The following is a 117,082-nucleotide window of genomic DNA, read 5'->3' as shown; positions in this document are numbered from 1 at the left end:
CTGAAACTGCCCTTTGACTGGCTGAACACCTGACCATAATTCCCCGACAACATGCACTGCTGGCAGATTCCAGGGCCTCCTTACAAGGGCCTCAAAAAATACTTGATTGTCCTCAAGCTGATTGACTTGATTGAATGTCTTGCTGCAAGACTCTCTGGCAGCCAGTGCTTGGGACAAACCAGCAGTGAGATTGCAGGGAATGAGTTGGGGGCTGGGAGAACATGACCCTAATCCCAGCCTTATCCCGTGAACAGGGAATCAGAAATTAACCAGGGGCCTGGGGCAATTGGCCCTTGATGCTCAGGGCCTGGCATCTATCCAGTCAGTGAGCAGAACTCTCCTCCTCTTCCTCCAGACTCCCTCCCAAGCCCTCCCCTGGGGCAGCCCAATACCAGCTGACAGTTGGACAGGCCAACCAGCCCCTGCTAGCCCTTCCTAAGGGTCAGGTGACCTCCCCTCCCCAGACCTCTGTAGCCCAGCCCTCTGGGTAGACCTGAGTCTGGACAGACTTCCCCACAAGTGCTATAGTGGATGGTGACTTCTCCACGCTGGGACCTTGGGAAAGGTCTTTACCCAACACCACAGACAACAAGCATTGAAAGAGAAGATTAGTTTCCACTGGACCCTCTTTTCCACACATTCCCACGATCCCACCAGGAGTGAGGCTTTGGTGAGTCTGCCTTAGGGGATAGGGACGGGCAGGGAGGATCCTGATGAGACCTGAACCAGGGGAGTCTCATGGCGACAGGGTCTGTTCATACCACGGGGGACCAAGTGAATGGGCTTCATCTCCATCCAGGACCCCCTGACTAGGGGTCTGCTCTGTGGAGGTGCTAGTGTGTCTGTGTGTTTGGGGGTGGGGGGTGTTGGCACAGTTCAGCAACATAGAAATTGTCATTCGCTCCTCTCCCATCTCTCTCCCCCTTCCCCTAGAGTCAGCCCTCCCCTTCCTAGGGTGTTCAGGAGTCTCTGACTCTGGCTCCTGCATGAAGGCAGGAGGGCTGGGGTGAGCCCGGACTGCAGAGGAAGCTGTAGGGGCAGGTGCAGGCGGTTGGAGCCAACGGTTCGCACTCCACACTGGGTTTAACCCTTCACAGAGGCAGCTGTCCCAGGAGAAGTAGGCAGCACCCCCTGGGCCCTAGGAACAGCATGTCCTATCCCAGCAGCCCCACTTCCCCCGGGTGTGGCCACGGGGCTGGATGACATCAGTACCCACAGGCAGCTGCTGGGGCCTGGGTGCAGGCGCTCCCATGGAGGGGGGTGGTGGTGGACTATGGCTATCGGAGGCATGTCACCACCAGGGGCCCCCACTGCCCTGGGCAGTAGTCTCTGGGGGCCCCCCAGTGAACCTGAGACCTGAACTTGAGACTGCCATGGTGCTCGGGCTCTCTGGGGGCCTTAAAACCATCCATGGCTGGCCCCTCCCCAGAGATTCCGATCCCATGGGGCAAGACCTGGGCTGTCAGTTTTTAAAAGCAATGTGGTTTAATTTTTTAATCTTTTTGACTATGAAAAACTTTAAGCCTATGGGAAAAAACAGAGGGAATGACACAATGAACATTTGCATATCCCGTGTCTGGATTTACACAGTTGTTTTGAGTTTTGCCATATTTGCTTCATTGAATTCTCTAAGACTAAAGTATTTTGAAGTGATTTATGGACCTCACAGCATTCCCTTCAAAGTACTTCAGTACAGGTCCTTACATAACCCCATGCCTTATCCCACTGACAAAATTAACTCCCCAAGAACGTCTGCATCCAGTCCATATTCAAATTTCCCCCATTCCCCCTAAGTGGTTTTTATTGTTTTGTTTAAACCAGGATCCAATCAAGGGGGATCAGATCAGTATGTTTTCTGAGTCTCTTTCAATCCAGAAGCGTCTCTGCCAACCCCTCCCCTCCCCTCCCAATTTTCCCCCCAACCACAATGAATTGCTGAATTTAAAGGCCAAAGAACTGCATACAATATCTTGTAATAACCATTAATGAGAAAGAATATGAAAACGAATATATGTATGTATATGCATGACTGGGACATTATGCTGTACACCAGAAATTGACACATTGCAACTGACTATACTTCAATTAAAAAAAAAAAAAAGGCCAGCTGTGTCCCAGGAGAGTAAGAACATGGCTGGGGCAGCAGCTCTCAGTACTGAGAGGGAAACTGAGGCCTGGAGAGGAAGGGACAGGGAGTTTAGGCAGAACCAGATCTCCCAGCCCCCTGTGCTGATTCCCTGTACCCTCACCCCATCATGCTCCCACAACTCCAGCTCCTTATCAGGGATCTGAGAAACTCCTTTTCTGCAAAGGGCCTGTGGCCCCTAGAGCCCTCCCAGTGGTCTCTCCCAGGGCATCCTGGGGGCAGCAGACCACACCGAGCTCACTTGTGGCCATCACATGCCCCTGGTTTCTCCTGCTCTGAGCAGGACACCTGAATAAATCCTTCCCATATGGCTGCTATCTTGTTTATCAGCAGCCACCAGGGAACAGCAATCAACTTTATGAGCATCAAGCCTTGGCTTGTTCAGGGAGCTGGCTTGGGCAAGCTAGCTCAGCTGGCAGCTGAAGGGGGCGTGGGGTCTGCCCACCCCACCCCGGGGGGAGGGCCAGTGGACTGTAGACACTGAAGACCACTTCCGCTCTGCTCAGAGGTACTTGTAAGGGCCCTGGCCCCACCTCCTGGGCAAGCCCCTGTCCCAGGTTTTGGGATCCCTCCCCTGTGACTCAAGCCAGGCACCCCACTCCTCAGAATGTGCCTCACCAGTGGCAGGAAGCTCCCCTCCCCGCTACAGACAACCTTTAGAAAAAGGTAGGTGGCAAGAGGAGAAGGGAATGTGAGGGAGACAACCACCTTGATGACAACTTCTGAGCTCTTTAAAAACAGCTCTCTGGGAAAGGCAGGGGCCCTTCAGCCGCCGTCTGGGTTCTCTGAGGACAGGCCTGGCAAACCCAGGGTGGTTTGGGAATACATTCCCTGGTCGCTGGGCCAAGGTGCTGGCTGGCCTGAGTGCCTCCACTCTGGGCTGTTCTGGCCCATCTGCTGCTGCCCTCTGCTGGGGAAAGACTGGCCCTTCAGACTTGGCCAATTCAGCTCCGTGGCCTGAAGGATGGTGACTACACTCACATATTCACTTGCTCCAGCCCACTATTGTGTTTTGACCTGAAAAAGCTGTTTCTTTTCAGAGTCATAAAGATACCATACTAACCATTGGCAAGACCATCTATCTCTGGCTCATAAGGCAGGAGGCTGGTCATATTACTTAGAGAAACGTGGGAAGTGGGCAGGTCTGGATAGCTAGCAACACTCAAGATCCTGGGCACAGCTTCAAGGGGAAGAGGTCTCAAGGAGCAAAGCGTGCCTGGGAGGGGCTGTTGGAGTGGTTACCAGCCATGCCCAGGGGGAGGGGGGGAGGCGGAGGTCCTGAGGTGCCATCATGGATCAGGATGTGTTAGGGGTTGAGAGGGAGAAGCCCTCCCAGCCTCTGCCTCCCCCAGAGCATCCCTTCCAGCGGCGCTCGGCTCCTTGAGTCATCTTTGCCCCATGCGTCTCCCTTACTGATAGCAAGCTCGGAACATTGCTGGTGCTGCTAAGGACATTTGTCAGGGGCTGAAGGGCTTCTAAACTAATAATCACCGTATTAAAATCGCATTTGGTCCTCAAGCTGGAGGAACGTTGGGAGATTTTAAATGTTAAGAGAAAAGGAGAGGGGGGAAAAATCTTCCCTCAAAGGATAAAATCAGCTCAGAAATAAGTCAGGAATATGAAATATTGCTCTGCGATTCTGGAAATCAAGCCTTCCCTGGGAGATGGATGCTCTCCAAAGCCACATATTTCAGCCACAGCTGGGAAGGTGATGTGTGATGTCCCCCAGCATTTGGTATTGATCCCACCGGGCTGGGGGACTGTGTAGATGGAAGGCTCACCATCCCCTTGAGTCATTTATAGAATGGATTTTAAAACTTGATTTTTTTTTCCCCCAGAAAATAATCTTGTGCCTTCCGAGCCCGGATGGCCCCAGATAATGCACAACCCCCTGCCACGTGACAGACTCCATTCTCCTGCCCATTACAACCTAAGCGGTTTTAAATGGTTTTCGGGTTCTCTCATCCCTAATAGATTGAAAAAATGCTCCCTTGGGCATCACAGAGACATTGAATGGTACTTGTACCAAACCTCCGGCTCGGAGCGGCCTGGGAAATGTACATTAGAGCTTCAGAGGCGAGAGGGCAGGCCATAAACCATGCTGCTTCTGAATCTGCAGCCCGACACATTTTATATTGCAGTCTTCTTTTGCTACAAGCTGTTTCTTAATTATCTCCTCCCCAGAACACATCCCTCCCTGTCAGATTTATTGGGAAGTGGTCCTGAAGGCTTCCACATCTCAGTGATTTCAGGCAACCTAGACTGAGCAGGGGGTGGCTAGACAGGCATCTCTAGACCGTGTGGCCAGGCTGGGTCTCCACCCACTCCACGCCCAGGCCCACAGCAACGTCAGCCTCCATCCTCCCCACATAGCCCTCCCTCTAGTCCCATTTCCCTACCTGTCTGCCTTTCCCTATTGCTCTCTGCACACAGGCCCCAAAACAGACCTTCCTCCAGCTCCCCTAGGCTGACCCTCCATCTCTCCCCATCTCAGACCCCTCCCTGGACTCTTCACCACCACCTGCATCTCAGCTGACAGCAGTATCTCTCCTAACCTTTTCAACTAGGACTCATTTTTCAACATAATTTGTTCCCTACAAGTCCCCCTGCGATATTCATTATGCTTTTAGTATCTGTTGATCGAGAAAAAAGATGATGATAAAAACTGCTCGGAACTCAATAATGCCTTTAAATGAATTTGTATTTTGGCAATCACCAAAGCGTTTACATACATTTGAGAAATTATCAAGCTCAAGGGTATTTCTTTCCTAGTCTGCAAATAATGCTTGTGGTGATGTGGCTTTGGGTCAGGTCTGGAAGGGCCCATGGGTGGGAGCCCTCCACCCACAGCACAGTGAATCCACACTGCCCAGCACCCCGCAGAAACCCAGGGGTAGCGCTCTCGCTGCCCAGCCAAGTGGAAGCTCCCAGAAGTCTCCCGCTTCTGATGTAGGCTAGTGCTCACTAGCACTGGATCCTGGGCAGGCTCTGCAACTTTTCTCCATCCAAAAATTATTCTCTTGAAAAACAGAAATGGGGATTATAAAGCCAGTGGTCCACAGAAGATGTTCAATAGGACTGGCTATTATCATAGAGGAAATATTTATGCAATGAAGTATTTGGGTGCCTGAGGTTGCTTTCAACTTCAGGGCTCCATACTGAGTATTTGGCTGTGAGATGGTGAATCAATCAGAATGGACTAGGTTGTGCTCTGTAAAAAACAACCCCCAAATCTCGGTGGCCTAATAAAGCCAAGATTTCTTTCTCGATCATGCTACATATCCTACATGTAGTTATTCAGTGACTGTGCTTCCAAAATCACCCTCGCCAGGGAAGGAGAATGTAGGGAACAGCTTACTCTAAAAGCTCACACCGGAAGTGACATACATCACTCCAATCCACGTAGCAATGACGGGCCACGATTACCTTCAAAGCGCACGGGAAGTGCAATCATTCCATGTTCCCACAGGGAAAACGAGAATGTTTGTGAACAGTCCTGACAATGACCACAGTCAGCCAGCGAGTTTCCAGCTATAAGGAACTGACAGCCTCTGATAAGTCTCATTTATTCCAAGTTGAACTCTTACCAGTTTGATGTGTGGTTTCACCTGCCATCTTCCCTAAAATGGGAGAGGTGAGTTCTAAAAGAGGTATATCTTCTGTAATTTTTAATGAACTCAGATTTAGCATGTGGGTAGAGGTTATACCCACAGAGGCTCTCAGGAAGAGGAAATAAAATGTGCCTCAGCTTGATGGGTGGCATCTGTCATTCTGCCTGGCATCACTGGTATTGTCATCTGTCCCCACTCTGGAAGCCAGATACAACTGTGGGCCCTGCTGTCCATGACCCTCCTTTCAGACCAGGGAGTGTCTTGCAACCCAGTGGCAGGCTGGCTATCACTCAGGCCCCGCAGGGCTGCACTGACACAGACAATCCAGGGCCTCATTTAACAACCAGCTCGATGGCTGGCCCCATCAGAGAAATTAGCCCTTGAGTCTCCTGGAGTGAAGCCTAGAGTCATTTCATTCAGGACATGACCCAATGACAAGGCAGGAGGACACAGGGATCTGGGGCCATTTGTCCACCGTTCCTGGGAGGGCAGGGCTCTAAGCTGAGTTCTTCTGGTCAGGAGCATCTCCGCCTCCTCCTTCCCTCCCTCCCTCCCTCCTTCATCTTTATTCCCTCTTCTCCCTCCCCAAGGAGCACTAGGGAAGGATGCTGGGCAAGAGGTCTGGCCTGTGGGTCTGTGGGAAGAGGCGTGGGCTGGAGATGATGTGGAGAGAGGGACATTTGTCTCCCTCCAAAGCATTAAAGAGAGCCCTTCAGTGTGTCAAGGAGGGTGGGGCGTGAGGTCCTGTCTCAGGTGAACAACTCACCTGCCTTCCCAGCACCCAAGCTGAGTCACAGGAGTCAGTCCTGAGAATAACCCATGCAGTGACAAATCTCGAGCAGTAAAGACACTTAGGAGAGGGCTCCACAAAGGAGGGCTGTGCATTTTGTCATCTGAGCATCCTGACAAGGCTGTGGCAGTGGGCGGTAAGCCAAGACTCAGTCACTCAGAACCTAGTCATCCCCAGGGCCTCAGCAAGCTGGTGGGAATGCCAGGAACAGACCTGGGTGCCTGAGCCCTGGCCCAGTGCTCTTGGGAATCAGAACGGGGCCCAGAGGCATTGATCAAACGCCAAGGCCCAGGCCGGTCACAGAGTGGAGGGCCTCTCTAGCTCAGTCCCACAGCACCAGACAGAAAACCCGCACTTCCTTGGGAGACCGAGGTCAGCACCAGTGCCAAGGGGAAGCCACAGAGGCCTCCCCGTGCAGCAGCAAAGCCCACTTGCTTGGGCAGGCGCCCCCGATGCTGAGGCCACTGCTCATGCATCCTCCCTCCGCCCCTTCCCACCCACCCTTGTCAGAACCTCAGACCACATGGCTTGAGAGCCGGAGGACCCTCAGACATCCCCTAATCTACACCCTAAGATGACTTTTGACTGAAAGGGCCTCAGTTTATCCAGCTTCAAGTCCAGATTTTTTAAAAGTACAGACTGGTTACCCAGCAGACACCCCACCACTGCTAACCCACGCCAAGTCTGGGGGTGGGAGAGTTTGCATTGCTTTGCACGGGCCATCTCAGAGGCCCAGGTCTTCGTGCCTCGTCCATGCTCCCCAAGAAGGTTTGGCCTGGGCTCCTGAGAACATCTGACCCTGAGGGTGGCAGGGATGGGAGAAAGAAGCACTATGGATGACAGAGCCTCTCAGGCCTGGCTGACACTTCAGCCAGAAAGCGCCAAGAAGGTCCAGGGGCAGGGGGGAACCTCGCCTGACCCCGCATGATGGTTTCTGCAGAGATCTGGACCCCAGCTACCACTAGGACACAATTTACTGTCATCAGTGAGGAGAGGGCAGACCAGGGGGCACAGGGTAGGAGATATCAGCCCTGGGGGACGAGAAAACCTGGGTCCCTGTCCCAGCACAGCCATAGCCAGTAACTTGCTGGTGACTTTGGCCAAATCGCAGCCTCCTTGGGGCTCAATTTCCTGACTCTTGAATTAGACAAACAGCAGCCCTCAGCCTCTCCGCAGCATGGTGGGTAAGCGTGCTCTGGGCTAGTGTGCCTGGATCCAAATCTCTGCTTTCCCCATAGTAGCTGGGTGCACACAGGCAAGTTACTTAACCTCTCTGTGCCTCATTTTCTTCAACTGTAAAATGGAGTTGATAATACTAATTACATCACAGGGCAGTTGTGAGGCTTAAACAGGTTAATCCCTAAGTAGAGTACATTGCCTGGCACACAGCAACACGGTGTGTTTGTCACCATTTATTGCTATTTCCTCCCCATGCCACCACTGCGAGGTGACATCCATGTCCTTAGAGCTCCTTGGGGAGAAGGTGGGGTGGGGAAAGAAGAGTGGTGGACTGCCCAGCAAGGCAGCATGAGGGCCTGCCTGGGACCCCGCCTGGACTTGTCAGCAGAGCTGGGCTAGCAAAGGTGAGGCCAGGCCTGGTTGGCGCCAGGCCCTGGGGAGCTGGTGTGAGGGCCAGGGCCTAGGCTCCTTCCGGGAGTGGCTATAAATGAACTTTACAACCTGGCTGTCCCTCTGCTTACCAGAAGCGCCTCTGCCTCCCTCTCCTTGGGGACAGGTCAGCTGGCAGAGGCCGACACACAGTGAGTTTGGTGAGAGGGGAGGTAGTGGGCGACGTCAGCGTTCTCTGCTTTCATCTTTCTTGCCTTGGCTGAGTCTGTGAGTCGGATTGGGTTGGCCAAGCAACTGTGCTACCTTATCTGATAACCAGACTGAAGATATCAACTCATCCCTGGGCCAATTCTCGATTTCCCTTGGCATCTAAATGCCTCCTCCTTCTTTTTTCAGCTCCTTGGGGCGGATCCCAAGTAGGGGTCACCTCTGTGCAGTCTCAGAGGAGGGCTGGGAGAGACCTAGGCTGTTGTCTCAGGCACAGCCCCTGGCCATCAGGCCTCAGTCCTCCCACCCCAAGGCCTCACCCAGCAACCCCAACCTCCCCAGGCACACTCCAGCCAGGCATATGGCAAAGCAAATGTGCACACCGGACAGAAGACACCCCCTTCCTCTTCCTAAAGGGGTGCTCTGTGGCCTGCCAAACAGTAGCCAGTTCAGGAGAGTACTGCGGAGGGGAATGAATGGGCCAGACTGTGGCTTTCAATGCCACCTGGTACTGGAGGTCCAGGTTGGTGGTGGGAGCTTCTCTGAGTCAGGGTCCTGAACAAATTGATAGGTACCACTGTGCGTGGAGCCAGCCAGCCATGCCCATGGTCTGGACTGAAGGGCAATAGAGGGTTAATCATGCCCAGCGCTGCCCAGCCTGGTTGCATCCTCGGCCGGGAGTCCAGCAGAGGAGAGAGTATTAATAACTCTGTGGAGACGGGCACCGCTGTGGGAATGTCCTCTCAAACAGGACGAATAAGGCCCCCATTGCAGTGTCTCCTTGGCACTCTCCTGAGACAAAGTCAGAATGTCTTTAGGGGCTGTGTTTCCAGCCCAGAGTTCCAGCGTTTGCCTGAGGTCTGACAAGCTGGCCCTTAGAGAGGGTGACAGACACTCAGGTGTTGGGGGACCAGGCCGAGAGGCAAGGAACCCTGTGGTGGGCCCCAGCAAGCCATCAAACCATCACAGGCCCTGTTTCTGTCATTTGCAAGCAGTGGTAACAAAGCCAGTCTTCCCACAACTGGTAGGGAAATATGACCACCGCTGCGATAATGCTAGAAATAATCATGGTAAATCACATTTATTGAGTGCTTAGCTCTGGGCACTGAGCTAACCCTCTCATGGACTTTTATCTCAGTTCTGTCCCTAACTCTGTGAGGTGGGTATCATTATTATCCTGTTTATAGATGGGGAAACTGGGCCCCAGAGAGGTTTAGTAACTTCCCCAAGTCACACAGCAATTGTGGAGCCATGATGGTGCGCAGGATGTATATATGCTAGAAAATAATCAAGCATTCCTGTACCCCTCCACCCCTTGCAAAGAGGGGAGAACCCCAACAGCAGGGGTTCTTCTCTCTTCTTGTTGGGCCTGGGATCAGTTCCCAAAGGAAGGCAGGCAGTGTGACACAAGACCTTCAGACATACTCACTACACTCTGAAAGCTTATAGTTTTGTGTATTGTTTTAATGTTTTAAAATTTAAATTCAAAACATACAAAATAGTATTTAGTGAAAAGTCTCCCTCTCAGCCCTGTTCCCCAGAGGCAATAACTGTTACCAGTTGCTTGTAACAGATTATTCCAGAAGTAATCGATGCCTATTTACAGTCTTGTTTAACTACCTGTGGGTCCAGGCTGGGGACTGTGGGTCCTTCCAAAATCTCCCACCGCCCGCTAGTCCCCAGCTCCCTCACATCCTTTCCCCTTCCGCTTCTGCTTTCCAGGGGCCCCTGCCAAGAGTCCTTGGCCAGGAAGACACTTGTGCTATGACAGAGATAAAGGCCAAGAAGGAGAAAGTTGAGGACTGCTGACAGGCTAGCCGTCTGTCCAGGAGCTGCTACCGCGCCCTCAGGCCCTCCTCTTGTGGATTTCCAAGGCACCCCTCCCCGTGTTGAGGCATGGTTGTGCAGGACAGCATGGACGCTGGGGATGCCAGGGTGGGCGTGCCGCTGGAGCCCTTCCTGCACCAGGTTGGGGGGCACCTGAGCCTGATGAAGTATGACGAGCACACGGTGTGCAAGCCCCTCATCTCCCGGGAGCAGAGGTTCTACGAGTCCCTGCCGCTTGCCATGAAGCGCTTCACGCCACAGTACAAAGGTAAGTGAGTGTCCGGGCAGCCAGCCGTGCTCCGTGCCCCAACCCTGGGCCCAGCTGGCCCACATGCGCCCACCACTTCCTCCAGCAACACAGTGTGTTTCAGGGTTGCCATGGAGACCTGCCCCTCTCCTGCAGCCCAGCCGGCCTTCACTGCCCCACTTTCTCTGCATTCTTCAAGCCTCCAGACCTGGAGTGTAATGCCATTTGGTGTCCCTACCAATTAGCTCAAGCCATCAGGCTTCAAGGAATTGAGAATGGGATAAAGTAATCCCCCAGCCCCATCCCACCCTGATGGGACCTCTGGTCTGCACTTCGGGAGTGTCATGGCTGGGTCCCACGACTCTGGTTGGTAAACACAGAACATAAGGAAGCTTCCTTCACCTCACTCTGGAGACCCAGATGGGTGGCAGGAGCCTCAAGTCTGGGATGGGGCACAGAGGAGCTGGAACAGTCTGTGTTTGGGAAACCAGAACCCTCATCCAGGGGCAAAGCTGGGGCATGATCTGCCATCCTGGCGTAGCTGGGGAAATGGTACTTAGAGCAGTGTGTGTTCTGGATCTGAGCCCAGAGTGGGTTCTGGGAGAGAAGTCTGGATGGGGAGAGGTGCCGTTTGTGGGTCTCTGGGCAGGGGCACTCAGGGCGGCCAGCCAGCATCCATGGGGCAGGTCATTTTGTCCACATCCAGCCTTTGGTCAGTGAGGTTCACTGAGCTCAGGGCATGACTCTGCCAGCTGCCAGCCCCGCAAAGGGATGACTGCTCAGAGAAAAGACCTCTTTTAAAGGGTTTTAGAACTTACTACTGCAAGCTTCTGCCTTCATAGTCCAAATGATGTCTGTAGTGAAGGTGATGATAATATCCCAAAAAGTCAGTTAAAAACTTACCTGCATTTCAGTGGGAAGGATGAGGCAGATCTACATCAGTGTTTCTCAAAGTATGATCTGGGATTGGGGGAGGTTATAACTCTGTGGTAGAGCATAGGCTTAGCACACACGGGGTCCTGGGTCCAACCCTCAGTGCCTTCATTACATAAATAAATAAATAACCCTAATTACCTACCCCCCTCAAAAAAAAAAAGTATGATCTGAGATCAACCCACTTTACCATAATCATTGATGTGTGTGTGTGTCTGTGTGTCTGTGAGTGTGAATGCAGATTCCCAGGCCCCATCCCAGACCTGTGAATCAGAATCTCTGGGGTCAGGGCCCAGGAATCTGTATTCAGTATGCTCCAGTTTGAGACCCACTGAGGGAAGGCCAAGGCCTTGAGCCCTGGGCATTGCTTAGGTCCTGAGAGTCTGAGATAAGACCAGTGAGAGACGGGGGGGGATGGCTGGTGTACAGCCTGTGCAGGCCTCCTCTGGGGCCTCAGGCTGGTGTTGTCCATCAGCTGTGGGTCACTGCCCGTCTTGTCAGAGCACCCACTGGAATTAACATCTGTCCTTTCACAACTGAACTCAAGCCAGCAAAAGGGTGGTGGGATCTCAGGTGGGGTAGCTTGTGCCTGCAGCATTTCATGATGGTTTGACACAGCTCTGGAGCTGAGACAGACTGCCAGGGCAGCCAAAGGCAGAGCAGGGAAGTGAAAGAGGCTGGTCGGTCTCCAGGACCCCAATCTGGTGCCCTCCCTGCTCCCTGCCTGAATGTGCCATTCCTCTGCAGCATCAGGACGGCACCCCTCTGGATGGATTCGGGCACTGGTCTTTTGCCCAGACCCCTCCTCTGCCCTGCTTCCCCCTTCAGGTTGGGCCGATCCAGGTACCGCCTGCCCTGGGGCCCCGCTAACTTGATAGATTAATTTGTCATCACTTCACGTATCAGTCTCTGCCTTGGGGCTTCACTCAGGAGAGTTTGTGTCTGCAAACAAGTTGGGAGGAGCTGAGTCAGGGAACCACATGACATCCCTCAGGTGAGACCACGCAGCCCAGCTGAGGATGACAGTGAGGCAGCACCCATGGGCTGCTGCGACACCCAAACATGACGTTTCAAAGATGCAGAAATGCTGATTCCCTCACTGGCCAGAACACAACGCACATGGTGTCAGTGTCCAGGCGCCACCCGAGGAAACACACATCTAAGGAGACACTAGGAAAAGGCTGAGAACTGGGCCCTTCAGGGTCTTAGACACCTGGGGCAGGTGGCTGAGGTCAGGTTTGGGATGGGAAATGGCCTCAGGCTGTGCAGGCTTCTTGTTTCACCTGAGAAGAAAAGTAGTATCAACCAGCCCTTACCTGGTGTTCACTCAGTGCCAAACACACTGCAAGTAATTTCCGTGGACTAACTAACTCACATTTAGTCCTAACAACACCTCTCTGAGGAAGGTACATTTCACAGATGAGGAAACTGAGGCACAGAGAGTTTACCTGACTCGCCTCAGGCCACACAGCCAGTGAGAGGCAGAGCCAGGATTCAAAGCTCCAAGGTCTGGCTCCTGAATGTGGGCTCTGGGCTCCCCAGGCCCACTCCACCAGTGACTGTCACTAAAGAGGCAGGCTCCTCAGATGCCAGTGCTCAGGGGTCATCCAGCCCAATGAGGGAGGGGAGGTTTCTTGTCCAGAGTCACTCAGCTAGTGACCTCAGATCAGAGGGACTCAAACGCCCATAAGGCTACCACAGGGGTTTCCCCTTTTCTTTCTGTTAGGGACAGCCCAGAAGGCCTCACGCCACGGAGCACGCCTACTCCCTTCTCACCCTGCACAGGGATGGCATCGGAGTGCTGGGCAGGAGGATCATCCCCAAGGATGGCCTTCCTGTGCCAGCAGCTTGCCCTGGACCTTTCGCTGGGCTCCCTGGGCATGACAGCCCCTTGGGGCTGTGTTCCTCTGCCCCCCAGGCTGCCTGTCAGCTTTGGGTGAGTAAGGACATACTCCTAGGTCTAGTTGGTTAATGGATAAGCCAGATTCGTATTACAGACGGCGTTGAATAAATGTTCTCATGAGTTTAAAAATAAATACATGACAGAATATTCACGGAAGCTGCTCGGCCAAATTGAAATTGCTGGGATGTTCTGGGCACGGCAGTGAGCACTCTTGTCTGCCCAGCAGATGTGGTCACAAGTCAAGGTGCCTGGGGAGGGCTGGTGAGCAGGCAGATGGGTGCTCTGGCTGGGTCCCCCACTCTCCTGGCCAAGCAGGGGCAACAGAGTGTTAGGAGGCCTAGTCCTCACAGACACACAGGGAAGCTGGCAGCCAGGCCAGGGCCAGTGTGGCTCTTGACTTAAAGAACAATCCAGGTCCCAAGGAGCCCAGATTCCACTGACAATGCTGCTCCTGTCATGGGCAGGCACCTGGAGATTATTTGCAAGACTGCTATGTGCTGTGGTCCCAGCTTTCAGAGGGAAGGGCTTGGCTGAGCTGGGAGGGCTGTGAGAGAGGGAGGGAAGACAGATAGATGGAGATAGAGCTGGGCAGAGGCACACGGGAGACAGAGCTAGAGGGCAGGGACATGGAGTCTGGCTGGGTAGCTCTGAGAAAATGAGAAATAGGAATGACTTTTGGATTTTATTGGTTTTGGGTTATTTGCACCTCTGCTAGCCTCCACCTATTTAGACACTCAGAATGGATGCGATCAGACAAGAGCTGGAGCCCAGAGAAGCAGGTGAAGGTCGCATTTCCTGTCCCTCCAGGGAGGCCTCCTGGGCCCAGGGATCCCCAGGACTGTGGTTTCTGGTAGGCCTGTCACCATAGCGTCACAGATAGGAAAGTCCAAGGGGCCGCCGGATGGTAACTTGAACTTCACAAGATCCGAAAGGGCTTTGCCCTTGGCCGGCACACCTTCCTGGCTCCCAGGCAGCCAAGAGGCTCCGAACACCCCAAGGACAAGCACAGAGCCCGGCAAGCTCCCCTCACTTTTTGAACATGGGGTGGGAGGGCGGCTCTGGGGCCTGGGAGTGGTTCCCAGGTCAGTCCTCCTCCCCGGAACCAGCAGATCCACCCTCCCGCCAAGGAATCAAGGCTGGAAATATAATAGCATGTCCTTGGGCTCCTTGGCGCTCCCAGTCCTCTGCACTGATGGCCCTCTCACGAGGTGGTGGCACCATGGCTTCTCTGTTTGCTCCCACGTAACAGAATGACCAGAACAAATGTGACCGGAGACACAGCAGGAGTGTTCCTCTTCCACACACGGGTAAACATAATATGACGACACCAGTGTCTCCCAATAAAGTTCCATGTGACAACTTGAGCTGTCTCCCTATCTAGGTCAGGCGTGGCCTTCTCAGAGCTCCGCTCTTTACCAACTGTGTGACCTTGGGCGAGTTATTCAATCTCTCTGGGCCTCAGTGACCACAGTCAAGCAGCCTGCAGGCTTGCTATAACTTAGCAATAAACAAAACACACATAATGCTGGTGTACAGTAGGTGTAAAAGACCAGGCAGTGGTTATTACTATGTACTTATTTCACCGACCTGCAGTCAGCCCTCTGCTCTTGTGAGCAGAACAGCTCTGTGGGCTCGGTCTAGGGATGCCTGCAGGTGTCCAGGTAAACTACAGAATGCCAGATTCAAGTACGCAGTTATCATTAGCATCATCATTACTTCACAGGACATTGGGACCTGGGATGAGCTGAGAAAGAGCAGAGTTTTTTAAGGAGCTTGAGGGAAAGGAAGGTCACTCTGAGGCTGCAGAACTAAGACATTGGGAACCTGAGATGACAGGGCTGGCCCAGGGAGACCGCTGAGCTAGGCACAGATGGGTCTGGAGAGTGACTTGCTGAATTATAGAGCAACCCTGAGAGTGAGTGTCTGCTCTGAGCAGCCCAGGAGAGCCGGGCAGGGACACATGAAGGCGAATCAGCTGCCTTGACTGCTGGTTCAGCAGAAATGACCACTTACGCTGAAGTAACCAAGTGGCCGGGGGAGGAAATAAACACCTGGGAGGACGTGGTCACATGCAACCCTCCCACTCTGTCAGGGTCCCAGTGGGAAATGAGTGGTACGTGCAAAAGGGATTAAATAAAGAGAATTTTTAAAGGGGCTATTTGCAGAAGTGCACGAGAATTAAAGGAACAACAGGAGGTGGTGAGGCAGCCAAGAGAGCCATGCTGCAGCAGGGAGGAAACCAGAGGAATAACAGCCCCAACCTTTCTCCGCCCCCTTCCCCCCACCCCCCACCCCCGGCACCTGCCAATGTCCCTCATTGGCCAAACCAGCCAGCAAGAAGCCATTGGTGCAGTCATAGAGTCAGCCCCTCAGGCACAAAGCAGCGTGGAGACGAGTGGAGAGTGGGTTGGTAGAAGGAGCAAAGAGAGGATCCTCCCCACCATCCACTGCAGGAAGGGCAGGGAACCAAGGACTCTAGAGACCTGGGTCTCGCAAAACCATCTGTGTGGCCATCTCCTGTGCATGACCGAGTGTATCGTCCATCTTCCCCAGGACTCTGGCGAGGCTGGGCACCCACTGGATGCCAAGCCCCACAGAGGGAGGCCTGGACTCTGCCACCAGAGCAAGAAGTACAAAGCGGGTGACCACAGAGCCATGAATGTACAGGCCAGAGCTACAGACCCTACCTGGCCAATGTCCCAAAGGAGAGGCCTGGTTAGCGCATCCATTCAGTGGGTGTGCTCACACCCTTCATTGTCAGCCCACACCTGAAGTTAGAGGTCAGGCCCTGATCACAAACACCGGGGGTGAGGAGGTACTGTCAGTTGGAGAAATCTCACGAGTCTCCTGTTTTCTATCACAGAACCACATTCTGTCAATAATCTTCTTGTGCCAAGCGTCCAACCAAAGGAAACAGGGCACGTCAGTGTGAAAGTCAGAGATGGGGGAGGATGAATGAAGGGGCAACTGGAGCCCCACGAGGCTGTTTGAGGAAGGCTTCCTGGAAGAAGCTGGTCAGATACAGAGAAATGGAGGGGAGGGAAAGGGTGATGAAGGAGGCAGAGGGCACGGGGGAGGAGGGACGGGCCCCTGACTTTTTCACTGCCACCCAGAGGTGGAGGCCCTCTTTGCAGAGGACCAGCTCGGATGCCCCAAGGTAGGGCCCAGGCGGCGTGCTGTGATATGACTGGAAGGTGTGACTGTGCACAGAGGAACCGGAATGCGAGAATAAAATGTACATGCTGCTTTGTTTAAAGCGTGAAGGGGCAGAAAAAAATGCAACAAAGCAGAGGCTGTGCCAAGATCAGCCCAAGGCCATTTTCTGCAGGTTCCATGGCTCTGGGCTCATTCTGGAACAGCATTGGGTTCAGGCCAGTCCCCAGAGCTCTTGAGAGAGGAGTCAGAGAAGAGGGGAGGTTGACCAGTGTCATGAGAGTACAATTCAAAAGGCCATCGGCCATTGCACTCACTCAGGTAAGTGCCATCTGGTCTCTCAACCCTTCCCCCTGCCCACGTGCTCTGCAGGCACCATCACTGTCCACCTCCGGAAAGACAGCCGAGGCCATCTCAGCCTGGTCGCCAACCCACTGAAGGAGAATCGGGGGCCCTTCAAGGTCTCCACGGAGTCAGCGGCCGTGGCAATATTGCAGACTCTCCAGCAGACCGGAGGAGGTGGCGGCACCCTCACCCTCGCCCAGTGGCAGCACACGCAGCTGGCACACTCGCTCAACGAGAGGTAAGGGGGCCACCTGGCAGGATGGCAGAAACCAGGCAGATTGTCCCTAGCAGGGCCCTGCTCCCACCTGTGCCCAGGCCGACAGCTCCCCATGAGGGCTGGAGCCGAAAAACTGAGAAACTCAGATGAAGGCTCTGTCTAGAATAACCAGTGTGACCAAAGAAAGGAAGGCGTTTTCTTTTGTGCCATTTTTAGAGGGAGGATTTTGATGCTTTTCATCTCAGAAGTGGATGCACACACAGCATCCTATACAGAGTAGGCATTCGGTATAGGTTTGTTTAATTAAATACCTGTTTCACTGAGACCATGAAGGGTCTCTTGGAGGGAGAATGTGCAGAGCAGAAGCCCCAGAATAGTTGACATAAAGGAAAAGTGTGGCTAATGTCTCTCGGAAATCATCTTTCCTTAGAGGTAGGGACAGGACAAGGAGAGAGGTCAACGCAGTGCTCGGGGGGGCCCTGGAGACACAGGCAGCTCAGGGCACCCGAGGTCCTTGGAGAGGTCTCCGAAAACTCTGTTAGTGTTAGCTGACCTTTCTCAGGTGAAAACCATCCCTGGGGATTTTTTAAACATTTATGGGAAACAAAAGGGAGCTAATACAATGAAAGCGCCTCCCTTCCCCAAGGAGTACTGCAGATCTAATTAAGCCTCCTGGCTTGGTGTCAGGAAGTGGAGAACATTATCTCCATGTCACAGACGGGGAAGCCAAGATGCAGAGGGCAGGGGAGAGGTTGGACCAAGGATCCATGATTCTCACCCCGATGGCATTTGAGGTCTCCAGGAGATAACGACACAGGAACAACCTAAAACCTCCAGTCTTCTGGTTCCAGGCAGGGTCTCTGCCTCCATACAGTGTTTTTTTCTGTAGGGAGTTAATAACCCAGATCACTTACAAGTGAATTTAAACCGCCTCAGTCCCCTGAGGAGGTGACATGCTCTGTGAGTTTAGAGAGACCCCTCGAGGCCGGCAGCATGGACTGACCTGGTGCCCAGGGACTGAGCGGGGCAGGAAGGGCACTGGGAGGCCCTGCAGGACAGTAGCCAGGAACAGTCCACATCAGGGTCCAGCCCCGGAGAGCCCAGTCAGTCACAAGTGCCCTGACTGTCGTGTGCTCCCCTGGCCCGCAGCCCGGCCACGAAGCTCCTGAGGTCTGAACTCCACCTCGAGGCCCAAGTGCCCTCCCTGATAGAAGATGCTAACGGGAACCAGGCCGAGAAGAGAAGCTTTAACCCGTGGGGCCTGCGCTGCCACCAGGCTCACCTGAGCCGCCTGTGCACTGAGTACCCAGAGAACAAGCGGCACCGTATCCTCGCCCACTCTGCCGCCCACCGTACACGGTGCTGTCAGGGGCACGACAGAGACAAATGGGGGTGGGGCGGGAAGGGGAGACACACATGCAGGGCCAAGGGAGGGGTGAGGGGAGACACTGATGGGCGGGAGAATGGGAGGCACAAGCCCTCAAACCTGGGTCCTAAAAGAAACCAGGTCTCTCCAGAAAGAAAAATTAGCCGCTGGGAGAGTCAGACTGAGAATTAAGCTGAACACAGTACCCCTACTTGGGCCACTGATCATGTCTCTGCCGCCTGGGCAGTACGGATGGGTTGGGCTGGGGGTCTCTGTGGGCAGATGGGAATGATGACTGCCACACTGGGTGGGGGCAGTGGGGTTGCTCAAAGGGTGGGTCCTTGCACCCCAACCTCCCTTCCACCCCTCCCAATTCTCCCCACAGCTGTCTTCTCATGGAGTTGGTGGGTGAGAAGGGTATGTGTTTTCTCTCTTAGGGAGATGCCTGTGGGGTGGACCCTTAGGAGAGGCACTCCCCCATCCCCCTAAGGCTGCACATACTCAGTGAGCAAATTCAGGCTTGAAATGCCCCCTTTATCACCACTGGACTCCTTCCCGCAAAACCGGTGGCCTGTTTCGCAGTATTTACTAACATACATCTACAGCCTGAATCCCTAAGAAGCTTTTGCAGGATAATTACTCCTCTGAAATTAATATTCCTGCAACTCATCTCTGAAGCTAATATCAACCCACGTCTCCCGAAAGGTACTGGCCCATTCAGTGAGTCGAGGTTTTAGCCTTATGATTTTCTACCATAAAATGTAAATTGAGCATGGCCTGCCAGGGATTTCACGCCTGCATTTAAATTCCAACCTTAGAGCAAAAAGGAAAAGGAAAAGAAGCTCACTTACTTGTAAACTCCCCCTAAGTAAATGGACTTATTAAAGCAGCCTGCAAAGTTAATACCTTGAATTCTTAATAGTGAGGACAGGCTGGTCTGTAATGAAAGACATGGGAATGGAGGGATGGGGCTCAGAGGAGGGAATCTCCAGCCAGCTTCTGAGGCCTGCGAACTGCCGCTGGTGAGCAGGGGCCTTTATGTCCTCGGAGCCTTCCTTAACATAGTGTGACCAGGGTTCTTGTTGCTGGAAAATGTAGTGTCACAGTACAAGCATCCCTGCGTCCTGGACCTGAAGATGGGGACCCGGCAGCACGGGGACGACGTGTCGGAGGAGAAGAAGGCCCGTCACATGAGGAAGTGTGCTCAGAGCACCTCGGCCTGCCTGGGCATGCGCATCTGCGGCATGCAGGTAGGTGGCAGAGGGCCTGCTGAGGGGCTGAGCATCCCAGCATGTCCCCTGGTGACAAGGATGTCTCCCATCCAGACACCGCCGCCCCGCCCCCGCAGGGCTCTTCACTTTGCAAGAGCTACAGAGGAGGCAGCCAGGCGCCTCTTTCACCAAGGAAATGCGAATCCTGGTCTAGGACACACTGGGTTTTTTAAAGAGCACCTTGTAGGATAGTAGTGTCAAAACCCACCATTTAGGGAGGAGGATGTAGCTCAGTGGTAGAGGGCATGCTTAGCATGGACAAGGTCATGGGTTCAATCCCCAGTAACTCTGTTAAAAAAATTAAATAAATAGATAAGCCTAATTAGCGCCCCCAAGAAAAAAATTTTTTTAATATTTAGTGGGGAAGGTATAGCTCAGTGGTAGTGTGTGTGCTTAGCATGCACAACGTCCTGGGTTCAATCCCCAGTGCCTCCATTAAAAAAAAACACACACACATACCTTTTTGGTGGGGGAGGAGGTAATTAGGTTTTTATTTGCTTGTTTATTTATATGGAGGTACTGGGGATTGAACACAGGACCTTGTGCATGCTGAGCACACACATTACCACTGAGCTATACCCTCCCCCTCAAAACCCCACCATTTTTTAACTCTGGTAGCTGGAACTTTCCATAGTGGCCATGTAGGTCCTACCAATATTGAGAGCAGAGCTTTGATGACAGTGTGTGAGCAGGGCTAGGGAGAGAACCGAGGGAAAGCTTCTCTGTGTGCTCCGTGGATTCCTCCTTCTCTTAAACAATGAAGCCGAGCCTTCTTCTCAGATGCCGTGAGGCAGTCTGCTCTTTGAATCCTTATTAGACATTCCCTCTTCTTACTACACCTTTTCTGCTTCTTCTTGCTACTTGCTCTGGTTCACAAAGTGGGAAGGTCATAACCCGCTAAGCCCAGCAAAGGAATGGTTAATTTTTTATTGCTCAGACTCCAAGCCTCATTTTTTGCTGCTCTGATGTAGCTTAAGGCTGGGGCAGCAGGGGAACAGGAGGAAATAAACTTTCTCCACTCGTTCACTCTGAGAGTCTATCTATTCAAAGCAAAAACCAGACACCGATTTGACGGTAAATGTTATAGCTTTCTTTAATTGAAACTGCCACCCCTTGAAGCTGGAAGTTGAGTCTATAAATTTGTTGCACAGATGTCCCTTGGAAGGCTTGGAATGCAGTCCTCAAGAGAATGGAGTGTGATGATTTGTGGTGCAAATGGAATCTTTCTCTGGACCTCAAACCTCCCGAAATTGATCTGATTTATTTAGGAAGTGATGCCTGTCATGTGTTTATGATGGCTAATTTAGCAGCCAATCTCCAGTCCTCCAAAGGCAATACCAGGTCTATTGTATCTTTCGAATTTTTTCATCTCTGGTTTTCTGTTAACATGTCATGTAATTCAAAGGCAGGGGAGACCTGAGAAACTGTCTTGACCAGATACGGGCAGCCCTTTCCAGGTGTGCCAGGCAGAGGTATGCCAACTCACATTCTGGGCATGCCAGCCGCTGGCCTCCATTCAGCCTCTGCTGATGCCCATGCCATCTGAATAAAATGGGAGCGGCTGCCACTGTCCCCCCATCAGCATCTCTCCTCCATCTGCTCCCTTCTGGTGGCCAAGACATGACAGGGGAGGGGAGGGGAGCTGGTGCCAAGGAGAGGAGCCACCCAGCCCCACAGAACTGCTTTGAGCCCTCCCTGCTCCATCCAGGCTCCACTGAGCTGCACGGGCTGCCTGAAAACTCCATCCACACCTGATCCAGCCTGTCTTTTCATCTTCAAACAACTCACCCCCGCTCTACCCCCAGAGCCGATATGGTTTCCTTAGTATCTGCAGAGAAGGGACTTTATAAACTTTGTTGGGGAAAATTGAATCTAGTTGGCTTTCCAAGGCCATTGGCTGTGATTTCAGACTCCTACTAAAGCTTTCTCGCTTGGGTTTGCTAATATTTGAATTGAAGAGGGCTGGAAGCCAGGCTTTAAATCACGATTTGGAGGTTGACATTGGAAATTCACAAGAAAGGAGATCCAAACCTTTTCCTCGTGGGTGGAGGGTCACCTCTGCACGGTGAAGGATCTTTAGACCTTGGATTCCTATTAAAGGCTTGCACAGAAAGCAATTTTAAAAAGTTACACCAGTGCTTGATGAACGATCATCTTTCCATTCATTGCAACCATTCTTGCCCTGCTTCTCAAAAAATCTGTATATATATTAGCTTGTGATGCTGCCACTGTAGCAGATGCGATTTTTTTTTTTAAGTTTGCAGTTCTTCACATTTCTGTCTTCTTTTTAATGTAAGGTTTATCAAACTGATAAGAAGCACTTTCTCTGCAAAGACAAGTACTATGGAAGAAAACTGTCAGTGGAGGGTTTCAGACAAACCCTCCATCAGTTCCTGCACAACGGAACCCGCCTCCGGACGGAGCTGCTGGAGCCCATCCAGCGCCAGCTCCAGGCCCTCCTCTCGGTCATTAGGAGCCAGAGTTCCTACCGGTTCTACTCCAGCTCTCTCCTCATCAGCTATGATGGGCAGGAGCCACCAGAGACTCCGCAGACGACCCACGGCAGCAATGCTGGAGGAGTCGTCAAAGTTGACATCCGGATGATCGACTTTGCCCACACGACCTACAAAGGCTCCTGGAATGAACACACCACCTACGAGGGACCAGATCCGGGCTATATTTTTGGCCTGGAAAACCTCATCCAGATCCTGCAGGATATTTAAGAGGGAGAATGAGACTTGTTGGGCCCATCTAGATTTTTCTGGAGTATAGCTCTCAAAGGGGACCTATTGGTAGCTAGGGAGGTCTCGATACCCTTGAGATGTCTTTGGAATAATTATAGCTATGTTCAAAAGCCATCTCTACATATGGCAGGCTATATTAACAGCTGCTAAGAAACCAGAGGTAATTCTATGTACCCTGGCATCTTGCACTAATGCGAGTCATCGTTGGTTGGACAGTCAGTATGAAACGGCGCCCTGCTAAGTACATGGGAGGGGTGCAGCAGGAGTTAGAGGCCAGCATTACAGTGAGATTCTGGAGTATTTGCATTTAAAGATGCTTTTTGTTGTCATGCTGCAGTCCTCATGAGCTGTGAGGCCAAAAAAAAACCTTACTTGAAAAAGCCTGGAGAGTGTGTTTATGGTTTTCCTGCTCGCTGGAGCTGCCTACTCCCAGGGCAGACAGAGCTGACAATGTCTCTTACCTTCGTCAGAGACATTGGAGGTGGGGCAGGATGAAGTGGGAGAGACCTGCCCATCACCCCAGCTCTGGACCTGGATTCTGAATGGGCAAGGTCAACCCCAGACACAGCACTGGCCAACCAAGACCTCAGCATCTCCATGTTTTCCCCTTGGAGAGGCAGGTCCTATGGGAAGTGATGATTCTGCCAGATTCTGACCACGAAATGGCTCTGACCCGGAAATGCAGCTTCTGGTGGGGGTGGACCGCATATACAAAAGAGCCACTTATGGGAAATTATACTCTCCGCTACTATTTATTTAATTTGGGGGGGGGGGTCAGAAGAGAGGAGCCTGGAGGACCGAGGAGACCAGGCGCAATGTTTACAAGATGAGTGGACAGGCATAAATACGGAACAGAGAGAAAATGGTTCCAATTAATTCCTTCTTCTGCACTGTGGAAACCTATTACAAAGCCCTTGAGTCAAGCACTGAGATACGTTACCCAATTAGGGAAATAAATTTGTTAACAAAGTTGCTGAGGTCACCAGTGATTATTTGGTGTGCCTTATTACTCTTTCTGTTTGTTTATTCTGATCATCACACTGTATGGTAGTTCTAGTTCATGGGTGGCCAGAGTATATACAGCAAGAAAAGTTCACCAATTTCCTGCAATCCTTTGAGGAACCCGGGTGGGAAATGGTGGCTAATAAAATGTCTGCATGTATCACAAGGCAGGCCCAGATCTAAGAAACAAGTGGTCCTTTCATGTGAAGCTTACACGATGCAAAGAGAAGTAATTTCTGTATTCTCATGACTAATTAAAATCAACTTTGCAAAATCCACACCAATAGGAGGAAAGAGTGGCCTGGATAAATTTTTTTTAATTTTTTTTCAAAATTTATTTTTCTGGGAGGGGAGATAATTAGGTTTATTTACTTCCTTATTTATTTTAATGGAGGTACTGGGAACTGAACTCAGGACCTCATGCATGCGAAGCATGCACGCTACCACTTGAGCTATACCTCCCCCCTAGATAACTTTTTTTTAAGTTTGTTTAATTTTAGGATATGTAATATGTATTTCAAAGCAAGTTAACTTGCCTAATTAAGTTTGGCCAAGGTAAAGATGTGATTGGTATGTATGCTCTGAGTCCGTGGTGGGAGAATTGAGTCAAAGCGTAACGGCAAAAGGAAGTCAGCCAAAAATGAAATGTTTGCTAATGACAAAATGGAGCCATAAATACTGCTTTTTCTGGGCCACTTCCTTGCTTGAGAACCTGGTACCACATCAACCAAATCCAAAGCTCTCCAGCTTAGCTGCGGGTTCCTGTCCCCATTCTCAGCCTTGGGTGCTGCAGGACCTGCTAAGGACAAGGTGGGAATGTCAGCTGGAATCTAAGTCTCTCAGAACCGGCCACCCGCGTCACTGACTATGCCACAACTGCTCTCCGAGGCTGGCTCCTTCTTCCTGCCCACCTGGTGCCCCACCTCTTGGCTACTCCTTTATCCCCTAGTGCCCTTCGCAGGAGGGCTTCTTCCTCCTCTGCAAAGCACCCAAGGCCCAGCCAGAATGATTCCCACCTTGTCTTGAAGGTGTCATCAATGGAAGTGCAGTCTGTTGCAAGGGACAAAGTTGGCTCGTGTTTTAGGCTGTTCTTACTCTACTTCTGGACTCAGAGAGGTAACTGTGGTTTGGACTGTTCATGCAAGGCTTTGCCGATTTAGCACTCAGTTATTGCCAATTTGGGCAAAAGGATAAGAACAGAAAGGTATGGAGAGAAGAGAAGGTGACGGGTGTGTATGTTTTTGCTCTCCAAACTGAGTTGAATTAAAGATGGCCAAAGGGGTGAGGGAGCCCTAGATATCCAGCAATCGGCAAGTGTATCCCTGTCCTGCGCAGCTGATCTCTCTGCTAAGTGCTACGGAAGATCTAGCTCTTGGGAGCTTAGATTCTAGTTGAGGAAGTAAGAATAACACAAATGAACTGACAGCAAACCATGCAGGACAGTACCTAGTGATACAGTGGATTAATCTATGTGACAATCTGCAGACAATCGATCCTATAACAAAGTTGGATGTGTTAGCTGAGAGCAGAGTCATACTGGAAACAGTTGGAGGAGGTGAGACTTCATCTGGGCCCCAAAGGGTGACAGTAGTGGAAAGGGGCTAGGGCATTGGTGGCGGGTGGGGAGTGGAGGGAGGGAAATGTCAAGCAGGCTCATGAGTCTGTGGACAGACCAACCCATTCAGAGTTGGGTTTTTGTGGCTGGGAGCAGAAATGAAGAGAAGAGAAATGGAGTGAGCCCAGAGGGTGGAGACCCTTGGAAATCTGGCCAAGTGGCTCATTCATTTGTTTGTGATTTCATCCTTCCTTCCTTCCTTCCTTCCTTCCTTCCTTCCTTCCTTCCTTCCTTCCTTCTTTCCTTCTTTCCTTCCTTCCTTCCTTCCTTCCTTCCTTCCTTCCTTCCTTCCTTCCTTCCTTCCTTCTTTCCTTCTTTCCTTCCTTCCTCCCTCCCTTCCTCCCTTCCTCCCTTCCTCCCTTCCTCCCTTCCTCCCTTCCATTCATCCATCCAACAGATATTTTCCAAGTGCCCAGTGCATACAGCACAGCGCCAGGGCTTGTGTAGGAAGCCAGGAAGTGTGAGGATGGTGACGTTATCCTTAGGAACATTTTGACTTGATGTGAGAGTGAAGACCCTCATGTGAAAATATCACAGGTGCTTCAGCAGGGACTGGGGGCCATTTGCTGAGCTGTGCAGGGCACTACTCAGGAAAGCAGAGGCAGTGAGGACTCAGAGCAGTGGCACACGGGGTGATCATGGAGGTGATGTCTGAGCTGTGCCTAGAAAAGGAGGCAAGTCTGAAAGGTGATAAAGAAGGGGCAGGTGTTCCAGGGAAAGGACAGACAAGCAGGCATTCTGCTCAGAGAACAGCAAGCAGTCTGTATTGGCCACAGGATGATGTACAGGGGCACAGAGGAAGATTAAGATGGAAATGGAGAAACCCCAGAACATGAGAACTAGAAAGGACCTCTGAACCTTCCACCTCTGCTGCTCACCCTTGCCTGAGACATTGTAAGAGCCTCTGTCTGGCCTCCCTTACCCAGACTGGGGAGCTCTCTTCTTTTTTGAACTGAGAAACATCCAGGTACTAGTCAGGGTAGGCTAACTGTTTGCAAACCATCCCCAAACATCTATAGCTTAATATTTCAATCCCTTTTGGTTGACAGAGTGTCTCTGCCCCACACCGTCATCCAGGGAACCAGGCTTCTTCCATCTGTGACATCACCATCTTCCACCGCAGGCCTAAAGGTTGGACAGGATGGAGAAGGGACTGGGAAAGAGCCAGTCCTGGGGCCCTACACAGATGCTGGGGGTGGGGGGCATGAGATGTAGTTTAATTGTGTTTGTAGGAAGAGGAAATGGGTTTAATGAGAACCTAACCAGTCTCCACTGCAACCTTTTTCTCTGTAATCCTCCCATCAAATTGATACCTGACTTAAGGAGGAGAAACAGAGACATAAAGAGAATCTGCCGGGCATGAGGGGTCGGCAGGGGACTAGCAGTGTCAGAGCTGAGGGTTCTGATCCAGATGGCGCCCCAAGCCATGTCCTCATGAGCGTCCCCAGAATGCTGGCAGATTTGTTTAGCATCTCCCTTTCCTCAGTTTCCTTATCTGTCCCACAGGAACCCTAACTTGGTCCTCAAGACAGGTGATGTGGAAGAGTAACCTGTTCCTGCCCTCCCCACTAGGGACGAGGGACAAGGGCAGCCTAGGAGACAATCAGCCAGCCCCACCTCTGTCCCTCTGGTGTCCCCTGTGTGATTGAAGAGGAAGCTAAAAAGCAGAATGTTATTACAGCTTTTCCATAATGCAATGTCATCAGGAAGCCCTGGGCCTCTGGGCAGCACCCTGGCAGCCCCATCACTCTTGCCAGCTGCATGGAGCCTTTTGGACCACGCTGGAAAGGGCAGGAAGCAGTCTAATAAAACAAACGGCAAGGCAGGCCCACTCATCAGCAGCTCTTCAAAATGATCTAAACTTCTGACTTTTGATTTAAATCTTCATCCTCTGGGGCCAAAAACATAAAACAGAAGAAAAGGCAAAGAACAAAAATGAAAGCGTGGGTGCCAAGAATTAGAAGGGAGGGAGGGAGGAGCGAGGAAGAAAAGCAGCTCGGGGATGATACCAAGTTGGGCACCAGCCAGGTAGACTGACTTGCACCCAGGTTGGGTCCTTTCCACTATGCATTGCTCAGAACGCCTCCTCTCTGTCACCAAGCTGCCCCGAAATGGGACAGGAAGTTTGAGAGCTAATCAAAGAAGGAAATCCAGGCATCTACCTGCCCCTGATTTGCCCTTCAGCTTTCTTCCTCAGACTCTAAAGAGAGGGTGGGGACTGGTGGGTGGGGAGACCTGGGTTTGTTCTAACATCTTCTCTTCTCGTCAGATTCATTTGGTGAGAGACTACCATTCGCCAGGGCTGGCTGTCAAACAGTGACCAGTGCTCTGAGGCAAAAGGGGATCACAAGTGATGGGGACCAGGGAAGGCCTCTCTGAGGTGACATTGACTAGAGAGCAGAGTGAAGGTGACAAGCTATCTCAACAGAGCTGGGGGCTCTGGATATATGAGGCTGCAATTTAGGACTCCCGCCTATCCCAGCATACCTCAAACACGCACGTGTCTTGAAAACAAGCTCACCTCCAGGAAAAGGCAGCAAACTGCCACCACGTGACCCTTCCAGTTCACCTTCATATGGGGGCATTCGATGACTAAGTCCTCCCATGCAAGGCCAGACCCATTCTTTACAGTAGCATATCTGGGCCTTGCAGCCAATCATTTCCCCTGGTTGAATAAGTTTAAAGAAGAAAAATCAGGCAATTGTGCCCCACAATACAGTTAAGTATTTAATTCGTTTTTAATGTTTACATTATTAACACCAGCATTGCAAAAAGATATTTTTACTTTCAAGCGATTTCAATGTGCAATTCGGTGTCTCAATTACTGGGATCATTATAACTTGAGAAACTGAAGCAGTGCTTGCTCCCTCCTCTCTCCTCCCCCTGAGGTGCCTTGTTTCTATAAAGAGCTCGCAGTGTTCCACAAAGCCCAAATACCCATTCTAAATGGATTGGGAGGTGCAGCCTTGCTGGGGCTTTCCAAGGAGCCAGGGGAGGCTGCATTTGGTGTGGAATGAGTGACAGCCAGCAGGTGGGTGTTCAAATGGTCATCAACTCCCCAAGGGGTGGCACTGCCAAGCCACATTCCAGGCGGTTCCTATTAATGCCAGAATGATGCTGGGTGACTGACAAGCCAAGTGAGCCCAGACTCTGGCTCCAAACACCCACAGGCCGGGATGGGGGGGTGGTGAGTAGGTAAAACAAGGCCACAGAGGACCCTAGAGCATCCCATCCTCCACCTCGACCCCTGGTACAGAAACACCCCACACACACAGTTAGCAATGATGACACTTGCAAGGAGGCCTGAAGCGGCAGTCTGATGGAGGGCTAAGAGGAGCCAGTCAGCTGGGGTTTAAGTCCAGGTTCTGCCACTTACTCGCTGGTGAACTTGATAAGTCCTTGTCCTTTCTGTGCCTTGGTGTCCACCTCTGTAAAATGGGGACAATAGTGGTACTTTTCTCTGAGAGCCATGGTGAGGACTAAATGAGTCAATATGAAGGCATTTTCAACAGTGGTGGCACACAGCTAATATTCAGTACATGTAAATTGATCATTATAATTATCATTTTAAGATGAAGAACTGAAGCTCAGAGTGATTAAATAGCCCCTCCAAGGTTGGCTTCTTCCAAGGCCTTTGCCTTTATTGCCCTTCTTTCTGGACGTCATTCTTGGTCCTCACTGGGACTCAGGTTTCTCTCAAACACAAGTCCCTCCAGGCCACCCAGACCCCATCCCCTGCCCCCCCAGACCCCATCCCCTGCCCCAGTCACAGTGGACCCAGAATCCTGACTTGATTTCTCCCAAGACATCGGACATCATCTTGTTCAATCATTATATGACTGAATACATACAAAGCACTATTATGATTATCATATTGTGTGTTTACTTGGTTGTTGCCTGTCTCTTCCCACTTAAATGTAAAACCCACAGGATCAGGGCCCTTATCTGTCTATCCATCAAGTGGAAGTCGCTCAGGGTTGGCTTCATGGGTGTGTGATCTGAAGGGCCCCACACTTGGTTTAATGCTCTGCTGTGACAGTCTTGAAATTCTTAGTAACTTTTTAAAAAGGAGCTTCACTTTTTCATTTTTCATTGGGCCCCCACAAATTCTATACACTGTCTTAGATGAATGAATGAATGAATGAATGAATGAATGAATGAGAGAGCCCACATTCCAACCCAGGTCTGTCAGACCCCAAAGCCTCACTTCTGAACCACAATACATTCCATACAAGCCTCCAGTGGGGAGAAGACAGGTGGGTCAGGCAGCGTGAACCAGGGCAGCCACCCTGATCCAGAAGATGCCATGCTAGGGGAGGGAGAGCCTTAGAAGGAGGCCCTGGTTTGCGTTTCCCTGCATCCCATTGTTCTCAACCTCTCATTGTATTTGTGTCTCAAGTGGGGTGAAAACCATCCCCTGCCAACTATTACTCCTTCTCTTGAAGAAGACAGAGGGACCTCAGCCCCTGCCTCCCAGGACAGCTGTTGGCCAGCCAGGTGTGCTCCAAAGCCACAGCTGTGAAGGGGCCTCAGGCAGAATGACAAGGCCTCAGGGTACCCAGCACAGCCTTAGGTGCCTGCAGTTTGATACTGATAGTAAATAGATAAAAATCTGTCCTTTGGGCCTCAGGGCAGCCATCAAAACTATGTGGTTATAAATACAGCTGAAGGTCAGGGTGGAGCAGGGAGGTACTATTTGACTGGGAACATTGTGGGGTGTCCTGAGTGCCTCATTTTCCCCCTAAAACTTGCCTAGAAAGGGTATCACACAGCCTGGGCCCCCGAAGTTTCTCTTTCAATAGCTCTTTACCCTTAAAGACTGTAGAACAGTTCAGAGCTGTTCCTTGTTAAAACCACCCACTGATCTGATCTTTCCTCAAATGACTCCTCCCTTCTCTCTCGAGTTTCTGCCCCAGGCTGGAACCTGGATGCTCCTGCTCTGTGTCCCTCCTTTCCCACTTATCCAAATCCTAAACATCCTTAAGGCCCAGCCCAAATGCCATCTCCTTCACAAGCAATCCCTGATCTTTCTCCCTCTTCTCCCTTGAATAGCTAGAAGTACTATTTCTCTCTCCAAACTCCTAGTATTCTCTAACACTTCAATTAAAGCCCGCGTCACTTTCAACTTTGTGTTTTTGTTGTGTACTCACTCCCTGACTCGGGGCAGGAGTCTCCTGGACTCACAAAGTTAGCAGGGTGAGGAGGGAGAGGTTTGGGGGAAGCCAAGTGTCGTGTGCATGGGATGGTCCTGGCTAAATGTAGGACAGTGAAGACACAAAGGGAGACTGATGCTTTCTTAGGGAGTCTGGAAGGTGGGGGTATCTTTGGAAAAGAAAAATCAGAACATTCCATGATGCAGCTATATAAGGTGTATAAGAGAAGGCTTGGTAAAACAAGTTTTTCCAGGCTGAATCAACCCAGCCCATGTTGCTCAAGCTAGGAAATCTTTGCCTCCCAGGGAAAAGTGGCCGGCTTGGGGAAGCCGTGCTCAGAAGGGATACTAACAGGGGCCGGAGAAAGAGGGACAAGAGCTGAGAAGCACTAAAGAAGGAACTGTGGCAGCGGACCAAGTGGTACTGACAGGTACAGGGACTGCGAGAAAGGCGCGGTGGGGAGTGGGGATGCGAACCACATGTGCATGTTATGTGAATAAGTTCAAATACATCATCGAATAACAGACTGTATTGACATTGCAAATGTATTCGTTTATGCAAATTAGCAGAGATCTCAGAGGAAGGTTTTTTCGTCTGGAGCTTGTGCAGTCATTGAAAAAGAGAAGCAAAGCTGTCCCTGGGTATTCCACGCCTGACTCGCCCCTGGGGAGCTGGGCTGGTTCCAGGAGGACTGAATTAGATCCGCTCACAGAGGCTGGTGAACAGCGCCCCTACCCGGAAAGCGGCGGGACGCCGGTGAAGTGGCGCATGCTCACTCTTCTCTCCCGCCCGTCCTTGGGAAAACCGCGATCTTTAGTGCGCAAGCGCCGTCTGTCAGCGTCGACTCCTCCCTCAGGGGCGGGGACAAACGGGGTACAAAATGGCGGCCAGCCGCTACCGACGTTTTCTTAAGCTCTGTGAGGAATGGCCAGTGGACGAGACCAAACGGGGCCGGGACCTGGGCGCGTACCTGCGGCAGCGGGTAGCGCAGGCCTTTCGGGAGGGAGAGAACACCCAGGTGACAGAATGTGGGGTCAGCCTTCTGCGGGGAGGCGGCTGGGGCGAGGGGAGGAAAGGACGAGGCAGGGCGGGGCCGACGAGCAGGATAGCGGCAGGGCCCGCTCATGCGCGCGCCTCTCCTGTCTGGCCGGCACTTGCGCGCCGCCCGTCTTAACGCCCCGGGAAACTGCCGCTAGCGAGACCTTACCTTCTACTCAGTGCTTTCACCTGGCTGCACCTTGGAGTTACCAGAGAAGCTTTTTTTTAAAATCTAGATGCCTGGGACCATTCGACCTTATTGAATCAGAGTCTCTGGGTTGGGGCTTTGGCCTCAGTGTTGTTAAAAGTTCTAGATGATTCGAGGGGCAGCCAGGGTTGAATCCCACAACAGCAGTCTTAGGTAGTGACAGTTACAGGTTTATAGCTCCCCTGACACGATGCCTTTACCTTGCAGTGTTGTGCACTGACTGAACTGATACCTAAGGACCTATGCAGCATTCCCCTGTCCTCCACCCCCACTAAGCTTTGGTGTGCTTCCTGAGCCCCTATAAGCCTGTGCATCAGGTTTGAGTCCTCAGCCCTCTGTCCATGGATGTGAGTAGTAGATCTGTGTTCTTGCTCTCTTCCAGGTTGGTGCTGTAGCTCTGGGGTTCATTTATTCATCTAGCACATACTTCGGGAGCATCGACCATGTGCCGGGAACTGTGCTAGGCGCAATTAATTAGAGGAGGGCCTGTCCACCTGAAGATTACATGCTAGTTCAGGACACAGTAGGCATAAGACAGTCCAGAGAAGTTCTATGATGGATAGTAAGTAAAGTAGCATGATAAAAGGGTAATACTAGTTATGATAGATAAAGCTTTACTGAGGAGGTGACACAGATGAGGCCTAAGAAGATGATTAGCTAACGGTATACACTTGGTGGGAAGGGCATTTCAGGCAGTGCAGAGGTTTAGAGGTAGAGGTAGGAAGCAAATTGGCATGTTAGGGGACAGAAACCCAGAGTGGCTGAAGGGTAGTGAATGAAATGGTGTTTGCTAGGAGTTGAATCAGAGGAGGACAGGAGCCAGGGACAGGAGGGCCTTATAGGCAGGCTCCAATTAGGAGCTGGATTTTATCATAAGACCAGTGGCAAGCCATTGGGGAGGTTTAGTCAAGGGGTTGATATAACCTAATTTACTTTTTTTTTTTTTAGAGATCACACTGGTTGTATTGATAAATGGATTATGGGGGCAAGAATAGAAACAGTCGGCTGGAGAAAAGGCTCCTCAGGTAGCCCAGGCAAGAAATGATGGCGGCTTGGATGAAAGTGGCAGCACAGGAGATGGAAGTGACTGCATTGAGGTTGGGTCAACAGGACTTACTGATAGATTGGATGTAGGGTGGAGGGCGAGAGAGGAACCAAGGATAACACTTAGATTTTTTTTTGGCCTGAGCAACTGGATGGAAGGTAATGCCATTTACTGAGATGAGAAAGACTAGATGAGGAACAGGTGGGGTGTGGGAAGAACATTGAATTTGGTGTTAGACTTGTTAAACTTGAGATGCAAAGTGGATTTACTTCCAAGTGGAAATGTCAAGTAGGCACTGGGATATTTGAGCCTGGGATTCAGGCAAGAGGTCAGACATATGAGACGAGACACTTACACACACAGCCTGGAGAAATGACTTTTGCAAAACTTGGCCACAACCTATCAAAGCAGAAACATGGGTATTTGCAACTTAGCCCAACACAGAGCCAAGCCAGTCCACCTAATGGAGCAAGAACATGATGTCACTGACACCAAGTGCTGACTGGGTGGTGGGCATGGATGGAGTGTCAGGCTCAGGGCTTTGTCTCTGGGAAGGAGGGGGTGGAGGACAGTCACACAGCACTGACAGCCCTCACACTTCTTACAGTGTGTGTCTTCACTGGCCCAAAGTACAAAGATCTTGAAGGCAAGAATCATTTCTAGTTCCAGCTCTGCAAATCCCATAGACTTTATAGCACTATGCTCCCTACATATTTTTTGTGTGAGCTTCTTGAAAACAGAGATAGTGCCATTTTTATCTTTCTCCCCACAGTGTCTAGCATAGTTCCTGGCGCATAAAAGACACTTGGTAAATGCCTGAATGAGTAGATGAATAAAGGATTGGTTATCGCTCATGAAACAAAAATCATTTGAATATAGTTGCAGATGTAGCAGAACTAGATGGAGAGAAGTAGAGAAGAGCGAGAAGGGAATATTTTTGTGTCCTGAGTGGTGAAAATTAATTTGAGAGCTCACTGTGTTGGGGGTGGTCTGCAGGAACTACAGAAGATAACCGGGTCCTTATCACCGAGGAACTTAACCATTGGGCAGACACGTGACTTACTCTAGTGAAATTTGGATGGTGAAACCAGCCAGCGGAGAAGGTGACAGGCTAGATCCTTGGAGAGGTGAGAGTGTGACATTCACCTACTTAACTGTCAGTGTAAGAGAAGCCAGAAGAAGAGGGCAGAACTTTCTCTTTTGGAGTTGACATCCTTTGTCATCACCTAGGGGATAGTTCTGAAGCGTAGAAGGCCCACACAGATATGAGTTATGGCTGCAGATGCAAGTCGTAGCTCGGTTGGTGGTTCCAGAGCCGCTGATGAATGCAGCCCTGGTAAAGTGAACAAGTGCATGATGGTGGCAGCAGGCACGTTAGTCAGGACCTCTGTCGTGGTACCTCATTCTGATGTCACCTGAGCACACACCTGGGCTTAGTACATCTTTGTGGTAATTTTTAGAAGGAACAGTCCCTTGCTGGAAGTGAGACAGCACTGTGAGTCACTCCCACTGACACCCTTGGATCATTTATAAAGACCTTGAGAAAGAAAGGTAGTTCTGGTAGACTCTTCACTAAGCTGGCAGCCAGCGGCAGGCATTCAACCCAGTCAGCTGATCAAATGTGGAGCTTCCCCCTTGGTTATGCTAGTTGCCAGAAAGGCAGGACTGGAGGGGGAGGCAGCTCTTCTGCAGCTTTTTTGTTCCTGTAGAAGAGAGAAGCAGGCAGTCCTCTCGGCCTGCTGACTTCCTGCATCTGAACAATAGCACTGAACACACGCGTGGCACGGTTGCATGCATGATCTCATGTAGTTTAACTCTTATTGCAGCTGAGTGAGGTAGCCATCATGATTGCCATTTTACAGACAAAGAAACAAAATCAGAAAAGTAAAACAACTTCTTTACGGTTCCTTGGGAGTTAAGTGGCAAGACAAGTGAGAAACAGACCCAGCTGTCCTGGCCCTGATCTAGCATTGCCTCCTTTGTGCCTGATTGGTCCTCAGCTGCCATTCCTCCCAAGTTATTTCTTCTTGTTAGGCCTCTCGTTGCATGAACTTCAAGCCACTCCCTCCCCCTCATTTTCTGTGCAAACCTTTTTGGACCATGGACGGCTCTGGCAAAAAGTTAAACTGTGTCTGCCCACCGGCTTTTCTTTGTCCCAGCCACTACCCCTGAAGTGCAGATGAAAAGAAAGATACTCCTCAGGTGGGGACATCAGCACAGAAAAGCCAGATCCACTAGAAAGCCAATTAATTGCTCAGTCTTAAAACCAGAGTACAAAAATAACTGCCTCCATTAGTTCCACCACAGAGTGCCCTCTGGAGAGTCTCACAGTCCACGCTAAACCCACCGAGAGGGAGGTGATGGTGGGAAGCAAGAACACACTGATTAACACCTCTCTTAACACCCTGTATCCTATTGTGCGGTTTTTTTAAAGTTAATGTTTATGGATTTTGCCCCCTTTCAGTTCAGTTTCCTTAAGAGAACATGCGCTCCCTGCCGCACCAAGAGCTTAATAAAAGAATCACAACATGGGGAAAGACGGCAAACAACTGTAATTGTTGACTTAAGTACGGGGGACAGAGCAAGCCCTTCTAATGTGTTCATTAGGTGCACAAGCAGCTCCCTAAAAGATCTGTGGCTGCACAGCAGCATCCACTTGTCTAGCACAGGGCACAGCTCTGAGGAACACCCTGGAGATGCAGTCACCCAGGAAGGGGGTCACCCACCAGAGTTCTTGTATTAAATATCCAGGTTGAAATAATGTCGGCCTTGTTTGAGAACAGTCACACTTTGCCTTGGGTTTGCAGTAATGCAAGTGATACTTTCAACTTCTCAGAGGAAAATTCAGAGGTTTTCTGTAACTCCATTTTCTCAGTCATCCAGTCGAGGCCTGGTCTGCCGCCTGCCTCAGTGTGGCAGGAAGCTAGCTCCACAGCTGCCCGGCATGTGCTAGCAGTGGTGACACCGTCTCTGTTTCCCATCCCCAGATGTAGGCCCACTGAAGTCAAGTTTTTGAAGAATGTCCTGAGGACAGATTATGCTATTTTTAGTTATAATATTGAGCCCACTGCCAAACCATGGCTGTGAGGAGAATCATCTATTGAGAGGGAACACAGACATCTCCATCTCTTTTTCTCTCCCAGTTCTGGATAGAGCTAGAGGGAGGTAAGGTAATGTCTAGACCAAGGAATGGCAGTTTTCCGTGCACTTTTAAAGATGTCAGCGCTCCTCCTCAGGGATATATAATCAGCCACTTTCAGTGGGTCACCACTTAGAGATCTTTGGGTCTGCCTGTTGCCTCCTAGACAAGCCCAGCTTTGTGAGGCCTTCACTATTTTCCAGTCCAGCCTGTGTTCCTCCTCTCACCACACCTAGCATGTGCCGCAGTCTCAGTGCCTCTCAAATTGGCCATAATATAAGTGGTTCTTTTTCTTCTTTTTAATTGAGGTATACTTGATTTACAGTGTTGTGTTAGTTTCAGGTGTACAGCAGAGTGATTCAGTTTTACATATATATATTCTTTTTCAGATTATTTTCTGTAATAGGTTATTAAAAGATACTGAGTATAGTTCCCTGGCTATACAGTGGGTCCTTGTTTATCTATCTTACATATAGTCATATGTATCTGTTAATCTCAAACTCCTAATTTATCTCTCCCCCACCTTCCCCTTTGGTAACCGTAAGATTATTTTCTATGTCTGTGAGTCTGTTTCTGTTTTGTAAGTTCATTTGTATCATTTTTTTAGATTCTACAAGTAAGTGATATATGATATTTGTCTTTGTCTGTTTTCATTCAGTATGATAATCTCTAGTTCCATCCATGTTACTGCAAATGGCATTGTTTCATTCTTTTTTATGGCTGCGTAATATCTTCTTTATTCATTCATCTGTTGATGGACACTTAGGTTGCTTTCCTGTCTTGGCTATTATAAATAGTGCTGCTGTGAACACTGGGGTGTGTGTATCTTTTCAAATTAGACTTTTCATCTTTTCCAGATATATGCCCAGGAGTGGGATTGCTGGATCATATGGTAGCTCTATTTTTAGTTTTTTAAAGAACCACCATACTATTCTTCATAGTGGCTGCACCAATTTACATTCCCACCAACAGTGTAGGAAGGTTCCCTTTTCTCCACACCCTCTCCAGCATTTATTATTTATAGACTTTTAGATGATGACCATTCTGACCAGTGTGTGATACCTCAATGTAGTTTTGATTTGCATTTCTCCAATAACTAGTGATGTTGAGTATCTTTTCATGTGCCTCTTGGCCATCTGTATGTCGTCTTTGGAGAAATGTCTGTTTAGGCCTTCTGCCCATGTTTTGATTGGGTGGGTTGTTTTTGGTATTGAGTTGCATGAGCAGTTTGTATATTTTGGATATTAAGCCCTTGTTGGTCGCATAATTTGTGAATATTTTCTCCCAGTCCATAGGTTGTCTTTTCATTTTATTTATGGTTTCTTTTGCTGTGCAAAAAGCTTGATTAGGTCCCATTTGTTTATTTTTGCTTTTATATCTTTTGCCTTGGGAGACTGACCTCAGAAAACATTGCTGTGATTTATGTCGGAGAATGTTTTGCCTATGTTCTCTTCTAGCAGTTTTATGGTATCATGTCTTATATTTAAGTCTTTAAGCCATTTTGAGTTTATTTTTGTGTAAGGTGTGAGGGAGTATTCTAACTTCATTGATTTACATGTGGCTGTACAGCTTTCCCAACACCACTTGCTGAAGACTGTCTTTTCTCCATTGTGTATTCTTGCTTCCTTTGTCAAAGATTAATTGACCCTAGGTGTGTGTTTTTATTTCTGGGCTCTCTGTGCTGTTCCATTGATCCATATGTCCGTTTTTGTGCCATTACCATACACATAGTGTTGTCTGAAGTCTGGGAGGATTATGCCTCCAGCTTTGTTCTTTTTCCTCAGGATTGCTTTAACAATTCAAGGTCTTTTGTGGTTCTATGTAAATTTTAGGATTATGTGTTCTAGTTCTATGAAAAATGTCATGGGTAATTTGATAGGGATTGCATTAAGTCTGTAGATTGCTTTGGGTAGTATGGCCATTTTAACAGTATTAATTCTTCCAGTCCAGTAGCATAGGCTGTCTTTCCATTTCTATGAATCATCTTCAGTTTCCTTTAACAGTGTTTTATAGTTCTCAGCATATAAGTCTTTCACCTCCTTCATCAGGTTTATTCCTAGTTGTTTTTTTTTTTTTAGATGTGATTTTAAAGAGGATTTTTTTTTTTTTTACTTCTTTCTGATATTTCATTGCTAGTGTAAAGAAATGCAACAGATTTCTATATGTTAATCTTATATCCTGCTACCTTGCTAGGTATTTTGTTTATCAGTTCTAATAGTTTTTATGTGGAGTCTCTAGGATATTCTATATAAAGTGTCATCTTGTCTGCACATAATGACAGTTTTACCTCTTCCCTTCCAATTTGGATAACTTTTATTTATTTTTCTTATCTGATTGCTGTGGCTAGACTTCCAATACTATCTTGAATAGAAGTAGTGAGAGTGGGCATCCTTGTCTTGTTCCATATTTTAGTGGGAAGGCATTCAGCCTTTCACTGTTGAGTATTATGTTGGCTGTGGGTTTGTCATAAATAGCTTTTATTATGTTGTTATGTGTTCCCTGATATATCCACTTTAGTAAGAGTTGTTACCATGAACAGATGTTGAATTTTATCAAATCCTTTTTCTGCATCTCTTGAGATGACTGTGTAGTTTTTATCTTTTGTTGATGTGGCATATTATATTGATTGTTTTGTGTATGTTGAACCTACCTTGTGACCCTGGGGTGAATCCAACCTGATCATGGTGTATGATCCTTTTTATATGTTGTTGGATTTGGTTTGTTAATATTTTGTTGAGGATTTTTTTCATCTATCTTCATCAAAGATATTGGCTGTAATTTTCTTTTTTTGGTAGTGTCTTTGTCTGGTTTTAGTATCAGAGTGCTAGTGGCTTCATAGAATGATTTTGAGAGTTTTCCCTCTTCAGTCTTTTGGAAGAGTTTGAGAAGAATCAGTATAAGTTCTTTATATGTTTGGTCGAATTCCCTAGTGAAGCCATCTAGTCCTGGACTTTTGTTTGCAGAGACTTTTTTTAATTATAGATTCTATTTCATGTTTAGTGATTAGTCTGTTCAAATTATCTATTTCTTCTTGATTCAGTTTTGGTGGACTGTATGCTTCTGGAAACTTGTCCATTTCTTCTAGGTTGTCCAATTTGTTGGCATAAAATTGTTTGTAGTAGTCTCTTATGGCTTTTTATATTTCTTCATATTGGTTGTTATTTCTCCTCTTTCATTTTTTATTTTGTTTGTTTTGGTCCTTTCTTGGTGAGCCTGGCCAGAGGTTTGTTGATTTTGTTTATGCTTTCAAAAAAAACCAGCTCTTGGTTTTATTGACTTTTCTATTGTTTTTTTTAATCTCTATTTTACTTATTTCCTCTCTGATCTTTATTATTTCTTTCTTTCTGCTGACTTTAGGTTTTGTTTGTTCTTTTTTCTAATTCTTTTAGGTGGTAGATTACATTGTTTATTTGAGATTCTTCTTGCTTTTTGAGGAAGGCTTGTATCATTACGAACTTCCCTCTTGGGAATGCTTTTGCTGCATCCCATAGATTTTGTATGGTTGTGTTTTCATTGTCCTTTGTCTCAAAGTATTTTATTTTATTTTATTTTTGATCTCGTTGACCAGTTGGTCTTTTAGTAGCATGTTGTTTAGCTTCCATTTATCATTTTTTTCTCATTACTTTTTCTGTAGTCAATTTCTAGTCTCATGCCATTGTGGTCAGAAAAGATGTTTGAAATAATTTCTATCCTCTTAAATTTGTTGAACCTTGTTTTGTGTCCTAGTGTGTGGTCTTTCCTGGAGAATGTTCCACATGTGCTTGAAAAGAATGCATATTCTGGAGTTTTTGGATGTAGTGTCCTGAAAATATCAATTAAATCTAACTATTTTATTGTGTCATTTAGGATCTCTGTTGCTGTATTGATTTTCTATCAGAAAGATCTGCCCGTTAATGTCAGTGGAGTGTTAAAGTCTCCTACTATTATTGTAATCCTGTTGATTTCTCCCTTTATGTCGGTTAGTATTTATGTATTTAGGTGCTCCTGTATTGGGTGCATATATGTTAATGAGTCTAATATCTTTTTCTTATATTGATCCTTTTATCATTATATAGTGTCCTTCTTTATCTTTCTTTATGGCCCTTGTTTTAAAGTCTGTTTTGTCCGATATGAGTATTGCTACCCATGCTTCCTTGTCATTTCCATTTGCATGAAATGTTTCCATCCCCTCACTTTCAATCTATGTGTGTTCTTTGCCCTAAAGCAAGTCTCTTATAAGCAGCATATTGTGGACTCTTGTTTTAATACCCAGTCTGCCACTCTGTGTCTTTGATTGGTCCATTGACATTTAGGGTAATTATTGATAGATGTGTGTTTTTTGCCATTTTAAAACTTGTTTTCCAGTTGATTTTGTTTTTCTTCTTTGTTCCTTTTTGTTTTTGTGGTGTGATGGTTTTCTTTTCTATTATGCTTGCATTCTCTTCTTTTTGGTTTTTGTGAATCTATTGTATGTTTTCGATTTGTGGTTTCCAGGTATACTATATCTACTTGCTTTAGACTGTTAGTCATATAAGCTCAAACATATTCTAAAAAATCTACATTTTCTTACTCCCCTCCTCCACATTTTATGATTTTGATGTCTTATTTTACATCTTCATGTTTATCCTTCTGTTGTTCATTGTAGTTATAATTACTTTCACAAATTTTTTTTAAGAAAAATCTATATTCTGGCTTATTTAAATGATCTACAGTCCTTTTATATATTTGCTTTTCTTATTGTGATCTTCCCTTTCCTATACATTCTTGCTTCTTTTCTAGTTACACAAGACCTTTCAATATTTCTTTTAAGATAGTTTTAGTGTTGCCATATTCTTTTAGTTTTTGCTTATCTGAGAAATTCTTTGTCTCTTTTTCTATTTTAAATGATAATCTTGCTAGGTAGTACATTCAAGTTTGTAGGTTTTTCCCTTTTAGAACTTTGAATGTATCTTGCCACTCCCTTCTGGCCTTTTAAAGTTTCTGTAGAGAAATCAGCTGATAACCTTATGGGGGTTCCCTTGTAACTAACTCTGTTTTTCTCTTACTGCCTTTAGAATCCTCTCTTTATCTTTACTTTTTGCCATTTTAGTTATACGTCTCGGTGTAGGTGTGTTTAGATTCATCTTGTTTGGGACCCTCAGTGCTCCCTGTACTTGGGATGTCTCTTTCCTTCTTTAGGTTTGGGAAGTCTTCAGCTATAATTTCTTCAGATACATTTTCAATCCTCTTTTCTCTTTCTTTTCCTTCTGGGATCCTTATTTTGCATAGATTGGCACACTTTATATTATCCCACAGTTTTGTATGTTGCTTTCTTTTTTTTTTTTTTTTTTTTTGATTTGTCTGTTCTGATTGGGTGATTTCCATTAGTCCATCTTCCAGATCACTTATTTGTTCTTCTGCTTTATTTAGTATGCTATTTATTGCCTTTAGCTTGGTTTTCATCTTGGCAATTGAGTTGTCTAATTTTGATTGGCTCTTTGTTTCTAGTTCCTTGTTACAGTGATTTGCATTTCTTTCCATAGCCTTTCTTAATTCCTTCAGCATTTTTATTACTTCCTCTTTGAACTCAGGGTCTGGTAGACTAGAGAGGTCTATTTCATTGTTTGTTCTTTCAGGGGATTTCTCTTATTCTTTTAATTGGGAGTAGTTCCTCTGGCTTCTTCATTTTACTTATATTACTCTGACTATGAATTTAGGGGAGACAGTTTTCTGCTGTGCTGTTGAAGGGCTGTTTTTATGTGGGAGTGCCCGTGTGTAGCCTGCATGAGACTGATGTTTTTGGTGCGAGGGCTGTTTTTGGTATGGGTGCCTGCCATGTCTTTCCTCAGAGTGTGATGGCCATTATCCCCTTGATAGGGGTGTGACTGGTGATGTGGTGACTAGAGCCTGCACTGAATGTTGGGCAGGACCTCCTCTTTGCTCTGTTGTTACAGTCCTATCAGGGGCAGGGTCTGCTCCTCATTTGTTGGAGCAGAAGCCCCCAGATCTGGTTCTAAGCTGTGGTGTGAGGTAGGCAGGATTGAAACTCTCCTTCCGGGAAAGGAGCCACTGTATATTTTTCCCCAGGAGCTGTCCACTTGGGTTTGTGCTCTGTGATGTCCCCTGTCACCTGGTGTGCATGCTCACAGAATACACTGTTGTTGCCACTGTCCTTAGCCCTGCCTCTGCTGTGGGAATATTGGTAATTGGCTCAGATCTCAGCTCTCCTTCTGTGTGTGCGCACCCACAAAGCCTGTTGCTGCTGGCGCCAGACCACCTCAGCTAGGGGAGCGGCAGTAATCAGCTCGGATGATCCCCAGATGCTGCCGCTGGCATAAATTCACTGAAGTCGTGCACCTACCAGGAATCAGCTCAGATTTCAGCCCCACCTCCAGGTGTGGGTAACCCACTGGGCTTGTGTGCTCCCAGAGCTCATAGTGGTGGAGCCGCACCCACTGTGAGCACTCCGAGAATGAGGCTGCTCTGGCAGGGCCCCACACCTCCTTTCACATGCATGTTGACAGCGTGATTTCTATGGCAGACCTGGGCTCTGTTCTGCACACACCTCCAGTTGCGGTCTAGACCACACTCCAGGCCCTTCAGGCTGTCTCTGCACAGCCAAGCTGAGTCCTCTCACCGGGAAGGGAAGCCCAAATTTCAGCACCCAGCCACTGCACACACCAGCAGGCACACGTCTCGGTCTGGGAAGTGCAGCAAAGTGGCCAGGACGATCTGTTTGGCCTCTCTCTGTCCTGCCTGCCACAAGCCAGCTGTTGCACTCTCCTCTGTGCCTCTGAAGCTCCCTATTTGTCCCAGCAGACCTCCCTGTCAGTGAAGGGGGTTCCCAGGATAAGGGATCGTTTCTCCTTTCACAGCTCCCTCCCAGGGATGCAAATCCTGTCTGGATTCTCTTTTTCCTTTCGTCCTACCCAGTTACGAGGCAATCTTCCTTGCAAGCTTTGGCTGCATGAGATCTTCTGCCAGCGTTCAGTGGGTATTCTGGAAAGTTGTTCCACATGTAGATGTGTTTTTGGTGTATTTGTGGGAGGAGGGGAGCTCCACATCATTCTATCCCACCATCATGATCACCCCACAGTGGTCCTTCTCCTTTGAGAATCTAGTGGACCAAAGCCCAAACACAGAGCTTGTCAAGAATCTGGTGTCTTCCCAGGCCTTGCCAGGCCCCGAAGCACTCCTTGACACCGCTTAAGACCCTGCCTGCCTGGACCATCGTTGTCCCCTGCCTTTTCATGCCTCTTCTTCCCAGTCCCTCCTTTGATCCCCATTCCAGCCAGGTCCAGCTCTGAAGTCTACACTCCTCAAAGTGAGAGACTCTGGCTCCCTGTCAGTCTGTGAACTGTCACTGCCTTCTGTCACTGTCAAGACCCCTGCCACACCAGCCTTGTTAGTCAGGCCTGGTAACCAGCCCCTGCCTCTGATCTCTTATAACTCTGGCACTCAGTTACACTCTCTCATGGCCAATTTTTATTTTTAATGTGTGTGTATCTTGTCTCAGCTTGATTACCAACTTCTCTGGGGCTGAGGCTGAGTCTTTGTCACCTCATAGCCACCTAGCAGAGCACTCTACATAGTAGGTGCTCAAGAAATAGATTTTCAATTGAATTCAAGGGAACAGATTCCCATAATGGAATGAACTCATTTCAGAAGTTCATTACCAAGTCATGAAAACCTTTTTTCATAGATCCACCTGGACTGAATCCAGCTCTACCTTAATTAGCAAAGCAATTTGCTACACTCTTTCCCAAAAGTGCTTATGTGTCCCTTTGTGTGACTAGAATAGGGGCCGCTGTACCAATTGCTATCACCACCCAAAATTCAATTTTGAAAATCGAAATCATTGCCTGCGGCGGTGACGTAGATTTGTGCGTATAAAAGTTTAATATGGTAAAGAGAAATTTACTGACGACTGAGCAGGGGAAATGCAAAAGGAGCAAAAATAGAGCCATAAAGGACACTTTGTCAGTTGAACATCTATTTTATTCACATTTAGGGAACAGAGCTGAATTTTTCATAATATCCCAGTGCTGCCTTTTTCGAACCCTGTGTTGCTATTAGTCCTAAAATGTCTGTAATCTCATTAGGTATGAATGCAAAATCAGGTAATTTAAAGCTTGTGTATAAGAATATTTCTGAAAGTGCACAGTATACTTCATCAGGAAAACTGTATATTCCAAAATTCAGGAATGTTTGTGCAAGAGTCTATGAATAAAGTGTGGGATGTAGGTGTGTGGTGAGGCTTCTGGAATTAGACGAGTGTTTCTACCGATGTATTGTTAAGTAGTAAATACAACTATTTTCTAATTGCGGAGCTTGGGTTGGGTGTGACTGGGAACCCAGAATTGGCCATGGCTCCTCTCCTTAGGCAGTAATAACTTGGCTAGAAGTTGGCATAGCTCAGACTCCTCACCGCCACTGAGCTACTTGTACAGCCTCATATAGACACCTTCTGAGCTCAAATGGCAGATTGGGTGACAAATTCATTTTTTGGTGATTGGTTATTTATAGGTGCTTAGGTATTTGATTCCTTCTCGGATTATTAATTGAGCTCCAGGCATTATGTGAAGTATCTGGGAGACCGTCTCTTTAATACTGATGACTTTGGAGAGTTTGAGGAAGCCCACAGGGTCACTTTGGTTTTTGAGCAATGCTCTGTCAGGTGACCCCATCCTCTCTTTCCCTCTCCCTGCCCTGCGGCTCTGTCAGAGGTGGAAAGAGCTGGGAAGAAAGAACACCCTGCCCACCCCTGCCCCGAGGGCACATTAGGAGGTGGTGAGCAGGCTGTCTCCAGAACTCTCACCATTAGACTTGGAGGAGAAGCTGGAGGGGAACTCAGGACTTCTGAGGGTGAGGATCTGGTTGGAATGCGGGTCTTGGTGGTCGCAGTGCAGGAGCCCAGGAGAGAGGCTCGGAGGAGTCAGTAGTGTGAATGCCTTTCTTGATGAAGAGCTTGGTTGGGAAGGTGGTCAGTGGTGGTGGGAGGGGAAGGTTGGGAGGAGCAGCCATCATGTGGAGGACAGGTGCAGCAAACGGCCGCTCACTTGGCAGAGACCAAGGTGGGTGTGCGATCCCCACACAGCTCCATGGAATGCTTGGGACCTCTGGGAGCCATCGGGGTGCGGGCCAGAGGTCTGGTCAGGTATGGAGTGATGCTTCAGCGATTTTCTGTCCCTTCATCACTCCTGCCTCCAGCCAGCCCTGGCAGTCACACCAGCAGTGCTGATACCGTCCTAATGCCACTCCCTGTATGGGTACGTAAGCCGGTCCTGTGCCTGGAGAGCCCCCCTTCCTTCTGGCGACTTGCACCCATCCTCCCCACAACTCTCAGCAGGAATTTCCTGGCTCCCCTGGCAGCATCAGGGGCCCTCCACGCACCCCTCATTCCACTATCACGAGGACCGTCCCTGAAGTCTTTGGTCTCTTTCCCCTGTAGTTTGTGTGGTAAAGGCCTCTGTTTACTATACTGTTTACTACTACTAATAGTAACCAAACTAATCCCTCACATTTGTCAGTGTTCCAGGCCCCAAATTCAGAGCAGTCCAGGCATTATCTCATTTATCCTCACATCGCCTTCAGAAATAGGGACTATTATTATCTTTTAAAAGACAGGTTAAGTTGGCCAGTAGGCTTCAAAAAAAAGCACTTTTCAGTGCTTGAAAGACAAAGGCCGAGGAAGGTCCCGCTGCATGGAGAAAGAAGCGCGCAGGGTAGTGCAGGAGGGGATTCTGGACCTAAAGGACTTTTTTTTTTCCTTGTAAAGATTCTTACTGAGACAATTGACAGAAGTTGGAATATGGACAAAGGACTAGTTAAAAGTGTTATATCAAGTGTTGTTAAACGTCCTGATTTTGATCATCAAACTGTGGTTATATAAGAGAAAGTCCTTGTTCTTGGAAACATACTGAAATATTATGGAGTGATGGGCATTGTGCCCCAACTTACTCTCAAATGGATCAGAAGAAAAATCTATATATATAGATACAGAGAATGAGGGAATGATTAAGGAAATATGGCCATTTTTTTTTAACATGGGGAGGCAGAGGGAGATATGGAGTATTTGCCCCAAACCCTAGAGCTGGTAAGTGATGGGATCCAAATACAGGCGGTTTGACTTCACTGCTGTGCACAGCCACGAGGACCTGTTCAGACACGGGCCGGGCACACTATAGGTTCTCTTTTAAATTTGTAAGTGAACACATCTGTGCACATATGAAGCGTGCAAGCAAAAGCTGAAATGCACAATTATCTTTTGATAATCTGCATAATATTCTTTACAAGTGTGGCTCTTTTTTGTTTTGTGTTTTATGCTTTCTGTTCTTCTGTTGTCTGGTTAGCTTCTAGTTTTGCATGCCCTGCTGAAGACAAAGTGTGTGCTGCAGAATTCTCTTTCAGCTGGACTTTCCCTGGAAGCGCCACCCAACAGGGAGTCGGAACTGTCACTGGCCACATTTTTACATCCATTCTTCCTTTTCAGCCCTCAGCTCCAGTCCACTCAAATAATGCCTTTGATTATTCAGCAAACACTGGCTACCTCCTCAGCCCCTCACCCTTTCTTTTCCCAGTGTAGCTACCTGGGCATTCTCATGATGGGAGACTTGAACCCGGGGACAGATCAAGTTGAACTCAGTGATGGGACTGTCTCTTTGCTGCAGAATGAGGGGCCTCATTTGACAAGCACATAGAGGCAGAAGCAGAGCTGCCTCATTAAAACGCGTAACTACTGATTTATGTTCTGCCTTCGAGGAAGGATTTACGTTGGAAAAATCCATCATTTGAATTCTGGGAAAAAACATTGAAAAGAAAGTTTCATTCTGGGGCGCTTTCAGAATTCTTGGCAGGAACATACAGGGAACTATAGCTAAATAATAGCAAAGGCAGAAGGGAGGGAGAACTAAAAAGAGGTATGAAGGGGAAAAAACCACCTCTCCTCTGTGTGTTGCCCATCCCTCCCTGGAATTTCCAGCAGGGGCATCTAGGGTGTTCATTTTCCCCTTTCTGTTTGTAAGGCTTCTGTGTTCTGAGCCTTGTCCCTCCTAGCAGGACCTAACTGGACTCTTCCTGTTGGTTCTCCTCAGTTCACCTATCTCATCCTAAAAGGCTTTCTTTCCTTGTAAAATTTCACCAGCTCCCCACTTATCACAGATGAAAGCTCAGATGATTTTTTTTTTTTTGCCTTGCATCAGAATCTTTATTTAATACATTTCATATTGAAGATTTAACTCAAAAAGCTCTTTCTTTTTCTCCCACTCAGGCTCTTTTACCTGCATGTTCAGATCCTCAGCCAGATGGTCTGGTCATAGGCATAGACAGCATCCCTGCCTCTGACTTGCTCATACCACCCGCTCCCTGCTCTGCCTTCTGCTCCCCAACTCCTGTGCATCCTTCAGAACCCAGCTTAGTCTCAATTCCACCATCCACTGACCACATGGGAACTCCCCCTCCTCTGACTTCTTGTAGTCCACGCTGCCTCTAGCCCTCCTTCCGTAACTGTTGTCTTTTTACTGAGGTGCCTCCCACTGTGGTGGCATGCTGGTTCACAAATCACAGGTGCTCAGCAAATGTTTGTTTGCCAGATGATTGAGTTTTCCTGCAGTCTGGAGAGTTGCTGGGGTAGAGCTTTTCCTCCAGGGGGTGATTTCTCATAGTGGGACCTGTAGTCCAAGTTGCTTCCCATGGAGCAGAGAAGCCAGGGCCTAGCTGCAGGCCTGCTTCCTGTGAAAGCCTTACTCAGGTGGGGTCCTTCCTCCACAAGCTGCCAGGTACAGTGTGGGGGCAGGGCTTGTTTGCTCACTTTTGGGGGGTTCTTTGTTTTTCAGATTGCAGAGCCTGAGGCCTGTGATCAGATGTATGAGAGCTTAGCACGGCTCCATTCAAACTATTACAAACTCAAGGTGAGTGGGCCAGTCTTTTATATCCCCAGCCCCCTCTGACTGGAGACAACCAATGAGAATGAGTGAAATCTGATTATATTTCCTAAGGAGTTGTGATTTTGCTACTCTTAAATGTAAGCAGTAATTTCAACCAAGCCAACAAAAGCACCTGGTAGAGGCTTTTAGGTTACCTAAATGAAAGCTATTTACAATTTTGAATAAAAGCCATGTATTTTTTTATGCCAATGTGTGCTTCTGGCTGTACCTGACAACTGTTGGATTTTACACATATTCCCATCTCCTCTGATGGAACTGGTATTCCCCACACTCTGGTGATAAAGATGGGGTGACTGGGAATGTCCTGTCAGACAAAGCTGGGCTTCTCCCTCAGCCCTGACATGATTGCTGTCAAATTCTGTTTAGTGTGTTTTTTCCCTAGACTTCAAAAATGTGCTTATTAACTCCACATGGCCAAATGCCTAGCCTATATGAAAAAGGATTTCTTCTAAATCCATGAAACTTCAAGTGTGGTCTGTAAGCCACAGCGTGGACACCGCCTGGGGGCTGGTTAGAAATGCAGGATCCCGGGCCCCACTCAGAACTTCTGAATCACAGCCTGCATTTTCCAGAGGATTCAGGTGGAGCCGCCTGTTCAGATGATACTGGTTCGTGCAAGGCCGTCTTTGGCCTCCAGGTGGCACTGCTCTCTTCCTTGTGGCCTGTGGACACCATGGCCCATGAACTGTGGTTAGAAAGCACAGCTTCTCTCCAGGATCACCTGGCCTCAGGTTGTGCTGCAGAACTAACCTTCTCTCCCCTTCCTCTCCTCTGCCCTGGGTGACCAGTACCCTCGCCCAAGAGACACAAGTTTCAGTGGCCTGTCCCTGGAAGAGTACAAGCTGATCCTGTCCACAGGTATGGAAAGCACAGCTGCCCTTGTTGGTTTGCAAATGAGTCTTTGAGTTTGAACAGCCAAGGGGAATTGTCTTATTAGACAGCCTTGCTTGATAGAAAGTCTTGTGGAATAGCCCAGAGGAAATTCTGAAGCTACAGGACTCATGCTTTTTGGCCATAGAATGTGGAGGTCAAGGGCATTATTTTAAAAAAGAAAATCCATCTTTGGAGCTTTTAAATTCAAGGCTGGGCAGCAGGGAACAGGGGAGTATGTATTTGCCAAATGGAAGTAGTTGAAATCAGGATGGGAGGAAAATAATTTTATTTTTATGGTCCTAAGGGGGCTTTATAAACAATGAGGATTTTAATTAAAACAAAATGCCATTCAATAAACGTATAGGGGGCTATCCACCTAAGAGTTATATGACCCAGGGGACATGGTCTGTGGGTTAGATATGGGTTTAACTAGGTATGTTTTGGAGTTGTTGATGGGCCCTGATTAAAGAAAGGAAATACCCTGCCTAGCCCGTCCCCTCCTTACTTCCCCAGCTCCATTGTCACTGGAGGGGGACGTGGTGGGCAGCAGCAAGGGGACACTGGGTTGAAGTAGGCAGGTTCTGGAAAATTACTATTTTTATTGCCAAGGATACCATATATAAAAATAGACTAACCTCTTCTGGGAGGACATAGCCCTGAAACATTCTCCTTCTGTTATCCTAGAAATTCTCTTTCCTGTTCTTCTGGCAGCCTTCAGCAACTAAGTTTTGAGGAGTCAGGCTTCCAGAAAACTCTCACCTGCTATTGTGTGTTGACTGATTCTATGTTTGTTACAGTACTCTCTGGAAAATTGGGGTAAGGACATTTTGGCCAGGCAGACTTTTTGGCAATTTATTTATATATATACAAACACACATACATATATATACACACACACATACGTATGTACACACACACACACACACACACACACACACACACAAAGGCATATATAAATAAGTAAATGTATCCCCACGTTTCTGGGCCCATGTAATTACCAGCATCAATGCAGTGTTATTATGAGGGCCCCAAAGAGTTTGAGCCAAGTTTGAACTTGAAATTCTAATGGAAAAAAGTTCTGGAGGCTCAGCCTCTGCACTCTTAACCCTTAGGACACCTGAGTTGGGGGAAAACAGACCACAGTGAAGGAGGGGTATGCAGGACTCCCCACCGTCGGCCTGTACTGCAGCTTGTTCTGGCTGGGAGTTCAGCTCCAGGAAATTAATTGATAATCTGTTTTCACAGCAAGCTTCATATTTTTGTTGTAACTGTGGTTCCTCTGACAGGGCAAGAAAACACCTTGCAGTGTTTGTAAAGAGGATTTGAGGGCCTGACGAGTCTGAATTGTGGCCGCAGTTTGGGTCCTGAGCATGTCCACCCTGGCTTGGGGTCATGGGAGTCCCTGAAAGAGGCCTCTTGGCTTGTCAGTGGACAGGGATCCCTCAGCATCCCATTTTGTGCCCCACAAGGGAACCTGGACTTCTGGAAAAATCCTAGGGTGGGATGCTGGGCTCATGGCTGAGTACAGTGCATGTCCTAATTTAGCCAAAAGCCCACTGGCAATAAATGTTAATAGATAATGTTGGGGGAGGGTAGAGCTCAGTGGTAGAGCAAGCGCTCCGCATGCACGAGGTCCTGGGTTCAATCCCTGGTACCTCCATTAAACAAAAAATAATCTAAGTTACCTTTTTCAGAAAAGCTGTTTTTCTCCAGAAGTTTCATTAACAGTGAAAATTTAGGCTGTGAAATTTAAATGTTATGTGAAAATCTAAGCTTAAAATTAGGTATCATAGAACTTGAGTCCTGGAGAGACTTTAGACCAGTGGTTCTCAACCAGGGGCGATTTTGCCCCCTGGGGACTTGTGGCACTGTCTGGAGACCATTTTAGTTGTCACAGCTTGGCGGGTGAGGAGCAATTTGCTACTGACATCTAGGGGCCAGAGCCAAAGTGCTGCTGCTGTACTGCCCAGGTCGGCGCCACCAACGAGGAGTTATCTGGCCCCAAGTATCAGTGGTGCTGAGACTGAAAAGCGGTAGGAGGGGCGATGTGTGTATGTTTCTGAACAGGGGCCCACTGGCTCCCACCAGCTCCTGCCGCCTTCACACCTGTGAAGATGGCTACTTTTGCTCAAGTGTGGGCCAGGTGCCAGGCATGTTACCTCCATTATTTCCTTAAAAACATCTGCCTCAAAAGTTACGCCTTTTAATCTCCACTTTACAGATGAGGCACCTGAGGCTCAGAGGGTTAACTAATTTGCTTGAGAGGACCCAGTGGGGGAACGATGGGTGGGGATTGGGGCCCAGGTCCATCTCCCTCCCTGGTGCTTGCTCAACTCTAACTGCCTGGGTTCAGCTCCCAGCTCCACCACTTTCCAGCTGTGTAACCTGGTCCAGTTCCTTAACCTCCCTTGGCCTCAGCTTCCACATCTGAAAAATGGAAATAGTAAAGTCTGCGACACGGGCCAAGTTCAGAGATAAGCGCCTGGGCCTGTGAGTTGTGTAGCAGATTTGTTTGCCCCCTCAGGTGGAGCCAGGCGGAAAGGGCCCTGTTTAGATGCTGGATGTGCACAGAGGCTGCTGCAAGGATGCAGTGCGCTCTGCACGGTCCTGGTACGTGAGTGCTCATCCACACCCGAAGTTATCTGTGACCCTACCTGAAGTGCTTGTCACAAGTTGGGCTACACCTCCCTTTCTCGGTAACACACTGAAAAGCAGGGCATACCGAGGGGCCAGTCTGTGTAATCATTTTGGACTTCAGTCCTTTTTTTTTTTTTTTGGTCGGCTTCCCTTTCCACAGATACCTTGGACGAGTTTAAGGATATGAATAAAGGCATGTGGAAGAAACTGCAGGAGAAGTTTGCCCCCAGGAGTCCTGAGGAGAAGCATAAGGCCTGGGCTCGGGCCTTATCGCGCCCACGTACCTAAGCGTGAAGTCTTGTACGTTGCCATCAATAAAACACCCTGATTTCCCCGTCCTCGTGGTTCAGGAATCTCATCTGGCCTTCACAGAAAGGAAGCCATTGTTGCTCTAAAGAAAGCTCCAGCCTGAGAAGAAATGCTGTTGGAACATCTGCCCTGCCCGCCTGTCTGGCTAGGACGGTCCCCACGGGAGAGGAAGTGCGGGGCTCCGTCTGGGCTTGAGAAGGGAAAGTGACAGGGCCTCTGGGCAAGGTGCTTCCTGCATAGCCACAGGAGCCCCACCTGCCAGCAGGGGTCTGGCTGGCTCTGGGCAAGAATCTCAGGCTCCCTTTTGTTGTAGGAGCTCCTGGGAGAGAGCCAAAAATAGTGGTAAATACTGAAGAAGGCATCCTGTTGTGAACAGAAAGCAGCAGGAGGTGTATGGCAGAGAGAGGTGAAAAGCCCGCTTGGCCCTCATCCCCACCAACTCAGGGCAGAGCTCAGTCCTCTGCCCCTGACCTTGCGGAAAAGCCCATATTCCAAGTTGGCTTAAGGGACAGCATACCTTAAACTACTGATAGGCCTTGGCTTGGAATTGAATTCAGCCCTCTGGGCAGGTTCTGTGGGAGGCCGCACGACAGAGGCCTCCTGGCTGGGGATACACACAGGGTCAGAGTCATCCTATTACTCCACGGAACCTTGGTTCTTACTGATAGGTGTTTATAGTCCCCACCTGAGATTTCTTCAGTCAAGAACACTGCTGAGAGGAGGGGTAGGGCAGGGCCGACAGCACCCCTGGTCAGGAAGTAGTGGAAATGGGTTCTTAGCCTCATTTGTACCTGGACTTCTTAGTATGTTTTGAAATACATAAAATAAAATACATAGGGTTATGACAGAAACCAGTTATACTGCAGTACAGTTCTGTGCAGGAATCCCTGTGAGACAGGATGTCACTCAGCATCTCCCAAGAGCCTGAGGTGAGCCAGGCAGGCAGGCAGGGCCTCCTGTTCTGTCCTCCACCAGCACATTAACCCAGCCCCTGGGGAGTATGGGAAACAGCATCCCTTTCTAATGGACTAGATTTCTATTAATTTATTTAAGGCAATTAACATGTTAGTTCTCAGGCCAAAGGATTTGTAAAACATTACACCAAAAGAAAAAAAAACAAGCAGTCAAAACCACCCACTTAACACACCCCAGCCCTGTCACCTGGGTGTGTGACTGTCCCCCAGGAAGAGGCAGGTCCTAGGAGCAAGGCTTTCCATCCTTGGGTCACTAGTCCACCTGGGGCCGTGCCAGAGTGGGTGGCATAGACTTGGGACAGTGAGGTCTACACACTGTCTACAGCAGATCTGAGGCACGGAGGGAGCCGTGCAGCCCTGGCCAGGACTGAGCATGGCGTCTGAATAAGTTAAATAACAAAGCCTTAAAATCACTAGCGGCAGCATTACTGCACCCCCTCCAGAGGTGGGCAGCAACCAAAATGTAGTGCTGAGAATAAAGAGGTGACCCCGCCCCTACTCACCCACAGGAGGAATACAAAGGAATCAGTTGCTGTTCTAAGGGACAAAGGACTTATCTTCCTCTAAGGCATTAAGGTAAGCTGAGTCCCAGAGTTTGAGTCTTTAAGGGCTCAGTCTGGGCAAAACTGTCAGCTCTGTGGGTCCCCCTCCACGCTGGTCAGAGCCTGGGTTGGCTTGGGAGGTTCTGGCAGAGAGTGGGAGCTGAGGCTTGGGTGGGCACCTAGCTGTGAGAGGCTGGCAGGGCCACCCGACCCAGGGAAGAGGCAGTGTTGCCAGTCACAGCTCTCCAGTGTCGACTGCGCCGTGTCAGGCCTTCAATGGCGCGGTTCAGCGGCTCATGCAGTTCTGGACATCCACGAAGCCCAGGCGTTGCCTGCGTTTCCTCTGCTCCGTCATCTAGGGTTAACCAGAGGCCAGGAGGGCAGGTCAGGCTGCCCAGTGGAGGGGCTGGTGCCCACCCTCCCCCTGTGGACCCAGCTGCCTTTCAGCACTGGCGGCAGGCCAGGGCCCCCCCAGGGTGCAGTGAAGATGTCAGCCCCAAACCCTTGTCCTCAATTAGCCTGTCACAACCCCCTGATTGGGTGCAGCTGGGAAAGCACCCCGCCTAAAAGAGGGGCTGCCTGATCTCATTTAGTCACTGCCAGATGGAGAAGGCTGCTCTGAGCAAGAGGGGATCTTGAGGCCTTAACCTCCCCCATCACCAGTGAACGCCTCGGGGGGACTCACTGCAGCTGCCAGGAGCAAGAGTACACCTGCCCCAAGCTTCCACTCAGCCGCATCTTTCAGGGGCGCACAGATACGGGCTGCCACCCCCAAGCTAGCTTTCCATGGAGGGAAGAGAGTGTTTGGAACCTGTCTTCCACCCCAGACCCAAGAAGGGGCAGGAGGAGCATGAAGGCCCCAACACCCTCTCCCTCCTGCCCTATGGCAGGCTGGGCTGTGACTGCTCAGTGACAGCCCTTGAGGCTGCGCAGGGTGGAACCAGGATAGGGCCGGGATGCCCACCTGCTCCTTGAGCTCGTTGAGCTGGGCAGTGAGGTGGGACACCAGCTTCATGGTGGAGTTGAGCTTGTCCTGAAGAATCCGGATCTCATTCTGCTCTCCTTCCCCTTCGTTGCTCACCAGGGACATGGCCCTCATCCGGGGGAACCAGTCCAGGTTCTTGTTCTGAAAAACACCAGCAGTGGGGTGAGCAGGCTTGGGCCTGGCCTAGGAAGGCCTCATTTGGAAAAGCAGTTGTGGAGGGCGGGGAGGCCTGCAGCCACACCCTTGGCAAAATGACTCCCCAGGGATGTGTCATGGGAAAATCTGAATTGACCCAGGTCCTCCCCCAGGGCCAGAGTGAGCTGGCAGCAAACTGTCTGTGGGCATTAAGGCCGCAGCACTGTGACAGCCTGACTTCCGTTAGACAGCCTCAGATCTCCCACTAGTATCAGCACCATCTGTTTACTGAACACCCTGCAAGACGTGGAGGGAAGGCCTCTGCACCCAGACCCTGAATCTCCTTCCTTCCTTCCTCCCCGCCCCACACACCCCACACCCCACACCCCAGGAAGATGCAAGTCAGACAGATGGCACACTGAGGGAGCGGGGGCTCTGCTGAGGACGGCTGGCGCCTGATACATGAGGCAGAGCCGTGTTTCCCAGGACAGAGGCAGAGCAGGAGGGGCACCAAGCAGCTTTCCGGTGCCTGTTGCAAGCTGTGAATTCCCAGCTCAACAGATACACCTGTACTCAAAGATCAGTCCAAAATGCACTTAAGAGACAAATAGAATCCTATCTCCACACCTTTTTTTTTCCTACTAAATAGGTCTTCCCTTTTAGGCTACAATTAATCTGCTGTGCAGTAATTTGGGTTTTTTTTAAAGGTCGGTTTTGGTTTTTTTTAATGGAGGTACCAGGACCTCATGCATCCTGAGCACACACTCTACCACTGAGCTACACCTTCCTCCCGCTGTGCAGTAATTTGAAGGTGCCCTACATCTGATGGAACTGATGGGCTTCCTTTACCCTAAATGCTACAAGACGTTTTTTCCTTGTTCACTGCCTTAACTCCATACTAAATTGGAGTTATATTTGGTTTCTCCTAAGTCTGATAAAGTTTTTCCAGGTGCCAGCCAGGCTTCGGGAAGCTGCCCTCCCTCACCCAGCTAGAAAAGGCCCCTCAGAATGGCCTGCCCCAGGAGGGTGTGCTCTCCTCCCACGCCACCTCACGTTAGGCACCCACAGACCACAGGGCACCACACACATCATTTAGGGCTGACGGGTTTGCTGTGGGCTTCTTCCCAACACCAGAGCCCACACAGAGGAGTGTGAGGCCCTTCTGCAGCACAGGCAGCTGGCAGGGCTCCTGAGTAGCCAAGGGCCGGCTCCAGCTGCTCCTCACTCCCCTGCTGGCCTCTTAACAAGTGTCCACAGCTGTCTCAAGTCACCCGCCCCAGGCCTCCAGGGTCAGCGTGGGCAGATGTGGCCTCCCCCCACCGGGGCCCACACCTTGATCATCTGGGCCACGTAGCTCTCAGGCCCCGTGTAGTCCGTCTTGTTTTTCACGCGGACCAGCACGATGAAGTACAGGTAGTTCCACATGTTGTGCTCGAACTTGATGTGTTCCTCAAATGACACCGTCTTGTTGTCAAACTTGTCCCTCTCCAGACCTGATAAGGCAGAGGGTAAGGCTGAACCCACCGGCCTCCAAGAGCCACTATGGGGCCACCTGGTGGGGTGGACATCACCTCTTGATGGAGTGGGGACATCTGTACTAGGGCTGAAAGTCCTGGTGAACGCAGGCAACAGCCCATCAGGGCTATTTAGGTCACTTCTATTTAAAGCACCAGCCACTCGGCCGCACAGCACCCGCCCTGCCATGGCAGTGGCGAGGACTAGCAGAGCAGACGCCGGAATTCCACGGCCCGGGGCAGCAGGGCTAGCTGGATAAGGGATCTGTCCCAGGTGCTGCCTGCTCCTCCACCTGCAGTGGCTGGTGAGGGGACTAGCACTTCACAGCAGGGGGATAAAGCCCTGGACTGAGACCAGAGGTTTGAGGCCACTGGCAGGACTTGTTTCCTCATCTGAACCCCAGAGAATTTAAAGGAATGGTTTTTGAGGCCCTTTCCTGAACCTTTCCATGACTCCGAGTTCAGGCAGGGTCCTGTTCCCCCAAATTCTGGGATGAGCAAACAGCCACCAAGCCCTCAACTCCAGGGCAGGGCTCCCCAGTGGCCACAGGAACCCGGGAAGGGCCCAACTGAGGCTGCCATGGGCCCAGATGAGAGCCTGATCCACAGGCTGCCCCAGCCTGGCCGCAGCCTCCACGGGCAGGAACCCGGCCTCACCACAGATGAAGCACGTTGTCTTGAGAATTTCCTCCTTCTTCTGCTTCTCACTGCGCAGGTCAGCAAAGGTATCAATGATCACCCCAAAGATGAGGTTCAGCACAATGATGATGACAATGAAGAAGAACAGGAGGTCGTAGACCACACGGGCCGGGAAGAGAGACTCCTGCAGGGGGAAGCAGCAAGGCCAGGCAGGCAGGACTCAGAGCCCAGCCCCCAGCAGAAGGAAATGAGGGCCTCTGGCTCCCAGGGCCCTGAAGATGGCAGAGTGGACCCAGAATCACTCCATGGAGAATCACAACCAGTGCCCTGAGTGTGGATTAGAACACAGTAGCCGGGACAAAGACCTCGAGGAGTCTGGCGTGGGGAGCTAGGCCTAGGGGCTAGGCTTGTGCCCACCTTTAACTTTGGGTTGGGGAAGAGCGGCTCTGAACTCCCCTGCCTGCCCTCAGGACACCTTGTCTCACTCATTCTAGAAACCCTCTGTCGGGCCAGGGAGAAACTTCTCACCCCTGTGCCACTGGGGACAGGCTGACATTCTGGGAATGCTGGGCTGAGTCAAATCCTGAGGTCTCCTCATGAAGCCACTCAGCTTCCCCATCCTGCCGCCCCAGGCATGGGCTGGGCCTCTGCCTCAAGGATGAAGCTCATGTGGCCGGGGACCCACCCGCTGTCTGACTCACACCTTCCCCAGTCCGAGAAAGCTCGGCGCCAAGGTCTTTCCTTAGAGCATCTACAGTGAGCTGGTGGGGATGCCTGTGCTGACGGGTGGGGACAGCTCAGCTACGTCACTGCATGGAAGTGGGGAGGACAGTGGGGCAAAGAGGGTGCAAATGTGTCAGGACTTGCGATCCTGCAGATCAAGGGAGGCCAAGCCACTCGAACTGGCTGTGACCTGAGAGCAGAGCCCTCACAGTTGCTGACCCGAACAGGCCAGGCCACGTGGACTGGGGAGGCGGGCAGGGGGCACTCACATCTTTGGAAGGTTTGCGGAGAATGTCGCCCACGCCGCCCCCATTGCGCAGCCCGTGGTTCATGACGGTGACGATGCACATGAGCAGAGTGTCACAGGCCCGCTCCGTGCTGTCCAGCTCCTTATCTTCTGTGAGCGGAGCACATACTCATACCTGGGCCAGGCCACCCGCCTCCACCCACTGCACCTGGATTCCCGAGACACATTGCTCTCACCTTCCAGGACCTCAGGCACTGAGACCCCTGAGACACAGTTCATGTTGTTACCACTGCACGTGTCCACAAACGTGGCAGCTCCATGTGGCATCCCCAGGGGGCTGGCTGGAGGGGACAGGGATGAGGTCAACAGCAGGTCCCAATGCCTGGCCTTATCCCCCGGTTCTGTCCCCAGTATCACATCCTCCAGGAAGCCTGCCCTGATCCTACCAGCTCCTCACTCTGGCTAGAAGTGAAGGGTCTTCATGTACCTGTCCCCGCTGGGCTGTGCTCTAAGGGCAAGGAAAGGGGTCTGCACCCCCAGCCCTGACACATAGGCAGCCCCACGAATACTGTTTAACATGAACGACAGAGGCTACAAGCAAGAGCAACCCAAGGTTCTCCTACGCCTTCAGTTTGTCTCAGGGAAGAGGGAGGCAGATTGGCGTAAGCTAGACCCTATCCCCGACCCAGAACACAAAAGGAGAAACTGAGGCAGTGGCCTGGGGCAATAAGCACTCCCAGGTCCTGGGCCTGATGCTGGCTGCTTGTGCAGGTCCCCTCATCCCCACACACCCGCCTGGGAGAGGTACCCCCCCGACCTCTGGAGTGGTTGCCAGGCAGCCGGTCAACCTCAAGGATGAAGTCATCCTTGAGGAAGAGGAAGCCGACGATGGAGAAGAGGTAGACCAGGATGAGGGCCAGCAGGGCAGTCAGCAGGATGGAGCGGCCATTGCGGGTCACACTCTTGATGACGTTGAACAGCGTCTCCTCACGGTAGATGAGGTCAAAGAGCTGCAGGGCAGAGACAGGGACCCAGCTGGACCCAAGGGCTGCCCGCCTCCCAGTGGTTTCCACAGCCTCCTCCAGCAGGGTCTGCACGTAGGCAGGCGGAACCAGGCCAACGGGGAGGCTTCTGGGAGGAGCCTGGAGTTCTAAGGCCGAGGAAAGGGAGGGGCCCAGGGGAAGGCGTGAGGGTGGAACAGGCAGCAAATACCACAGGTGGAGGGAGAAGGCCAGCTCCTGCGGTGCACCTGCTATGTGCCAGGACACACGCTACACGACTGTTGCGTGTTAACTCACTTTACCTTCACAGTTTATTCTAGAGGGTACGTGCTATTGATTATTCGCATTTTACAGATGGTGAAACTGAGGCATGGGCAGTTAAGTAACTTGCCCAGTGTTACACAGCTATTAGGGGCCACATCCAGGATGCAAACCCAGGTGGTCTGGCTCCAGAGTCCAGGCTTGAACCACCACCATCCAGGGGAGGTGGGTCCAATAGGGGCCAGGAGTAGCCAGGTTGGGATCCAGTGGAGGAAGACACTGGAAATCCATTCCTCCCAGCCCAGCAGCAAGAGAACTGGACTGAAACTGGTGATGGGGAACTGCCAGCAACCAGCAGGAATCCCCAACTTCCCCTGCACCCCTGCCCAGCACCCCCTACCCCCGCCCAGGGGCCTTACCAGGATGCTGTAGAAGAGCTCGTGGGCAAAGAGGCCCAGGACGCTAGTCAGGATGTAGCCCACGTGGTAGAGGAACTCCATGTCCATGACCATGGCCTTATAGCCTCGGATGAAGGTGCCACGGTTGCCCACGAAGCTCACCACAAACACGATCTTGTTGGTCAGCTGGAGGCAAGTGTAGGGCATGGTGTTCAGTGCCCTACCACCCACCCTGAATCCCCACCCCTGTTGTCATGCCCACCCGGTGCCCAGAGTAGAGGACATGACCAGTGGAGTAGATCTGAGTCAGCCCTGCTCAGCCTGGCAGACACAGCATTAATGAAAATGCTTCCAGAAATTCATTTGGGCTCCTGGGACTAGAATAGACAATTCCTTTGGGTCCCCTGCTCCAGGAAGAAAGTGAGACGCAGCTAAAGGAGGATGGGTCAGAGAAGATCACCCTTGGCTTTTATGGTGACTGAGTACGTTAGAAACGGTGCCCCCCATCTTGCTCAAAGCACAGTTTCCTGCCAGAACACACAAATCTTTGACATCTTCAACGTGCCTTTGGGCGGTGCACAGCTAACACCATGTACACAGCAGCCCTGAAGCTGCTGCTCCAAAGTGAGTCCTGGCTGGCCCTGAGTGCCCGCTGCCCCTCATCGCCCAGGAGGATGGAGGAGCCATGGAGTGGTCCCCACCTGGGGTCTATAATGAGCTTGGGATCCCAACACAGGGATGAGGGGGATGGGGCAGCATAGTGGCCAGTGTGAGGCAGCAGGCCAGCTTCAGGTCCGACTGCAGGTGAGCGTGAGGGTTTGGGGTGGGGTCCCTCCGGCACTCACATTGAGGGCACCCAGAATGTTGAGTGTGGGCCCAATGCCCAGGTAGTAGATGGAGCGCAGGATGAGCGCCACAATGAGGGGGCGGATGCTGTAGCGCTTGGTGAACAGGGCCGCGATGGAGAAGCAGATAAGGATCCAGAACAGCAGCGAGATGAGCGGGGAGCCCAGCACACCTAGGGGCCGGGGAGCAGGGGTGAGTGCGGCTTGCTCAAGCCCATGGCCCCTGCAGATCCCAGAAGCCACCCCTTCTGGAAGCTTTCCCTGTAAATTCCTGGTCACCTGGCTTTAGGGCCTGGCCCATCACACCTTCATCTCTAGGCTTAAGGTATGAGGCCCTCTCCAGCTGCTGCTACCATAACTGGTCTCTGTCTCCAGAGATCAAAGACCCTGTCTGCCCCACTGGACTGCCTGTGTCTCCCCACGATGGGGTGCAGAAACCAGAGAGCAGTGCAGGGGGTGCCTCTCCTCACTCTATCTGTTTCCCCAGAGCCTGGCTGACCCCCAGGCTCTGCCCAAACTGAAAGAGTGGACACAGAGAGCTCAGGGCCCCTGCTTGCCAGCCCTGTGTCCTCACCTGTGGACGCGCCCTCCACGTAAGGGTAGAAGAAAGCAATGATAATGTTGATAAAAACTGCCAGGTTGAAGGAGATGCTGCCCCACAGGGTCATGCGGCGGGAGAACCAGTAGATGAGTGGCATGCCTGGGGGAGAAAGGGACAGGTCCCTGATTAATACCGTCTGCCCACCTGACTCGGGGCCCCACTGCCAGCACAAGCTCCAGGCCCCACTTCAGGAAGAATGTGTGATCGGAGCCATCCTTGGGATGGAGTCCCCACCAGCAGGAGAGGGAGGCATCAAGGGCCATCCACAAGCAGCTCCCAGCCCCGCCCGCCTGCGTGCTGGGGTCCTCACTGCGGAGCTTGCGCTGCCACTCCATCTCGTTGTGCAGGAAGGACGACTGGTCGAAGAAGTCGCTCACTTTGCTGCCCTGCTCGTCCTGCTCTGTGGTGGTGAAGAGCCGGTGCTTGGTCTCCTCCGTCAGGAACTGGCAGATGCCGGGCACCGGGAACACGATCTGCTCCATGCTGCGATCCTGCCGCACGATCTGGACGCACACAGGTGCGTAGTCACAGTTGAGCCTTGACTACCGAGGGCCAAGCCCAGAGCCCTCATCACTGTTAAGTGCCCTTAGCCCCACACCTCGATCTGGGACGTGTGGTTCTCATAGTAGGCCAGGGGATCCTCCTCCTCCTCCTGTGCAGGCACGGAGGACTTGAGCATCTGTGACAGCTGCTTGTTGTTGAGGCTGAGCTGGGGGCGAGGGGATGCTGAGGTCAGGTCTGGCAGCCCCACACCACTAGGCCTGCCATCTGAGCCTCACCTGCCAGGTCTGAGTCCAACTCTGATCAGATCTAGCCCAGCCCAGACCAACAAAAACCCAACCCCAAAGAGGGAGACAGTCCTACAGGGCAGTCAACACCCTGCACAGTCCTGCTCAGGGGCACCCTAGTTCCTGCTCCAGGCTTCCAGACCTGCTCCAGGCTTCCAGACCTGCCCCAGACCCACAAAGCAACCTTGCTCACACTCCTAAGTCCCGGTTACATCCCTGGCCACTAGTCGGTCTCCCAACGGTCCTGAGCCCCACTCCCCAAGTCTAACCAGGCTTTTTACTCAGGTGCAAACCAAGCCCTTGGGCCACAGGTCCTCCCTGAGTTCCTAGACCCGCCCCCAGCCTCATCCCAGATTCCAGCCAGGCTGTGAGGTCTCAGCTCCACCCTCAGCCCCACCTCGGGTCATAGCCCAGCCCTCAATTCCTAGCCTCACCCAGATGCTATCCCATCCCATCTCCCGCCCAGCCCCGCCCCATTCTCAGCCTTAGCCACGCCCCACACCCCAGCCCATCCTCCGTCCTCCTGGCCCCCACCATGGAAGAGATGCCCTCAGCCTCCTCCTCTTGGATGCGCTTCACCGGTTTCAGCAGATGCTGCAGCTGTTTGTTGTGCCTGGAGAGCTGAGTGAGGGCAGCGCAGTCAGGGGGGCGTGGTCGCTGGTCGGGGAATGACTGCCGGGGCGGGGCCACGGGGCGGGGCCAGTACCTGCAGCGCCAGGATGTAGATATTGTGACCCACTTCACGTGGGCTCACGTCCGAGTTCTCACGCTCCTCCTCCTGCAGGTAGGCCTTCTTGATGACGTCCACCTGGCGGGGCAGTGCATGCTCGAATGCCTTCTTCCCGCGACATAGTGCGGGCTGGGCCCCAATCCCCATCCGCACATACCCGACCCAGTCCGCCTCCCCACCTAACCCTCTCCACCTGACCACCAGCCCAGTCTCACCAGCTCCTGGGGCCGCAGGCTGATGAGGATGCGCTCAGCGTTTTCACTGTCGTGCCGGCTCTCCATCAGTGCCAGGAGCAGCTTGGAGGCGTTGTCCTGAGTTGAGGGGACAGGCCACAGTCTAAGGGGCCCTATCACCCACTCCACTGACTACTCCAAAACAGCCTTGGCCCTCAAGTCCCATGGCCCTCCCATTCCCCACTGACCCCCGGGGCTGGCTGAGAGGGGTCCTGCATATCCAGCCCACTCACAGGCCGCCTTCCCTGACCCTGTGGCCAACACACTCATGCCCCAGATAGCAGTCACGTACACAGGAGGCCCCCGGATAAACTCAGAACATGTGTGCTTCTACAGCAAGTGTACATCCTGCACGTTAGCTCACAGGTGCACTTGTGCACACATGTAAACATGCACATTAACACCTGCGCACATCACACACGCTTGCACATGCCTGCACCACACACACACTCAACACACAGCACACAAACATCCATGCACGTTCACACGGGCTGCCACGGGCCCCACCTTGAGCTGCAGCACCAGATCCATGCGATACTTGCACAACGGACTGATGTCGTTGAGAATCAGCGCAGTGATGATATCTATGCCATTGGACTCGTGTGTGACGATGCAGGTCTAGCGGGAGGCAGGGGTGGGGGGCACCAGGCCCAGGCCCCTCAGAATCATGGCAGCTCCAGAGGCCTCCGTCCTCCCACACGTCCACGCGGCCATGTACCGCCCTGACAGCTCACCTGGTTCTCATGGCAGGGGCCCTGGCAGTACTCTGTCAGGGTCTCCAGGGTCTGGATGACGAGGCCCACGTTGTCCTCGTTGATGTAGAGCCCCAGCAGCCCCAGGCCGCCCGTGGTGCTGCCGCACATGATATCCAGGAACTGCAGCGTCTCACACACCAGGTTGTAGTTGGTCTTGTTGTTCTGGCAGCGCAGGAAGTTCTGCGGAGCACAGGAGGGGGCGGCTGCAGCAGGGAGGGGGCAGGGGCCCACTAGGGGACAGCGATTCTGTGGGCTGCAGGGCTTGGGGGGATCGGCGTGCCACTGGCCGGCAGGGGCCAAAGTGGGGTTGGGGCAAGGCAGGGCGAGGTGGGCTCGGCTGTGGTCGGCAGGGGCGGGCAGGGCGGCGGGGCGGGGCCACTCACCTGCAGGTCCCGGTTGTGGTTCTCACACAGCAGCTGCAGGAAGCGCAGGATGGGCTGCATGATGAGCACGGATGTCCCCATCTCGTTACTCTGCACGCGTTCGCTCACCTCGTGCCCCCGACGCAGGCTGGGGCCCAGCGAATAGCGGGATGAGGAGCCAGGCATTGAGAAGGAGGCCACGCGGCCTGTGGGACAAGGTCTAGTGAGGCTGGGAAAGGCCTGTGTTCCCATCCTGTCCCCTGCCCACACACCTTGCCTGATACCCCAAGCCCTCATTCCTGGGGCCCCGTGACCCCCCTTCACCTTGTACCCTCTGACCCCACTCGGCACCCCCACCTTGTAACCCATGCCCCCATCCGCACCCCTGACCTTTGGCTGTGGGGTCTGCCGGCTCCCGGTCCTCACGCGGCTGACTACCCAAGTCATTCATGTTGACAGCCACTGTGGACTTGGTCTCCTGCTGAGCCCGCTTCATGCGGTCATGCAGCACCTTGAAGAAGCGCTCTGACTTCTTGTCGCTGGTCATCAGGTTGTAGAAGGATTTCTGGGGGCAGACCGTGAGATGGGGGCAGCCTCAGCATTGGGCATGGCTCTCAGCAGCCCTTGGGGAAGCCCCTGGGCACTCCATCCTGTACTACAGGGACAAGGATGGGACACAGATGGGCCCCCAGATGTGCCCAAACCAGACTGAGGTGGGAGAAACAGAGGCATCCCTGTGCCCTGCGATTAAGGGTGGTGTGAGGGGTGGTCTGGACCATCAGTGCTGGAGGAGGAAGGGTCAGTAACTGCGATGCTGGAGGCCTGCACTAGCTTCCTCACTACCTTCTGTATCTGCCCTTGGCCTTATATCTGTTCCCCACACAGCAGCCAGACACGTCCCTTTGAAATTTAAGTCATGTCTCTTCTCTGCTGAAAACCCTGCAGTGGCCCCATCTTCCCCAGAGGAAGGCCAGGCCTCACAGTGCCCATGAGGCCACGTGAGGGCCTGCCCCCTCTGACCTCAGCACCTACTACTCACCCCACCTCTGCCCTGCCAGCCACAGCAGCCACTTCCCCCTCACAGCATTTTGCTGCCTGCTCTGTCTGCCCCGGGTGCTCTGCCCCACTTTGCCACATGCTCACCTCCAAGTTTTTATTCAAATGTCTCCCTCTCAGGGGCCTTCCCCGATCACTCCAAAATACCCCCCTGCCCCAGCACTCCCGAAGCCCCCTGCCTGAATTATCACTGTCCAGCATATTCTCTGTATTATGTAGGGAGTACGATTAGGGACCATGGCCCCCACTAGGATATAAGTACCAAGAAACCGTGCATTTTGCCCCTTGTTCACTGCTGCCTCCTTAGCACCTAGAGCGCTACCGGGCACACAGAAGGCACTCAATGTAGACTTATCGAGTTAATGAATGAATGAATGGAGAGAAGAGAATCAGAGGGCTTTTGGAGAAGGCAGGCTTTTAGTTGGGTACCAAAGGCTGAGGAGGATGCGGTAGAGGAAGGAAGGAGGCCCGAAGAGGGGCTGAGAGGCAAGAATGGTTGACAGAATGAGGGGGCAGAATGTGGGAGACAGGCTAAGGCCTGGCTGCAGCAGGGCGGGGGTGTAGGGAAAGAAAAGGGCCACATGACACAAGGGGCAGATACAGGAGGCAGAGCCGCCCCAGAGTAGCTGGACTTCTGCTGGCCACCAGCACCCAGCCCTGCAGCCCAGCCCCTGGCTCACTGTCCCCCATCCTGAGTTGGAAGCCCCACCCAGGAGGTGAGCCCCTCAGCACTCCCACCACTCCACACCTGAATCTCCGTGTTGCCACCGTCCAGCAGGTGGATGGCCAGGCCAATGCTCTCCTGGAAGATCTTCTCATTCTTGGTGCTGGTGATGAGGTCGCACACCAGCTTGGTAGCCCCCTCCTTGTCCAGCCGGCACTGGGTAGCCGCAATTGCTGACCAGTCTTGGTCCAGGCCTGGAGTGGCAAACTCACTTAAGGGGGAGCTGATGACAGAGTGGCAGGGAGTGGCAAGGAGTGGAAGGGAGGGCCCAGGGCAATCAGGCTGCCCAGGGGCACAGCAGGGGAAATGCGGTACTGACCAGTGCCCATGGGGTCGGGAAGGTCCGCCCGAGAGCTGGACTTCCGGTTCTGGAGGTAGTTTTGTAGCAGCATCTTGCGCAGCTGGTTGCCCTGCGGGGAGGGGAGCGAGGCCCACAGTAGCATGTTTCCCCGTTGAACCCTCAGCCAGCAGTCCTGGCCCTGAGCCCCTGGAGCTCGTGGCTGGGCCCGCCCGCCTTCCAGCCCCGCCCAGCACTCACCCGGTCCCCGTACTTGGTCTTCTTGAGCAGCATCTGCTGCAGCGTCCTGAGCACCTTGACGCAGAGCTTCTCCTCCGACTCCATGAGGTCCTTGGTGTGCTGGATCAGCCTGGCCGGCAGAGAAGGAGGACATACTCAGGGCAGCCCCCACAGCCTCCCTCCAGCCACTGTCCCCAACCCCAGCCCTCTGACCCTAAGGGCTGTCTGGTTACCACCAGGCCCTTCCCTGTCCTGGGCCACTGCACCACTGCCCACCCCAACGCCCAGCCCAGCATCCCACTCACTTGGACAGGAAGCCCCCACTCTCACACCGCTGGTAGGCCTCACTGCCCTCCAGGAAGAGCAGCTCGGGCCAGTGTAGGACATCCACCAGTACGGACAGCTCGGCCTGCACCAGGGGCTTCAGCCGTTCCTCCAGGGCAGTGATGATGTCCTGGGGTGGGCAGGGGTGGGCAGGGGTGGGCCGGGCCACCCCCACCCAAGAGATGACCACGCATGACCACCATTCCCCAATCCCCAACACCAAAGGGCCCCACGGATTGGCCTGTACCCCACCATCTGAGGGAGCCTGGGCCCACAGAGCCACCATGAACAGAGCATATGACATCTATCTGCTCAGAGCCCCTGTCTGGGAGCCACACACTTGGCTCTTTTCCCAGCCTCTCCTCTAGCTCTGTGTGACCTTGGGCAATCCCCTTGCCCTCTCTGGGCCTTGATATCCGGCCACATGGGGATCATAACCCACCACATCCCCTCTACAGGCAAACAAAACAGTGGACAGAAGTGTGTTTCAGAAACAGGAAGGTGCTGTCCGTGGTGAGGGGAGTCCTGACACCCTTCATGAGCACCAACCCTGGAATGGGGTCCCTCAGTCCCCTGCCCCTAGCAGCCCCCAGGAGGAGACAAGCCGACTAGCCCCTTCCTGGCAAGAGTGGGCAGCACAGAAGGGACACTCCCCAAGAACAGGCCCTTCCAAAGCAGCTCCCAGGCCGCCCCATACCCACCTGCAGCTTCTCGATGATGTTCTTGTAGTCCCACTGGTTGGCGGTGGGAGTGACGCGGGGGAAGGCCCTCGTGGCTGCCTTGTAGCTGGAAGCGTTCCGCTGGGCAGCAGCCACACAGCTGGCACCACTACTGAGCAGTGAGCTGATGTGGGCATCCAGGTCCATGGGCAGCAAGATGGCCCGGCCCTTGGCTGGGGGGAGAGGGGACAGGGTGCTGGAGGGCTGGTGTGGGGTGGGGGGTCTGCCAGCCAGAGGGGCAAAGTTCAGAGCTGTCGCACTGGGGGACAGGATGAACTCGACCGAGGGCCTGGGGTGCAGGAGCCACGACCCAGGCCCCCGCTTGGACTGAAGTGCCCTCTTCCCTTTTTTGGGTAACAGGAGGGAGTTTCTGCCTCTATAATTCTACCCTGGCTCTACTCTGACCCCTCCCCGACCTCTCTCCCCTTAGCTAACTCTCCCTAACAATCTACAGGCCTCCTTCCTGCCTGAGACCATTTGCAAGCATAAGAAACTCTGGCTGGGGGATGTCACCCAGCACTCTCCTCTAGGGAACTGACTCAGAGTAGATAGCTTCTCTCAACTGCTAAGATGCTAGTTAGACACCAAGAAGGACTTACTGAGAACCACCTAGGAACAGATGACAGGTGAGCCTAGGGATAAGGTGTTTACTGGAAGGGCAGCATCCCTGTGGCGAAGGGAGGGGAGGGGTGGTTGGAGCTGGCCAGTGCCCCTGGCACACTCACCCACCATGGCGAGGGTCCGGATGCAGGCTTCCACGGAGCCCTTGTGCTGCTGCTGCAGCCACGGACACTCAAGCAGCCGCGTGGTGGACTGCAGCAGCTGCACCACGATCGTCTGGTGTGTCTGTAAGAGGCAACACACCTGCTGCTACAGCCTGGCCCACCTTCCACCCTGGACAGCCCCAGACCAAGTGATCAGGGCCCACTGAGTATGCGCATGGGTGGAGGTTCAGGACCTACCATGTGCCTTTGTCCCAGTTGGAAAAAGGCACCACCCCCCTTGCCTCTCAGCAGTGCACAACCTGCCCAACTGTACACGGCAGCTCTGTGAGAACACCCCAAGGTCCAGGCCTGGGGCTTATAGCCCATTGCTGACCCTTTTCTTCCTTTTAAAAATGTTAAATAAATTAATATTGTATAAAGGGGATATATTTACATGGTTCAAAAACCAAAAGGTTATAAGAAGGAATGCTTTGAGAAGTCCTGTCCCAAAACTTGACTCCATCGCCCTCATTCTCCCATGCTCTGCCCTGGGGCTGGTAAGAGGTTGGGAAAACTGATACAAATCACCAGAGTCCCATAGTTCCAAAGGGCCTCAGGGCCCAAACACATGTGTGTCAAAATAAACCCATCCTTGCTGGGAGAACAGGACCCAATGTTTTTTAGCCACTCTCAGACGCACCACTCCATCCTCAGTCCTTCTACCTACACGCAGCCCTTATGTTGGTTTCTTGTGAGTCCTTCCAATGCTTCTTTATGAATTAGGTGGGGTAGCAGGCTCTTCCTCAAGGGAACCTGAGTCTCTTTCATTCAGGGGGCTCTGAGGCTATGACCTGCCTCAAGTCTGAGAATCTGGGGACTTACTGAGGGGCTGTGACTCTTTCAGTGATTCAAGGCAAACTTCAGTTCACTAGCCTAGAGCTCTTCTGCTTCTACAGACGAGCAGACTTAAGGCTGTCTACCTACGTCAGTTCAAGGGACACCATGACCAAGTAGCCGACATCAAAGATTCTGTGCATCAGATTATCCTGATAACTGCTTGCGCTCTGCTGTCCACTGCGGTAAGCATCACATCTTATCATTGATGTGTAGGAGCTGCCAAGTGTCCCTGCCACCCCGGGACCCATTATAGCAAATGAATTTAGGAAGCCCTGATCTATGGCATGGTTCCCACTGTACTTACTGACCTACAGAAACTGTGAGAGGATAAATGTTTGTTTTAAACTACTAGATTTGGGGGTAATTTGTTACTCAGTATCGATAACTAATACACGTGTATATCTTTCTGCTATACCTCTATGCACTAAAAGCAAATAGGAATATATGTGTGTATATATATTCTGATTTCCCTCCCTACTTCTCCTTGCACAAAAGCTACTAGCAGCAGGAGCTCACCTGCAGGGAGGTGCTATTCTCAGAGAACGGGGAGCTGAAGAAGGCACTGATGGTATCCAGCACGACGGTCAGCACGTACTTCTCCAGGGTGGGGTCAGCCAGGCGCTTCTCACGCTTACTACAGACCTGGGGTAGGAGAGACAGATGCCTGGGGGCGTCCAACACCTGGGGGCCCTCCACTTCCACCCACGGGAAGGCCACCACCCCCTACCCCACCAGTCTGCCTGCAGGTCCACAGCCCCCTGGGGACAGACCCGAGCCATGTCCAGGGTGAAGTTCTCAAAGAGTGTCCAGATGTGGTTACTGGTGTAGATCTCCTTCATCTCCACCTCCGTGTCCACATAGCAGTGGTTCACAAAGTTCACGTAGGCCATTTTCACCTGGGCAGGTGGGGCCGGGAGGTCAAGGGCACAAGCAGGGTGCCCACCCAGGCTCTCCCCTTCTCTGCCCTTCACCGATTCCTCCTGGCCTTCCCCCTGCTCCAATACCCATGTCCCCACCATCTCCCTCGCCTCCCAATCCCTGTCCACCTCCCCCGCTTTCCTCACCTCCCTCCTCCTGCCCCACTGTGCAGGGCTGAGTGGCTGCCTCGGCCCGCTTGACCATCCCCTCACCCCTGCAGCTTCCCCCACCCTCCAGCCACCTTCCCCAGTCCCCAGGGTCCCCACACAGGCCCCACCTCAGTGATGCAGTCTTCATGTGTCACCACAGATACCACATCCTCCAGGGGCAGTAGGGACGTGCACTTGATCTCAGTGTAGACATTCTTGCCCTCCGCACAGGCGGCCAGCAGGTCCACCAGGGAGATGTGGTACATGAGGGGGCTGTGGTCCTCCACACCATCCCGGGCGGCCTTCATCATGTCCAGCAGGTTAGTCAGTGAGGCCTTGTCATTGTAGAACACGACCACGTCGTCACCTGCGTTGGTCAGCTGGTGGTGGGAGGTGGGGCACGCATCAGACCCCCCTTAGTCCAGCTCCACCCATCTGCCCTCCCCAGGGAGAGGCTGGTACCCTGACCCCAGCCCTCACCCAACACTCAGGAAAACCCTCTCCTGAGTCTTTGGGGTTCCCTGGCCCTTGGGGCCCTAGGCTAATGTCTCAGGCCCTCTGCCACCAGGGACACAGCCCAGCACCCAGGAAGTCCCCTCCTCTCCTAAGGAAAGATCCCCACTTGGGCTGGTCTCAGAGGCGCCTCCTCCAGGAAGCCCATTGTAATCCCAACCCCTCCTGGCTTTCCCTCCCCTGTGCTCCCACAGCTGTAATGTAAACCCTCGAGGAGCACACAGTATCTCTCTCATGTCAGCGATTATGTTATTCACAGAAATATAACAGCAAGTAATAATTAGCACTGCACAGCCCTTCCAACACGGCTTCTCATTAATTACATTCCCTCATCTCACCTTAGCGCTGGCTCCTTTCTCTCCCTGCCCACCCCTCATCCTGTAAGACACTCCGGGACAGAGACCACATCTGTTCAGATTCAGACTCAGCCCCTCATTTTTTGCCTTCAGGCAACACGTGTTTAATGAGTACCTACTGTGTGCTGGACCCTGGGGCCCTAGCAATGAGCACAAGGAACGTGGTCCCTGTCCCGTACCCTGTGCCCCTACCCTCAGAGCTTGCACTCGATTGACTTCTCCCGGGGATGCATGGGCCTTAGCACACAGCAGGTGCTTCATGATTTGTAAATAAATGACAGTAAATGATAAATGAAGGAATGAGTATTCGAGATCTTTCAGGCTCCTTATCTGAGTTCTACCAGGCACCTAAGTTCTCCCCCTGGGCCCCACATGAGTTCTGTTAGGCCGCCTGAGTTCTACTACACCTGCCTCTGTGACCTCAGTCCTCCCCTGTGTCCCCTCCACAGCCCAGCACCTCAGGGTCCCTTTTCTGACCCATGGTCTGACTTCTCAAAGTCTGGGCCCCCCGCCGCCCGAGTTCCCTGTGCGCCCCTCAGCCCCACCCTCACCTCAGTCATAATCATGTCCTGGCACTTCTTGACGTACTTGCCCTCGGCCTTGATGACGGTGTGCAGGAAGTCCAGGTACTGCACGTGGCGCCCGTGGGTGGCCAGCAGGTGCACGAAGTGCTGCAACACGGGCTCACCGATCTCGGAACAGAGCTGATAGTTGTTCAGGAAGATGTGCTGCATGGTCTCCGCCTCCAGCAGCTGCGGGTGGGTAGGGTGTCTATCAAACAGGGGGTCCGGGCCCCACCCTACCCACCCCACTCAGGTGCCCCAGCCCCACACCCTCACCCCCGGCGTGAGGAAGAGATGCAGGTGCTTGTGCAGCAGGGCCTGGTTGCCGGGGTTCCCCGCGCAGAACTTCTGCAGGAACTGGTGTGTGTAGCGCAGAATCTCCATCATCTTGGCATCGCCCTGGAAGTGGAGAGGAGGGGAGAGGGTGCTGGGCTGGCCACCTGAGGAAGGTGAGGCCAGGTCTGGGGCCAGAGCTCAGATGGGGGTGAGGGTGGGGGGGGGGTCACGGCTCAGGATTGGGACCACAAGGCGGCCAGGTCCAAGGTGGGTCAGGATATGGAAATGTGTAAAGGACTAAGGGTCAGGGGTTGAGATGAGGCTGGAGTGGGGAAGCAAGGCTAAGGGGTCAGGATAAAGAGTGAGGGGAGGCTTGGGACTTAGCAAGACCAAGGTCGGTCAAGGTGAGGGACCAGGGTGGGCTTGAGGACAGTCAGAGTAAGAGGTCAGGGAGAGGCTAGGGTGAAAAATCAAAGTCAAGAGTCAAGATGAGGACAGAGTTGATATCATGGGTTAAAGAGAAGCTAGGGTCAGATTAGGGTCAACATGAGTCAGATAAGGAGGGTGAAGGTCAAAGGTTTAAATGAAGCCGAGATTATGAGGATAAGACCCGAGAGGGAAACAGAAGCTGGGGTCAGGGTCAAGAATCAGGGTGAGGCTGGAGTCAATTCAAGGTCAAAGTGGATCAGGGTGAGGGAGAGAAGGTCAAAGAGCAAGATGATACTAAGACTGGATTCAGGGGTCAAGGTATCTGGGGCCGGCCAAGATGAAAGGTCAGGGCAAGGCTGGGTCAGGTCAGCTTTAGGGGTTAGGTTGGGTCAGGATTTGGGGTGAAGTGCCCAGGGGAGTCAGAGGTCAGAAGTCAGGGGTCACCTTGTCATAGGGGATCTGCAGCAGGTCCAGCATGACCTTGTGGGCATCCATGTTCTTGAGCAGCCGCTGCTGTTTCTTTCTCATCTGCTCCCCGACACCGCACATCTTGTTCAGCCGCTCCAGGATCTGGGGGAGGGGAGGGGAGGGGAGGGTGAGCCGAGAGCCCCTTCCCACTTCCTCAAGCTTCTCCCACTGCCCAGCCCACCCCACCAGCGGGTTCGAGTCCCCTGCCAACCAGAGCTGAATCCCAGCTCACACCGGGGACAGAGAGGGAAGAAGGCGTGGCTGCTGGGTTGGATCACTGCCACAAGGCAGGGAAGCCCTAAAAGCCTGATTCCACCCATAAAAGTAAATAGAATATGACTGTGAAATAGAGTTTCATTAAATTCTTTCAGCTTTAAAATAATTCCATCTGGACCTTGGCAGAGTTGTTCCAAACACTTAGGGAAAGCTGGAAGTTATCTTACGGGCCAGCGGCCAGCAGAGTATAAGGCGGAAGAGGTCGGGCCGGGGCCTCCAGGGCAGACAGGCCTGCAGACCCCACCCGGGGACCCTGTCCACTCACCCCCTTGACGATCTGGTAGTTCTCACTGCTCTTCTCCCCCGGCGGGTGCAGAAAGCCCTCCTCATCAGTGGGCCGCTGGGGGCACAGAGGAGGGGATCAGCCAGGCCCAGCCTCACAGGGAGCCCCGCCATAGCTCCCACGCCCCACTCACCTCCTTCTTGTCCTTGGCGGCACCTGCCTCCACCTCCTCGCCCTTGCCGCTGCCCTTCTTGTCCACCCACAGCTCCGACTTCTCCACCATGGTCCGCAGCCGGTCCAGCTCTGACTTGATCACCTTGTAGTTCTCCACGTCCTGGGCTGAGATCAGCAGCTGCACCTGAAGGTCAAGGACGGGCTTGCCTGGTGGGACAGGCACCTCCAGGTCCACTGCTTTGTAGAGACTCCCTGCACCTTCACAAGTCCAGGGCTCTCTCTGCTCCTAGCATCTCCACTCCATCCAGCCAATCCTACTCAGTGTTTATGGCTCTTCTCTAAGTCCACTGCCTCCAGAAAGCCTTCCCTGATGGCCACAGATTTCCCTGCATCCACAACCATGAGCTGCCTTGTCACCTGCTTCAGTTACTCACTGATTTGTGTCACATGCTACTGTGGCCTGTCACTTGTTTACCCAAAACCCAAACAGGGCAGGGCAAAGCAACCTGGCATCACTGAATCCTGACTGTCTCCACCTTACCCGCTCTGGGTCAGTGGGTAAGGGAGGAAAGCTCGCTGGGCCTCAATTTCTCCCAACTGTAAGATGGGAATGAGAGTATAAACCACGTTGTCAGGGCTGCTTCAAGAATTCCATGGATGCAAGTCTAACACTCAGTACCTGGCACACAGCGAGCCCTCGTTAAACACCAGTCCCATCTCAGAGGGAGCTGTCAAGACTGCAGCCGCATGACATCACAATAACAAAACCAGTCCCTTTGGTGACTACATGCCAGGCATGATTTGAAGCACACAGCAAAGGTGCATGCAACAGAGTTTGCAAACTGTAGAGTACTGTCTGCATCATAAGAAATAACAGAACTTGAGCCAGGCTGAGAGGAGAGAAAGGTGGCCAAGACGCGGCTCCCACCTTTAAGGAGCTCAGCCAGGCCAAAAACCCCAGACATGCATTTCAAGCTGCCCCTGTGCTGTGAACTGCTCCATCCTGGTTTATCCTCAGTGCCCAGAGTGTGGCCAAGGTATCCCGCCTGCTCAATGCCCAGGTCAGGTGGCCCTCTGGTCCCCAGGAAGCCCCTCAAGCCTCCTCCCTGCTCCCTGAGGGCCAGGTGCTCCGGCGGGGGCAGCACCTGCTTGAAGGTGTGCATGGCCTCCTGGCGCTGGCTGAAGTGCTTGAAGAGCAGCTGCAGGGCCCCCGAGACCAGCGGCGCGTAGTCGTGCATGGTGAGGTGGATGAGCACGCGCAGGAACATGCGGCCACCCTCGTCGTCCACCTCCAGCATGCTGCTCGTCTTCCTGCAGCAGGGAGCGGGCACAGTTGGCACCTCCTTTCTACCCCAGGGGGCCAGCAGGCTCCCTGCCACCCACTTAGCAGTGATAGCACTCAGCATAACACTGTGTAAAAGCACTGACTTTGGGGGAGGGTATAGCTCAGTGGTAGAGCGTGTGCCTAGCACGCACAAGGGCCTGGGTTCAATCCTCAGCACCTCCATTAAAAACAAAATACTGACATTTCCTCATCAGTTTGTAAACAGCCACTGCCCTGAGCACCCCAAACGATCCCCATGTCCACTGAGGTCCCGCAGGACCCCCCTTGATTAAGAAACCAAAGCAAGAAATCTTCACAGGGGACCCGCAGACACCCCCAAGGGATTCACAGATAGAAGCTGGGGTCATGAATGGAGGTGGAGAAAAAAACTGTATTTTTACCCACCTCTCGCCAGGATGTAGCATTTCCTTCAGTGAGAAAAAATTAGTAGTACCTGTGACTTTGTCACCGATAAAAATCACAGATGTTTGCACATCACCTCAGAGTTGTTACAGAAATTGCAAAATATCGTTTATATTCATCACGACTTTGAAGTAATGGTACTAATTACACCCCAGGCACAGCCTGTTATTTAATGTATTAATAAAGAGGCACATATATAACTGTCACTTCAAATTTGTTTTCTTCAATATTTTGATAACTGCATCTCAGTGCCATTAGTTTCCTTTCTAATTGTGTGTTCATTATTTTATAAATTTAAAAACACCATTCCCAGGAGAGGTCCAAAGGCTTCACCAGACACCAAGGGCATGGCACAGAAATAGGTAAGAGCCCCCAACTCCTGAGGTGATTCCCCCTCAATTCTAGGCCCCTGTAGAGCAGGCTGCCCTCCCTGTTGTAAGACACAGGGACATTCCTCTCCCTCCAGCTACCCTGCCCAAGTCCTGACACTCAAACAGAGGCACGATCGCCCTGAGTGGAGGCAGGGGGATGACCAAGATCACACTGGGGCCCAAGTAGCCCCTATATTACTGGGGACCAGGCAGGCAAAGGAGGATCAGAGCACAAAGCCAGGGGACCCCCCACCCCAGAGCCTGGTAAGGGTCTCCAGGGGCAATGACCAAAGAGGGAGGGACCAGCCCCCAGCCTCAGGAAATCCAGACCAACCTTACAGGGGGTCTACAAGCCTGCATCACTCACCCAACCCCATCCATAACCCCCCACCCTCAACCTTGTCCTCACCCTACTCCAAACATGGCCTCTGCCTGCTCCCCGATGCGATCCAGGTTCATGTTGGCAGCTGTGGGGAGCAAGAGAGGGGCAGATGGCAGCTCCATGTGCAGGAAAGATGGGAGCACAGGGGAGAGGAAGCAAGGAGAAGCCCAAGCCACTCCCTTCCCCATGCTGGCCAGGTGGCAGCCCCGCTGCCTGCCTTTTCCAGGGGCAGAGGTGGAACCAACCAGGACAGGGACCAGAACAGCCCCACTGCCCTGCAGGGGCGAGCAGAGTTCTGAGCTGAGGGTGCTGGTCTGGCTTAGCCTCTGGCTGTGATCTCAGTCAAGTCCCTGCCCCTCTATGGGCCTGCTGTTTCCCCATTTAGGAAATGGAGGGGTTGACCCCCACCCTTCCCCCCTCACTGGGGCAATTAAATTAAATAATGTAGAGGAAAGGTCCTTGCGGATTGGGAAATGGACAGGGCTGGTGAGCTGGCCGGGGTGACCCCAGGCGGCAGCTCACTGCTGTGGACCCCTGGGCGAGTCACACAGCCTCAGCCTGAAGACAAGGTGAAGGCAGGGGTGGGGGCTCACTGGTGGAGTCGAAGGCAGGGGCTGTGCCATCGGCCCCGCTGTCCTGCATGGGAAACACCTCCACAAACTCCTTCTTGAAGACAGACAATAGGTAGGAGATGCGGTAATCCAGGCGGACATTGAGGATGAACTGGAGAAGAGGGAGAGGATGGGGTGAGGGCCGGTCTGAAATCAGGAGGCCAGTCCTCCAGGAGGGGTGAGGGGCTACCCTAAACGAGCTCTGGCCCTCAGGGAACTCAGCACAGATGTTCAGGGATGCTGTGGGACATCACAACCAAACACATCAAGACTCTCCCTAGGGGGGTCCCAAGTGCCCTCCACCCAGCTCCTGCCCCAGCCATGGGGATGGCACTTCCTCTTAGAATGAGACAGACACCCTCTCCCAGCCCACTCAGTCCTGCTTTCCCAGGCTGGACACTAACAGGAAAGGGAAGGAAGCTCCCCAGGTCCAAAGGCCAACTCTTTTCTCCTATCCTGCACTGCCAAACAGACGCTGGGGCTCCCAGGGGACAGGAGGGAACCAAGGACTGTTGGGGAGCAGGAGAGGCCTCCATGAGGTAGGGGGTGAGGACACAGGGTTTGCAGGCACCACCGAATGGCCTCTATCCTCTCCCCGAATGGGGTACAGAGCCTCTGGCCACACCCAGGACTCAGATCTAGAAAGCCCCAGAATGAGTCAGAAGCCCCCTCTTCCGACTCCCTTGACCAGGCCCTGCCCAGACTGGCTGCCCATGGAGGTCACTGTATTACCTTTCCTGTCCCCTGGTGGCAGGACAGCAGAAGTCAGGGTCCTTATTCCTCCTCTGGACACTAACAGCCCCTTCCCCAAATGTTGCAGGGGAGTCTTAACCCCAAGAGGGATGACTGTGTCCACCCCACTAAGAGATGGGCTCTCAAATCTCTAGCTCTGCTTCAAAATCTGTATGACCATGGGCGAGTCCCCTCCCCCACTTCCCTTTCCTCATCTGTACAATGTGGGGATGGAGCTAGACTTTAGCACACAACAGAATCACTGGAAGGGCTTGTCACAGCACAGACTATGGGCCCCACCTCCAGTGTTTCTGATCCTCAAGTCTCAGGAAGGGCCAAAGAACCTCCATTTCTAAGTTCCCAGGTGAGGCTGAAGACCACACTTTGAAAATCAGTGGGCCAGACAGAGCTCATTGTGGGGCCTCTCCATACCAGATACTGTGACCTGAGTGAGGTTCACCCTGCTTAACTTTCCTGAACCAGCCTCCACCCTCCCGCTCTGTTCCCAGAACCGCCCACCATGCTGCTGGCCCGGCCACCTGCAAAATTTCCAGAATCTTCAGTTTGGTCTCCATCACCACAATGTCTTCATTCTCCTCGAACTTGCTTCTGTCCAGTGACTCAGGGGCACCTGCGCCAGCAGACAGGCTGGGGGCACCAAAGACAGACTGCTTGCGGCTCAGCACCATGGTGGACATCATGTGCCCCATGCCCTGGATGGACCGCCGCACGTTCTTGCCTACAGAGTGGGGAGAAGGGGGTCACAGAGGGTGCACAGCAGCAGCACCCAGGCTATCTCCATCAGCTGCATAGCAAAGGGGCAAGGAAGGGGCAAGGCTAACCCAGGAAGGCCTCCTGGGGGAGGTGTGCCTTAAGCCAAATCTGGGAAAAAAGGGAGGGCCAGGGCAAAGGTGAACTGTGCAGGAAGATCAGTGAGGATGCTCCTGTGCAAGTCACGAGAGCTGCTACAGAGCATAGGGGCCAAGGGGACACTGTGTGCAGAGCACTAAAAACCAGGGGTCAGTCTTTATGCACTTTTGTCTAGATGAGTTTATGCTGCCAGCGGGTGTCCAAGAGGGCAGGGCTGTGACTCATCCCTCAGACTGCCCCTTTCTCCTCACACTGACACAGCAGGGCTGTGTTTCCTCTCAGATGGTTGTTCTTTGACAGCAGGGTGTGTCTCCAGATCTGGCTGGGAGCTTCCCAAGCAGAGCCTCATTATCTCCCTCTGGACCAGGCTGTGCTGGAAGGCAACTTGCCCAGACCACCTGAGCAGGGGACCACTCTGGTCCAGCCAAGGCTGGAGGGGACTGGGGTCCAAGACGCCCCTGCTGCAGCAGAACCAGGAGGCAGGCAGCATGGGAAGGTTGATCAGAGAGGACTTCCGGTGCTAAGATAAGACTGAGGATCGCTACAGTGGGTGGTGGATGGTGGATGGCCGGGGCGGAGCAAAGCCTCACCGCCTGAGTCCTCGTAGGCCTGCAGCATGGCTGGTGGGGCTTGCACGCAGTCGATGATGCCCAGCAGTGTGCGTGTGAGCCGCAGCAGCTCGCTGAAGCTGTAGAAGCCAAAGTAGATGAGATTGTGCGCCAGGCTGACCACCTGCAGAAAGGGGGCGGGGCCGAAGTGAGTGTGAGCAGGGCCAAAGCGTGGTGGGTGGGGTTTGTGGAGGGCGTGTCTTTGTGGGGTCAGGCCAGCCAAGGAAACCAGGCAAAGCGGGTGTAAAGAGGAATAAATTCCTTGGGAAAGGCTTTAGGATGTCCGGGCTGTGTGGACATGGAACCAAGGATCCCAGTCAGGAGTAGCCTGGCCCCAGTGGGTTACTGAAGAAGACAGGTCTGCAGAGGAGGCTACTGTGAGGAGGATAGGGCAGAAATGCAGGAAGTAGGGGGTGGCTCCTGCCAAGGGCCTGCGATCCAGCCCTGGGCTGACAGGCTGAGTGGACAAAGGGGAGGCAGCCCTCACCCAAGCGTCAATGAGAGGAGTCTCCATCTTGGAGACTCCCAGTGGTCTACGGGGTCTCCCTGCACTGGCGGGTGACACTGAGGGAAGCAAGTGACGCAGGCCTGAGAAGAGAGCGAGCCAGCGCCTCACTGAGCCCCAGCCCACCTCGAAGGTGAGCTTGTTCTTTTCCTCGTTGGCAAAGGGCACGGCCTCGCTGACCACGTTGTTGAGGTAGTCCTCCACGAACTCCATGGTGCTGGCAAACTTGTTCTTCTTGTCGTCTCGGGAGGCGTTGAGGTTGGAATCATAGCTGGAGATGAAGGCAGTTGGGGGTGAGGGTCCCTGAGATTCTCCCTCCCTCCCGCCTTGCCCTGCTCACCCTCCTCCCATCTCACTCCTTGATGGTGATGGCCGTGGGGATCTCAGTCCAGAGGCGGGCGAACTTGACGGGTGTGACCAGCTCCTGGGGGTCGCGGTCCACGTGCACGTGCAACATCAGGTGGCAGAAGGAGGCGCGCAGGTCAAAGGGCAACATCTCGTCGGCCATGCACAGGAAGATCAGGTCTACGCCCAGCTGCTGGGAGATCTCATCAATGGCCAGGTACTGCCGGTCCAGGCACATGCGGGCAAAGAGCTTCAGCTGGTACCTGCGGGGCAGGGAGGAGGGTGAGAACATGGTAGGTGGGCTCACGAGGGCTGCCAGCACAGGCTCGAGGATGTGGCAAGGGACTTAGGTTAAACTGTGCACCAGCCACTGAACACAAAACAAAGGATGCGATTCTGAATAAGACAAGTGAACGGAAACCCAATCTGGAATTATGAGTGATGGCAGCTCTCCCCCATCTTGCTGAGGAGGGTGCTTTATGACTCAGTCAGAACAGGTCTTCATGGCAAGAAGGATGGTTGGGAGGGGAAGAGGGGAGAAGAGTTCGGTGAGAGGAACCCTCCTGGGGTAGGGGATTGAGGGTAAGACTGGGAGAGAGAAGAGGGGAGGGTGAGCGCCTGGGAAAAGGTGCAGGAACCTTGATGGTAGAGCTACAGAAATGAGAGCTGCAGGAAGCTTTGTTCTGCATGGGGTCATGCCCTCTGTGTCCCCCTCAGAGTTCTTGCATTACCTACCATGGGCTCCAGGGCCAGCGGCCTGGGTTTGGACTGTGGCTCCAGACTTATAGCCATGTAACCTTGGACAAGTTCCTTCACCTCTCTGCCTGTCTCCCCAACCTTACAATGAGGGTAATGACTGATAGTCCTTACTTCACAGGGCTGTCCTGAAGCTGAAATGAGTGATCAGGTAAAGTGTTTTGACCAGTGCCTGAGAGAGAGCGAGCATCTGATGAGTGTTCTCATATTCTTATTTTTTAAATATATATGTATGGAGACAAGTGTGGGTCCCTCTCAGGCCTGGTCACTGTACGAGCCTGGCCTTGGGCCACCCAGTGCTCCTTGGGCCTCACAGTCGCCCTTCACTTGGCCTCCCTGGTGGAGGCTGCCTGGCTGGTGAGTGGAAGCAGGAACCCCCTCGAAAATGCCAGAGCTCGTCTCTGGGCAGTGCCTGGCTGAGGACCCCGAGGAGGCCACAGGCCCTGAAGGGCACCTGTAGTAGCTGAGAACATTCTCATCATGGGCATTGCCAGCCCGCGCCTCCTGGGCCAGCTGCCTCACGCTCTTCTCGTGGTGTTCGTTGTTCCGGTCAGTCCAAGTCAGCCACACTTCCTCCTCTGAGTACTCAATGCTCAGGTACTCGTGGGACTGCGCCATCTCCTTCACGGGCCGAAGCCTGCAGACCGATGGCACCCCTATCACTGGGAGCGGGGTCTGGGGCAGGACCCCAGGCCCAGAACCCTTCGGGAGCATAAGCGCGCCCAGCCACACAGACCTCCCCTCCTGGAGCTGGGCGGGTGCCAGTCAGGCTCCCAGGCTGTCTCCCCTGCTAGGGACCAGCAAGGGACCTCAAACAGACCATGAGCTTCTGGAAGGCAGGGGCCTGGGCTCATCCCCCTTCCCCACACAGTGCCAGGCACACAGTAGGCACTGGGTACATGTCTGCTGAAAGCAGGGTTGCCAGCTCCAGCCTGAACCCAGACAGGGTCCCAGCTATAAGGTGGCTGGGGAGTTGGGCAGGGTGGAGCCCTGTGTGGGATGCTGAGCTGTGGGTGGGAGACTGTGCAGATGGCTCACTCGGTCTGAATGAGGATGTCGCTGTTCTTGGGGTCCAGGACACACTTGCAGATGAGCTCCTGGGTGACAGGGATGGCGATGTGGTTGGACACACACAGGTCGGAGAGGTAGTCCAGGAACCTGGGGTGGTGACAGCAGGTGGAGGAGGAGCTCAGAGACAGCCCCCAGGGGTGGCAAAGCCCCCCCTCCTGCTCCTGCAGCTGGCAGCATCGGCTCCCTGAAACCTGGAGTTTACTGCTCCTGCTCCCTCCCTAAAGCTTAAAGATGGGGGTATGGACTCCCAGATGCCCAGGGATGGACAATCTACGGGCATCACCACACGCAGCGGGGTTGGCTACATGGGAGTCCAGGGGGTCGGAGTAAAGGAGGCACAAGGACAGGAGTGATATTTCAAATATTTAACTGGTTCAATGCAGGCACTGACTTTGCTGCCAGAGAAGAGTCTGGGCACCTCCTACTGTACCAGGAGTCAACCCTCCAAATTTGGGACAGGACCTAGGGAGGGGCTTGGGGTTGGCAGGGCCTCAGAGAGGTGGCAGTTTACCAACAAGTGCAGAAGGATTTCAGTATTTAACAGCCAGCATGGGGACTTTCTCCCCTGGGCAGCAGTGGGAGCGGGGAGGGAGTGGGTGTGGCGGGGGAGGGGCGGGCCCACCTGGGTTCCCGATTCTTCCGCACCAGGCTGACGAAGGTCTCCACCTCCGTCTTGGTGATGTGCTTCTCCAGGAGCTTGCGGTTGTTGTGCAGCAGGGCAGTGATGGTGTCTTCAGCCAGGATGTCATAGCCGATCTGGGACTGCATCATCCCAAACTGCTTGGCGATGTGCTCCTGGGGGACAGGTGGGCTGGGGGTCATGGGGAGCCTAGCTCTGCTCCAGAACACTGCCCCTGGACTCCAGACTGGGACCAGACACCGGCAGGGGACCCCAACCTGAGGAAGGTAAGGGGTCCTGGAGAGGAAGCCAGCCCTGGGCAGAGGAGTAGGTTTATGTAATAGTTACCTAGCTTACCATCTGTCTCCCACCAGAGGGAAACCTCCTTGAGCAAGGGGCCTCAGGGGCCCCAGTAAAATTGAAATAGCAGGACTCTTGTTCAAAACATGAAAAATTTCAAGACAGCAACACAGAGCATGAAACCCAGCATGAGACCCCTCTCAGCGGAGTCAGGCTGTGCTCTGGGAGGACGACTCTACTGTGTGGTTCCCTACCATATCCTCAGGGCCTAAAACAGCGCCTGCCACACAGTGTGTGAGCCTCAGTAAGTATCTGCTGAGTGAATGAAAGCATGAGGGAGGGAGGGAGGAAGGGAGCCGGCCAGCAGGTGAGGGGGGCACCAGGCCAGGGCAGCGGCGGCCCACCTGGTTCTTGCGGTAGTCCTCCTGGGAGTGGCGCAGCACACGGTAGCACAGGCGGAACATGTGCTGGTACGGGGCGTTCTTCTGGTCTGACAGCTCCTCCAGCCGCACCAGAGGGCCCTCCCCACCCTTGTCTCGGAATGGGGCCTTCAGAATGCCAAAGATCTAGGGGACCAGGGAGAGTGAGGAGTTATCCCAGGAATCCTAAGCCCCAAACTGACCCTGCCCCAAGGCCACCCCCCATTAACCCCGGGGTGATACTACATTGGACCATAACCCCAGTCCTCCCCCCCGACCCCCGCCCCAATCAGCTCCAGTTCTAGCCCTCACTTCCCTCTCTTGTCCAGAATCCTGACACTGGCCTCAGCCTGCCCATTCCTCCCCCATGTGAATTCTAGTTGATCCTGGGCCTGGCTCAGCCTCTGGGGGAAGAGCCGAGGGTCACACAGCTCAGGGGTCTGAAGCTCAGAGAAAAGACAGGCCAGGCCGGTGTGGCCAGAGCTTACAATGTGAGACACAGGCCTGCTTTGTCCAAAAAAAAGGTGTAATGTGGGAACTAGGTGTGGGTGAAAACTTGTTCTAGAACAGACACCAAAGAGCCAGAATCAAATGGAATGAGAAAATCTTAGCTGGATCCTGGCTCCAAAAAAAAAAAAAAGACCTTTAAAAGACATGTTAGGAGGGGATGGTATAGCTCATCAGTAAAGTGCATGCTTAGCATGTACCAGGTACTGGGTTCAATCCCTAGTACTGCCATTAAAAAAAAAAAAAAAGTAAAAAAACCTGTTAAAGACATTTTAGGAAAAATAGAGAAACTTGATATGGACTGGGTATTGCTGCTAACTTCCTTAGGTGTGATAATGGTTCTGTGCTCTATAAAACAGTTCTTTTATTCTTAGGAGAGGTGGGCTGAAAAAATTTAGGGGTGAGGTGCACCCTCTTTTGAAATGCATGGATGGAAGGATGGATGTGGAGATGTAGTTACACAAAGCCAAACTGGCACAACGTTAACAAGTGAATGCAGGCAGCTCTTGTTGTAGTATTCTTCCAATATTTTCTCCATATTCAAAATTTTTCATACTAAAAATTTAGAAAAAATTTTTTTGAAAGCACAAGTTCTGGACCTGACATCTGAGTGCACATACTGGCCCTGCTGCTTCTGAGCTGTGGACTCTTGTCAAGTTACTCCAACCAGTGTGTGCCCGTTTCCTTATGGTAAAATGGGGATAATAGGACCTCCCCAGGTTGGGAGGATCGAATGTGTCAATTCCTGTAGGGCACTTAGGGCAAGGCCTGGCACATGGTAAGAGGTGAATAAATATCTTTTTTTTAGAAAAAAAAAAAAAGGAGGAGCAATGAGAAATGTCAAGGAGACTGCAGCTCAGCCGGAGATGGGAAAAGGCAAACAGATTAAAAAGGTGACCTGTTCCCTGGTCACCGGCCCTTCCCTGAGGCCTGCCCACCCCCCACGCATGTGCATAGGGTAGGCACCTGTTTGAGGATGTTCTGCTCCCTCATCAGCTTCTGCCGTTCCCGGTTGGGCTTGGTGACCATGATGTCCAACACATTCTGCCCATTGTTGGGGACGTCGCTGACGAAGAACACCAGGTCCTCCAGCAGCTGGATGACAAACCTTCACGAAGGGACACCAGGGATCACGGGTGTGCGGTGCCAACCCCAGGAATACCCCGGAACTAGCCCCCTACATGTGCTCCCCTCGAGCAACCAGCCCTTTCCCATGGGCCGGCCCCGCCATCACCGCACAGAGCCCATCACTTGCCTTTGATTGCTCTCCCCAGATTCACCCAGAATTGCTCTCAAAACACACCGCCACAACCCACCCACCCTGGATTCCAAAGTGCCCCCTAGAGAAAGAATCTAGGAAATTCCTATCTGGTAAGGAACACAGGGCACCGGCAGGGTGTTTAGTGTGAAGGGCTCTGCATGTCCCTCCTGACTGTCATTTACTAGCTGTGTGACCTTGGTTAAGTCTCTTAACCTCTCTGAGCTTCAGTCCCATCATCAGTAAAATAGGGGTAAAGATGGCTCGGTCACAGGGTGAGTTCTTGGAGTATGTGAGCAGTGAGGCTGGGGCCCAAGGTCAGCCAGAGCCCGACAGGGACCAGTCACCAGCTCTGTCTCCCCTGCCCAGTGTCTGCTCTGTGACCCCTTTTCTGTGAAACACAAACCCAGCAGGTCAAGGCCTCTCTGGAACCCTGCCCCTGCAGCCCACCTGCGGTCATTCTGGCTGATGAAGCCCTCATTGAGTTTCTCCACGGCGCTGGCCAGCATGGAGCTGGCATCATTGGCAAAGTCCAGGTCTCGGATCTCGGACACAGGAACTGACACGATGGCAAAGGCCTCCTTGTCCTCCTTGGTGGGGCAGGTGCCCAGCTGCAGGGAAAGAGGTCAGCAGGGCACTCAGAGACCAGCTTAAGCCCAAGCCCAGCCCGCAGCCCGGCCCCCCAGCCCCGCACCATGAGCCGGATGGGCCGCTCCTCGTCAACGTCGATGGGCACATTGGTGCTCTGGATCCACGTGTTGGTGCAGAGGTGCCGTAGCCGGACGTACGAGTTCCTGCAGGCAGGAGGGGGGCAGAGCCCAGTGGAACGTGCCCCAGTGGTCTGCCCACTTGCCCCCAGCGGCTTCCCGTCTTCCACCTAACTCCACACTACACACCCAGCAGCTGCGGGACGGGGCACTGGTCCCTCCAGGTGAGGAGCCCGAGCCAGATTAGAGAGACCAGCAACATGGCTCCCAGGCCCTGTGCCAACTGCCGCGCTTGCCCAGGCCCACATGCCTCACCTGCTCGCCCCAAACCAAAGTGCTCCAAAAGCCCAGGCTGGTTGGCAAGCTTGGGACCAAAATTCATTTGGACAAATGAGGCAACTTAAACTATTTATCCCATTTAGTGTCAACACGCGTGCATTTCACAGCAGAAACACTCATGTCTTTCATTATAAAATATAATTACCTTTCAGAAATGAAAAACAATCTGAATCTCCAAATACATCTGGCCCCAAGAGTCTCAGATATGGGATTGTGGGCCTACAATGACTCAATTAATTCCATCAGCCCTGCTGATGGGTAACTTGATATTCCCACTTTACAGGTGAGGAAGTTGGAGCCAAGTGACTGAGTCAGCTGCCTGAGGTCAGACAGCTTGTCTAGACTAAAGCCTGACTGACACTCAGGAAGTTTCTTGATGCTATGTTTTAGAATCTCAGCGGGGAAGAGGGTATAGCTCATTGACAAAGTACATGCTTGGCATGCATAAGGTCCTGGGTTCAATCCCCAGGGCCTCCATTAAAAATAAGTAAACCTAATTATTCCCCCCCCCAAAAAAATAGAATTGAGCTATTTCAGTTTAAAAAAAATAATTGTTTTAAAAAAGAATCTCAGGGTTAGGGGGGTCTTGAAGGTGAGGGAGTCCAGCCCCTGCACCCAGTGTACCCCGGACAAACTCCACAACCTGTGCCTGAGCCCCAGGCCAACTGGCAGTACAAAACACTGGAGAGAAGGCATCCAGAGATGAGCTAGCACAAGGCGGCATCCTGTGTGCAGGACCCAGGGCAGGGCACACGGCAAGCACTCATCTGACTACAGGCCTCAGAGCTGGATCCCCATAGGGGCAGGTCATGCAGGTCCTGAGGCCAGAGGACCTCAGGAGGGCATTGGAGTGAGAGGCACGGGGAGTCCAGGGACAGGACGGGCGAGCCTGGGCACCCCCACCCAGCCCCCAGGCACGTGGCGCCTACCCACCTTGGCACGAAGGAGTCAGTTTTCTGCAGCGTGGTGGGGTCCAGCTCAAAGAGGGAAGCGATGTCGTTGCCATGGGGCACAGCCACCAGGCGGTACTTAATCTTCTCCCCAGCGTTCCGACGACCTGCACGGCCCTGGGCACCCTGGGTGAGGACCCCAACTCATGTAGGAGCCCCTCCCTCCTCTCAGGCTCCCTGAATCCCAGGATCCCATCTGAGAGGCCTTCGCCCTCCAGCCCACCTCCCAGGGTTTCACAGGCCCCCCTACCCCAGCCCGCCCCAGAGCTGTGCATGTTCACTCTTCCCCCAGCCCTGGAACCATCCTTTGGTCCTCACCGTTCCTGCTGCCTTGGGATCAGAGGCATCACCCTTGTAGCTGGGGTTCTCCTGGACAGAGATACAAGATAGGGGCTACTGGGCACCAAGCTATACCCACATGACCCACACCCCAAAACAGTGTCCACATATGACCCTGCTTGGGGCAGGCAGCCTCCCTCATCCTTCCAAGGGTGCCCATCTCAGCCCCCAAACTCATGTCACTACTGAAGGAGCCAACCAGAGCCCCAGGCCCTGCCCTCCATGGCCTCTCTCCATAGACCCATAGATGGGGGCACACATACATAAGTGCCCCAATTCACACAAGCCTGTGTGTTACAGACAGACGTGGATGCAGAATGTAAGTTCCACAAGGGCTGGGAATTCTGCTCACTGCTGTATGCCCAGGGCCCAGAATAGCTCCTGGCACACAGTAGGGTCACCGTAACATTCCTGAAACTTACTGTCATGCATGTATTTGATAATATTTGCCAAGTATATGCATGAGAGCAGATAAACCAGGGTCCACACATGTCTCTCTGCAGACATGCACCAGGCACTTGTGCTCGTGCCCAGGACACCCTCTGCCTCCCTACTCACCTCAGCAGCCAGGTAGTTGCCCGTGGCCAGATGCTTGAAGCGGTACAGGCCGTTCCAGTGGCCAGCTCCTCCACGGCAGGGGTCATGGTGGACCACCTGGGAGGTGCAGGGGTGAGGCGGGAGGGAGAGGCACAGAGGGGAGGGGGACTGGAGGCCTGGAGGGCTCTGGGTGGGTGGGTCTGAGACATTCCCTGGCCCCCTGGCTGTGAAGGGGCTCAGAGGAGAGACAGATGGAGTGAGGGGGGAGCCCAGGGCTGGGTCCCAGGTGCCAGAAGCAGGGTTCTGACCTCCACCTCCCAGAGGGCGTTGGAGCTGGTGGCTGAGGTGGCAGACTGGCGCAGCGTGGTGCGCAGAAACACCTGCAGCTTGCCCTTGTACTCGTCACACGTCAGGAACTTCTCCTGCTCCGCGTGGAACAGCCGCACCACGTCTCCCTGCAGGTGGCGGCGCAAGGGCTCAGGGTGGACAAAGAACCTCCAGGGAGCCAACCCCACCTGCCACAGATGCAGGCGCAGGCTTCCAGAGCCAGCAGCCGAGGCTGGGGTGCACAATGAGTCCCATCAGAGGACGGCCAGGGCCCAGCCCCTCAGCCAGGCTCTCGGCCCAGAGCCACAGCCCAGACCTCAAAGAGCTGGGGCCGGACACACTCTCACCCAGAGCCCTCCCCAGCCTTCCCATATCTGAACCTGTCTTCATCAGCTCCCTCCCCAACCTGTAAGTCTAGAAACCCCACCTGACCACTAAAGGCCAACCTTAAGTTACCTCCTCCACAAAGGCAAGAGAGGTCTCCCCAGGCCCATGGTTGCCCCTCTCCTGGGGCCTTTTCTGCCTGAATATCAGTAGGTCAGACCCATCTGTTTTGCTTTCTGCTGGACTGGAACAGCTGGAGCAGAGGCTGTGGCCTGTGCATAGCTTTGGACATTGAGACCAACTTTGGATCCTGGCTCTGCTCTGAAAAGCTGTGTGACTTTGGAGAAGTCCCTTAACATCTCAGCCTTAGTTTCCTCTTCTATAAAATGGGAACACCAGGAACTCCTTGCAGAAACTAAGGATTACAATTTGTATAATGAAGTAACACGGCACACTCACCATGTGCCAGCCTCTGTGCAAGCACTTTACATGGACTTTCTCACCTAATCCTCACACCAACCCTCTGGGTGCATATACAGTTATCCCCATTTTACAGGTGGAGAAACCCAGGCAGAGAGAAACTTAAAGTGTCCTGCCGTGGGTCACATAGCTAGTAGCAAATGGGACGAGAATCCGTGCTCCAGAGCCCACACGTGCATCTCCCCACCCCAGCTCCTCCCACGGCAAGCTGTCTCCTACCCAGCAGGCTCTCAGTGCGTGTCTGTCACTCCTGTTATTACCGCTATGGCATTATCTGTCTTCCCTACACTGCACTGGACATGAAGTATTCAGTCAACATCTGTAGAGTGAATGTATGAGCAAGAAAGTGAATGAATATACACAGATTGGGTCAGTTACTTATGGCAGAACCTACTGATTTATCTGTCCAGGCAGTGCCGGGTGAGAGTAAAAAAAAAAAAAAAAAAAAACAGAAGGGTGGACTTAAGCTCAAGCCTTCTATGCAAGTTGCCTGGAATCGAACCTTGGAGCTGTGACAGATTCACCAAAACCACTCCATAGGGTTGGGACCAATGATGCTTCATTTTTGAAGTGCTGCACAGACTTAGGGCTGAAATGTGTAATCAGGGAAGGCTTCTGGGAGAAGGTGGCACAGGAGCTGGGCTTTGATTGATGTGTGGTTGATGGGCAGGCTTAAGGGAGGGAGGGAGGGAGGGAAAGGCATTTGCACAGAGTATGAGTAGACAGGAAAATAGCCTAGGGAAGGGAGAAGGGAGGGCAGGAATGTCAGCTAGAGCAGCCTGGCTGGGGGAGGAGAGCAAAGGAGCCACTGCAGGCTTCTGAGCAGGGGAGGTCAGTGCACACGGGGTGACCCCCTTAGGGCAGCTGCTCTCAGGCCCGTCGCCTGTCCCTTTAACAAGTATCACAGCCAAGTGTATCTGTGATTCCTCTAGCTGAGGAGCCCCACCCTTTCTGCCCCCCACCAGATCTGCCCTTCCACATACCACTTGCACCCCAGTAGGCTGGTTCTGAACCCTGCAGCCCCACTGAAGGAACCTCTGAACCCTCCTCTCTCCCCCGACCTCTGGTTTTCAAGGTTTCTCCAGCGTTCTCCAGCCATCCTTGTACCCTCTGCTCCAGTCCCTCCAAAGTCTTTACTACGGTATTTCCCAGCACAGCTGTCACCCCACAGGCTTGTCCCCTCCCCTCCTGCCAACCCCTTAGGTCCGAGAGCCCACACCAGCAGGTCTGGAAGCAGCCTCAGCAGCCTCACGTCCTTGCCCAAGAGGGCACAGGGCAAAGGGTAGGGGGCGTGGCCTGGAACCGCGGAGCAGACATGCGGGAAGGGACAGGAAGCTCAAAGGGTCTGGACCCACCCCCGAGGTGGGGGATAGGGACCCCCCCTAGCCTGCTGACACCCCCTTAACAAGAGAGCAAGATGAGAATAGCCAGGACTCAGACAGGCTGGAGAGACGGGTCTTGAGGCCAAAGACAAGAGAAGGGATGGTCTGGTTGGGGCCCTGTAGGGGTGGAGGGAGGCCAGAAGGGGTACAGAGCCAGAGAAAGGGGTGCAGAGGGAAATGCCAAATGGGGAGCAGAGCTGGGTACAGGGCAGGTGGGGAAGGCAGCCAGGGGAACCTGTGGGGGTGGGGTGGGACAGCAGGGGTGGGGGCTCCCAGTCCTTACCCCTTTCAGCACCTCCTCCAGGTGGTCTCGGAACTGCATAAACAAGTTGATCTTCCAGCTGGTGTTGCAGTTCACAGAGTTGACCTGAGGAAGGGCAGAGAGACCCCTGATGCCAGGCAGACCCCTGCAGCTGGGGAGTGAAGGCCCAGAGATAGGGTAAGGGGAGGCCAGGCCAGCCCCAATCAATGCACAAGGACAGGATACCTTTTCATAACATGGGCCCCAGACCCCAGCCCAGCTGCCCTGGGGCTGCCAGTCTGTGGGGTAGAGAATGGAGGCAGATGCTAGGAGACAGTAGAGGGGGCATTGAGGCCTGGCCCTCCAGAAGCAGGCAGGACTGGAGAGGGAGACCCCAGGGAGGAGGAGAGCGGGTTTGTGGACGCCTGTCTGCTGCAGAGCTAGCCGAGTTACTAACTAGGGTCCTTGGACTCTTTAATCAAGAGGAATCGATGAGAGGCCTCGTGAAGCACGAGGGAGCGAAAACAAGTAACAGATGCCCCTGCTCACTCTCTGAGGAGGGCGGGCTGGTTCCTTAAATGGAGCGGGAGTAGGGGTGGGCCAGTTGGTTGGGTCAGGGGTGGTGTAGGTGGTCAGCCCACCCCCTCGGTGGTGCTGTGTGCAGCAATCATGCGCAGTATCCTGCTTTTGCTCCCGGCACCTCATAAGTGGCAGCTGGTTTTTGGCTCTTTTGTATCTTATTGTTCATGATTGCCCCAACTGCGCACGCATCCAGTGATTTTTAGTCCCTTATCGTTTCTTTGTCTTCTGTTACTCGGGGAGATGTTTGTCCAGGGGCAAGTGCAAGCACTCTGAGAGAGGGCCCCAGGGCCAGCCTGCCTCAGCAACCCAACACCCCGCTCACCTCCTTGCAGCCAGCGTTGTCACTGAGCTCATAATTGCTGGCATGCAGAGGCTGCCCAGCGTTGACGGGATTCAGGATCACCTTGTCCCCCACAACCACCTGTGGGGAAAGGCAGGGAGGGCCGGGCCCCCTGAGAAACAAGCATGAGCTCACGCAGTCCCCCAACCCACATCAAAGGCCCTTTGAAGCCCCCCTGGAGCTGTGGCCTGTGCCTTCCTTCCAGCAGGCCCCTCCTGCCCAGCCCTGCCCTCACGTTGTCCCCATTGCTCCGCAGCTTCCAGAAGGGCTGGATGAAGAGCCAGGAGCCCTCGTTCCCTGTGGCATCCAGCGTCACCCGCATGGCATTCTTCTCCAGCAGGGCCGGCAGCCGCTTATTCACCGTCAGGTACTTGTTGCTCTTCATGTGCAGGAGCTGGGGGACAGGTGGGGGTGAGGTCACCAGGCCCCAGGAGGCCAGCCCATCAGAGAGGGGCCCTGGCAGGGCACACTGGACCTGTGATCATAGCTTGATGCATGTACAGTGTCAGACACACAGACTGAGACAAACACAGCCAGACGCACAATCACATACCCAGGAGATCACACACAAAAAAGCCAGCACTGTTCTAAACACCTTACATGTATTAATTAGCTCATGTAATCTCACAACAACCAAGAGGGAAATACTATCACTGGCCTGATTTTACAGATGGGGAAACAGAGGCACAGGGAAGTGAAGTAACTTGCCCAGGTCACACAGCTAAAACCTGAACCCACCTCATGGCACCAGAATCTGTGCTAGTGACCACCGGGTTGAAAACACATCCAATTCACAGCAATTCAGCTGTGACACAGCAATTCAGGCCATGCAGCAACAGGCACACACAGAAGCAGACACGCAGTCACAGAGAGCCCTGGGTTCAGTTGTAACCGAGCAGGACCCTATGGGGTCTTCCTGGGACAGACCCCTCTGCCCATGTCCTCTGCTTTCACTCCTCTCTGAAGTACTCAGATAACAGTAGGTGACGCAACTTTCCTGAGCTGTTTTACAGACCATAAAACCACCACCAAGTGGAAGAAATTACCTACTTGATGATCATGAGCACACTGGCACCTAAGGATTGATAACATTAACCCCCGTGACACTACCCTGTTACGTCACCATCAACCAATCAGAATTGTGCACAAGCTGATCACATACCCTGGGACGCCCCTCCCTCACCATGCCTTTAAAAATGCCTTGCTGGGCGGGGGTTGGGGGATAGACAGACAGACAGACAGACAGACAGACAGACAGACAGATAGATAGATAGATAGAGAGATTTTTTTTTTCTAAATGCCTAGCTGAAACCCATTTTGGCGGTCAGGCTTTCTAAGCATTAGCTGTCCTGAACTCCTTGCTTGGCCCCCTGCAATAAACACTGCACTTTCCTTCCCCACAACCCCTTGTCAGTAGATTGGCTTTACTGTGCAGGCCAGCAGACCCAGGTTTGGTTCGTTAACAATGTCAGCTGGCACCCCTCCCCCACACCAGCCCCAGCACCCTCAGCAGGAGACGCCAGTGGTCCCACCTGGATCACACTGCCGTACTTCACCACGTCCCCGTGCACTTTCTTGTTCTCCGTGTCATTCTGCTTCTGCTCCATCTGGGCTGCGTGCTGCACAAACACATGCAGAGCTGGAGGGCGGGCCCAGAAGCCTGCTCCTGGGGGGACATCCCCCCACACCACACCTGCACGTGCGGGCACACAACCACAGAGGGCCTGGCACCACATTCAGGGGGACCCCCAGAGCCCATCCAGCCCATTCCTCCCACTGCTGACGGAAGAATGAGGCTCAGAGTGTGAAGGGGCAACCCCGAGTCATACAGCATGCAGCCCAAGGAACCAATTCCTTCACCCCTGCCCCCTCCCTGCCGCTTCCCTCTAGGGGGGCACACCAGCAGCCCTGTGAACCCCGTATGCCCCTGACATCCCTAGCAGATAACCTAAGGCTATGCCTCACTGCCCTCCCTCACCAGACTCCTGGTGCCCCAACACGGGACCCCTGCCCCAGCCCAAATGCTGGCAGGTGTGCTTTGAGCCATTTCCCTCTCCTCCACTCCCACTCCTCTGTGACCTCCCTCCCAAAACTGTGTGTGCTCCCAGCCCACTGCCTCCAGGAAGCCTTCCCTGACTGGCCACAGCCAACTCTGACAGATCCAGCTCTGGTGCCTCCAGGATTTGGTGTGCATCCCATCAAGGCCACCTTTCTAGGCTCTTCTGTCCCAATAGACTGGAAGCTGCCTGAGGATAGGCTGTGTGTGCTCCATCAGACTGGGAGTTCCTGGAGGCAGGCACTCTGTCTCCTCCATCAGACTGGCTCTCTCTGAGAGCAGGGGCCCAGGTTCATGACACACACATGCAGGTGGACACCTGTGTGCACACACACACACACCTGTAACTTCTGCAGCAGCACCACATCGGCGATCTTCTCCTTGTCCTGCTTGGTCTGCTTGGCCTTCCAGTACTGCTTCTGGGCTGAGTAGCGGTTCATGGGACACACCTTGAAGAGGCAGTCTGAGGGAGGGCAGGCAAAAGGAGGGAGGTGGGTTCATGTGGGGCTCAGGGCTCTCCCTGCAGCACTGCCCCTGAATCCCACCTCTGCTCCCCGCACTCCTCCCCACCCCCCTGCCCCACTGGGATAGAAAGGTCATGTTTGGAAGAACCTTGTAGATCCAGGTTCTTTCAAGGATACTTGGGGCATCCTGGATTGGGCTGAGTAGAATGGAGAGTCCCAGAAGCAGGTTTGAGAGCAGGATCTCACTCGGGAGACAGACATGTGTCCTCCTCTCCACAGGAGATTTATCAGAGGCTCTTGGGCACCCACCCCTATGCCCTGTCTATGCCCAGCTTTTGTGGACATTGATGACTAACAGTTCATATCAGCATTCTTCTGTGGCCAACCGCCATCTTGCCCACAGATGCCTGGAAAGTGACATCCCCCACCCCTCCTGAGGGGCGGCATGTATCCAACGACTGACACAGGAGGAGGGGACTGTCTGTGGTGATCCCTGTGGGATCAGGCTGAGGCTTCTCTTCCCCTGAAACCATCTCTTCGCCGGGGTCTTCCCCTGCCTTGTCTGAGCCAGGCTCCCAACATGCTCCTCCAGAGACCCCTCCTCAGTAATTCTCCCATCAGACGTTCTGCTTCTAGGGAACTCCACCTAAGACAGGGCCAATCAAAATTCCAGAAACAGGTTCTCTATGACCTGATTTTTATTTGCAAAGCAGACAAAACATCAATTTTCATAAACTCAAACTCCAGGAAGGGTGTCAGATTTTTCTACTTATCAAAAGGAGACATGACCTGGAAAATCCTTTTCTACAGTGTGGTGAGAAGGGATCAAGGATTCTGGGTCCTAGTGAAATGCTGGCATGGGGGATTGGGCCTGTCTGACTGTAGCATGGACTGTGCTGTGAGGCACTGAGCTCCCCATCACAGGAGGGAATCACAGGAGGGCATGAGGTTGGCCTCTGTGACTCCTCTCAGGCACAGTGGCCTGGTTCCATGAATGGAAGTATTCCAGCAGCAGGAAACACAGGAGGAAGACAATTGTGAGGGGGACCTGGATGGAGGCCCCCCAAAGGAGCAAATCACAGAGTCGGGGAGCCACCTCCATCAGGCCCTTTCCTCTACCCTCTAAAAGGTCATTAGCCCCTGGGAACTAAAAGCAAAACTGGGTTTTCTGTGTAGCCCTTGAGCAGGCAGAGGCCCCGCCCCTGGTACATCAGGAAGGGAAAGTGAGGGAATCAAAGTTCAGGGAAGACAGAACTTCCTTGAAGGGAGGGGAAAATAAGGCAATTCCATAAGCAGATGCAGCCGCCAATGGCTGCTCTGCCTAGCCCATCTTGGCTTTACCAGCATGAGTGGGCATCACTTCTGGAAGTAAGCACTCAGTTTGTTGGAGACAATGTGTCTTTCCCAGGTTCTGCTCAACCTCCAAGAAGAAGCTGGGGTGTCACCCCCTCCAGGAAGTCCTCCTGCTCCATCAGGCTCGGCTGGAGCTCGCAGGGCTCCCCCAGGTTCCCTGGGTCACCACATCCATCTCACCACCTTGTTAGAGGTTCCCAGCAGGAGTAGGGGGAATGGGGCCGAACTAGGGGATGTTTTGAAATGGAGGGAGGCGATTTTGGTTGTCCCAACAAGTCAGGTCACAGTTGGCATTTAGTGGGCAAGACAGGGATGCTGGGTGCCTGCACCCTGACACAAACAACCTGCTGCATGCTCAGAGGCAGACAGCTGCGGGCAGTGCCCTGGGCCCAGGGAGGCACCCAGAAATGAGTCTTTTTTTGCATGCTTTTAGTAAACACTTAACCTTGCAGGAATGCAACTGTAACATAAACTGAAAAAAATCTGTGTTGTCCTTTGTGTTGGTCAACCTTCAGCAGGAGATTTCTGCTGTTTGAGAATGCATCGCACACAGCCACGCCCACCGCCTGCATCTGAGGCCAGCATACTTACGAGTCAGAGGCAAGCTCTCACTGCTTCCTCAGTCTTCTACCCAACATTTACTTCTAAAATCTACATATTACTTTATTATAAATTGCTTTCCTTTTATTTCTCTTGCTGTCACACTTAGGGCATTAAACTGGCCTCGCTCCCGCCCCAACCCTGGCTCCAGGCTCACTCAGACTCGGCCCTGAGCACCACCCCAATTTTTGTACTATATAAATATGGATATGAATAGGTAATTCCACTTCATCATGTTAAAGGGGCTCTGAGTCTGACAGGCTGGCCTGCTTATTTTTTACCACCCACCCCCCTCCCCAGACTGAGGGCAGGCGGGAAGGGCCAAGCTGGGGGCACCATGTCCCAGGCCCCTAACCTGGGGCTTAGAGAGTGTTGGCCAGACAAGCACATGAATCTAGAAACAACTCTCTGGTATGTGATGAGGTGGGGCTTGAATTTAGCTTTGAAGGGAGGAAAGGGACCAGGCGTTACAAGAGGTGGGAAAGGCAGGAGAGAAATGGAAGAGGCTGCGAGTGCACCGGCCACTCAGCTGGGAGGGGACCGAGGGAGCCTGGAACCAGGGGAGGGCGGCCAGGCCAGGAGCCCACAGGTCTGGTGATCGATCGATCATGAGCAACTGGGTCTCCCCACAGCCCACACCCCACACACACCCAATCCAGAGAGGAGAAAGGAAGAGACAGGTGCTGCCCCAGGGCACCCGAGAGCAGAGGTTCTCAGGCTCTTCGGTCCTGACTCCCCTAAGAAATTCATGTCAGGATCACTGTTTCCTGAAGTAACACGGAGACTTTCTGTGCCAGGGAATAGTGAGCAGGCTCTGGGTCTGACTGGGCTGAGAAGCACAGTTATAATCCATTCTGGACCAACCCAACTAGAAAACAACTAAAGCCACTGGATTTTTCGAATGTATATTATTTCATGACTTCTTAAAGGACTAGACAGCAAGGAACCTTCGGGCAGAACAGAAAAGATCAAAAGGGAAACCAGGGAGATATAGAAACACCCAAGTGAGTTTCAGCCTTGGCTACTTGCTGAGTCCAGAAAACATGAATTTTATTTGGGCAGCTTCACCAGTGAAGGGGTAGGTACCCACGGCCAGGCCCAGGGAAGGTGGGAAATATAACAGAAGACCTCCCCTCAATAAGCTGGGACCCCAAAGGGCCACACACCCAGGCAAGGGCTGAGCAGCCTTCCAGGAAAGAGAGGCCCACTGGAGTCCCATGGATGGTACTAAAAACCCCAGACTCAAGCTTGGCTTCAGGTGGTCTTGGATGGGTTGTGTTGCCAGGAGTCTCGGAACAGGGTATGCACACCGTCACTGGAGAAAGGTACGTTCATCCTAGTCCACAACCACTCAGACCAAATGTTCAAACGCAATAACCAAGTTACAGTCAAAGATACCCTGGAATTCCTGGGAACCGGACACTAGGCCTGAGAAAAAACCCACAAGACAGACACTAAAAACAGAGAAGAAACTTCAGACACAACAGATATGCCTATTCTGCTTAACTCAATAAAAGTTTGAGGATCCCTGCAGAGAACAGGAAACTATAAAAAGGGACAAAGCAGAGTGAAAAAGAACCAAATAGAATATCTAGAAATAAAAAGGCTTCACTAACCAAATTTTAAACTCACTGAACATATTTAACAGGAGATGCATTCTAATGCTATTCTATCCAATTCTTTGAAGGATAGTTGAGCCCCATTAAAGGGGCCATGACAGCCCACTAATGGGTCAGAACCTGTGTCTGAATGAAACACCTTGCCCTGGAGCATCCTGGCAGAGGCGTGAAGCCAGAAGTGATCCCTCTCTGCTCCTGATTCCTCTGTATCTTTCTGGGAAACTTATTACCTAGAATGTGTCAAATTTGTCTTTTTCTCTTACACAGATCCTCCCTTACAGCCTCCCACAACACATGTCAGAAAATGCCTGTTGAATGAATAAATGATTTGAGCCCTCTAAAATGTCTGTGACCCACCCCTGTCACATCTCCATGCTTTCTCTCTGCTGTGCTTTTTGCCCAAAGGCAGCCCTGTCAAAACCCCCAGGAGGGGCCAGAACCTTCCTTCTTATCGAGCTGCAGGGCAGGAGGGCAGAGAGAAGAAAGGGTGGAAGGGGAGCCAGGAGACTGGGCCCACACAGGAGTAGCAGCATCAAAGGCCAAGAGAAAAGTCTGGCTCCAAGGGGCTTTCCTACAGGAAGGACTGTGTGTGCTGGGGGGCATGTACCTGTGTGTGAGGGGGCACAGGACTGGTGAGGCTGCAGACAAGAGGATATTCACTTATTAAATAAAGTCAATTGACATTCCCTGAAACTAAAACCACTGCACTACCAAAAATCACTAACAGTACATAGAATCATCCAGAGGTGGTGAGAGCTTTAAAAAATACAAACTCTCAGGTTCCCCACAGAGCTTGGTGGGTCTGGGATGAGGCCTGGGAATATGCATTTTTAAAGGCATCCCACCAACACTAATCCCAAATGGTTCTGTTCCCCAACCAAGGTTGAAAAGCACTAGCAGAGGCTTCAAGACAAGTACAGAGCACAGAGAAGAAAGTTATACAGCCCCAAGAATGCATAAGCTCTGAATAAACCCTGTAAACATGTGCTTTTAATCTTTGTCAACATTTAAACTCAACCTGCAGAACAAAACACCAAGGACTCCATTGTGGTTACAGAAGAGAGTGCAAAGGTTTTTCAGGCTTGATGCTGCAAAACTACAAGAGCATGCCTGAGGCGGCAGTGGAAGGCGGACCTAGGGCAGAGCACTGACAGAACGAGAAACGAAGCTGTGACTATGATACTGAGGTTTGCAACGGTGACAACAGAGGATCTACAGAGCAACAGGATGCTGCTGGGAAGATGAAGGGAGAGGAAGTGGTGGAATGAGCCAAGTAAGCTAAATTCTCATGGAATAAGCAAAACATTTAGAGACATGGGGTAGCAAGCAGAAGAAACAATGTAAAGAGTCAGAGATTACATTCTCCTGTTACATACACTGTTGGAGGAGGCGCTAAATGATACAAGCCCAGTGGGGAGCAACCCGCAGTCTTGATCAGAAGCAGAGACACCCCCTCCCTCTGACTCAGCAGTCTCACCACTGGTCATTCATTCTAAGAGCACAGAATGTACAAAATGACAAGGGACAAGGGTCTTTGCTGCAGCCCTGTCAGGAATGATAATGATTAGAAACAGCCCAAGTGCCCATCAGAGGGAACTGGTTAAATAAATCACAACAGAGCTACATGGTAGACTGCTCTGCAGCTGTAAGAGAGAGTCAGAAGTCCTGACACATGCTACAGCCTGGGTACACCTTGGAGCCATTACGCTAAGTGAAATAAGCCAGTCACAAAAGGACAAATACGGTATGCTTCCACTCACACGAGGTACTTGGGATAGTCAGATTCACAGAGACGGAAAGTCAGATGGTGGTTGGGGGTTAATGGGGTGGAAATGGGGAGTTATTATTTAATGGGTATAGAGTTTCAGTTTTACAAGCGGAAAAACAGTTCAGTGGATAGATGGTGGTGATGGGTGCACAACAGTGAGAGTGTGCTTAATGCCACTGACCTGGACACTTAAAAAATGGTTAGTATGGTACATTTTGTGTGGATAGTCCCCACAATTAAAGGTCAATAAATATTTTTTAAATGCTTAAAACTATGCAATCTGTAGGAACACTGTTTCACAGTTGCCTGGGATACAGAAAAAAATGAGTTTTAATTATTTTGGGGGGGATAACTAGGTTTATTTATTTATTCATTTATTTTTAATGGAGGTACTGGGGATTGAATTCAGGACCTCATGCATGCGAAGCACGTGCTAGACCACTGAGCTATACCGTCTCCCAAAAATGAATTTTTAAATGAAAAAAAGAAAGAGAATTCAAGATCTCTATATAGTAATATAGAAAGGTCTCCAGTAGGATCTACCCACAGTAAGATGCATAAAGTAAAAACAGCAAAGAACAGAACAGTGTTTATGGAATGCTACTCCTGTGTGAAAAAATGGGGGAAACCTGAATATATGTTTGCATTTGCACTAAGGACCCCTGGTGGATGCATAAGAAACTAAAGAAAGTAGCTACCTAAAAGGACAAGAGTGTCTCGAGATGGGAGAGGGCAGTGGGAGCAGACTCTCAATGGATATTTGCAGACAGTTTTGAGGTTTTAACTGTATGAATAAATTACCTAATCAGATTCTCCAGTACTGTTGTCCCTGGAGATGAGGACAGGAGGTGAGTGAGACTGGGTGGGGGCACCGCTGCTCCCGCATAGATCCTAGAGCATGTATTTGTATTACTTTTATAAAAAGGAAAAAGAAAAGATTGAGAACAAAATTTTAAGTGGCTGATAAACATATGAAAAGATGCTCCATCTCACTAGAAGTCAGAGGAATGCAAAGTAAAACCACAGTGAGATGCCATTTCATACCCAGCGGGCTGGGAGACATTTAAAGTGGGACAAAACCAAGTGTGGCAAGGATGGGTGTGCAGCAAGGGCACCGGCTGTGCACCCCAGTCTGTCGAGAAGGGGCAGAGGTGAAAGTGCACAGCCCCCATGGAAGGCAGCAGGGCCATTCCTTGTAAGACAGAAGGGCTTCTGCCTCCCACCCAGGTCACCCTCCCTCGGAACACACCCAAGAGACCCTGTCCACAAGCTAGGGAGACATACGTGTGCAGAGTGCTCACTGCAGCAATTGCCAAAAACTACAAATGAGCAAAACGTCCACTAACAGGAGAAGCGATAGAAGGACTGCAGTTCACTCACCCAGTGGAATATTACATATCTTAATTAAACAGATGAACTAGACCCACACAGGTCAATATGGGTAAATCTCAAAAACAGTGCAGAATGAAAAAAGTGCAGAAAGATGTGTACAAAAGGCTACCTTCAGCGGGGTGTGTGTGTGTGTGTGTGTGTGTGTGTGTGTGTGTGTGTGTGTGTGTGTGTGTGTGTAGCTCAGTGGTAGAGTGAGTGTATGCTTGGTGCGCACAAGGTCCTGGGTTCAATCCCCAGTTCCTCCATTAAGGAAAAAAAGGGTCACCTTCAATACACAGGTTATAAAAATAGGAAAGAATACCTTATATAATTCATGGAAATATCTCTATGTACTAACAGCGAAAGCACAAAAACAGGCCCCTGAATAACAGAACACCCATTTCTGAGAGTGTCTGCCTCTGGGAGGGAGGAAGGAGGAGGGGTCAGGGGGCTTACGCTCCAGGCATAAGATGCTATCTCTTTAAAAATGAAAAGCCCTGAAATAAATGCTGCAAAAAGGATTCGACAGAGCTCAGTAATGGGTTCATGGGTGTGTATTTTCCTCTGTACTTTTGTGTAGTTGAAACAGGTCTTAATAATAATAATAAAAGTAGCAGTCAGCCGGGCTTGGAAGATGGACCGGTAGAGCAGAAGCACAAGGCTGGGTGGAGGGTACCCAGCCTGCAAGCACAGGGAGGCCACCTCATCAGCCCCCTCCTGGCACCTGCCCCCCACTGGGTGGGTAAGTGGCCCCTATACATTTGTGGGGTTACTATAGCTGGGGGTGTGAGGGCTGAGCTTCCCTGAGGGAGCCTGGGAGGTGAGTCCTGCACTGGGTCTCCCGTGCCCAGTGTGGAGGAGGAGAAAGAGAAGGGCTTGTGGGAGGGAACCCGCCCAGACCTGGCCTGACCAGGACAACAGGACTCAGAGCAGCCATAACCCAAGACCCCGACAGCAAAGCAGACATCAGGGAGGCTGGGCTGGCAGAGGGGCCTTACCCACTGGGGCACTGGCAGTCTGGGCCTCCCAGGGGCCCTGCAAACTCTGGAAAGAATTTCCTGAACATGTCAGGGCTTGGGATGGGCTTGGAAGGTGGCGGGAGCTGAAAACACAAACAGGGTGCTAACTAGAAGCTGATGGAGGCAGTCAGGGGGCTTCACAGGCTTTGCCAGCCCAGTCTGGGGACCTCTGGGGTCAGTAGGTGAAGGAGGACAAAGCTGTAGGGGAGAGAGGGAGAGACCACGCTCCCAGTGATGGTTGAGCCCAGCTCAGGGGCAGCACCTCTGGGGGCCTCAGGACACAGCCATCTCTGATGGCAAGCTTCTAAAATGCCTGCCATAGCCTCCTCACCCTTGCTGGAACCTCCCTCCAGGGTCCAGCTATTTGTAGGAGAAACACAGAACAAAGAGAGTGAGGACTCCAGAGCTGGAGGCCAAGCTCCACTTTTTTCGTCTCTAGCTTCAGTTTCAAAGCTGAAGAGTCCGCGTCTCTCGTCCCAAGTTCCCAGGCTCCAACCTGTACCCGCCAGCCATGGGGCCACACGGGGAAGACCTGGTTCTGTCCCAGAAGATGGGCTCTTCTCAGGTCCAAATAGGGCCACAGGGGGTCCAGAGGGACCTCTGCCTGCCTCACCAAGACACTGCAGGCCAGGCCAGAGGGCAGAGACAGCTAGAGGCTGGAGGCTGAGCCCATCTGGCATCTCCCAAGCTGGCTGGGCCCAGCGAAGCCACGAGGACCCCAGGCAGCCCCTGATCCTGGGCGGGCCCTACTTCAGAGCTTTGGGAAAATGGAGAGGAAGAGAGAGGAGGGAGTGGGACAGAACGATGGGGAGGAGGACAAGAAGTCAAAGGAGCATTTGTTCTGCTAAATAGCTTTTTTGTTGTCAAAAATTGGCCCCAAACTCTGTCTACTGGAACCCCGGGGGCAAATCTTTCTTGGCCACAGCCCCTTCCCTGTCACCAGGATCACACCACACAGCTGGTGGCGCACACCTCGACACACCATGCACCTGCTCCTCTCAGCCCCAGTCCCCTCTCTGCCCTGGCACAGCCCACCCTGGGGACCCTCACCACCCCCTCCAGAATGAGTTCTTCCCAAGAACTCACCCAAATCCCTCATCTAGGGCAGAAATTTGCCCCCAGCAGCAGCTGCAAAGCTTTCCTCTATCTGCCTCCAGGAAAGCCCCAGGCCCCCTGTCTCTACTCACTCCCAACTTCAGGGCCCAGGGACAAGCATGGTCAGAGCTGCACCTCCAAACAGGGGGCCCGCACAAATCCCCCGAAACCCCCATGTTTATCAAGAGCATAGCCGATAAATATGAGGAACAGCAGAGGGACTGCTGTGGCTGGAGGGAATGAGAGGGTCAAGGAGTAGAGGATGAGGTGAGAGGACACACAGGACAGAAGGGTCTAGGGTAGTGAGAAAAGTTCAGTGCCAGAGGTGGGTTCCACACATCCAGGCACGTCCTGACCTAAGATCTCCCCAGGCAAAGCCCCCACTCAGAGGCCTGTGACGAAAGCAGGAGCAGAATAATAGACGTGGGGCCCCCTGCAGGCTGGGAGGCATCCCCCATCTCCTCCACATTCGGACAGATGGGCAAGGCCCCCAGCAGGAAGACAGCCAAGGATGCTGCAGGATTGTCTTAAATCCCACTTGCCTCCCAGCATCCCTCTCAAAGACAATCCCAGCTGATCTCTCTCTCTCTCCCCAGAGGAGCAGCCACGTGGACAGACGAGGTGGCACCGCCTGGCATGTTCCTGCCTGCTCCCACCCCGCCCACCACACCCAGGCTCTGTCTGCCCAACTGTCTGTCTCAGCCTCACAGGTAATCACCACAATGCACAGTGACAGCAGACTATCGTTTCATTCTCAGCTGGACCGAGAAGCCCACTGAACAGACACAGAGGCCCCGAGAGGGAAGGCACTTGCCCAAAGGTCACACAGCAGAGCCAGGTCTGGGTGCCACAAGCTCCCTAGAACAAGAGTCATCCATATCACCCAGGGCTGAGGCCATGACCAGGGCCAGGAGAAGGGACCTGGGGACCATGAGGTTCAATCCCTTCACCACACCGGTGAGGAAACCGCAGTACAGAGAAAGAGTTCTCACCCTGGACCTCCGAACACCTGGACAGATTCTCTTTTCCTCCCCTGTTCCCTCAGAAAACACCCAGTAATGCAGACAAAGAAAGCCTTGTGGGTGGTGGGAAGTTCGGGGGAGAATGGGACCCCTGCCAGAAGTGGGTGTGCCCCTGAGAAGTGGGGTGTGGCCCCCAGGAAAAGAAAGAAGGGGCCATCCTGCCAAGATGGCATCATGCAAACCAATGGGGGAGTCCACAGACAGCACGAAGGCTGCAGGCAGAGCCTTTTCTAACCCGATACTGTAGATGCGGGTTGAATGGATTCTGTCCCAGGTCCAGGATTCAGCAACCTGGGAGGGGAATTGGTGGGGGCGCAAAGTCTCACCTCGGAACTTCTTAGGGGGGTTGTCCAGGTCCCCAGCCGCGGGCTCCACCACACAGCGGTCATCCACCAACCTGGGGTACAAGGCAGCTGGGTCAGCGGGAGAGAACAGACCCACCTCCCCAGGCACCCCTCCCTTGGGACAAGGGATTCCAGAGAACCAGGGAGGCCTCCAAAGAAGAATCTCCCCATCACTGACCACCCTCTGCCAACAAGTCATTCCCTTTCCCGAAACTACTCTTAAAAGGCAAGTTCTCTTGAGTGGGGGTGGGGGAAAAGCACAGAGACACACAGCCTGCCCCTGACCCCTTGGCCAGAGCCAGAGCTGTCCCATGGGGGTCTGCTGCCAGTCTGGGCTGTCCCACACTGTAACTCCCGTCATAACTCTGAATCCTGCCCAGACCTGAAAGGGCAGTGGGCAATGGAGGAGGGAGAGACAGAAAGAGACCAAGAGACAGAGACATGGACAGGAAGGGAGAATTAGAGCAAGGGAGGGGGATAAAGACATAGAGACAGAAAACACAGAGTCAGGAAGATAAACAGGATAAGAAACAGAAGGAGAGAGAATAAAGCTGGGTGGACAGATGAGAGAAGCTTATGAGACACCAAACTAGGGGAACAGGCTTTCGGGTCTCAAAGACAGGACAATGAAGACTGCACCTTCCCGACCTCAGTCAGGCCCATTTCATACCCTCCTCTGTGACCAGAAATCCTTCCCTTACAGCCATGGCTGGGGTTAATCCTGAGTCTCCAGAGAACATCCACCCACCCACCCATCTGTCCATCCATCCATTCCTACATTCTTCAGTGCCACTCTCGCCTCTAGGATGGAGGGATGGTGATGAACCACCATTTCAGAGGCCAGCTGTAACTCAGCACCTCGCAACCGCTGCCTCTGAATTCTCACCAACTTCCCCACAAGGGGCTAGTCATGAGCACCATTCTACAGAGGAGGAAACTGGGTTTGAAGATTAAATAATTGGTCTGAAGTCACAGAGCTAATTCCAAAGCTTTCTTCTGTTCCTCCCCTCCTTGGATTGGCTACCAAGGCCTTTTGTGATCTGACCTCCACCCACTCCCTAGCTAGCTTCACAACTTCCTTGCCCCTGCTGTGCTAAACCTCCAGGTGATCCCATGGTCCCTGGAGCTCTCATCTCTACCAAAGTGGTCCCAGCAGCCAGCAATCCCCTCATGCCCAGCCCACCCTGGCTCCCCTCCAAGCCCCAGGCCTGGCAGACCTTCCTTCCTTCTTCTACCTTCAGCCCTTCCCATTCTGTGAAGCCTTCCTTGGCCAGTGCCCTCCCTCCCTCGTCGCCCTCCCCCTGTGTTCCTGCAGCACCTGGTCCTGTCCTCTCCCACTGCCGTGTCTCTTTCTACTGCGACTACTTCCCATGTCTACACTGAGAGTTCCTTGACGACAGGATCCTGGATTTTTCCCTTCGGAAGCACCAGCACTTTTTATGATGCAGATAATAATAATAATAATAATAATAATAATAATAATAATAATAATAATAATAATAATAATAATAATAATAATAGCAAGCAGAATTTTGTTTCAAATGTTTTCTTGTATTATTTAATTTTCTAAATCTACTTTGTTATTATTTCCATTTTGCAGGTAGGAAAATCAGAGTATGGAGAGGTTAAACAATCTGGCCAGAGACCCACAGCCAGCAAGCAGCAGAGCTGGGCTTTGAAGCCAGGATGTGTGGCTGCTGTGCGGGGACCTCACAGTGATGGGAGGGGAGAGAGCGGCTTGCTGTGAGGACCCACTGGGTCTCCTTCCCCATCCCTGGCCTCCAGCTCAGTCCTTGGCCTCTCCCCTTCTCCATCTGCACTCACGCCCTTGGTCATCTCAGCCACGCACGTGAGTTCAAAGCACCACTTATACATTCACTGTTGACTCCCCCATCCACCTCCACCACCCTCTTCCCCCAAACTCTAGATTCGTAGATGTAAACGCCCACTCCACATCTCCACCTGGATGTCCACATGCATCTCAAACTCAGTGTGTTCAAAACCGAGCTCCAGGTCTTCCCCCTAAATGTGCTCTTCTTCTTGAAGTCCTCCCCATCTCAGATGATGGCAACTCCATCTTTCCAGTTGCTTGGGCCAAAAACCTTGGACCAATCCTTGGTCCTCTCTTCTACTCATCCCTCACACCGAATCTGGGAGGAAACCCTGTGGGCTCTATCTTCAAAATACATGTGGAATCTGACATCTTTTCATCATGCTGCCACCACCACCTGGTCCAACACCACTGGGCCGGCTCCCCAGCGGCTCTCTGGATGTTACATCTCTGGATGTAACTGCCCCCTCATTGGCCTCCTGACACCTCCTTTTCTCCCCCTACAGCCTATTTCCCACAGAGCGACAGAGAGACCCCTTTAAAAGGTAAGTCAAATCAGGGCAGGGGTCTTCACCAAACCCTCCAGAAACACTCACCTCAGAGAACAAGCCAAGAATTCGCAATGGCCTGAAAGACCCTGCATGACCCACCCCGTCACCTCTCAGGCCTCATGTCCTCCCCCTGCCCCTCACCCACTCTTCCCCACTCCAGGCTCCACAGCCTTCCAGGAGACTTGACACTGCCTCTTCCCTCTGGAACTCTCTGCCCCCAGACACCCCCCTAGGTCCCTCCCTCACCTCCTTCAGATTTTGGCTCAAATGACCCATTCCTCCTGACACCCTCGCTCTCTATCCTTTTTAAAATTGTAAACTGTTTCTTCCCACACTTATCCTCCTTGCTGCCTCACTGTTCTCCATATAACCACCCGGCCTGCTATATATTTTACTTAGTTGGGTTACTAACCCCTTCCCCCAACCTGGGATGGAAGATCTGTGAGGACAGGGATGTGTCTATTTGGCTTCCTTCTGCATCCTCAGCATCTGGACCATCTGCCTGGCGCAGAGCGGGCACACACAAAATACATATTGAGTGAATTAATCATTTTAACTAGCTGCAGAGGGAAGAAGTCCCTGCCTCAAGGAGCTGAAAATCTCATTGAGAAGACAAGTCATATACTCAGAAGAGTTAATGATATAAGGAATATGCACAGTGCCAACTGTGGTACCAGCTGTGGATTCTGTCCCAGGAAGGGAGAGGGCAGAGCCCGACCAATCAGAAAAGGTGTGAAAGAAGAGGCAGGAACTATGCAGAGCCTTGAATAATTCATTGAATTTCCTGTAAGACATGAGTGAATCAGATTAGCTCCTTGTCTCTTGGCAAAGCCCTGAGGGGAGGGAACACGTGATGGATAAGTTTTGGTAGGGAAGTTTTGGTAGGGGAGGAGAGAAAGCGCTGGCCAGAGCCTGGGACCTGCACTGCCAGGGCTGCTGGACAGCCACAAGGCATCATGGAAGTCAGTGCAACTGAGGAGAGGCTGGGGGAGCCCCCCCCACAGCCCCCATCTCCATCAGTGCACAAGGCCCTGTGGAGGCCACCTCCTCAGAGACTCCCAGTCTGAGGAAAAAACCCATCCCTCCACTGGGAACTCCTTGTCTAGGTCACACTTGCAGGAAAAAGACATGCAAATTAGGATGCCTGGGGTGCTTTTCCTAATCCCCCTGGCACATGTCCGCCTGGTCATTATGTGGATGTCCATCTGTCCCCGCCCACTCTGGCAGAGCTTCTGAAGCCCTGATGTCTCCAACTCAGCCCCTCTCCAGTGCCCGGTGGGCTACAAAGCAGAGCACATTGGGGAGTACAAGCTGAAGCCACTTAGAGATGCAGAGGGATTGGTCAGGAGGGGAGCATAGCCTCCAGGAGGAGAATTTCAACAAGATTGGGAAGGAAAACATCCCAGACCTGCAGCCAAGAGGGGACAACAATAGTCTGTATGAGGGGCCAGAACAGGGAAGAAGACATGTGGGAGGGTAAAAAAGGCAGGGGGCTCCCAGAAGGTACTGGAAAACAAGGTCAGGAAGATGAGACTTTCAGAGCTTCCTCCTGCCTCCAGCATTCCATACCCTCCTTCCTCCAAGTCTGGATCCTAGATGAGCAAAATCAACATCGTCTGGGAACATTCTGCACCCCTACCCTGCATCCTCTAAGGGATGGTACCTCGCCCTCCCCAGCTTTTCATTTCCTATCTGATGCTTAGGGCAGCATCAGCAGGATGTTTAGGGAGTCCAGAATGTCCCTAAGCGCCCCCGCAAAAGCCTCCCTTCCATTACTCTGAACGTACTCCTTAGGATTGAGGCATCCCAAGAAGATGCTATCCGGCAGAAGGGGACGGCTATTGACATCGCTATTAACAGATAAGCAGGAAAGCCTGATTATCAGATGGGCTGCAGGGAGACTCAAGGCCAGAGCGAAGCCCGAGGAGGGCCAGGACACCAGACAGCTAAGCTCTGATGAAAGGGGAGCCTCAAAGGGCCCGGCAGGGTCTTCTGTCCCTGTGGGTGGGTGGAGCAGCGGTACGGGGGTCGCCGAGCACCCCGGCCCCGCCCCGGCCTGCCGAGACCCCACCCCCGGCCCGCCAAGACCCGACCCACGCGCAGAGGCAGCAGCGCACTCTCCGCCCGCCGGGGCCTCGCCCCCGCCACCAAGCGAAACTCGCCGCCCCGCGTGTGGCCGTCGCCCCAGCTGCGCCACCGAGGGAATGCGAGCGCGGCCTCGCCCCGGCCTGCCGACTACAAGCCGCTGCTAGGACTCTGGGCCTGGGCCAGGCGCGCCTTGAGGCGGCGGGGGGGCGGGCGCGGGACCAGACGCCTGCGCCCTCGCTTTCCTCCCTGGCCCGGCTCGGCTGCCCGCGGAGGGCGGCCCTGGGGGACCCCTCCTCACCTGATGGCACCCACGCCCTGGGCCGTAACCCCCCTCACTTTCCCTCGTGGTGGAGGCATCTGTGTTGATTATATTAGCCTGGTCACAGGTGTCCGGCTTCCGATGCACACCTGGCATTGTAACCAGAACCGGGCTATCCAGAAGTTGCTTCACCGTCCCCCTCCCCTCCTGAGCGCCTCCATCTCCGCCCAAGATCCCAGGAAGGGCCTACTCCCATGTTCTGCCAGCCCTCTGATCTCGCTGATCCACCACCACGACTTTGCACATGCAGAGGTCCCCTCCGAGTCCTGCCATCTTCAAGGCCCCTTAAGCTCCTTCCTGCAGAGTTCCCTGCCCATTTCTACCGCAGGCATCGCCTCTCATCTAAAGACTGTGGCACTCCAGCCAAGATCACCTTAGAAAAACTGACCGTCCAATGGGCAGAACACGTTTAACTTATAAATCGTTTTTACATCCATTACCTCATTCTATTCTTAGCACAGTCCAGCATAAGGTTCACACAGAAGGTACCACCTGGGGCCACACAGCTGGTAGTAGATGGCACAAGTACAATTTAGGGCTCCACGGGTTCAACAAAACCTTACTGCCAAGGGATTATGTGCGGGGTATGACCCCCCACCTTTCTGCCCACCATGCTGAGTGTGTGAGGACAGGAGCCATGTCCTACACCTGTGCAAACCACCCTCCACTCCTCCACCCCCACCAGCCTAACAGACACTTGGAAGTCCTGACGACAGTCTGCTGTGAGCCTTCCATCTGTTGGGAAACACAAGATAGGTTTGAGCCTGCACTGTGCAGGCCCCAATAGGGCATCAGTAGAGTAGGCAAGAAGATGGGGTAAGGGCAGACAGGGTCTGGCAGGAAGCCTGTGGGAAGGCCTGCCCTGGACCCTATGAATAGGAGCTGGCTGACAACTCTGCTCTAGAAGGATGTGGAGGAAGGTATTGTCCCTGAAATGTCCATGGGATCTGCACCCCAAGACCTTGGTCTGAGGGAAGAGGGGAAGGCAGATGCATCCAGGGACCTGGCTGGCCCCATTCTGCCCAGGGTGGACTTTGAGATCCATGTGGGAGCCATGGAAAAGACAGTGGGGCGGGTCAGGGCTGTCTGTTCAGATTAGATAAGGAGGAGGAAGAAGGGAGCTAGAAGTGGGGCAAGTGAGTATCAGAGGAGCTGGAATCAAAGCCTGCACCTACTAGTTTGGCCAGCATTTGAGCAGCCAAGGGATGAGGAATCCAGACTGGAGAAATCCCCAAGGGTCCCTAGACAGCCCTTCCCTGATCTAGCCTGGAAAAGAGGCTGGAGGGGGAAACTAATGAGCTCAGGTCACACAAGTTAAAGGAACAGCCAGTTCCAGACCCCAGATCTCCTGACTCCCAAGCCCAGGGCACTGGCCACCACCCCACAGATCTAGGCCAGACCTATGGAAGGCCACTCCCAAAGCAGGCACTGTCAGAATGCTGGGATTGGCTGGTTGTGGATGGGGGCCTTGGATTCCCCCTCCCCAAATACCCAAAATCACACTCATTAGGTGGGAGTGCGGAGGAATGTTGCAAGAGGAACCAAGGTTCACTGGTTGGGATCCCTGGCTCATCAGAGAAAAGAAATTCACTTCTGCATCCCTGCAAAAATATCCATTTACTCAACCTCTACGTGTCTGTCTTTACCAAGGATCCACCATGAGCCACCGAAGGGACCAGTACATGGAATTTAAAACAAGCATGGCTTATCCCTTCAGAGAGCTTAAGTCTAGAAAGGACAGTAAGCCATAGACTCAGGGAACCCCAAGAGTCTCTCCAGTGAGGAATGGAGGCAGCAAAAGTGAGTAAACTTGGCCAGACAGAAACAAAGGCCCTTGGCCAGGGAGCAAGACTTTGGGGCGCTGCCTCTGCCTGCAGGCTCAGATTTCTGGCTCTCAGGACAGGATGGGCTCTGGCGGATCCTGGGTTCTCAGCTGTGCTGACAGGAGCAAGGGAAGAAATGTCAACTAGGCCAAGGAAAAGAGGGATGGGGAGCAGGAGAGACAAGAGGAGATGCTGAGAAGAGACAGAGAAGAGGGGCAACCGTGGGCTACCCAGCCCACCCACATCTCCTACGTTGGCCTTGCTGGGCCCAGGCTTCCTGCCTGCTCTCTATCCAGGAACTGGGCTCGCAGCCTGTCCCGGCTGACATAGTAACTGAGGCTGGAGGAGCCTCAGCAAGGCAGTCCTGAGGCCCGGCCCATCTGGATCCAGACCTCTGCAGAGCTCTCTGGAAACAGCAGCAAAAGCAGCCCTGACAACTCCAGAAGGTGAGACAGTCTGCAGTCTCCCCACAACCTCCCCATCAGGAACTAAGTGTATATCAGGGTGGGAAAGAAGCAAGTGGGAGCAGGGCACTGTTTTAGATTAAAGGAGATTTAAGATGCATAAGAATCAAATGTAACACGTGGGCCTTAACTGGATCCTGATTTAAAGAAACCAGTGGTCAAGGACAGACTAAGAACAGTGGAGTGTATCTGACTATGGATTGGGCATTGGATGCTATTAGGAAATTACTAATTGGTGTGATAACAATACTGTGGTTACCCAGGAACATATCCTATCTCTTAGAGATGGAAAGTGAAGTATTTAGAGGCGAAAACATGCAATGTATGTAATTTACCATGAAGACTTCAGCAAAAAATAAATATAGCAAATATGGCAAGATGTGAGCGATTATTAAGTCTAGGTGGTGGGCACTTGGGTTTTCTAAGTGGTTCTCTCTACTTTTTATAAATTATATTTATGCCTCTGGCTGGCAGTAAGAGGTCAAAGGCACAGCATAGGTCAAAGCTGTACATACTCTGTAAAGTCTACTCACTGCCAGCAGCAGCAACATCTCCGAGACAGACTTCACCCTCCCTCTCATGACCTAGAAACACTCATTTCTAGACTCAGACTGTGGAGAGGCTGGCTCTCCTGCAGGCTAGAGGAAGAGGGGTGATGGCTGGCTGGCTGGCTGAGTGAGTGATGGGAGAGGGATTTGTGAACCAAATATGCACAGGTGTCTGCCTCAAACACCTGCAGCTGCCCCATGGCTAAGAGTTATGTTCACTGTCTCTTAGGGCTCTGCCCACCTACCAGCCAAAAGAATTTGTACCTTTACATACCACTGGGATCATGTTACTCCCCTATTCAATCCCCTGCAAGGAGTCCCTACTGCCCTTCTCCCCAGGTGGAAACCCCTCTGCAACATGTTGCCACCCAGCCCCAGACTCACCCTACACTCCAGGCTCACTGTGTTGTCAAGGCCCAGCCTCATTTCTGCCCCTACGGTCCCTGGCATGAAAAGTCCTGCAGCCTCCTCTCTGGTGGATTCCTGCTACGTGACCCCTGGCAAGTTGTTCAGCCGCATTAAGCCAGGGGTCCTCACCACAGGGAACCTGGTTGCAGGTACAAATGCTGGGTACCATTGCTGCTCCTCCGTGTGACCAGCCTGACAGGGGGTCTCAAAGCTCACATTCAGAGGCCTGTGATGAGACCCCTCAGGCCTACTTTCCTCCTCTCTCACAGCCCCCGCTTCCAGGGAGGAGCCTCCAGCTCCATGTAGAGTGAGCTGGCCTGGGGGCAGACTGCAGGGGCTCCAGCCGTGTGCTGGTGGGTATCAAAATTCAGAAACCTCCCAGAGCAGAAAGCTGCTGTGACCCCACCCTAAAATCCAGCACCATCACCCCACCCCCAGCCCAAGCCTCGGCCCCACCCACCCATAGCCCCACTGGGCCAAGTCGGGGAGAGGAGGCAGGGACCCAGGGTCAGGAATGTAGGGCAGGGCAGAGCATGAGCAAGAGGCTACAGCAGAATTCTTCAAAGTTGATGGAGTTGGAGTCCCAGTGGTGGAACCTGGGGGCCGAGTCTGTCCTCAGGCAACCCCTACACCACCCCTCTCTCCACTTCACCCACCCCCATCACTGCCACCACACCCAGCCTGGCCCAGCCTCAGGCCCAAAGGCTGGTCTTACTCCCCACACCCCTAGTACAACACTCTCAGACCCCTGCACCACAGGGTCCCTGTTTCCAACTTCACCACCAGAGTGATATGCAGAGTTAGAGAGAGCCTGTGAGGTAAAAGATATGTCTTCCCTTTCTGGGGATTTATGCTGAGCGGATAACTGGACAAGTGTTCAGGCGTGTGTGGACTAGGATGTTCAGTGCAGATTGTTTAGAATGGCAAAAATTTAGACACAAGCTGAATGCTCAGTATTAGGGTAGCTTAAATAAATTAAGGAACATCATACCAGGGGACACCATGCAACCTCAACAGTGGTGGGCTGGCTCAGGAAAATACAGCTTAACATATTCCCACAAAAAAGACAGGACACAAGGCCAGATGTGCGGTGTGGTATCGTTTTGTAAGTGTGTGAGTGCATAAGAGGCTAGGAACACTGTCCATACAATCACAGTGGTATTCCTGATCATTTTTGGTTTGAGTTTTTCAAATTTCCTCCATGGAGCATATATTATTTTTTAATCAGGAAAATAATACATATTTTCAAAATCTGCATGGATTGGCCAAGCAGAGACCCTGCCTTGGGACACAGGACAAGGGTAAGTCCAACATCTCATTCCAGTGAAATCACAATTAAATGAAAGCCAAGGGCAGGTCTGAAATCTGCCCAGGGAAAGCAGTCTGCACTGGAGGGGTGGTGCCCCCTCCTGGAATTACATGTGTCTCAGAGACTTGAGGCTCAAAAGGCCCTGACAGACCATCTCTCCCAGCTCTCCACTGTACAGACTAAAAGAGACCGCACCTTGTCTTGGTTGCCAGTGACTAATTTCCCAGTGACTAATTTCCCAATGACTAGAACAGTGCCTGGCACATAGTAGGCAGATGTTTGTTGAATGACTTGATGAAGTCTGATGAAGGCTAAAAGATGGGCTCTCTGGACCAAGGGGCAGGCAGACCCAACATGTAGGCTTCCTCGCAGCCCTCAGAAGGGATTCCCACCCCAGGTATAGAATAAAATCACTGGGGAGCTTTAAAAATCTTACCCTCAGACCCCAGCTCTAGAAATTTTGATACAGTTGGTCTGATATGGGTCTTGGGAGATGGAATATTTTCAAAGACCCCAAGGGGATTCTCAGGTGCAAAAAGAGCACCTTGGAGGACATCCAGACTGACGGAAATACACTTTGAGAAGGCAGGGCCTTGCAAAAATCAAAGCAGTTAGTGACAAGGCAGAAGAGCCACGCCCCTGGGGCTCCTGACCCTGAAGACTTGGGGCTTCCTCCACATCTACCTCTACATTTTCTGGGTCTAGTGCCCACCCTCCTGGAGAAGCAGGTCAGGCTGGAAGGGGGACAGGGAACCCCAAGGGGGGTACTTCTGACTCTACTTCCCGTGATCATCCAGCCCCGGGTGACACAGGTTCAGAGGCCCTGAGAGCCCCACACGGTGCTCCAAGGCCCAGCCATGCGTGGGCAAAGGCAATCTGACGATCTTGGGAGCTCAACTGCCAAACCCCAATTCACCTGCACTCCCCAGCTTATCCCAGTGGTCTGGGGGCTGCCCCTCCAGGCACTTATAAAAGATCTTCAAGGAACTGGGTGTGAGACTCTGAGGGGCCTACCCTGTACACTCAGGGCCAGTTCTCCACTGCCACTGGCCAGGAGCCATATTAAAGCCCCAATCTGCCAATGTCGCCCTGGCCTCTGCTGCCCCCAACCCCGGGATGAAGGACAAGGCAGTGTCCCTGGCCATGCACTCCTGCCAAGAACAGGCGTGGGCCTGCCTTCCCTTCCCAGCTGAGGTCTCAACCTGCTCCAGGATCCACTCCCCAGACCCCTCCCGTCCTCCCAACCCAGAGTTAATATACAGTCTTCACCAGGAACTCTAATTATCCAGGCGGCTCTAATTGGCCTCCCCCTCTTTGCTCTACCGAGCCTGGCTGGAATTTGAAGGCTGCCCCAGACTCCCTTCTCCACCAATGCCCCACCTTCCCACCTCCCCACCTCCTGGCTGAGCCAGCCCTGTTGTCCATCAAAGCTACTCCAGTTTTCATCAAATTCATTTCGACCAGCCCTTGGAATAGCCTGGGAACTCAGTCAAATCAGCCCCCAGGGTTCACAGACTTGGGCACCAACAGCCAGGGTGAAGGCAAAGGGGACCAGATTTGAGGATGGAGGCAGAAAGATTCTGGCAAGGTTGGAGCAGAGAGAGAATCACATAGAGCAATACTTCTCTTTAAGACACCAAATCCCCTGGAAATCAAAATGCAGATTCTGATTCAGTAGGACAGGCAAGAGTCTGAGATTCTGTATTTTCTAACAAAATTCTAGGTGTGTTGATGCTGCTAACCAAGGACTATACTTAGAGTGGCATTGACTTAGTGTTTAGAAATCATTCTTTATTGACTCAAGTCCTGAGGAGGAGGGAGCCACAACTCCCTTACTCGCCACTGAGTCCCCAGTACCCAGTACAACGCCTGAGAGGATGAACTGGGTAATTAATTAGTTAATCCTGGCAAAGTGCCCAGTGTTAGATGGCCCTACAGAGAAACCTCTAACTAATCATAAAACCACACAATTAACACCAGAGAGGAATTTGTATAAAGCAATACGAAGCCCAGAGGAAAAGGGGTTAATTCTGCCAGGTTGGGGGAGGGGGGCTGGATCTCACAAAAGAGGCCTCCTCGGCTAGGCCTTAGAGGGTGGGTCAGATTTACTCAGGTGGAGACCGGCTGAAGGGCGGGGGCAACACAGGAGCAAAGGTTAAGAAACCGAGAGCAAGAGAGCCAGGGCAGATTCCACGAATCCGGAGTAGTGTGATACACCCGGAGCATCGGGGTGTGAGGAGGGAGGTGAAAAAAAAAAACAACAGAAAGTTAAGTTGGGGCCAGCACATGCCAGTGCTGGAATGCCTAACTGGGAGGGTGGGCGTCCATCGCTGGAAAGTTGGGAGCTGCTGGAGGTGTCTGCCCAAGGAACTGGCACCCTGGAGTAGAAGGACTCTCGGGGGTCACCAGGTCCTGCTTCAGGATGAAACTGGACTGGAGGAAGCAGCTTCCTGGGGTAGGAAGGGCCAAGGCAGGAGAGAGCTATGTTAGGAAGCAGTAGAGGGAATTCCTTGTGAGGGGATGAGGCCTGTGTGGAGGGCAGAATAGGATGTTTCCCTTGATTCAGAGAGATCTCACGGGGGCTTAAAAAATCCACACTGGGTGCACAGCTCTGAGCCAGGCACTAAGCAACAGAGATGATTATTTCCCAAAAGCCCCTCCAGACCCTAGGAGGGAGCTTCCACCATCTGCCCCAACGTCCCCCACAGCCCCACACTCTCTGCTCCTTCCCTCCACCTTAACAGAGGTGCCTCCTCGGTGCTGGGCTGGGGCCTCAAGCAGCAGCCCTGGCCAGAGGGGCTGTCAGGACCCTGGGCATTGCTCTCAGGGAGGCCCGTACAGATGCTGAGCCAGGTGTGGCTCACCCCTATCTTTTGAGCAAGAGAAGCCAGATCTAGGGGGGAGGGTATAGCTCAGTGGTAGAGTGCATGCCCAGCATGCGTGAGGTCCTGAGTTCAATCCCCAGTACTTCCATTAAAAATATAAATAAACCTGATTATCTCCCCATCAAAAAAATTTAAAAAAAAAAAAAGAGAGATAAGTCAGACCCAGTGGGAAGAGGACCCAGTGGGAAGAGGACAAGGGCAGGCATTCCACCTCTGAATGGGGAGGGGAACGAGGAGGCCTGGAGGGTGATGAGATAAGGAGAGCAAGGTATGCTGGAATTCCCAGTCTGAGTCCCCCGAAGGCTGAGCCAGCTCTCCAACTCTGGCAATCCGATTGGATTCCCATTCCTATAGGACTAAAGCTAAACTCCCAACAAGACACCAAGGGAAGCCAGGTGACTCCCACCTCCCAAGCTCAGGGTGAGCCAGCCCTGGGCTGAGGGTGCTAAGGCTGTCCCCCAAAGCTCCGGGACAGGAGGCACCTTGTTAGCTGGCTGGAGTCCAGATAAGTAGGGTCAGCAGAAAAGGGTAGGTTTATCCTAAAAAAACAGCTGAGGGTGGTGTGGAAGATGAGACAACTTAACACTAGTCCTCAGACTGAAACTGTGACAAAGGTAGCAGGCCCTGCCCTGAAGCTGGGCTGGAGATGGAGAAACGACTCTAACCTCCAACCCCAGCAACTCACTCAACGGCTCCCCCAAAGATAAACCCGTTCTCTCTGCCTAATTCTTTCCCTGCTGTATGCCAGCTTCAGGCCTGGTTCTCTCCAGGGACCTAAATTGATTCTCTGCTTATCCAGACCCTGGGAGGTGGCAGCCAGAATTAATTAATGTTTGTAAAGTGCTCCAGAGATCCTGGGACCAGGGACCAAGGGGCGCCAGATGAGCTGCGCAGGAAATTGACAGGGAGAGGCGGGGAGAAGGGGGCAGCTGGCCAGGACCTGGGACGCCTGGAAGGGGAGGGCTAAGAAGACACTCCTAGTGACGGGGGCGGGGCAGGAGAGAGCTAAGAGGAAAAGGTGAGACTCTTCAAAGGAGCGACAGGTCTGTAACTAGAGGACTCCGGCTCCTGGCTGAGCCTACCCACCCATCAGCCATCCCCAAAGCCGGTCAAGTCCAGGCCCGGATGCCTTTCCCCAACTAAGCCCCAGTCACCCAACTGCCCCCGCCCAAGGACCACCTGCAGAGGAAGTCTCGGCCTCCCCGCCCCTTCTGAAGAAAGGCGAGCGCGCGAGGGTGGAGGCTTCCGACGGGAGGCCAGGCGCCCAACTCCTACCTGGGCAAACATTTCACTTCCTTTCTCTGAAAGAAGGAGGCGAGCCGCTCCCCCGCTCTTTAAAGCTAGGGACGTTCAGATCCTCTGTCGGCTGGCGGCGGCAGGACGCCCGCAACTGGCATCAGGGCTCACGGCGCCCCATTCCCGCCCGCGCCCGCCTAGAACTCCGCTCACTCACCCCAAAGTGCTGATGAAGCCATTGACGGAGCCCTCAGCGTACAGGGAGACGATGTCCCCGATGTGGAGGAAGCTGGACATCTCGCTCATGGCTACGGCCCTCCGGAGAGCCGGGGCGGTGGGGCGCTGAGGGGCGTGCAGCCAGGCTCGGTGCGGAGGGCGGAGATGACCCGGGAGGCCGAGAGGGGCGCACCCCCACCTCTGAGCCCGGCGCTCGACGCGGCCGAGGCCGGTTAGCAGCCCCCGGGGCGGAAGGCGGCGCGGCGCGGCGCGGCGCGGCCCGGGAGCCGGTGGTGGCGTCCGGGTAAGGAGGTGCCCACGTCTTGGCGCACCCGCCGCCCGCCCTCCCGGCCCGGCCCGGCCCGGCCCGGCCCGCGCGTACCTGCGGCGTAGAAGAGCAGGAAGTCTGGGGCTGCCACACACACATGCAAATCCCGCCCGGGAGGCGGGGAAGCCACACCCCGTCCCCCCTCCCCGCGGCCCGCCCGCGGGCACCCACGTGCGCCAGCGCGCCCCTCGCGTGTCCGGAGCCCAGCCTCCCGGACGATGGGCCGGACGGCTGCCCCGCGCGATTCCAAGGGATCCTGGGGCTCCAGCGAGCTCCCAGGACAGATTTCCAGCTCCAGCGAGTCCCCAGCCAGACTCGCCTAACTGCCATCCCCGGGAGGCCCAGCGGTAGTGGGGGCTCTGCGCCCTCGAGGTTCCCCGAACCGTCTACTCCACTACCCACGGGCCGCTGAGAGCCAGTGCTGGCGCCCGCGAAAGGGGGAGTCC

The 117,082-nt window shown here is 52.6% G+C and overlaps 3 protein-coding genes and 1 long non-coding RNA gene across 9 annotated transcripts; 2 read left to right on the top strand and 2 right to left on the bottom strand.

Annotated features, from left to right (window-relative positions):
- Positions 1–484: 484 nt before the first annotated feature.
- On the top strand, positions 485–23,311 carry IP6K3 (inositol hexakisphosphate kinase 3). 2 transcript variants are annotated; one of them, XM_006180494.3, is made up of 6 exons: positions 485–670; positions 10,046–10,418; positions 16,759–16,969; positions 18,098–18,273; positions 19,389–19,564; positions 21,883–23,311. In XM_006180494.3, the coding sequence occupies exons 2-6, from the start codon at positions 10,220–10,222 to the stop codon at positions 22,306–22,308; spliced, it is 1,188 nt and encodes a 395-aa protein (XP_006180556.2). In that variant the 5' UTR covers positions 485–670; positions 10,046–10,219; the 3' UTR covers positions 22,309–23,311. The 2 variants fall into 2 exon arrangements, with proteins under 2 accessions (XP_006180556.2, XP_032318733.1); XM_032462842.1 differs by lacking the exon at positions 485–670 and adding an exon at positions 5,636–5,780.
- Positions 23,312–30,944: 7,633 nt separating this feature from the next.
- On the top strand, positions 30,945–52,102 carry LOC102513491 (ubiquinol-cytochrome-c reductase complex assembly factor 2). 3 transcript variants are annotated; one of them, XM_014555696.2, is made up of 5 exons: positions 30,945–31,117; positions 47,322–47,396; positions 48,221–48,290; positions 50,830–50,915; positions 51,103–52,102. In XM_014555696.2, the coding sequence occupies exons 1-5, from the start codon at positions 30,980–30,982 to the stop codon at positions 51,127–51,129; spliced, it is 396 nt and encodes a 131-aa protein (XP_014411182.1). In that variant the 5' UTR covers positions 30,945–30,979; the 3' UTR covers positions 51,130–52,102. The 3 variants fall into 3 exon arrangements, with proteins under 3 accessions (XP_014411182.1, XP_032318742.1, XP_006180557.1); XM_032462851.1 differs by lacking the exon at positions 51,103–52,102 and having other exon boundaries at positions 50,830–50,978; XM_006180495.3 differs by lacking the exon at positions 50,830–50,915 and having other exon boundaries at positions 30,946–31,117; positions 51,103–51,280.
- LOC116658252 lies at positions 40,247–43,206 on the bottom strand. The gene is made up of 3 exons (XR_004313535.1): positions 42,874–43,206; positions 42,217–42,219; positions 40,247–40,257 (listed from the first exon to the last, which is right to left on the bottom strand). It is a non-coding gene; the product is annotated as an uncharacterized LOC116658252 (long non-coding RNA).
- A 178-nt stretch (positions 52,103–52,280) lies between the features above and the next one.
- Positions 52,281–116,755, bottom strand: ITPR3 (inositol 1,4,5-trisphosphate receptor type 3). 3 transcript variants are annotated; one of them, XM_032462841.1, is made up of 58 exons: positions 116,310–116,737; positions 102,613–102,683; positions 92,317–92,438; positions 91,452–91,538; positions 90,155–90,313; positions 89,902–90,000; positions 89,040–89,123; positions 86,552–86,698; positions 86,265–86,360; positions 85,686–85,736; positions 85,351–85,493; positions 84,066–84,165; positions 83,822–83,982; positions 83,080–83,221; positions 81,592–81,753; positions 80,891–81,063; positions 80,236–80,355; positions 79,652–79,834; positions 78,453–78,704; positions 78,223–78,367; positions 77,574–77,715; positions 76,653–76,852; positions 75,364–75,493; positions 74,798–74,855; positions 73,416–73,581; positions 72,290–72,454; positions 72,139–72,213; positions 71,574–71,699; positions 70,701–70,823; positions 70,413–70,613; positions 69,121–69,372; positions 68,696–68,821; positions 68,442–68,567; positions 67,050–67,170; positions 66,307–66,497; positions 65,587–65,735; positions 65,303–65,411; positions 65,084–65,174; positions 64,789–64,958; positions 63,375–63,549; positions 63,006–63,190; positions 62,602–62,802; positions 62,375–62,485; positions 61,850–61,945; positions 61,611–61,712; positions 61,439–61,525; positions 60,715–60,825; positions 60,427–60,619; positions 60,090–60,215; positions 59,516–59,688; positions 58,692–58,856; positions 57,828–58,020; positions 57,247–57,351; positions 57,033–57,157; positions 56,059–56,224; positions 55,220–55,380; positions 53,732–53,893; positions 52,281–53,122 (listed from the first exon to the last, which is right to left on the bottom strand). In XM_032462841.1, exons 1-58 carry the CDS (start codon positions 116,396–116,398, stop codon positions 53,054–53,056), a joined length of 8,013 nt encoding a protein of 2,670 aa, XP_032318732.1. In that variant the 5' UTR covers positions 116,399–116,737; the 3' UTR covers positions 52,281–53,053. The 3 variants fall into 3 exon arrangements, 2 of the variants coding, with proteins under 2 accessions (XP_032318732.1, XP_032318731.1); XM_032462840.1 differs by having other exon boundaries at positions 57,033–57,160; positions 116,310–116,736; XR_004313533.1 differs by lacking the exons at positions 52,281–53,122; positions 53,732–53,893; positions 55,220–55,380; ... (2 more) ...; positions 57,247–57,351; positions 59,516–59,688 and having other exon boundaries at positions 57,883–58,020; positions 116,310–116,755.
- Between the last annotated feature and the right edge of the window lie 327 nt (positions 116,756–117,082).

The sequence above is a fragment of the Camelus ferus genome, chromosome 20 (assembly GCF_009834535.1).
Source record: "Camelus ferus isolate YT-003-E chromosome 20, BCGSAC_Cfer_1.0, whole genome shotgun sequence".
Classification (NCBI taxonomy): Eukaryota; Metazoa; Chordata; class Mammalia; order Artiodactyla; family Camelidae; genus Camelus; species Camelus ferus.
The sequence above is the reverse complement of the archived record's forward strand: the minus strand, read 5'-3'. Positions and strand labels throughout refer to the sequence as shown.

Coding starts and splice junctions, on each gene's coding strand:
- IP6K3 (XM_006180494.3), top strand. CDS start 10,220: ATGGTTGTGCAGGACAGCATGGACGCTGGGGATGCCAGGGTGGGCGTG. Junction 10,419..16,758: donor CTTCACGCCACAGTACAAAG/GTAAGTGAGTGT, acceptor CGTGCTCTGCAG/GCACCATCACTGTCCACCTC. Junction 16,970..18,097: donor GCACACTCGCTCAACGAGAG/GTAAGGGGGCCA, acceptor CCTGGCCCGCAG/CCCGGCCACGAAGCTCCTGA.
- LOC102513491 (XM_032462851.1), top strand. CDS start 30,980: ATGGCGGCCAGCCGCTACCGACGTTTTCTTAAGCTCTGTGAGGAATGG. Junction 47,397..48,220: donor CAAACTATTACAAACTCAAG/GTGAGTGGGCCA, acceptor CTGGGTGACCAG/TACCCTCGCCCAAGAGACAC. Junction 48,291..50,829: donor CAAGCTGATCCTGTCCACAG/GTATGGAAAGCA, acceptor TTGCCCCCTCAG/GTGGAGCCAGGCGGAAAGGG.
- ITPR3 (XM_032462840.1), bottom strand. CDS start 116,398: ATGAGCGAGATGTCCAGCTTCCTCCACATCGGGGACATCGTCTCCCTG. Junction 73,582..74,797: donor GAGGCCATGTTTGGAGTAGG/GTGAGGACAAGG, acceptor TCCCTGCTGCAG/GAAGACGAGCAGCATGCTGG. Junction 58,021..58,691: donor AGCTCTTCTACAGCATCCTG/GTAAGGCCCCTG, acceptor TCTGCCCTGCAG/CTCTTTGACCTCATCTACCG.